The 126,097-nt window shown below is 48.9% G+C and overlaps 2 protein-coding genes across 22 annotated transcripts; one reads left to right on the plus strand and one right to left on the minus strand.

Annotated features, from left to right (window-relative positions):
• Positions 1 to 14,377: 14,377 nt before the first annotated feature.
• On the plus strand, positions 14,378 to 54,775 carry BRD7 (bromodomain containing 7). 4 transcript variants are annotated; one of them, XM_049703790.1, is made up of 18 exons: positions 14,380 to 14,702; positions 15,129 to 15,337; positions 28,153 to 28,282; positions 28,634 to 28,691; positions 31,363 to 31,507; positions 35,272 to 35,382; positions 39,831 to 40,015; positions 41,011 to 41,134; positions 42,019 to 42,094; positions 44,581 to 44,688; positions 45,419 to 45,554; positions 47,667 to 47,778; positions 49,363 to 49,419; positions 51,478 to 51,592; positions 51,894 to 52,037; positions 52,248 to 52,391; positions 52,712 to 52,776; positions 53,707 to 54,775. In XM_049703790.1, exons 1-17 carry the CDS (start codon positions 14,654 to 14,656, stop codon positions 52,765 to 52,767), a joined length of 1,959 nt encoding a protein of 652 aa, XP_049559747.1. In that variant the 5' UTR covers positions 14,380 to 14,653; the 3' UTR covers positions 52,768 to 52,776; positions 53,707 to 54,775. The 4 variants fall into 4 exon arrangements, with proteins under 4 accessions (XP_033274810.1, XP_049559747.1, XP_012395033.1 ...); XM_012539579.3 differs by lacking the exon at positions 53,707 to 54,775 and having other exon boundaries at positions 14,381 to 14,702; positions 52,712 to 52,949; XM_004264885.3 differs by lacking the exon at positions 53,707 to 54,775 and having other exon boundaries at positions 14,382 to 14,702; positions 51,481 to 51,592; positions 52,712 to 52,949.
• A 1,045-nt stretch (positions 54,776 to 55,820) lies between these two features.
• On the minus strand, positions 55,821 to 116,571 carry ADCY7 (adenylate cyclase 7). 18 transcript variants are annotated; one of them, XM_033418899.2, is made up of 28 exons: positions 116,333 to 116,567; positions 109,948 to 110,118; positions 86,608 to 86,648; positions 83,508 to 83,945; positions 81,953 to 82,156; positions 80,645 to 80,806; positions 79,641 to 79,790; positions 79,194 to 79,342; positions 78,045 to 78,156; positions 74,606 to 74,733; positions 73,059 to 73,217; positions 72,709 to 72,841; positions 69,375 to 69,566; positions 68,957 to 68,991; positions 68,378 to 68,461; positions 68,189 to 68,261; positions 66,827 to 66,924; positions 65,805 to 65,889; positions 65,284 to 65,409; positions 64,336 to 64,434; positions 63,138 to 63,331; positions 62,163 to 62,250; positions 61,642 to 61,797; positions 60,805 to 60,951; positions 60,113 to 60,217; positions 59,611 to 59,725; positions 58,876 to 59,000; positions 55,821 to 58,675 (listed from the first exon to the last, which is right to left on the minus strand). In XM_033418899.2, the coding sequence occupies exons 4-28, from the start codon at positions 83,676 to 83,678 to the stop codon at positions 58,520 to 58,522; spliced, it is 3,246 nt and encodes a 1,081-aa protein (XP_033274790.1). In that variant the 5' UTR covers positions 83,679 to 83,945; positions 86,608 to 86,648; positions 109,948 to 110,118; positions 116,333 to 116,567; the 3' UTR covers positions 55,821 to 58,519. The 18 variants fall into 18 exon arrangements, with proteins under 18 accessions (XP_033274790.1, XP_049559744.1, XP_033274789.1 ...); XM_049703787.1 differs by lacking the exon at positions 109,948 to 110,118 and having other exon boundaries at positions 80,657 to 80,806; XM_033418898.2 differs by lacking the exon at positions 109,948 to 110,118.
• Positions 116,572 to 126,097: the final 9,526 nt, after the last annotated feature.

Raw genomic sequence — 126,097 nt, forward strand, 5'->3', positions numbered from 1 at the left:
CACTCAGAGAGGTCAAGTGACTTGCCCAAGGTCGTTAAGCTACTAAATGGTCAGAACAAGACTCCACCCCAGGTCTGTAGCTGCAGAACCAGGATACCATCAACCCTGCCTGGCAAACTTCTTTGAATCCTGGTTCTTCTTTTTCCCAGATGTCGACTCCTCCCACCTCTGCTTCCGTGCTGCTCAAAACTGACAGGCAGCCCAACGAGCACCACCTCTTTCTGCTACCACCCACCCACTTGCCCAAGCTTGAGATATTTCCAGTCCCAGAACCCTTACTCCTGAGAATATCTTCAATTAGAACTGCTTATTAAAGGTTTTTATGATAGTTTCCTCACACGTATGCCTAAATGGTCCCAGGCTGAGAACCAGGGCTGGGAGGAAGGCAGAATAGGCAAGGTCCCAGGACAGATGGTCATGCCGCACAATTACCACCAGAGGGCAGCTCTGCCTGGAGACAATGGTAAACAGGAGGTTAACACTAGAGGGCTGCCAGTGACTCCCATCCCTGCCTCAGAATTGCAACTAATAATACTTACTGCCAACCCTTACTAAGCCCAGCCCTGTCCTAAGCACTTTCCGTGCACCAACTCACTGAATTATCGCCAATGTGGTTGGTACATTTATTATCCCGTCCTACAGATGAGGAAACTGAGGCTTTGAAAAAGTTAAGTAATGGGTCGAAGGTCATACAACTAGAAAGGCGTAAGTCATGTATCTGTTCTACTAAAATCTGAGCCTCCTGAGCTCAGGGGCTGTGTCTTGTTCTTGTCTGAGGCCCCACAGACTCTAACACAATCACTATTTGCTTAATGAATTCTGTTAAAGTGAGAGCCTAGGGGCTCAGGGGCTGTTGCTGCATTCCCCCCCTCCCCCCGCCCCCGCACTCATCCCTGCCCCTGAAGGAGATCACTAGGCTTAGTTCAGGCACTACCTCATCTAGGTGTGCTGTCTCTTGGACAATGATTCTTAGAGCTTGTCCTGGCTCTGTTGTGTCAGAATCTCAGGATCCACAACTCACCAGTGGAAGAGAGAGTTTTACATTTTGCAATGGCTTGGCAACTCTGAAGTCTCATCCTGTAGGTTGCTATCTTTGCCACTTCCAAGAGTTGCTGGCTATGCAGTTGAGGGGGCGGGGGAAGAGCACAGGTAATGTGAATTCATTCAGCAATCCCCACTGGGCTCCCGCTGTGAGCCAAACACCAGGTAAGTGGTTTGAGGGAGATAGCAGTAAGTGTGACACAATCCCTAGTCCCCTCTTGGAAGAAAAAATCAGCCGCAGCCAGAAGGAAGAACACAGAGGAAGTCCTGCCCACCCTAAGAGAGAACCCCAGCTCTCTAATCATTTGGGCAACAAAAATGTATTATGCAGAGGTTAAGTGCCAGGTGCAGGGGATATAGCAGTAAACACAAAAGAAAAATAGGACAGCTGTTGCCCTCATGAAGCTCTCTGTCCAATGGGGAGACTGATAATAAATAAATATGCAGTTGCAAATGTGATGTATTTAAAGGAAACAGGAAAATGCAGTTGCAAATGTGATGTATTTAAAGGAAACAGGAAATGCACAGAGTGATAGGAAAGAAACTATTGATAAAAGAGGCTCATGTCAGCAGGGTTTAGGGGGTTACCTTTCTGAGAATGATAAGAAGGAACCCGCTGTATGAAGAATGTGGGAAAATCTTTCCAGAATAAGAGAACAGCATGTATGAAGGCCATGCATTTAGAAGCATGTGGCATGTTTAAGACTAAAATTAGGGATCTTGGGCTTCCCTGGTGGCGCAGTGGTTGAGAGTCCACCTGCCGATGCAGGGGACACGGGTTCGTGCCCCGGTCCGGGAAGATCCCACATGCCGCGGAGCAGCTGGGCCCGTGAGCCATGGCCGCTGAGCCTGCGCGTCCGGAGCCTGTGCTCCGCAATGGAAGAGGCCACAGCAGTGAGAGGCCCACGTACCGCAAAAAAAAAAAAAAGAAAAGAAAATTAGGGATATTATATCTGGAGTACAATGAGTCAAAATGGATTACAGCACAAGACTGGGTCAGAGAGGAGGGCCCAGGACAAAAGCTCAGGTTTTTATAATTCAAGGATACATGCACCCCTATGTTCATAGCAGCACTATTCACAATAGCCAAAACACGGAAACAACCTAAATGTCCATTGACGGATGAATGGATAAAGAAGATGTGGTACATATATACACTGGAATACTACTCAGCCATAAAAAGCACAAAATAATGCCATTTGCAGCAACATGGATGCAACTAGAGATTATCACACCAAGTGAAGTAAGTCAGAAAGAGAAAGACAAATACCAAATGATATCACTTACATGTGGAATCTAAAAGATGGCATAAATGAACCTATCTACAAAACAGAAACAGACTCATAGATACAGAGAACAGGCTTGTGGTTGCCAAGGCGGGCGGGAGGGAGAGGGATGGACTGGAGTTTGGGGCTGGTAGATGCAAACGATTACATTTAGAAGGGATAAACAACAAGGTCCTACCGTATAGAACAGGGAACTATATCCAATATCCTGTGATAAACCATAATGGAAAAGAATATAAGAAAAGAATGTCTATACGTGTATAACTAAGTCACTGTGCTGCACAGCAGAGATTGCCACAACATTGTAGATCAACTAGACTTCAATTTTTAAAAAGCTCAGGTTTTATTTTATTTTATTTTTTATTTTCTTGGCTACGCTGCGTGGCATGCAAGATCTTAGTTCCCCAACCGGGGAATCAAACCTGTGCCCCGTGCTCCAGTGGAAGCTCAGCGTCCTAACCACTGGACCGCCAGGAATTCCCCCAAAGTTCAGGTTTTATCTGAGTGTGAAGGAAGGCCACCGAAGGGTTATGAACAGGGTGAGGTTATGGTCTAAGCTAATCTGTGTTTGTAAGGTCACTCTGGCTTGTCATGGGGAGAGCAGATGGAGAGTGAGGCAGAGTGGAAGCTGGGAAACATGGCGGCTCATGCTAAGTCAATGTCAAGGACACATAGATGAGGGGGCTATTCCCTCCTAATGGGGACATATGGGAGGGCTTTGAGGAGGGGATTTTTCCCCAAGTGAAAGCTCAAGAGGCAGGAACAAAGGAGAAGGCTGCATTTCCCCCTTCCAAGCTTTTTCCTCCTGAATAAAGGGAAAATTTGTTTTTCCTTTTTCTGCCTCAGAAACTAGAAAGAGATGAGCATTCATCAATAAGTACCTTCCAAATCACCTACACGGAGGATTAAACAACAATTACAACAAACCATCGGCAGTTCCAAGTGAGAATAACCCAATGACATTATCAAATTTGGCATAAATAGACCTGGCTGAGCCTCACAGATTTTGTCCTGGGGCTGACAACGTCAGCAATTCCAAGTCTGATCCCCGCTGGCCTCTGAGAGACAAGATCACAGGAGAGAGAGAGGCAGAAAAAGCCTCCCTGGTTGCATTTCCCTGAGCAAATGGGCACATTCGCCTCTGGGATGAGCAGGGCAGTGTCCACGAAGCCGATCAGAATGCGATTAGTCAGGAAGAGTCTCTCTGCCAGCCCTTCGTTGGTGACCAGCCTCGTGAGAGCCAAGAGCTCACATTTTGTGAAGCCTGTTGTGTTCGTTAAATACCGTATGTTTCTGTTCAACCAGGTATTGCCTGCCAGCCAAGTTTGCACAGCAACCTGCCTCCAGGCTGCATCCGTCTCAGGACAGGGACCAGTCCTCCCTGTTGTCCACATCCTCCTCTCACTGGACCCTCACAACCGTGGTCCCCTCAAGGCAGGGAGAGAAACTGAGTTTAGAAACTGGTTTGTTTTTGTTTCTACTAAATTGCTTTGCCTATCCAGCATCCATTCTCCAATCCTGTGGTAACAGCTCCCTAATTTTTCTTGGGGATCTCAACTTAGGCCACATGGTTTAGGTGGCACCGGCCTCCCACCCAAGTTCCAGGGTGGACTTAGGATCTAGACTTGGCTTGTCATTCAAATCCACCACTCAGGGCCACCTCCCCACCCCACCCCGCCCCTTCATGGTAATTGGTTCAGAGTGGACACATGATCTAACCCAGTTCAATCAGATAACCCCATGACTTTTTGCTGGACCCCTGGGGGAAGGAGCATTCTCTTTTCTCTGAATTGGGATCTCTGAGGATGTCAGCGTGGAGCTGCTGGAGGCCATTAGAGTCTGTCTGAGAATAAGACCAGTGCAGAGCCAAGAGATAGAGAAAGCATGAATTTTTGACATCATTTGAGCTTCTGAATGGAGCCATACCTAAAGCTCAACCTCATTAGGGGTGGGTTTCTGACACCGTCAAAAAAAGCATTCTGACTTTCACATGAAGGCTACGATACAAGGATGAAGACCAGGCATTCTGATTTCTAGTCCGGTGCTCTTACCCTATAGCATGTTCCAGGTGACTTTATCCAACCACATATCCAAACTTGACTAATCTGTATGGTTTTACGGTTTACTAAAAGATAAATATTTTTAAAACAAAAACATCTGACCACAACATTATTTAATCTAACTGAATCACAGAGCCATGGGAGGATCCCTGGAGATCATATCATTGAGTGGTTTTCAAAGATTTTTAGTAACTTCTTATTTCAAATGAAATATTAAGCAGAGCTCTTGTGTGTAAGAAATAAAAGCAGTGTCTCTTTACTGCAAATGTATTTTATCTTTTAAGTTAAAAGTTTTAACATTTACTTTTTTAATAATCAATGACCTAGGGGCTTCCCTGGTGGCGCAGTGGTTAAGAATCTGCCTGCCAATGCAGGGGACACGGGTTCGAGCCCTGGTCCGGGAAGATTCCACATGCTGTGGAGCAACTAAGCCCATGTGCCACAACGACCGAGCCTGCACTCTAGAGCCCGCGAGCCACAACTACTGAAGCCTGTGTGCCTAGAGCCTGTGCTCCGCAATAAGAGAAGCCACCGCAACAAAGAGTAGCCCCCCCTAGAGAAAACCTGCACGCAGCAACGAAGACCGAAGGCAGCCAAAAGTAAATAAATAAAAAAATAAAGAAATTAAAAAAAAATAATCAGCGACCTAAATTTCAATGTGTTTGTTTCCAAGGTGTAAAAATTGGTTAAATAGGGAATCAATAGAGAAAAATCAATGAAACCAAAAGCTAGTTCTTTGAAAAAAAATAATAAAATCAATAAGCCTCTAGTCAGGCTAAGAAAAAAAGAGACACAAATTACTAGTGTCAGAAATGAAAGGGGGGGTGGGAGGAATTGGGAGATTGGGATTGACACATATACACTATTGATACTATGTATAAAATAGACAACTAATGAGAACATACTGTACAGCACAGGGAACTCAATGTACTGTGGTGACCTAAATGGGAAGGAAATCCAAAAGAGAGGGGAATATGAATATGTATGGCTGATTCATTTTGCTGTACAGTAGAAACATAATATTGTAGAGCAACTATACTCCAATAAAAATTAATTTAAAAAAACAAAAAAGGAATGAAAGAGGGGATATCGTTACAGCTTGTACAGGCATTAAAAGGATAATAAAGGAATACAATGAACAACTGTATGCCCACAAACCTGATAACCTGGATGAAATGGACCAATTGCTTGAAAGATGAAATTTGCCAAACTCACAAAAGAAGAAATAGACCATCTGAATAGGTCCATATCTATTAAAGAAATTGAATCAATAAGTAATAACCTTCCAAAAGAGAAAGCATCGGGCCCAAATGGGTTCACTGCTGAAATCTACCAGAAATTTAAGAAAGAAAATATACAAATTCTCTATAATCTCTTTTAGAGGATAGAAGCAGAGGGAATATTTCCTAACTCATTCTATGAGGCCAGCATTAGCCCAATACCAACACCAGTCAAAAACATTATAAGGGGCTTCCCTGGTGCGCAGTGGTTGAGAGTCCGCCTGCCGATGCAGGGGACACGGGTTCGTGCCCCGGTCCGGGAAGATCCCACATGCCACGGAGCAGCTAGGCCCATGAGCCATGGCCGCTGAGCCTGCACATCTGGAGACTGTGCTCCACAACGGGAGAGGCCACAACAGTGAGAGGCCCGCGTACCACAAAAAAAAAAAAAAAAGAACAGCTACCAAAAAAATCTACAGCTAACATCATACCTAATGGTGAGAAACTCGAAGCTTTCCCTCTAAGATCAGGTACGAGGCAAGGATGTCCCTTCTCACCACTCCTTTTCAACATTATACTGGAAATTCTAACCAATGCAACAAGACAAGACAAGAAAATACAGATTTGGAAGAAGAAATTGTCTTTGTTCACAGATTACATGATCATCTGTGTAGAAAATCTGAAAGAATTGTTTAAAAAGCTGGAACTAATAAGTGATCATAGCAGGTTGCAGGAATCAAGGTCAATATATAAAAGGCAATCCTTTTCCTACATACCATCAATGAACAAGTGGAATTTGAAATTAAAAACACAATACCATTTATACTAGCACCGCCCCTAGAAAAATGAACTACTTAGGTATAAACCTAACAAAATATGTACAAGACCCACATGAGGAAAACTACAAAACTCTGATGAAAGGGATCAAAAAAGAACTAAATAAATGGAGAGATATTCCATGTTCACAGATAGGAAGACTCAATATTATCAAGATGTCAGTTGTTCCCAACTTGATGTATAGATTCAATGCAATCCCAGTCAAAATTGCAGCAAATTATTTTGTGGATATTGACAAACGGATTCTAAAGTTTATATGGAGAAGCAAAAGACCCAGAGTAGCCAACACAATACTAAAGAAGAACAAAGTTGGGAAACACACAGGGACCTCCCTGGTGGTCCAGTTACTACTGGACCAGAATCCACCCTCCAATGCAGGAGATGCAGGTTCAATCCCTGGTCAGGGAACTAAGATCCCGCATGCTGTGGGCCAACTAAGCCCGCACGCCACAACTACTGAGCTCACGTGCTTCAACTAGGGAGCCTGCATGCTGCAAACTACAGAGCCCACACGCTCTGGAACCCGCACTCCACAACTACAGAGCCCTGGAGCCTGCACGCCAAAACTACAGAGCCCTGGAGCCTGCACATCACAACAAGAGAGAGAAAACCCGCAAGCCACAACTAGAGAGAAGCCCGAACGCTGCAACGAAAGATCCCACGTGCTGTAACTAAGACCCAACACAGCCAAAATAAATAAATAAATATTTTTTTAAAAATAGTTGGAAGACACACTACTCAACTTCAAGACTTACTATAAAGCCACAGTAATCAAGACAGTGTGGTGTTGATGAAAGAACAGACAAATAGGTCGGTGGAACAGAATTGATAACACAGAAATAGATGCCTATAAATATAATCTACTGACAGGAGTAAAGGCAGTATAATGGAGAAAAGAATCTTTTCAACAAATGGTCCTGGAACAACTGAACATCCATATGTAAAAAAATGAATCACGACAGAAACCTTACACCCTTCGCAAAGATTAACTCATGTTTCCTATTTGATCGAGGGCTCCAGGTTTATCTTTATCGTGGCAGAATCTGAGTCCAAATGACTTTGCGCTTGTCTGCAATGGGCACCGTGGCTTGGACTTACTGCACTTGAGCAAGCGGCTCCGGGGCCACAAGGGCAGAGGCAGCCCAGGATATCTACATGGACAGCTGTCATCTGCCACCTCTCTTTTGTTCACTCAGAGGCAGGCGGCTGGGGCCTCATGAACAGCCCTGGAAGCTGCACCATCGACAGCCTGTCACAGCGAATCACCTCAGGCCGCTGCATCCCCAAAGAGCTGCTCATCGACCCAGCCTCGGCCCCCTCCGGGGCTCTCCCAGCAGCACAGACAGGCTGGTGCCAGGTAGGCCCATCCCTGCTGCCAAACTGGGGCACATGCTCCAGCTGCTGGGGGTCTGGGCTCGGGAAATGCCACCTCCCCCTTTACCCCTGGGGACAGAGTGCAGGGCACCCCCAGAGCATCTGGGAGAACAGCAGTTTCCTGCTCCATTATATTTACTTGGGAAGGCTTTCACTGTGCAAGAAGGCTTTTCACGTACCCTGACCCTCATGCCAACAACACAGGATGCACAGGGCAGGTTCTGCCCATTCCTCACAGGAGAAAACTGAGGCTCAGACAAAGGAAGACTAGAGAAGAAGTAGTAGCCCGAGGACAACAGGTGATGGGAGATCTTTGTCCTGCCTCTCTGCTGCATTAGGGGGCTTTGGCGAACACAGCAGGGCAGAGGGGAAGGTCGTGGGAGCCCCTGATGTTCAGGCCTTTCAGTGTGTCTAGATCAGGGGGTTGGCTCCCAGTAAGCATTTTTCGTCTGGCAGCTATAAGGGGATTCCTGTAAAGGGTCCCCACCAGCTCTCCCAGAACTGTCCCAACCAAGGGAGACCACATTCTATCCCAGGGTCAGGTGTCCGGGACATCAGCTGTGTCCCAGGGCGCCCTCTCCACAGAGGCGCCAAGGTCAGAAAGAAGGCCCAGCTGTGGTGGGAGCCTGGCACACCTCAAGGTAATGAGTCTGCTCAGGGCCTGGCCTGCCCCGGCCTCAGGCCCACTGGGCAGCTGCAGAGAGGCCTGGGCCTGAGAGAGCCGGTCAGAGGCCATTTCCTGGGAATGCCACACCCCCCAGTGGCCAGCCTTCCCCAGTGCCTCTTCTCCCCCTCCTCATTCTCAGATTCTCCCAGAGGCCACCAGTTAACTCCTGTCCCCAACTAAAAGACCCTCGGAGAGGACAGAGAGTGGGGAATCATCTCACAAAACAGTGGTAATTATTCATTCCTTCATCCAACAAATATTTGAGGGCCTGCGCTGAGCCTGGCACTGTGCTAGGTGCAGAGGACACAGTGTAAGGGAGACAGACCCAGTCCCTGTCCCCAAGGAGCTGGGAGTCCAGTGGAGAGAGTGGACAAAGACGCACACAGACGGGTAACTGACACGTAACTCCATGAAGAGAAGCAAAGCCACTGGGGCTGAGGAGTCAGAAGTGCTGCTGAGGCAGTCACTCTGGAGCCCAGGATGGCCCGAGGGCAGGAGCCAGGCCAGGAGCTGAGGGGAGAGTATTCCAGGCACAGGGAAGAGCAGAGGCTGTGGTCCTGGGTGTGTCAGAACAAGTGAGGAGGCCGGTGTGGCCCAGCCACGGTGACAGGGGCAAGAAGTGGGGCTGGAGAGATAATGAGGCCAGATCACGCCCTGAAAGCCAAGGTAAGGGTTTGGCTTTGACTCTGAGGAAGATGGAGAGGCACGAGACAGTTTTGAGCAGGAGAGTGACATTATCTGAATCACGTTTTTAAAGGATCATAGAATATTTTAAAATTAGCACTTCCCTGCTGGCGCAGTGGTTAAGAATCCACCTGCCAATGCAGGGGACATGGGTTCGAGCCCTGGTCCGGGAAGATCCCACAGGCCACGGAGCAACTGAGCCCGTGCGCCACAACTACTGAAGCCTGCACGCTAGAGCCCGCGAGCCACAACTACTGAGCCCACGAGCCACAACTACTGAGCCTGTGGGCCACAACTACTGGAGCCCGCACGCCTAGAGCCCGTGCTCCGCAACAAGAGAAGCCACCGCAGTGAGAAGCCCGCACACCGCAACAGAGTAGCCACCACTAGCCGCAACTAGAGAAAGCCTGCACGCAGCAATGAAGACCCAATGCAGCCAAAAGTAAATAAATAAATAAATTTATTTTAAAAAATTAATCCTAGCAGCTGACATTTACTGAGCACTTACTCTACACCAGGTCTCACTCTCGGTGTTTTGATTCTGACTTCCACCCTCTAGCTGTGTAACATAGGTGGCTCCTTTCCGGTCCTGATGCTGCCTCTGTAAGAGGGACACGCTATCTCCTCCTCTGGGTGTTGCAGGGAGGACACTGAGGAAGGGTCCAGGCTGGTGAGTGCACAGCAGATGCTCAACAGGCGTCACAGCAGTTATTCATGCCCAAAGCATCAGGGGCTATGTTCTAGGAATCTGGTGAAATGCATCAGGCCAGTCCACCTTGGAAAGAGAAAGCATCCATTCAGCCTCCACGACGGAGGTGCGGCAAACCAGGCTGCCAGGGAACTGACAGAGGCCCACAGATGTAGGAAGGTGCTGGGTGGGACTAAGCAAGGTACAGAGCCAGCCTTGTCCTCTCCCACTGTGCTCCTCCTTTTCCACCAATAAGGATGCACGAGAGAGAAGCTCCCTCTCCTTATGAGGGGTGACCACCTGCTGGCAAGGAGCCTCCCCTTGCAGTCCAGGTCAGAACCAGACCCCTACACAGGTCTCATAAAACCTGAAGTTTGGGGACTTCCTTGGTGGTCCAGTGGTTAAGCATTCCCCTTCCAATGCAGGGGACGCGGGTTCAATCCCTGGTCGGGGAACTAAGATTCCCACATGCCGCGGGGCAACTAAGCCCGCGCGCTCCAGAGCCTGTTTGCCACAACTAGACAGAAGCCCTCGCGCCACAAGGAAAGAGCCCACATACCACAACTAAGACCTGACGCAGCCAAAAAAATAAATAAATACTAAAAAAAAAAAACAACTGAAGTTTGGCCATTAGAGAGCTGGTCCATCAAGTCAAGCAGTCATCTTTTTTTTTTTTTTTTTTTTTTTTGCGGTGCGTGGGCCTCTCACTGCTGTGGCCTCTCCCGTTGCGGAGCACAGGCTCCAGACGCGCAGGCTCAGTGGCCATGGCTCACGGCCCCAACCACTCCACAGCACGTGGGATCCTCCCGGACCGGGGCACGAACCCGCGTCCCCTGCATCGGCAGGCGGACTCTCAACCACTGCACCACCAGGGAAACCCAAGCAGTCATCTTTTATTGGTCAACTTCCCCTTGTTCCATAACAGCAAAACTATTTCCGTTCTTCAACTTACCTTCTGATCCTTTTCAAGGCACAAACATCCATTTCTACACGTTTATGTGAGTATAGGTATCTTCTGGAATTTGTTTTCATGTAACGCTACTCCAAACATGCAGGAAGGGACTTTGGAGATTATCTGACCCTCTTTTTGAAGAGCAGTGTGAACTAATGGTGAGAATGTGGGGTTCAGAGGTGGGCAGACAAGGATTCAGATCCCAGACAGGCAAGCTGTGTGACCTTGCATAAGCCACCTGACCTCTCCAGACCTCAGTTTCCTCACCTGTGGGACAGGGATAAGAGTGCTCTTCTCACCCACCTAGAAGAGGTTAAAAGGGGATGGCAGCGTGGGCAACACTCCAGCCAAGTCCCCTGCACAGGCAATTGCTCAGTTTCTGTCATTTCAGTCCTTCTTATTGACATATGTAAGAGGCTCAGAAAGCTTATTTGTATAAACTTTTTATACAAATACCATATAACAAATTACACTAAGACTTGGTGGTTTAAGTAAACATACGTTTATTATCTCACAGTTCCTGTGGGTCATGAGTCTGAGCATAGTTTCCCTGGGTCTTCTGCTTTGGGGTCTCTCCAAGTCTGTAATCAAGGTGTGAGCCAGGGCAGAGGTCTCATCTGAATGCTCCGCTGAGGAAGGATTCACTTTGAAGCTCGGGTGGTTGTTGGCAGGACCAATGGCTCAAGGACAGCTGGACTGACAGCCTCAGCTCTTGGGGGTGTTGGTTAGAGGATGCCCTCCATTCCTTGCACGTGAGCCTATCCAAAAGGGCAGCTTGCTTCCCCGAAGCGTGCAAGCCAAGAAGACAACAGAGTTGGCTAACAAGACGAAAGCCACAATCTTCTGGAACCAGATAACAGAAGTGACATCTCATCACTTTTGCCATATTCTGTGGTCAGAAGTAAGTCTCTAGGCCAGTCCACGGTCAATTGGAGGAAGTGACACCAGGAGGCAGGAATTTTGAGGGGTCATTTTAGACTCTGCCTGACTCTACAATGTTCACTTCAACTAGAATTTTCTGGTGCCTTTTAGGCACCAGGCACTATCCTTGGGCTGGGAATAAAAAAGTAGATGAGTTGAGCTTTCTATCTCCCAGGAACTTTTTTCTGTGAAGTGTTCTCTGCTTCAGGTTCTTACTCACTTTTCACTGCTGGGAATACTTTGGGACCTAGGTAAGATCTCTGTTGAGAAAAGGAAGGAAATTACTAACTCCCTAATGTAAATGAGTTAACTGGACCCTTTCCCTCCATCACAGGGCGCTCAGAGGGGAGACACACACACACACACACACACACACACACACAGAGTGAGCTAGTTCTGAGGGGCCTTTGCAGAGTAGTGGTCACTGTGCTGGGTGCTAAGGACACAAAGGTCCTGTGCTCCCCAGACCAAACCCTGCCCTGGGGGAGCATACTGGGTGATGAGGAGAAGGCCGGGAAAACTCACAGGTTCAGCCTGGAGTGAGGCCAGACCCATAGGGGGAGCTGGCATAGCGGTTCTCCTTAAAGCAAAAACAGTTACAGCCAGTAGTTGAAAAGCTGAAACCAAGCTTTGCTCTATACTTAGGGGGCTTTGGTGGCTTGATTTCAGAGCAACAGAGGTTCCCTTCGCCAACACCTCTCTTGCTCCACTCTGACATCCACCTCACAGATGCCAGAGAGGCGTGTTACAGGGAGCTAACAGACACAAACTCTTAGCCTTTGTGAAAAAGCGGCTCCCCTCCTCTAAAGGAACCTCATCTTCACTGACTAATCACTGGGGTCTGGTGGGGACTGCCAGTCATAGACTCTTAACTCCTCTTGGCCATAGGGGTGGACTTGGTATCCAAGCTGGATCACTTGGTATCCAAGCTGGATCAATCTCCCATTCCCTTGCCTATAAAACATGTGACCCAAGCCAAGCCAGTCAGAGCCCTCCCCTGAAATATTTTCCTGGGTGAAGCTGATAGGAAAGAAAAAGACCCATTTCCCAATTGGTCAGGATACAGCTGCTGGTAACAGTGTTTTCAGCCATGTAGGGGGAAAAAACTGGAGCCCAAAAAAATGGAGCCCAAGGGATGAGACAAAGAAAGAGAGAGAGACGTCACAGCATCAAATCCCTGGTTCCCATCTTTCTTCAGGCGACCTTTACTCCTGTCCTTCCTGGACATGTGACCCAATACATCTTTTTTATTTACTTGAAATAATTCAAACTGGATTTCTGTCATTATCCAACCATAGGGCTCTGAATTACAAGTCTACCATTTCACCACTGCAGTTCAAGTTAAAGCTACAGATCTTCCTGGGAGAAGTAATCCCGAGGTCCAAACTCTTACTCAAGTATAAATGATTAATGTCAGCTCCTTTCTGGAGAGCAAGCTGTGATTATAGGTTTATCTGAAAACAAACAGGGCACTGTAACTCTAAAGGTAGAGACAATCAAGACCTCCTTCATCAGGTTCACAAGCTTATGATTCAGATTCAGAAAACCTGGATTTGAAGCCTGGCTCTACCACTAACTGGCAACTTACTTAATTTCTCTGGGTATCCATTTCCTCATCTGTAAAATGGGAATAAGAATATTTCTGCCCTTCCTACCTTACAAGGTTGTCATGTAGAAAAATATCAACATCATTTTGTTTCCCTGCAGCCATAATCCCTGGATGTGCTATCTTAAACACACCTTAACATTTTATTCAGGTAAATGCCAGTGAGCAAAAATGTGAATAATTCATCTCACCAGTAAGGCTCAGCATCTAAGGATAAAAGTGAATGAGAAGAAGGGCTTAAAACAGGATTGAGGAGTGGACATCCATCTACAGAGCAATAGTGTTAGTCTGGACCCCCACTTGGTGTGGATCCAGATATATTTTCATCATTTTTTCAATCTAATTTCTAAATTTTCTTTCTATTTCAAAAAAATTAAACATGCACATGAGAAACTTTTCAAACCGTACGGAGAAGCATAAAACTAAACCAATCCACTCCACCTCCAGTCCTATTCACCTGAGATAACCACTGTTAACAGTTCTTGTGTATCCATCACAGCCTTTTAATCCAGATGACAACATTTATTTCCATACATGCATCTTACCAAATACACTCTGCTCCATACTTTGTTGATGTTGTTTTAATTAAGGTCTTGGAGGCCTTTACATATCATCACATAAGTTTTCTGTTGTTGTTGTTTTTTAAGTTACAATCCTTCAGTTACCAAGGTGCTGGATTTGCTGGATCTGGCATCCAGTACAGGGTTCAACAAATACTGTTAAAGGGAAGATAGAAGCTAGGGAAAGTGGGATAAAAGGGAGGATTCAGGAAAGGAGGAAGGGTGATGAAAAGAAAAAGGAAGAAAGGAAGGAGGGGGCGAGGAGGAGGGAGGGAGAGAGGGAAGGCATCAAGGGAGGCAAGGAAGAGAGAGAGATGAAGATGAAGGAAGGGAGAGTGACGGAGAAAAAAGAGTTCCAGAGTGGTGGATCCCACCCTGGCCCCGCCCCCGGGCCGGACTCCGCCCCCGGGCCGGACTCCGCCCCCGGGCCGCAGACTGCAGCGCTACCTCCAGCCGCCAGGGGCCGCCACGCGCAGCCGGCCGCTCTCTGCGCGCGCGGCAAGCCCTCTCTCCCGCCTCCGCCGGCCGCTCGCCGACCCGCAGCCGCTCTCGGGCTCCGGCTGGGTCTCGCGCGCTCGGCCGCTGCTAGGTCTCTTCGTGAGAGGCCTCGCGCCGTTCGGCGCACGCCGTACCCCTGCCTCGAGGCGCGGGGTCTCGTGGGCCCCGCTCCCGCCCTCCGCTCGCCTGGCCCGGACCGGAAGCGGCGCCGCACGGCCTGGGCCTGGCGCGGGGGGCGGGCACCGGGGCCCGGTCGGACATGGGCAAGAAGCACAAGAAGCACAAGTCGGACAAACACCTCTACGAGGGTAAGGAGTGGGCCGCGGTGGAGGGTGGCGAGCCCGCGGCGTCTCGGTGGGGTTTTCGTGCCTTCGAGACTACCCTCGAGCGTCCGAGGCGGGCCGGGGACCACGCCTCCCGCGGGCAGGACCGGACCCGCGAAGGGGACGCGACCCGTCTGAGCCGCGCATACCCTAGGCTAGGGCGGCATTCGAACCCGGGACCCCCGGTCCAGGCGGGTCTCTTGTTGAGGGGTGTTAGGCGGCCCGGGAACGTTCGGGGCGTCCACTCGGCGAGTGCCCGTCATTCAACAGGTGCTTCGTGGGGCGCCCACTGCGTGCCCCGGGCCGCCTCGGCCTGTGCGCCTCCTTCTCTCCCGTCCAGCGGTCACTCTTCGTTGTGGATACTGCCCCGCGAGTGCCTCCTTTAATTGAAGCCCTTTCCTTTCATTTAAGAGTATGTAGAGAAGCCCTTGAAGCTGGTCCTCAAAGTGGGAGGGAACGAAGTCACCGAACTCTCCACGGGCAGCTCCGGGCACGACTCCACCCTCTTAGAAGACAAAAACGATCACGACAAACACAAGGACCGAAAGCGGAAAAAGAGAAAGAAAGGAGAGAAGCAGGTTCCAGGGGAGGAAAAGGGGAGAAAACGGAGACGAATAAAGGTAAAGGTCGTTGCGTTGTTTCAGCTCTGCAGGTGGTACCAGTTTCTGAGGGTTGCCGCCTCCCGCTGTCAACCTTGCTTTATTTTCCTTGTGTCTAGTGAGATGCTGAAACGCTTGTAAAATCGGACTTGTCTTGAGCAGGAGCAGGGCAGAATAGAAACATGAATCATCTGAGTTTCAACAGCTCTGTCTTTAATTATACTCTTAGTTGTACTCACACATCAGGTGAGTGAGCAGCTAAGTCCTGATTTTCAGGAGCTGCTTCCTACCATCTAGGAAAGGTAAAAGTCATGCTCAAGAAAGCCTCAGTGTTCGAGGTTTGTGGAAAATAGTCATTTCAAAAGTAAATGGGGGGCTTCCCTGGTGGCGCAGTGGTTGGGAGTCCACCTGCCGATGCAGGGGACACGGGTTCGTGGCCCGGTCCGGGAAGATCCCACAGGCCGCGGAGCCTGCGCATCCGGAGCCAGTGCTCTGCAACAGGAGAGGCCACAACAGTGAGAGGCCCGCGTACCGCAAAAAAAAAAAAAAAAAAAAAGTAAATGGGATCTATTGGGATTCAAGTTTTGTTCTGAAATAAATACTATAATTCCAAATACATAATGAACAACTTTCATATTTTAGAACAAAGTTTGAGTCTATTGATGAGATAATTTGATCAGAGACCTTTAAGGGATATGACACCAGTGATGAAAATAAGCATTTTCTTAACCATTTGCAGCTAATAGAACGTAAAAAAGAAAGTAGCTGCCATCTCTATATAAATAGTAATAATAATTAACTTTCCTTCCAAGGATGATCACATACATACCTGGAATTGTCCTAGGCTTCTTCGGCACTTCCCAAATTTAACCTGTCACGAAGTGACTTGTTGAATCAGTTACTGGATCTTGAAGCTAGATTTCTGTAGGTTTAGTTTTATAATTTTTTAATATTTATATACACAACAGAAATGTTCTAGTCCGTGTGATGAAACACATGGGTAAGTCACTAAATCTTAGAGATTCTCTTTTTGGAATTTCTTAATTATATGCCTTTCTGCCCCAGTGTTTATTGCTTTTGTCTAGATTATGACAATATATAGAACTGTCTAATTTTTTTTTCCCTAAACTATAAAAGCCATATATGCCTATGATTTTTTTTTAAAAGAAATTCAAGTAATACAGAAGTGAACAAAATGGAAGGGAAAAAGTTTTGCTCACTCAGGTACCTCATTTAATCTTCCTCTTCAGAGGTAACCAGTTTTGTTTCATTTTTTTAAAATTATTTACTGTTAGGAGTAAGGTAATTCATGAGTAGGTTTGACATAAATACACTACCATGTGTGAAATAGATAGCTAGTGGGAACCTGCGGTACAGGGAGCTCAGCTCGTTGCTCTGTGGTGACCTAAATGGGGGGGAGGGGGGAGGGAGGGGATATATGTATACATATAGCTGAGTCACTTCGTTGTACAGCAGAAACTAACACAGCATTGTAAAGCAGTTATACTCCAATTGAAAAAAATTATATTAAAAAAAATGTCAAGAGTACTACAAGGCTTTTAACATAAAAGCGGTGTCCTGCTCCATCCTGGAGTTTTACTTCCCAAACTTTTTTTTTCTTTGGATGTTTATCTCCATTTCTAAATGTAGGTTTATATTGCTGTTTACTGATTTATGTGTACATCTTTTACTGACATCATGTTGCAAAAGATGAGAATTTAAATTAGCATCCTTATATTGCTCCACGCCCCCAATTTCCCTTCCTGCATTCTCCCAGTGTAGATACAGCTCAATATTCAGTGTTTATTTCTAATTATTGTTCACTGGAGACAAATGGAATATACAAATACAGATCTGATCTTGACCAGTTAATTAATTGCTTTCATTTGTTTAGTTATCATGTACTAATTCTTCCCAAACTTCTAACAGATTTGTAAAACCCATCTGATTTCTGTTTTTCACATGGTCAGACACTTCCCCTTTTTTGGAAACATCCATCTTGCAGCCCTCTGTCCCTTCCTGCTCTAATCTGGACTAGTTGTTCTCTAGGCCTCCTTTGCATTCTTTCTGGATCCCATGTCTTCTTGATTTACTCCTTTGTTCTGGTGGAGTCTTAACTCTACGAACTTCCTAAGAAAGCATTCATAGGAGGTAGATTTTTGTAAGTTCTTACATGTTTGAACATCTTTATTCTACTCCCGTATACTCTCCTCATGTAGATTGATGGTTTGACTCAGCATGGAACTCCAAATTGGAAATTATTTTCTCCAAGAATTTTGAAAGCATTGCGTGTTGTTTTCTGGCTTCTAGATTTGCTGTTGAGAGTCTGTTGCCTTCTGATTCTTAGTCCTTTGTACATGACCAGTATGTGCTCTCTCAAAATGCTTAGAATCTTCCCCTTTATCTTCAGTAGTCTGTTGCACAATGGATATTCTTGCCTTCAGGTCTGAGATGTTTGCTTGAAGTATTTCTGTGATAGCTTCCTTCCCTCCGTTCTCTCTCTTCTCTCTTTCTAGAAACCCTGCCATTTAGATGTTGGACTTCTGGACTGATTCTCTAATTTTCTTATGTTTTTTTCTCCTCTTTTTCCTCTTTGTTTTTTGTGTTCTTCCTTCAAAGAGAGTTCCTAAACTTTGTCTTCTGGCTCTGCTCTTGAATTTTATTTCAGACCTTGTATTTTGAATTTCCAAGAACTTTTTCATGTTTTCTAACTGTCCTTGTTTTAATAACATCCTGTTTTGTTTTTACATGCAGGATCTTTTATTTCTCTGAAATATTAATTGATGAGTTTTTTTGATATTTTTCTTCTAAGTTTTTTTTTGCTCCTTGCACTGTCTCTGTTTCCCCTCAAGTTCTTCATTTTATTTGGTCTCTTCCTTTTGTATTAAAAGCATCATTTAGTTATCTGTTGAGCGTTTGTAATCTATTTGTATTTAAATGTGAAGCACAAAAAGGCTGATTATATGCTTTGTGCCTAGACAAAGTTTGTCAGCTGATGGACTTCACTGTGGGCATCACTAAACAGAGACCTGATCATTTTGATTGGGAGCCGCCAAAGTTTAGTGCTTTTCCAGGTTTCTGGGGTTAGAACTTTTCTCAGAGGTGTCTCCCTCCTTGCATGCAGGAGGTATCTTGCTTTCTCTGATCTGCAGACTCCTCCACTTGCCTTTCATCTCCCAAGTGTGTTGATATCTTTCACCCACTGTCATCTCTCCTGTACTCTTTTTTCCCGCTATCATCTCGTTTAACTGGAAGTTGAACCCCTTTTAACCACTTCTGGGTTTAGTTCTGGCAGTTTCTACCATTATGCCAGCTGATATACTCATACTCCTCATTTCTTGTTTTATCAATTATCTCATCTTTTTATTAACTACATTGTATTTGGTTATATTACAGTACTATATTTTATTTTATATAACTTTTGAATGTTACAAATAATGCTGCATTGAACCTCATTGTTCACATCGCTTTGTATACTTTTATAAGGATATCTTCAGGATAGGTTCCTGGAAGTCTCCCCCTCTGCCCTTTCTTGACGGTGGCTCTAAGTATCATTAGCCACCTATATATTTTTATTTCATTGCAAATTAACATGCTTTCTTATCCACAGTTTCATTTGGAAATAACACCCAAAGTAGGGCAGGGAGGTGGATGATTTCCATTGTACAGAAGGTAAAGTGGAAACTCAGAATTGAAGTGAATTTGCCCAAGGTCCCACTTCCCCAGGACTCAGGGCTAGGGACTGTGGGATACTTCTGGGGTGTCACTGGTTCTGTAGAGCCTGTTTGGGTTATCCCTTTTCTCCAGGCTGGACTGGGGAGGGGGAAGAGGGGTTCCTTTGCTAGGGAGACTTCAGAAGGACACCTTTCTCTGAGCTGTACTCTGGATCTCCAGAGAGTTTTAGGAACAGCAGTTGCTTCTGGTCTTTTCTTGGGGAAAGTCAGCCATGTGACACCTGTGGGCCTGAAAGGGGCTAGAGTATGTGTGGTTCTGAGGGACTGGTAACTCTTCTGTTAGTTCATGTAGCAGGAAGGGGGAAGGGCACAAGAAAAAGATAAAACATGCCCTTTCCCTTTTAAAGTGTTTTTCTAAAAGGCATTCATAACTTCTGCTTATATTTCATTAGCCAGAACTTAATCACTTAGCCACCCTTGCTGCTAGGGAGGCTGGGAAATGTCTTTTAGTTTAGGGAAAGGGTTGGGGGCATTAAATCCTAATAAAAATCAGGAATCTTTTACTTAGGAAAATAAGGAGAAGATAAAGTTTTGGGAAAGCACAGATGTTTACAACACAAAACCCTGTAATTTCTCAAAGATGTCATATAAAGTTAAGTAATATTCTTCTTTTGAGTAGGAAGGCTCTGATCATACTAGTTTAAAATGCCCCAACAGATAGGATCAGTATTGTTTCTCCCTGTAGAGCAGTGGTATTTAATACCAACCATAGCATTAAAAGCACACCATGCTTTAGTTTTTTGGGGGTTTTTTTGGGGGGGGGGTTGTTTTTTGTTTTTTTAAGATTTTTTTGATGTGGACCATTTTTTAACGTCTTTATTGAATTTTTTACAATATTGCTTCTGTTTTATGTTTTGTTTTTTTGGCCACGAGGCATGTGGGATCTTAGCTCCCTAACCAGGGATCGAACCCGTACGCCCTGCATTGGAAGGTGATGTCTTAACCACTGGACTGCCAGGGAAGTCCCCATGCTTTAGTTTTAATCAGACCATAATCTGCACAACACCGAAGTGTGTTGGCTTTTTTTTTCTCTTAAACATTTGAATGCCAAGCAGTTGGCAAAGAATTTGCCTGCTGGCATAACTCTAGTCTTTAGAAATCAGAGTACAGTGATGTTAACACTACAGTCAACATGGGGTCAACTGTGTATTCTGAGCTATTACTGTAGTATAGTAGAAATATTCTTTTCATATCATACTATTAAACATAAGGGATCATATGTATAAAGCCATGAGTATTATACTTTATGGGCTACTTCAGATATTTTCAGAGGTAACCTGACAACCCACTTTTCATTTATATGCTGACTTGAGAAGCTGATACCTGAACAGAATGGTACATTACTGCAGAAGTAAGGAAGCTTGCACACCATGTGGAGAACTAAGAACAGTAGCATGAAAGTGGGCAGATGTGAGGGTGTGTACAAGGGACATAAAGTAGTTCTGTTTTTGAAGCACAGAATACGTGAAGAGGAGTATGGGATAAGATCTGAGAGGCAGTTGAGATGGCAGAGTAGGGAGTTTGAACTTGAATGTGTAAGCAGTAGAGAGTCAAAAACTTTCTGAGTGGAAGAATGATAAAATGTTGAGCCTTAGTAACGGTAATCTGTTAACAGTATCTAGCAGATATTGAAGAGAGTAGAGACTGGGTGTAAGGAGACCTACTTAGAAGGCTTTTTATTGAAGTAGTTCAGATGAGAGGTCTAAATTCTTTCATTGAAACTCAGACCTGTTCTTCAGAAAAGCATAATCCTAACCCGAATTCTGTCTTAACAACTTTGCGAGTCAGCTTCAGGTTTAGATGCTCAAAGAAGTTAGGCTAGTCCCGTTGCTAGGGATGTTACCAGAATAAAATGACAGGTGTTTTTCTTTAAATTTTTTAAAATCATGAGCATTAAATATATAGGATATTATTCACAATGCTAGAGTTAAGTAAAATTTTGTTTTAATTTATTTTTATTGATGTAACATTAGTTTATAACATTATATCAGTTTCATGTGTACAGCATTATATTTCTACTTTTGTATACAGTACAGCATGCCCACCACCAAAAATTTAGTTTCCATCCATCACCATACAGTTGATTCTTTTTACCCATTTCACCCTCCTCCCGTTCCCCTCTGGTAACCACTACTCTGTGCTTTGTATCTATGTGTTCAGGGTTTTTTTGTTTGATTTGTTCATTTATTTTGTTTTCTTGTTTGTTTTTTATATTCCACATATGGGTGGAATCATAACAATATTTGTCTTTCTCCGTCTGACTTGTTCACTTAGCATAATATCCTCAAGGTCTGTCCATGTTGTTGCAAATGGCAAGATTTCGTCTTTTTTTATGGCTGGGTAATATTTCATCATGTATGTATACATATGTATATATACACACACGTGTGTGTATATATGCATCCTTTTTTCCATTCGTCCATTGATAGGCACTCAGATTGTTTCCATATCTTGGCTATTATAAATAATGCTGCACTGAACATAGGAGTGCATATATCTTTTCAAATTAAGTTAAATTTTTTATTTATTTACTTTTTTCGGCCGCCCCGGGCGGCATGTGGAATGTGGGATCTTAGTTCCCCGACCAGGGATCGAACCCACGTCCCCTACAGTGGAAGCATGGTGTCTTAACCACTGGACACCAGGGAAGTCCCAATGTAAGTAAGACTTCTAATGAAAATTTAAAACTTACTCATATACAATAAATTCCCGTTTTTATTAAACACTATACTAGGTCCCAAGGGGCATACATACTCATAAAAACTAACATTTGAGTGTTTACTATATGCTAGGCATTGTTCTGACTTCTTTATATTTACTATTTTAATACTTAATAGCTTTATGGGGTAGGTACTATTAGTATCTTATTTTGTTGCTGAGTTAACTGTAAAGTAGCTTACAACTAGAGAGGAGAAATGAATGACTGTAATTGTTGAGCAAAGTGGGAATTCTCTCAAAACGCAATTCATTGACTTCTTTTGTATGAATCTGCCATACCCAAGGTCTCAGGGCTGCTATGGCTTATTTGGGCTGGCAGAAAATCCTCTCCGCTTTTTCCCATTTTGCTGTTCCCTCCTGAGGTGGTCCTCTTTCTTTTTATTTTTAATAAATTTATTTATTTATTTATTTGGCTGCACTGCGTCTTCATTGCTGCGCATGGACTTTCTCTAGTTGCAGCAAGCAGGGGCTACTCTTCGTTGTGGTGCGCAGGCTTCTCACTGCGGTGGCTTCTCTTGTTGCTGGCACAGCTCTAGGCTCACGGGCTTCAGTAGTTGTGGCTTGCGGGCTCTAGAGCGCAGGCTCAGTAGCTGTGGCGCACAGGCTTAGTTGCTCCACGGCATGTGGGATCTTCCTGGACCAGGGCTCGAACCCGTGTCCTCTGCCTTGACAGGCAGATTCTCAACCACTCTGCCACCAGGGAAGCCCTCTGAGGTGGTCCTCTTAATCACAGAAGATCTTCCCAGAGAAGAAAGGACTCTGACTAAGGGCATAAGAGTAGTGTTGGTCCTCTGATAGAAGGATTGATTATTTGTTTGTTTATTCAGCAAATATCTACCAGAAACCTATGATGCACTGGACTCAAATGATAAATAAAATATAGTTCCTACTCTGCAGGAGCTCAAAGTTGGGCTGGGAAATCAGACACAAAAGGATAAATAAACTTCATGGCCTGGCAAGTTCTAACAGAGGTATGAATAAAGTGTTCTGGGAGTCCAGAGGAAAGTGTTTCTCATTATGCCTTGGGGAAGTAGGGGAAAGCATCATAGAGGTAAGAGCTAAATTATGTGGCAGATGCAACAGAGGGCCAAAGATGAGGTGTAGCTTCAAAGTAATAAAACTGATATTTTCATTTGAATTCTAAAATCAGCTGTTAAAACAAAGCAAAGTTCTGAAATTGTTTTGTACACTGGAAGCATTATTTGAATATAGACATAGATATCGATGTATATATATCTCTCCTACAAAAGTGACCAATGTGAAGGACAGTACCTAGAACTTCAGCTGTTACTTCTCATGCTTTCACGTTACCGTTTCACGCTGTCTCTTGTGATTAATTAATTCTACAAATATTATATATTAGGCATTATTGAGCTTGGGGGTACAGAGCTGAATAAGACTTGGGCCTCTGCCCACCAGGAACTCCAGAAAGAGGCAAATGTGTCTATGACATGCAATGAGTGTTATAATATTAATAATATGAGCAAAGATTTACTTCAGAGGTGTTATGCATTAATAAAATAACTTGCCGTTGAGTCATGGATAAATTAGAATCTACTCTGACATAAATGCAATGTGTTTGTAGTTATGGAAATAGCCACTGTTTTTCTCTCCTGCCTCAGACCTTCATACACACAGGATATTTACTCTCCCTAGAATTCTGTTCCCACCCTCAACCTGGCTAAATTTTCTCTCCTTCAGATCTCAACTCAGATGTTACTTCTTCATAGAAGTCTTCCCTTACTTCTCCAGTCTAAATTAGATTCACCCAACAGTTATCCTCTCCTTGAAATCTGTTTGGGTTTCTTTTACTAAGTTGTTTGATGTCTGTGGCTTTTTACACTGTTGGCTTCCTAAGGGCAGGGCTGTGTTTGTTTATCCACCAGTAAATATCCACACAGTAGAACCTCATTTATTTATTGAATGCATGAATGAATGCGTATTCACCATGTGCTAGGTAGGCACTGTGCTAAACATTCACATACACTATCTTATTTAATCCTCAAAACACTCTTCTGAGGTAGGTATTGTTGTGTCTATTTTAGGGATGAGGAAATTAGTCCCCCCACAAAAATTATGTACTTGATCCATGATCTCATAGCTAATAAGTGGCAAAGCCAGAATTTGAACCCATTTTATAAACTGAAATTATAAACCCTCCTACCTGAAGTTAAATGGCTTTAGTATTTTTGTTCAGTTTTCTCTATGTAATTAGAAAAATAAACCGTTCTTAACCAGAACTGTGTTAACTTCCGGTTTTACGTATCTATTACAAGTGGCGTTAACAGTAGGATTCTATAGTATTTTGAAATCATAAAAAAAAAATTGGAAGGTAGGAATCAGAATGTTAGGTGGAGAGAGAACTATAGAGATCAGAGCCTCTTGTTTTACAGGTGAAACAGACTAAAACAGTGGAATAACTTGTTCAGGTTTACATTCTGGTAAATTAGAAGCTAGATCTCCTAATATCTAGTCTGGCAATAACATGTTACAATATCTCCTTTCACTTTAGGGTGGTTTCCAAGTATATGTTTTTTATATTCTTTTTTTCTTTTGGACTCTGGCCCGGAAGGCAGTATTCTCTTGCCATACCAAATAGTAAAGTGGTCACTGTAGACCAGTCTAACTAGATAAAGTTACCAGATAGGGGTAGTACAGAGACACATTATACCTTCCCTTGGTACTTTTTCAGCTTTTCTGTTTCATGGTCATTTCACCATCTCATAAACTCTAAAATAAGAATCAACAGTTGAATCTCTATCTTGCAGGTGATAAAGAGGCCTAGTGAGAGTAAATGAGTGCCTGAGAAGGTCAGAGTGTGTTAAGGATGAAGCTAGAGCAAGAACTTGAGCCTCTAGACCATGTGTCAGCAAACTAGAGCAAGCACCACCTGATTCTGTAAATAAAGTTTTATTAGAACATAGCCACACCCATTCATTTACATATTGTCTGTGGCTGCTTTCTTGCTATACCAGCAAAGGTTAGTAGTTGCGACAGACATTATGGACCACAAAGCATAAATTATGCTACCTGGCTGTTCACCAAAAAAAAAAAAGTTTGCCAGCTCCTACTCCAGACTTCTTGTACTATGGCCTTAGTTCTTTCCACCTAGGAGAGTGCTTACTGCCTTTTCAGGCTGTCCTCTATCCACAATTTATGTTTAATAGGAAGAGATCTTGTCTCTGAGGGTCTTTTTTCCATTGAACAGTTGTTCTAAACCTGCCAACCTATAAAAGATTCATACTAGTTTTTCTGGGGAAAAGATACAAAACTTTCCTGAGTCAAAAATTGCTGCTCAGGGCTTCCCTGGTGGCGCAGTGGTTGAGAGTCCGCCTGCCGATGCAGGGGACATGGGTTCGTGCCCCGGTCCGGGAAGACCCCACATGCCACGGAGCGGCTGGGCCCGTGAGCCATGGCCGCTGAGCCTGCGCGTCCGGAGCCTGTGCTCCGCAATGGGAGAGGCCGCAACAGTGAGAGGCCCGCGTACTGCAAAAAAAAAAAAAAATTGCTGCTCCAAAATATGAGGCCATAAAAAAGATAGCAGTCAACTTAATGGAAACTGACATCAAGTGCACAATGAGTACAGTTTATAACATTGTTCTCTGGAGCTTCAGTCAGTCATATATTCTGTATTAGATGCTTTGGGCTCTGAGAATCGAATGTGAAGTTCTGTATCAGTGATACTCAAAGTGTGATCACTGCACCGGCAACACCCACATAGCCTAGAAACTTGTTAGTAATGCAGATTCAGAGGCTCTACTCTAGACCTACTGGATCGGTAATTCTGGGGACAGGGCCTAGTCATTGGTGTTTTCTTTGTTTTTTGGTGGTACAAGGACCTCTCACTGTTGTGGCCTCTCCCGTTGCGGAGCACAGGCTCCGGACGCGCAGGCTCAGTGGCCATGGCTCACGGGCCCAGCCGCTCCACGGCATGTGGGATCTTCCCGGACCCGGGCATGAACCCGTGTCCCCTGCATCGGCAGGTGGGCTCTCAACCACTGCGCCACCAGGGATGCCCGTCATTGGTGTTTTAACAAGACCTTCAGGTGATTCTGATGCACACTGAAGCTTGAGAACCATAATGAGACCTCAGAGTTTGCATTTCTAGCAATTTCCCAGATGATGCTGATGTTGCTGGTCTGGGAACCACACTTTGAGAACCACTGCTCTAGATACTAGAACAAGAAATTTGGACATGGGCCAAGAAAATTAAGATCCTATTGAGAATCTTGAGCATAAAATAGACATTTTGGGACAATTTTACTATAAAATTTAATTTTTAAAATTCAAAGAACAGAATTTAAAAAACAAAAACTACCACCTGGATACCAACCATTCAGCTTTAACAAATCGTAACGTTTTGCCTTTTGCTCGTATTTTTGGGTTTTGTTTTTTTTAAGAAATTAGAGTACAGACACAGATGAAGCTTTGTGTCCCCTGCCAGAATCCATTCCTCTTCCTCATTCCCTACAGAGGACCGTGAATTTGGTGTGCATCACATGAAAACTTGTTCTTATAATTTTACTCCTTCTGCATACGTTTGTAAAATACACTAATATATTTTCAAAACTTGCATAACTAATCTTGTAATAATTCTCAACTTTTTCCTCCAGAAATTATGTTTCTGAATATAATACATGCTGATACAGTGTAACTTTAGACTATTAATTTTACTTACTATGTAAATATGCCATAATTTATTAATCCATATTCCTTTTAGTAGGTTGTTCCTAATTTTTTACTATTTCACAGAGTCCTGTAATAAACTTGCACATGTCTACATGTACACTCGTGAAAGGAAGTTTCTCTAGGGTATATGCCCAGGAGTAGAATAGCTGAGAAGTAGGATAAAGGTAGCTTCAGCTTCATTAGATATTGTTTATTGTTCTCCTAATGGTTGTACCTATTTACTCACCCATCTGCAAGGTATGAGAGCCCCATTTCTCCACATTTTCATCAAAACTTGACATTTTTAGACATTTTAATTTTTACCAATCATAGAGATGTGAAATGCCTTCCAGTTTTTAAATTCATAATTCCCAGAGTTCGAGGAAGCCTGAAGCTAGTTTTCATGTTTCTTAACATTTCCAGTTTTTTTTCTGGGAATTACTTACGATACCCGTTACCCATTTTCTATTGGGTTATTTACCTTTTTACATGAATCTGTAGGTGCTCTTTATGTAATATTTGCTAATACTTTGAGTTATTTGTGTTTCTCAGTCAATAGGCTAGTCTTTTAGCTTTATAGATAAGAAAATCCCTCCTCTTGAGTCATAAAGATTCTTTTACTTTATCTCAAGTTTTAAAATTAAGTCTTTAATTTATCTGAAATTTACTTTTACACGTGGTATGAGGTGGAGATCTAATTTCATATTCTTTTTAAATGTAGATAACCAGTTGTCCCAGCACTACCCTTTTGTCATTGATTTATAATGCCAATCTGTGATACATCAAAGACTTTTCTATGTGCATGGGTCTGTTTCTGGGCTCTATGATACGTTCTGTAGGTCCGTTTGTCCCTGTGTCAGACCCACGTTGTCTTAATTATCATTTTATACAAATACTTAATATCTGATAAGACATTTTATTGTGACCTTTTTCAAAACTGTTCTATTCTTGATGACTCTTCAAGATAGATTATACAATTGGCTTATCAAATTTCATGAAAAATCCTGTCTTACAATTTTGATAGGCATTACATTTTTTTTTAATTTTATTTATTTATTTGTTGGGTCTTTCTCTAGTTGCGGTGAGCGGGGTCACTCTTCATCGTGGCACACAGGCCTCTTACTGTCGTGGCCTCTCTTGTTGTGCAGCACAAGCTCCAGACGCGCAGGCTCAGTAGTTGTGGCTCATGGGCCTAGCCGCTCCGCGGCATGTGGGATCTTCCCATACCAGGGCTCGAACCCATGTCCCCTGCATTGGCAGGCAGATTCTCAACCACTGCACCACCAGGGAAGCCCCAGGCATTACATTTTATTTATAGATTACTTTGGAGCAAATTGACTATCTTTCAGTTCATGAACATGGTATATCTCCTTTATTCAGATCTTCCACAGTGGCCTTTCAGTAATGTTTCATGATTTTTCCTAAAAGGTATTGCTCATCTTTTATTAGATTTACTCCTGGGTATATTATCTTGCTCTTGTGAATAGTATTATTTTTCTAATTGGTTGTTTCTACCATATAGAAGCACTTTTTTTTCCTCCTTTATGAACATATTATTCTCTCATTTTCCAGCAGATGGCAGTAAAATACATTAAGATTTCATTATTAATAATCTTTTCAGTGGTGTCTTCTTTTTTTCCACTGAAATTAAAATGATTTGTTTTAGAGGTATTGATTCTGGAGTATTTCTAAATTATCTCCCTTTGTTCCATTTAGGAAGATAAAAAGAAGCGAGATCGGGACCGCGTGGACAATGAGGCAGAAAAAGACCTCCAGTGTCAGGCCCCTGTAGGATTAGACTTGCCTCCTGAGAAGCCTCTTGCAAGCTCTTTAGCCAAACAAGAAGGTTGGAATAACTCTGAATTAACTGTCCTGAATGAGGAGGCTGAAATTATTTTAAAGATGGTAGCCAGGGAAAGTGACTGGGTTTTTAGCTTTTAAGTTAAAGTTTAAAAGCTGTTAAATTAAATTTTCTTTTAAGTTTTCTTATTTATATCACTGCTTAAGAGCTTTAAATTAGCTTCAGTTTTAAACTTGATATTCTCATACTTTACCATATTTGAAAGATAAATGGAATTTCTCTGAGATGTTTAATGATGGGTATGAGATAAGTCATATATAGAAAGAAAATAAGCTAAACAATACTCTCTAGAATCTTCCTTTTTAAAACACTCTTTTCCTTTCTTCTTTACTTTAGAAGTAGAACAGACACCCCTTCAAGAAGCTTTGAATCAACTGATGAGACAACTGCAGAGGTGAATGTTTTTTCCAACATTTTTATAACATGGAAATTGAAATGGGAAATACAGGATCCAAACCACGTCTTTTTATTATTATTATTTGTTAAAGCCATATTTTATGGCCTGTATCCAAATGTACTTGATTTTAAAGTGGATGATAAATATTTTGCCTGGCAATAGAAGTACTCCAAGAGGCTGACTTCTAGATGTTCTCATTTGGTTTGTTTTAAATGGCAGCTTGAAGAGTGTTACTTAATACTCTTAATGGAAAATTTCTCCTTAATCTAAAGTAACTTCTGATGTTAAAGCTTTAAACCAGGATTAAACAATATAGATATTTCCATTTGCTAATACATAAACACACCTTCTGTATGTTTGTGCAGTGCTTATCACTGCTGTCAATATTCAACAATTACCAAGTCTGGGAGAAGAGACAAAATGCCATAAATAAGATTTGTGACCCTCTCGTAAATGCAGAAATTTGTTCTAAAAATTACAATATCTTGATAACACTAATGATAAGTTCTTAGAAAAGAATAACATGATCTTCATTAAAATATTTGTTTTGATACCTCTCTTTACTCAGAATTTGAATTCTCAGCTCAAAGACATTTACATTATTGGCAGAGGATTCATGGGTATAGGGCATGCATTCTCACAGTGAGTTTTCTTCTTACCATGTTGGCCTTGTATGTCAACCCCAGAACATATCATAAATAATTTTTTAAGGTAAAGCCTCTACTGCTATCTGTATTCAACACCAATTCAGCTTTGCAGTGAAAATCAGAAATTAGTGGCCTCTCTTCCTCTTTGGTGTTACAGAACAATTGAGATATTTACATCTCAAGTCTTTACACTTGAGTAAATCATTCATTACTTGTCCCAAAGGAGTGAACAGGTAAGTATTAAGCATTCCAACTCAATTAGAATGTATGACTATAAAGCATTTTGGCTACCTTTTAATTTTGTTTCTTACAACGTAAGACCGGAATGTAGGGTAATGACGTCTCCTTAAAAGAAATCTACTTATCGGGGTCTCTCTTAGTCTAAGGATGTTCACATTGCTCAGGACATTTTGGGAATTAGAATCCAGAGCCACATTTTTTTGGAATAGCCTCAGTGATTCTTCATCCTTGAGGCTCAGCGCAAATGCTGGTAAAGAATATAGTTGACCAAGTTTAATAATAGCATTTTTGGTCAAACCAAGTGGGACTCTATATTAAAATGACTGATTTTAGGAGGTATAGATAATTTGCTCTGAAGAGGCCCTCCAGAGATGCTTCATGGTGTTATTCACAGTAGCTTTCATGGATAATATGCATTTGGATGTATAAGTTCCAGACTGGACTTTTTTGCTTATTCTCGGTACTTTTTAATCTCACTGCTTAGGCATCCTGCTGGGAAGAACAAAGGCAGAGTCACACACACCTAAATTCAGATTCCATCTCTGTATTTTACCAGATTTATGACCTAGAACAAATCATTTGACCTCTGAGCCTCAGTATTCTCATCTCTAAGTGAGGATACCACCTCCTTGATGGCTTTTGTGAGGATTAGATATAAAATACTTCAATTCCCTACCACTGGCCCTGGCATGTGGTAAATACATCTTTTAAATTGTTGCTATTCTTATTTTTAAATAATAATAAATATATTTATTTAATAATAACCATTTTTATTGATGTGATTATTTGGAGTAAGAAAGCTTTGATATGCCAGATTTCCAGAGGAAAATAACAGTCTAATGAACTAATCTTATAGAGCAGTGGTTCTCAACCCTGTCTGTCCTGGAAATATCAAAATTCAACCCTAGAAAAACCATTGCCTGGACCACCCTCCTATAAGAGATTCTCATATAGTGGGTCTAGGGTAAGCCTCCCACCCCACTGGAATTTTTTTAAAGCTCCTCTAATGATTCTCATGCACAGCCAGAGTTAAGAACCTATGATGGAAAGCACTGGGTCTCAAGTATGGGGGTATTATGAGGACCTTTTTAATGTCAGTTTTTTGAGACCCCCCCCCCACCTACACACACAATAGAAGTTGTATCCATTGATTAAGAAAATATATATAGTCATCCCTTGGTATCCACAGGGGCTTGATTCCAGGAGCCCCGTAGATACCAGAATCCAAGGATGCTCAGGTCCCTTATATAAAATGACAGCAGTCCAGTGAATACAGTCAGCCCTCCATATCCACATTGAGAAACCCACGGATACAGAGGGCCAGCTGTACTCGTGAGGAGGCAACAGCTCTGTGGCCCAAGAGTCCAAGCCTGATTAGAAACCAATATGGAAGATTGCAGGTGTGCATTCATTGTTACTATTTCTGCTTTTTCCTCTATGATTGATAAAAATACATAGTACTAATCTTCCAGAGTACAAGATATTGGTTAGTTAATCTAGATTTCTTATTTTGTTTCATCTTTCCCTGTGTTGGAGATGCTATGAATTAATTAAGCTGCATATTTTAAAAGGTTCTCTGTCTTAAGGGTACAATTTATATGTAAAGCATCTTAACCTTATTAAATAGTTAGTAGTCTTTAAAATTGTTACTTCAGTTTTCAGTGAAAAACGCATTAGCCTACTACAAATTCTACATCTGAAGGGTTTCCTCTGACTCATGCTCCTTGACCAGTAGATTTGTTTGTGGTAGAAATAAAATTGCCTTTTTCCTATCTTCACAGGAAAGACCCAAGTGCTTTCTTTTCATTTCCTGTGACTGATTTTATTGCTCCCGGCTACTCCATGATCATTAAACACCCAATGGATTTTAGTACCATGAAAGAAAAGATCAAGAACAATGATTACCAGTCCATAGAAGAACTAAAGGTAACTCTAGCTACTTACCTCGTGTTGGAGAAATAGACTGAGCTGTGCTACAAAGTAACATATCTATTCAATTGAGAGTCAAACTTTTGGATCCTGTATGTACAAAAATCCTGGCAGAAATCTGCACGTCTGGTATTCAGAATCTTTCTCAAGTTTATTTTAATACCTAAAATCTGTATTTTTTTGTCTTAGAAAACATCTTTGAGTTTGGTGATTAAAAAACCAGACAAAATAAGCCATCTGCTGTCTTTTATTATTTTGTGGGTTTTGGTAAAATTTTTAATTTCATGCATTCTATAAAATATTTTCTCAACCTTTAAAATGAAAAGATGTTTGATTTTTAATTTCAGATCAATGCAGGTAAAATGGATTTTTTTTTAATTAAAGTATAGTTGATTAACAATATTGTATTAGTTTCAGGTGTACAGCAAAGTGCTTCAGTTATATATTTTTTCAGATTATTTTCCATTATAGGTTATTAACAAGATATTGAATAGTCAGTATTTTAATGGAAGTTGATTTAGAGTAGTTTCTTTTTCTATTTCTAGACATCTTCCGAATACAGAATAAATTGGCTTGTCTAGAAATACTAAACAGAAGTTTAATTACATTTTCTTGGGGCTTCCCTGGTTGCGCAGTGGTTAAGAATCTGCCTGCCAGTTCAGGAGACACGGGTTCAAGCCCTGGTCTGGGAAGATCTCACGTGCCGCAGAGCAGCTAAGCCCGTGAGCCACAACTACTGAGCCTGTGCTCTAGACCCCACGAGCCACGACTACTGAACCCACGTGCCACAACTACTGAAACCTACACGCCTAGAGCCTGTGCTCCGCAACAAGCCACCGCAACGAAGAGTAGCCCCTGCTCGCCACAACTAGAGGGAGCCTGCGTGCAGCAATGAAGACCCAACGCAGCCAAAAATAAAAATAAATAAATAAATAAGTTTAATTACATTCTCTAGTTTGATGAAAGTCAGTTGCTCCCTGTGTTCACTTCGGCTATACTTGTTTAGCATATTTTCTTCAACTTTAAGAAGAGAGAAATTTATAAATTACAAGTAAAGAACCTACAAGCTACCAAGATGATACATATGCCTAATGTTATAGTTGAAGTTTTTTCCATCTTTAAATAGCCTTGGTATATATGTTGGTTTCAGAGTTATACTTTACATTTTAGTCATCCGAAGAAAAGGAACCATGTGTTTTCTTTTTTAATTTGCTCTGTACCAAACCATTACAAACTTAACTGGTTTAGATAATATCTATTCTATCTTTGTTTTTTCTGGTTGAACATTGTAGCGTTCACCTGACCTAAGGGCTAGACCCTAATCAGTTACAGAAGGAAAATAAGACAGTAAACGTTTACTTGGTCTCTTTTTTTTTTCATCCACGTTGATCGGTTGAAATTTATAACACTACCATTTAGTTCTGTCTTTACTATCAACTTGAATGTATAGATAATATTTCACTCTGAAAAACCTGAATTGTATTCTCTTGTATTCAAAGAAATGGAAACTTTTCTCAACTTTTCATCTGGTGAAAATTAGGCTATGTTTATTTCAGCATCTTTCGGACCTTATATATTGCTTAATGGAAAATTTTTCACAGTTTTTTTTCCTTTTTGTGAATAGTTTTCCTTGGATCTTTTCCTTATGATGACATGAGGGACTAGAAGTATGCCCCCTAAGTGTTTTTGAGCTATGGTCAAGATTTATCATAATTGAAGTGAACAAGTATTTTTAACTTTTTGGAGTTTTCTACATTACTACACTTTTTTCTCAGGAAAATTCAATAGCCCAATGTAGTATTTATTAGCTTATCAGCTCATTAGGCTGTTCAAGGTTTTTTTTTATTATTACATGAAAAGTATGCAGAAAGGTCATTCAGCTTTATGAATGATGAAGTGCCATTACACAAAAGTCCAGTAAAGCCTAGCACGTGGCAGTTAAGATTCATGGAATCTACAAATTGCCTTAACAGATCAGACCTGCAATCAGAATAGTCCAGTACTCTTGCCAGTTAGAGACCAATGGTCATTTAGTGTAATAGTCATCTAGTGTCTCCCCTCATTTGCTTCTCCTACCCCCAAATATATGTTTAATAATTCTTAATGGAATGGAAGCTTTTCAGAATATCTGTAAAAGGGTTCTTAACCTGGGGTCCTTTGGGTAGCCATGGATGAGCCTTTCGGGGGACCAGGAACCTTATAAAATGACATGAAAATTTTGTGTTCACCTTTGTATTACATGTATGTGCTTGAGGAGTGGATCCATAGCTTTCATCAGATTCTTAGGGATCCAGGACTGAGCAAAATCCTAACTGATTAGAGACTTGGCCAAGAACTGAGGAGCCACATATACTTCGTTTCATCTCCTTTAAATTTAATATCAAATTTATTGTGACCCTTGAACAGTCTTCTCATATGCTTTTAAATAATATTCGGTCTACCTATCTTCATTACATTAAGTGTTCTAAGCTGTCATCACTAGTTATTAAATAATGGGGCTTGAATGTTTCGTTTTAAATTCAGAGGAGGAGTTTGGGGCTCAGATTATTTTTTGTTGGGTTTTTATCATTTTAACTTAGTAAGGCCTTGGCATAATCGCCCTCACATTTATACAATGTAAAAATTACTTAACCATGAAAATATGCAGTGGGATTGAGTTCCCCAGCACATGTGCATACTTTGAAATTTAAACCAAAAGTACAGTTTTGATAATTTGCCTACTGCAGTTACATGTTGTAACTCTTTGAGGTTGTATGGTTTATTTCAGGTTGGCATGATTTTGCAACATTCTGCAAATTATGTTTAGCTTATAACAGTATCCAAACACTTAAAAGAAAATTAGTGTAAATGTTTTGCCATTTTTGCTCAGTTAATTTGAATCTGGTAGGAAATATTGTGATAATTTAATATTGTCCCAGTTTTCAGTCAGGATCTGAAGTAAAACATTTAACTCATAACTGGAGAATTAAGATGTTTGTTTTAAAACTAAGAATATTTTTTAATTAAATGAAGTACACAGTTAAAATTATTAAATATAAGATAGAAGTATTTTCTTCTAATTCTTTTTTTGTGCAATAAGATTGTACTGAAGAAACCCATTTTAAAATTTTATCTCGGGATCTAAAATTTATATAGTTACTATAGAATGTTTAAGAATTTGGAAAGGAATGTAGTAGGATATTTAATTTAGCAGTATTCGTTTTGTTAGTGCGTTTTATTTTTTTAATTTTTTTTTAAGTTTAAGTTTTTTCTTTTTTTTTTTGGCTGCGTTGGGTCTTCGTTGCGTGTGGGCTTTCTCTAGTTGTGGCGAGCAGGGGCTACTCTTCGTTGCCGTGTGCGGGCTTCTCATTGTGGTGGCTTCTCTTGTTGAGCAGCACGGGCTCTAGGTGTGTGGGCTTCAGTAGTTGTGGCTCGCAGGCTCAGTAGTTGTGGCATACGGGCTTAGTTGCTCCGCGGCATGTGGGATCTTCCCGTACCAGGGCTCGAACCCATGTCCCCTGCATTAGCAGGCAGATTCTTAACCACTGTGCCACCAGGGAAGCCCTGTTAGTGAATTTTAAAACTTAATAAATTGCTGTTAATGTTGCTTAGTAAACAGTAAAAGGATGGGAGCGGGTTTTGTTGGTTTGTTTTTGTTTTGGGGGGGTTTTTTTGGTGGTGGTGGTTGTTTTTAATTTCTTGAAGACCTGCATGATTTCAAACAGGACAGGAGGGTACTTTGTTTCATTTTAATGTATTTCTCCCTAATATTTTCTCCGCAGGATAACTTCAAACTAATGTGTACTAATGCTATGATTTACAACAAACCAGAGACCATTTATTATAAAGCTGCAAAGAAGCTATTGCACTCAGGGATGAAAATTCTTAGCCAGGTAAAGGAAACTCTTTGTCATAAATAATAATTGTTATAAAAATCTATATCCCTTTGTTTTTTGGTTATAGTGATACAGATCCAATACAGTACTGGTTTTATTTTATAGGCAGATGATATTAAAAGTAGGAAATATTAAATGAAAAAAAATTTTTAACATAGAAAAGAAAATTAAAGCAGGAAGATTCTCATTTGGAATTGATAGAAATAAATATCGGCAGTCACTTGTAATTATTTACTTAAGAGGCTCTTGAGTTGGTATTCACCAGATAGACTTACATTGGCTGTGAAACAAACATCAACATGAATTCCAGGACAGGATAGATTACATGAATTATGAGACCTTTCAGAAGGAAAGCTCTCTATTTCCCTTTGTAGGGATGGAATCTAATGTTCTGGTGAAGCACAGGAACTTCTTCGAGTAGAAAGAAACAAAATACACAAATGAACGATAATTTGGAATTGTCTCAAAGCCACCTCCCCACAGGAGCAGACTTTCCTTTGAAGGATAAGAACTGTTGCACATATTAAGGCATTTGACATGGGAGAAACGTGTGCAGAGACGCAGACACATCATCATCAAGCTTCATGAGGGAGCTTAATCTGATAACTTATTCAAAACAGAGATACTGTAGATAGTGGCAGAAAGTGACGGGAGTCTCGTCGACGGCTGATGAATGACCTTGAAGGGCAAATTGAGGTGATCATGTGCATCTGCTGGGAGAAGAGGAGAGCTCACAAGATAAATCACGTTTTTCGAGGTTTTACTCACAACTCTGCATAGGATGGAAAATTAACTGAGACAAACCTGGCACCTTATCACAGCGGGAAGTCAGAAGACTGAGTTCTAGTTTTAGCTCTTTTCCACTAACTTTTGAACCTTGGCCCACCCTGGGCCCATTAACCACCCTGGGCCTCAGTGTTCTTAACTGTAGAGAAGAAGGTTTAATCTGAGATCTCAAAGATAATTGCTAGCATTAATGTGCTGATTTTAGAAAGAGCTAGAGTAAGGAGGAGATCAAGAAGAACAAGATGTGAGAGGGATTTTGCAAAGAGAAATGAGTGGGTATGAGGAGAAAGAAGTCAGAATCAAGGGCTCGGGTTCAAATTCAAGGGAGTTAGAGAATAGTAGAAATGAGTCATGTGTAGATGCACATGGTTTTCCAATTTTTATATCAAATGTGATCATTTGTATCACAGTTTTACATTTAAAGAATTGCCTTGGTGCGCAGATGTCTTAGTGTCTGTGTGCTTGGCTCTGAAAGATTCTTGTATCCACTTAACGGAGGAAAGAAAAACATTTGGATTGATGTTCATTCTTGCACTCCTAATATTTAGACAACATCAATTCCCACCCTTTCCTAGAGACTTGGGAAACTGTAATGTAAGCCAGTTACCCATCTTTGGCAAAATATGCAGAGGAAAGGAGAATATAAAATGTTTATCCCATTCTTTGCAGAAAAACTCAGAATCCAGAACCAAGCCATATTCCAGTTTTAAAAACCTGCAAATACTTGCTATTTTTGTATTTGAAGTAAAAGTGCACCCAACAAATGCAGTGTTTAGTCACTCCAAAATATGTACATTGAATTTTTAGGATAAAGTTTAATTCGCAAACATAACATATCCAAGTAAAATTTTCAACTTTGATCTACCACTGTTTTCTCATCTTTAAATAATGTAGTTAATATAACATGTAAACGACTCCAGTATCTCTTGTATTTTATTGGGGATGGGATGGCTGGAAGCACAGGAAAGAAAACCTTTCTTTTCCACTTTCCCTTTTCTCTCTCTGTTGTCTTCCCTTTTTTCAGATCTCTTCCTGTTGAGGAGCCCTACGCATCCTGTGTTATAGCTTCCTGTTGACTGTTCTCTCCACGCTAGATGGAAGAGACCCTTACAGTAGTGATTTTTAAATGTTTAAATTTAGACCTTCTGAATTACTCTTTTAATAGCACATCTCCCAAGAGAGCCCAGTACACCCTTCCGTGAATGGTGTCTTTTCAAAGATAACTGTTTTTGAATTCAGTGTAAAGATTGTAGAGCAGTCATTCATCATTTTTTCAGTTACACACAAGTAGTGACTATTAGGTGACTATTAGATGTGTTATTTTTATAAAAAGTGGACATATGCAGAATAATTCTTTTGATCTCCCAAATACTAAATGCTGCATTATAGTATAAACAGTACTATTCATAGCATAGTGGCTTTGGATCAGACTAATCAAGGTTCAGGTCCTGGCTGTGTTATTGAGACTCTGTGTGATCTTACACAGGCCATGTAACCTTTCTCAGCCTTTTTCCCATCACGTAAAATGGCATAACAGTAGTACTTACCTTATAAAATTATACCTGCTACGTGAGTGAGCACTCAGTAGGTGTTAGCTGTTAACAATTAATGGCAAAGAATCAAACCCCTTAGACATTTGTAAAATTGAGAATTAATAAACAGTATGCTGATTTGGAGACATTTTAGTTACCAAAAAAGAAAGACATTGCTTTCAAATTAAAATTAATTAAACTCAATTTTTTTCCATGACTTGTGTTGAAATTTAGAAAATTTATCTAATTGAATTATTTTAATTTTATGCATATTATGTTTTTCTAAAAATCTGAAAACATTATTAAATGTAGGTTCTGCTTTATAAAACTCTAGAATGGAAATTAAATAGGTTACTGAGAATTTTGTGATCTAAGGCCATTTATTTAACCAGCATTTATTGAGTGCCTACTATGTGCCAACCTCCGTTTCAGGTGCTAGAAATAGATGAGTTAAGAAATGGCTTAAGTGACATGCACAAGGGGAAACACAAATGGCCAGTAAATGCACACAGAAAGTATCACTAGTATTTTTTAAGTGTGTATTAAAATAAAACCTGTTTTTAAAAATCAAATTAGTAGTTTTTTTTTAATGGTACTAATCAGTTTGCCAGGGATTCAGAGAAAATTTCAAACACTGGTGAAACTTTCAAATACTATTAATTGTTACAGTTTTTCTAGAAAGAAGTAGTACACATCAGAAGCCTTAAAAATACTCATTCCCTTTGACCTAGTATTTTTACTCCTAGGATTTATTCTAAAGAGATAGAGATTCCTGGAGACTTTTATTTATAATAGGAGAAACTTGGAAATAAGCTAAATGTCCAGTAAGGGTCATTAATTAAACCATGAGACGCACTGGGATGAAATACTGTACAGTTGTTAAGAATATTTTATGATACAGAAGGGAGATACTTGCAGTTTATTAACTGAAAAAAAAAAACTTTGCTTGTTACAAAATGTTCATTATAATTCCAATTTGCTAATATGTGTAATGCTTAGAAAAATACTAGAATGTTAAACCTGTTAACACTTTTCCTCTCTGAATAATAAATTAACAAGGTATTTATTTTCTCCTCTACCCATGTCTTTGTCTACCATAAAATATATTGCTTAAATAGTTTTAAGATTATTTTAAAATTATAGTCCAGTAAAAATAGCAGGGTTCATTTCTTGAGGCTCTCAGTCTGTACTGCTAATACAGCAGAGTATGATGAGGAAAGTCCCCATCGTGAGAGACAAGAGGCCTGGTCTTGGTCACTGGTTCTGTGACTTTAGGTGAGTCATTTAGCATTTCTGGGCTACACTGTTCTTATTTGAATGACCTCTGGTCCCTTCCAGTTCTAGTTTCTATTATTCCACAGAAGTCTTCCCTGCTGTTGCTGTGCAGCCCTGAGGAGACTGCAGTCCATATTTTATCCAGTGACAACACTCAGAAATAAAACGCAGAATAGTCACTGGGAACAAATCTGCCTCTTTAACATTTGTCCAGAAACCTCAAGTCCTTAACCACCATGAAAATTTCACAGCGTATCAATGCAGTGGAAAATTCAGCATGTTTCACAAAACAGAAACAATACTTCTTTGGTTAGAACATTATGCACTCTGAAAAAGAAACTATGCTAGCAGCCTTTTTATTCTCCTTGAGGCATGTTTTCACACAGAGAAAAATGCCAGAATCATCATTGATTATCCCAGGATACCAGAATGTAAGGGATCTTCACATGTTCACATGCTCTAGGTTTTAAATACCTGATAATTCTTAAATTTCAGAAGATAAAACCATTCTGTTAAATATAAAACTTTAACATCCTATTAAACTAAATTTTACTTTTTAAATTTAGTACTGCAAAGAATACTTAGTATTTATTCACACTTTCTCTTCTGTGAACTTTCTGATAATGCAGCAAAGTTATAGAGCATTCTCTTATGTTGGAAATTATCTGCATTGAAGGAATAGACTTTATTGTCCTGGTTCCTAAATATTCTACTCTGTTGGTATGATTACATTTAATTGTTTTTCTTCCCTAGTTAATAACAGGATAAGTGCAAACTCTTGTGGGGGGAAAAATGGATTACTTTCAAAATGAATGACAAACATTCAATAAGAATATTCTTGAATATTTTTAGGAGAGAATTCAGAGCCTGAAGCAGAGCATAGACTTCATGGCAGACTTGCAAAAAAGTCGAAAGCAGAAAGATAGAACAGACACCTCGCAGAGTGGGGAGGACAGCGGCTGCTGGCCAAGAGAGAGGGAAGACTCTGGAGACACTGAGGCACAAGGCTTCAAGAGTCCCAATAAGGAAAATAAAAAGTAAAGAATCTTTGGAATATTAAGGTTAAGCTGTCTTTTTCACACCAGTATCGGGAGAAAATACTGATTGGGGGCCTGCCTTGGGTCCATGGTTGGTTGGGTTTTGTCCTGAAAGTCCATTTTGATGATTTGATACCCTTCTTCTCATGCAAAGCATTATATGGAATTGTCCAAACACAGTTCAGAAAATAGTTCTGAATGTCTATTCTGTATGAAAGTAGTTTTAAAACCAGTAAATTACCGTTAGGGACTCATAATTGTCTGTGAGTTTATTTTAGTAGAACTATTTGTTTAAGAAAAAAGTGTATTCATTATTTCATTCCACAAAGGAGTTGAGACCGTACTTAAGCCTAAGCACAGTTAAAGCTACCTTCTAAACAGATGGGCTATCACTGAGATGTGTGCATGTTTTCCACTCAGTGTCAGCTGGTAGGAGCAGTAATGAGCCACTGGTCCTACTGGGCAGCAGCTGGCATGGCCGGACACAGTCGTGTATATCCTGCTCACACCACTGCCTACTCTGATGCCCAGCACCTCGCTGTCAACTCTGGGAGAAGGGTTTAGTTAGCAGTGTGCGATTTCTGCTGTCATAATGCAAAGAAAGTAAACTTGTGACAAGTTTTTGTTATATTTCTAAGATTTATACATTTTAAATGTACATTTATTTTAATTTTAAATATTGAACTTAATAAATACAAATTGTGTGCCCCTCCCCTTTTAAAACATATTTGAGGTGGAGTTTCATTTTTGTGAATCTTCTAAGAAAAACGTTTAGAGCAAGTAACACTGGACACAAAAAGGGAGGGAACTAGCCAACTACTTGGTTTGCCTTACTGTTGGTGTATTATTAGGGCCCCTTACCAGGTCATTAAGGAACAAAGTTTTAATCAGTAGCGCAAATTTCTCCACTTTAGTTGTATTCATATTTGGAATTACATTTTAATGTTTTCATCTTATCTTTTTTTTTTTTACTTAGTACTAATGTGTGTTTTCAGGAAAGACAAAGATGTACTTGAAGATAAATTTAAAAGCAATAATGTAGAAAGAGAGCAGGAGCAGATTGACCGCATTGTTAAGGAATCTGGAGGAAAGCTGACCAGGCGGCTTGTTAATAGTCAGGTGATCAAGCTTTTCCTTTCGTTTCATTACCTACTGATTCGGGTTGTCTGAAACTTACAGTTTTTAAGTTGCTTGTGTCCTTTTAATCCATATCTGCCATAGAGTTCTTAAGGAGAACACTCACAAAAAGAAAAAGTAATAATATACTTGGTTTGTAAAGTATATAGTATTATCCTCTGTTACTGGATAAAGGGATTTGGGTTTGTTTGTTTTTTTAAGTGATGTTAATGTGTTCTAAAGTTGGAAAATGAACCACAGACTTAAAGCTTACAAAGAAAACATTTATGTACTGGTCTTTTCAAGTCATATTGTATAGCACGTTGGTTCTAAAACCAAATGAATTAATACATGACTTTGGGCAAGTCACTCCCCTTCCCTGGCCTTCAGTATCCTTTTTTGTTGGTTTGTTTGTTTTTTGGCGGTACGCGGGCCTCTCACTGTCGCGGCCTCTCCCTTTGCGGAGCACAGGCTCCGGACGCGCAGGCTCAGCGGCCATGGCTCACGGGCCCAGCCGCTCCCCGGCATATGGGATCTTCCCAGACCGGGGCACGAACCCGTGTCCCCCGCACCGGCAGGCGGACTCCCAACCACTGTGCCACCAGGGAAGCCCCAGTATCCTTTTTTAATAGAGTGAACAGAACTCGGTGACCTTAAGGACCCACACAGCTCTTCAAAATTCTGAGATTTCTCTAACCTTCATTTCTTTAACCCATCAACACCTGTGTGCATGGAGACAGGTGTGAAAGTTGATATCTGAGTATAGTGATGATCGCTACCTGTAATATTAGCTTGACTAAACTAAGGTAAGGTTTTCTGATGAGCAGCATATGTACATATGGTATATAAAACTGTTCATGCCATTTGAATACTTTGGGTCATTGCAGTGTGAATTTGAAAGGAGGAAACCAGATGGAACAACAACATTGGGACTTCTCCATCCTGTGGATCCTGTTGTAGGAGGTAAGTTCACAGAATTAGACTGTGCATGAACTTTGAACTTGATGCTAATTTGGAAAAGAGCAGTAACCCGGGTTAACATTTTAAAGCAACAAGTCTGAATATTGATAAACCTAACTGTATCATCATCCGTAAAGAACTTGGCTAGGCATGGTGTACTTCACGCTAACAGCTAGCCTAACTTTATTTCATCCCAAATAAGTACACTACAGATCAAGTTTTCTTTAAAATATAAAGTGCCTGGAATATCATACCCACCATTAACAAAGCCAAAATATTAGGCAGTCATTTCTAGCCCTGGTTTTAAGAGACTCTGGTATAAAGGCTCAGTTATTTCTTGAAGTATCTCAAAACCCTCAGACTATGGCATAATAAATTTAACTTGACTTTTTAATTTCAGGGAATAAAATGAATATATATGCCATGTAGTACTTTAATGGGAATGGAATAATATATAGTTAATGACATATCTTTCACTGTGGTTGATAGAAAGTTTACAAAGGTTGGAGATCACTATTTTAGAAACTCAAGTCATACTTACATTTTCTCAAATGATATTTTAATGGAAGTAGTATAGGGAATATTTTAAACCTTGATGTAACAATGGGAAATTTATGTCATTCATCTGAGGGGGGAAAATCATGTGATAAGCATGAGAATATTTTATAAATATCTGTTTTCATACTACCATTAGGAGAGAGTTAATTGGAGATACAAAAATGAATAATGACAAAATTCCTGCACTTCAGGAAATAGTCTCCATTATTTATTGTTTGCCACGAGGAAGACACTGTCTTAGGAGCTTGAGGTGGAGCTAGGTGTAAAAAGGGAGCAAAACAAGAAGAGACAAGTCCCCCTTACGTTCTGTGGAGTGGGGAAAGGAGGACACAAACAAAAAGAATCATGTAAAGAGATGGCAACTTGTCCACCATGAATCAGTACATCAGAGGAACAGAGCGGCAGAGTAGTAACAGGATATATCTGTCTCGTGTCTGGGGGTCAGAGAGGGCTTCCTTAAGAGATGTTTAGGTTGATCCCAAAATGGTGGGTAAGGGATTGGGGAATAACAGGTAAAAAAAACACCTTGAAGCAAAGAAGAGCTTGATGCATTTGACGCAAGCCTGTCAGTGTTCTCTTTGAGCATTGCATTCCACTCTTGAAATGCTGAAGGAGAACATTAATAGCCTCCTTACTTAGAAGAAAAGGAACTGGTGCTATGTTTTCAGAACAAAACTCATTTTTTACTTTTATATGAACTTTTCATACGAACTTTTTAGGGTCTTGGGTCAAAGAAAATGCCACAGGGGAGAAAAATAAAAAAGAAAATGCCACAGGATTGAGAGCATTGCTCTCTGTAGTATAGCCGTGATGAAAATGTGGTGACGCAGCTAAGTTGATTTAGGTCACACCTTAAGATCTGCCCCTTTCTTTGTACTTGGGGTCTGGTCTCTGCTCTTGGTCTGGTTTTCTGGATTTCCTGCTTCTGTAGGCATTATCAAATGTGGCCAGCGCTGACCTGACTCCTCACACACACAGCAGCTCCCCCAGGAGGCCAGTTTACTGGTTTAAGGCAGAAGATGTCCCTGTCTCAGCTCCATCCTCCTGGTTGGAGGCACTAGTACCAATTAGGACACCAAATTGCAGAAGATCTGATTTAGGTGTTTGAAGTTTCTCACAAGTGCGTTTATTTTATCACACTGATCACATGTGGCAGTAGACTCTATTCCAGGGTGGTCATGCTACAAAAATCATCTTGTCTCTTCCCCAAGAGAAAATGTCCTTTCTGTTGGAATTTGTTAGAGACCACGTTTTCTCCTGATACCATCCTTCTCAGTTCTTATGCTTATATCACAGATTTCTAGCATCATTACAGGGGTTTGTTCCTGGTTTACAGACGTCACATCTTTAAAGACTATTCTTCCCTGCAGTGCAAGTCTACCTCAGATTAATTCAGATTAACTTATCCTGAATATATTATGAGTTCTTGTCTTTAATCATGTATTTTCCCTTAGTCTTTTACTTGACCTTTTCTACTGGTTTACTTGCATCATCTTAACATTAAAAGATCCGACCTTCAGGACTTCCCTGGCTGTCCAGTGGTTAAGACTCCACACTCCCAATGCAGAGGGCACAGGTTTGATCCCTGGTGGGGGAACTAAGATCCCACATGCTGCGGGGTGCGGCCAAAAGAAAAATTTTTTTAAAGTCCATGTTTAAAAAACTTTAAACATGTTTTTTAAAGTGAAGTGCAACATGATTATAAAGAATTCCAGGATGCAGTAGAGTATAATGAAAAGGACCAGATTTTGGTCCGCGTATGTTCCTGCCTTTCTAAGCTCAGATTTTCTTATGTTAAAAATGGGTAGAGCAAGGGCTGCCCAGAGTCACGTGAATGGCATGAAGCAGTGTGCGCACAGACGCTGAGTGAGAGCGCCATCTGGATCACTGCCACATGAGCTGCCTCCACCGTGCTCATTCTTATGTTTTAGAACCAGGCTACTGCCCTGTGAGACTGGGAATGACGACTGGAAGACTTCAGTCTGGAGTGAATACTTTGCAGGGGTTCAAAGAAGATAAAAGGAACAAGGTAACTCCAGGTAAGGCTCCCACATGGTAGTCAAGTTTTTTCTCTTCTCTCTTTCTCAAGGAGCTGAGGAAAAGAAGCACTCTCTTTATGGTATTTTTGCAACATTAATTAGCTGTTTTATTAAGAAACTGAAAAATCAGTATTTTTTTTTCTATATTTATTTTTGGCCGCGTTGGGTGTTTGTTGCTGTGCGTGGGCTTTCTCTAGTTGTAGCGAGCGGGGGCTACTCTTCGTTGTGGTGCTGGGCTTCTCATTGCGGTGGCTTCTTGTTGCGGAGCACGGGCTCTAGGCGTGCAGGCTTCAGTAGTTGTGGCATGTGGGCTCAGTAGTTGTGGCTTGCGGGCTCTAGAGCACAGGCTCAGTAGTTCTGGCGCACGGGCTTAGTTGCTCCGCAGCATGTGAGATCTTCCCGGACCAGGGCTCAAACCCGTGTCCCCTGCATTGGCAGGTGGATTCTTAACCACTGTGCCACCAGGGAAGCCCCTGAAAAAATCAGTGTTAGTATTCAAAATGAGTTCTGTTATTTCTTTTTTTTCCTCTCTGCTTTGTGGGCAAAGATTCACCTGAGTTGTGACTTCACAAATACATGTTTGGAGAAAATGTTTACCCTAAATTTGTATGCCAGTCAATGAAGTAGCAAAGTTAGAAGGGATTAATCTTTAATAAACAAAAAAATAGATTGACATACAAGTTAAAGAATGGTATTGTGGTTTTGTGTGTGTGTGTGTTTTTATCAACAGTGTTATACTTGAATTATGGACCCTACAGTTCTTATGCACCACATTATGACTCCACATTTGCAAACATCAGCAAGGACGATTCTGATTTAATCTATTCAACCTATGGGGAAGACTCTGACCTCCCGAGTGATTTCAGGTGAGTCACCAGTTCGTCAGTATTCTGAGTGCTACATTGTCCTAAAATACTGATATACGTAAGTGATCTATTGATAGACTTACAGAGTTATTCAATTGGTAGAAAATGTGTTCAGTAATTTTTTTAATTGACAGTAATTAAATAGACCCTTAGTTATCATCGTTCTTTAATAGAGACCATATATTTTAAAGAAAGAATGTATCTCCCTAATATTTTCTGATGTTGGCATCTGTAGTATTTTAATTCTTACAAAAATATCTTTTTAAAGATGCTTACTAAAATTCAGGAGCTTGTTGCTTCAAAATGTTGACGTGCCACCTGCTTTACTGTAACAGTTTTGTGTGTCAGTGAGTTGTTCCAAATTTGATCAGTTTGGGAAGCCACAACCCATTTTCCCCAAGATCAGAGGTAGGACATGATTCGATTCCTAACGCAACCCACATCCAAGCCTGTTTGACCTGTCACGTACCAGTAGACCACTGCAGTTACACTCAACTATCCCTTATTGTTTCTGTGGGAAGATAACTTTGTGTTCTTATTTAGGATGTTGGGTACTTTGCATCCCATCAACATAATGAAATGTCCTGATTTACTGGGATTCTGGCTTGGGGTGGGACACTGAGCTTGGGTTATTCCTCCTGGGCCCTGGCACTTCGTTAACTTCGTCATATGTAAGAATTTAACCCAATAGATTAACCAGTCTCCTGGTGTTCTGACAAAGGGGGGTTTGTTCACTTCTATATATGTATGGTGGTAGTGGCAGCAGTGTTTTTATAAGGCAGGGGTCCTTAGTCAGTGACTGGGGTTTAAGATCAAGCCATTTGTATATCCTGTAGACCTCTTCTCACCAGCTTGAATAAATTCTTTCTGGATTATTCATCCACGCATTCCACATACAGGCATTGCAGGTGCCTTATTTTCCAGGCATTCGTCTAGATACTGGGGATTCCCCTGGGAAACAATGCTGACAAAGACCCATGCCCTCCTGTCAGGTGGTAACAGGTGTTTTGAAGAAAAGTAAAGAAGTAAAGGAAGATAGTGCTAGGATTGGGAGAGGGGTGCTGTTTTAAATAGGGTAGTCAAGGAAGGCTTTGCTAAGTGAACATTGAGCAAAACTGAAGGCAGTAAAGAAGCAAGCGTTGCTGCCATCTGAAAGAAGAACATTCCAGCCAGTGGAATAGCTGTGCGAAAGCCCTCAGGTGGGAACCTGCCTGACACATTTAGAGACCAAGAAGAGCAGTAAGGGACAGGAAGAGTAGGGGAAATAACTGGTGGGAGTAGATCTTTGTAAGGACTTGGCATTTTATTCTAAGTGAGATGGGAAAATATTGGTGGCTTTTGAACAGAGTAGTGACCAAGTCTGGCTTATAATTTTAAAAGGAGCACTATGGCTGCTCTGTGGAAAACAGATTGCAGGGGGGCAAGGGAAGAAACAGAGGAACAGCTGTCATAATCCAGATGAGAACTGGACCATGGGAGTGGTGGCTGAGGTGCTGAGAAGGGATCAGTAGTCAGACAGGAGGATTTCTTGACTCACTGAAGTGGGGTTTGAGAGAGCAAAGTCAAGGAGGACTCCAGGGTTTTAGACCAAGCCTAAAAGGATGACATTGCTCTTTACTGAGAAGGGGAAGATTTTAGGACTACTTCGGGAGGAAGATCCAGCAACTCAATTTTGAACATTTTGAGCCTATTAGACCTCCAAATGGAGCTGTCCAGAGTGTGGTCCAAACTGGAGGTGTGACTTTTAGAGTCTTTTAGTATATGTGAGAGTCCTGAGGTGAATACGATCACCTTAGGGAAGAAGTGAAGGGGAGAAGCAAAGAATTCCAGAGGCTGAGCCCTGATCCCCTCCATCACTGAGGTCTTGTTTCTCTTTGAAGTTTTCCCCAGGAGCATTTCCTTTTCATGGTGTTCTTGGTATTGTTTAATTCTCTTGTGATGATAACTTGATCACTGGTAAATATGTAAATACAGTGTTGTGTCCAGATGGAAAGTTTCACATCATGGGGTATAAATTAAGGGCATCTAATGAAACAGTTGGCTATGATAGGAAGATTACGCCAGTGGAGATGATTTGTATGAAAGTGACTTTCCCAACACGCTCTCTTTCAGCATCCATGAGTTTTTGGCCACATGCCAAGATTATCCATATGTTATGGCAGATAGTTTACTGGATGTTTTAACAAAAGGAGGACATTCTAGAACCCTGCAGGAGTTGGAGATGGTAAGAATGCTGCTAAAGAAACAGTGATTTGTCATTGGCCCTCAGGTGTTAGTCATCAGTGTTATGAAACCATGCGATTTACCAGTGTGACAGCTGAACTCCATTCCGCTGAAAAGACAGCCCAGCCCGGGTGGAGACCATGGGTGGAGGACAATGAACGGAAACGCGTAACTCGGCTACCAGGGTCTGTGAGGGCCAGAGGGTTGTCTTTATCTCCTCATCTTGGAAACGTAGGAATCAAAAACGGGGTTATAACTCAGAAGTCAGCTCGTGTTCTGTGCCCCAACAAAAAAGGAAGTCTTGCTCACTGGCTTGACATTAAGTTGACTAAAATGATAGGGAATGTCCTTTTCCTTATTACATAGTAATAATACAGTGGTGGAGCCTCAAGTAAAAAAGTAACAAGCTTCCTCATTGCTGTATTGTATTAACACTTGTAAACTAGCTCCAGTTCAGTTGGACATAGTTCATAATCTGGGATAATTCAGAGACCTGGCTCAAAGATTAAAACCAGAAAGTGTTCCTTCAGTGTAGAGGAGAGTTGGTCTCCAGAATGTCCTTGTCACCATAGTTAGAGGAACCCTGTATCTCCTGGGGGTCATAACTCTTCCTGGTGGCTGTGACTGTAGTTGCCTTGTCCTCTGCCCTCGCTGTACCTGTGGCTGCTGGTCCTTGGGTGACCTGTCAGCAAAGCTGAGTCAGCGCCTGAAGTTCAGTGAGAACTGCTGTACAGTCTTATATCTTAGCACATAAACTGCATTCACATGACCTAAAAAACATTCAGCTTTACATCAATTCAAAAATATTTTTACTATATACCCTTCCCAGCAGTTAACCTGAATTAATTAAAAGTCTTGAACTAAAATTGCATGTCTTTCATTTTGTTGATATGGCAATATATTTCAAATTTAAAGTTCCTCTGCCCTTTGATCCAGCAGTTCCTCTTAGAATTTATACTAGCAAATTAAGATAGAAGTTATATATAAGCAATACAGTGTTTATAATTTTTTAAAACTGGGAATCAGTTAAATCACAGTATAACCTTTCAAGAAAAGATAACAGATCATGATTGATTTTTTTTGCATGATACATGTATTGTTCATATATGCAGTATCTCTGAAGACTAGGATTATGGGAAGTTTTCATGTTCTCTGTAGCATTTGAATATTTTACATTCTCTGCTGTCTGCAAGTGTTGCCTCTTTTTATGCAGAATACACCCTGGAGTACTCCTATCTTCTCTTTGTCAGAGATTTCAACCACCTATTGCTGAAAATAAGGCTCCATTTATTTAGGTCCTTGTATGCTATTTACCAAGTATCTTCTTAAACATGTATGTTGCTTCTTGATTGGTCATAGAACTGTCAGTCTTAAAGTCACCAGTAATATGTACTCTGGGCTCACAAAATACTCTCAAAATGCTAGTAATTATATCTAATTCATTTTTGGTTTAAAAAATTATATTTTGATAATACATATTCTTATTCCTTTTATCTTGCCGTGAAACTCTTGATGTTTTTCTATTTTCCTTGATATTTGCCTTTTTATATGTCTTTTAATAAAGTGTTTTTCTTTATCCTTATAGTCATCTCCTGAAGATGAAGGCCAAACTAGGATGCTTGACACAGCAAAAGAAATGGAGGTGATTATATTTTTTACTCTTTATAAGAAATATTTAAATGGCGAATAAGCTAAAAAGCCTAAATGATAAAGCTTTTATTTTAAAAGAAAAATATTTATCGAGTGTCTCCTGAGATCGAAGAACTTTTTTTGCCTGTGGGGAATGTAGTAGCAGCGAGTGCAGTAGATAAGCACGCACGTAAACAAGGGAGCCAAAGCCAGTTACCGTACAGAGTAAATGTACATGTTGTGGGAACGCAGGTTGGGGAAACCAGCTGCTTTGGACAGCTGAGGAGATCCTCACAGAGGGACTTCCGGATGAACTGGGTCTAGAAGGATGAACAGGGTTCCTGCAGCACAGGGCCAGGTGTGTGAAGTGGGTAGAACTTCATGTGTAATGACCTGAATAGATCTGAGCAGGCAAGGCACATGTGCAGAGCACCCAGAAAGTGAGTGACCACAGGGTACCTGGAGAGAGGAGGAAAGGTATTGAGGACCAAATGATGACGAGTCATATATGCAGTGCTTAAGAAGTTGAGATTTTAGAAGTTAGACTGCTGTGATCAAATGTGGAGGCGAGAGAGGGGCTGGAGGGAGGGGACCAGTGAAAAGCTATGGGACTTAACACTAGTTAATTTTTTGCTTAGATAACAATACAATGGAAGAGAATGAAGATGTACAATAAAGAGAAATACAGTAGAACTAAAATTGACAGGACCTGCACGAGGTAGATATTAGTATTGTTAGCTCATATTCGACATACAGGAAAAGGAGCACACCTTTGGCAGGGAAAGAAATTTCACTTGGTTTCAGGGCTGGTGAGTGTGATTTGAGACATCAGTGGAGGTGTGGATCTGGAAGTCACTGGTGTCAAGGTAGAATTATTGTAGGTATTAGGTGACTGAGATTGTCCAGGCAGAACACGTAGCCTGGGAAAAGGCCAAAGAACAGAACCTTGGAGAGACCAGTAGTTAAGGTGGGAAAACCATGGAAGACTAATGCAGGAAAGAGTCCAGCAGTGTCAGATGCTGCACAGAAGCCCAGTAAGAGGAGACCAGCAGGTGTCATTTGTAACCTTAATCAGAGTAATTTCAGTAAAATGGTGGGGACAAGATAAAGGTACCGTGAGTTAAATGACTGGAGGAAAACTGGGACATTGAAGATCAGAGAGATGTAAGCTCTTTGAAGGGAAAGAAAACTTGAAGATGTGAGATCAAGTAAAGACAGATGCAAATGTAGATGGTAGTGTAGATGGTACTGACAAAATCCTGTCATTTTCCAAGAAAGAGGAGCCAAGCAAGGTCATGTACTTGGTGAGCAGGCAAGAATGAAAGAAAACTTCAGAATGGGAAAGAAAGCTGGGTAAGAAGTTTGTTGAATAGGGAAGTAAGGGCCCAGCCGAAATGGCAAACCATAAGTATCAATATGTACCGATACGGTTTTCTCCGCCACACACTTTTAGCCCGTATGTCGGTAGAGAAATAGGATGTTCAGACTGTCCGAGCTGAGAGTGCAATACCAAAGTATAAAAGGAACCATTAACTTTTGTTTACTCATTGTCAGGATTGATCTGTTCCTAAAAAGCAGTGTTGGGGTTATGGAAAACTCCGAGTCTTGTGATTCCAAAAATAAAACTCCACCCTTTTTAGGATTTTGTTTCTCCCGTGCAATACTACGGCCTGGCTTTGGGGCCTGGAGGAGACCCAGGAAGTATCTTATTATGTTCAAGGTCTTCCACAGGGGAGTGCAAGTGTATAGACTGAAACACTGCCTGTGAACCTCAGAAACTGCAGCCTTGTCACAGTCACCAAAAGCGCTTCACAGTGTCGGCAGTAACAAGGCTTATCTTTAGAGTGGTGATAAAACAAGTGATGCAGATTGTGTAAGACACACCATTCCATTACCAAGAAGTGTGATTTATGGACACTTTTGCCAGGATTTGGGAATGGCATTTTAAAGGTTTTTATAGGCATCAGAATTATAGCTCTATAGCTCGGCTTACAAACACAAGCCATCTTCTTAATTTCTCATTCTAGCACTGTCAGGGCTTAGCAAGCTCAATTAATCTTTTTTTTTAAAGCAGATTACAGAAATCGAACCAACAGGGCATTTAGACTCCAATAATCAAGACAGGCTTACAGCACTGAAAGCAGTAGCAAACTTTGGAGCTCCCGTTGAAGTTTTTGACTCGGAAGGTAAGTGTCTCCAGAGGGTTTGAAGGAAATACTTCATGACACAGGCAGTCAAGATTTAATGTCACAGTAGCACAGACTAACATAGCCATTCACTACAGGAACATCTTGACTGGCCATGCTTCAGTGGAATAATAAAGCATGTCTTTGGTGTTGATTTCATTTGAGGGGGATTACTCCTTTGAGGAGAGAAGACTAACCAATAAATAGCAAAACCCCAGAGCATAGTACTCAATTTATTGCACAAGATCAAATACAAGTATGTCCATGTTGTCCTTAGTAAGTTATTTTTCTTACCACACAGAAGCTGAAGTGTTCCAGAGGAAACTTGATGAGACCACCAAACTGCTCAGAGAGCTCCAGGAAGCCCAGAATGAGCGTTTGAGCACCAGACCCCCTCCCAACATGATCTGTCTCTTGGGTCCCTCATACAGAGAAATGCATCTTGGTATGTTGTACCTCTGGTAGGAGAATAAGGGTGCTTAAAGGGAAAATTTCTGAGTAGTGATACCACAATAAAGTAACACTGAAGTGAATACCATGGACAGTTTATTTTTTGCCACTTATATATTTATTGGGCTTTTTTTTTTTTTTAAGTTATCTAAAGGAACCACATTTCAGTACCTTGAACTGTCTTTATGTTGATTTTTCTTTCCAGCTGAACAAGTGACCAATAACCTTAAAGAACTTGCACAGCAAGTAACTCCGGGGGATATTGTAAGCATGTATGGAGTCCGAAAAGCAATGGGGATTTCCATCCCCTCCCCGGTGGTTGAAAACACCTTTGTAGATTTAACAGAAGGTACGTGCCCTGTGTCTCCGGGAGAGTGGAGGGCTAAGTGTGAGTAAAAGTAAACATTGGTCTTCCCCCTCCAAGTAACATCTGACAGGTTTTGTCTCTGCTGTTAACATATAAACTATTTAGTTTTTTTTCCATCTTGTCTAAGGAATAAAGATTTCACACATTTGCCAAAAAAAAAAAAAAGCCACAGTGATGCACCTAGTCTTTAACCTGGAACGTAGTAAAGAAGGGCTGTCAACAGTCACCCTTTTTTTACCTTCACATACCTTTTCTAATTAAAAGGAAAAAAGTACTGAATGAAGGGGGTTTTTTTCTTCCAGATTTTGAAGAACCTAAAAAGACTGATGTTACTGAGTGTGGACCTGATGGGATTTGAAGCTAACTGGTATTTGATTATATATTATGTATATATTTTTTTCATTCTTAACTTGGAGATGCTTTTTCAGAAGATATTAAATATTTGTAAATTGTGTTTTTAATTAAACTTTGGAGCAATTAATTTTAATGTTGCAGAGATTGGACTTCTATTAGGTAATAAAGCTGAACCTGGGACTGTGAGCTGTATTGTGCATATCAGCTAAGTCACCCCTTCACCTTTCCCTGGGGCTGAATCTGAGGATGAAATGATAGAGAAAAGCTCAAAAAATAAAACAGCCTTTTTATGACCATCCATTGAAAGAAGTTCCCCAAATAACTGAAATCCCTCATTTTGCCACATTGCTGTACTTCTCATTAAGGAAATTATAACCAAATGGTTCCTGACTTACCAGATTTCACCTTGATGATTTATTCAAAAAGTGGCCTTGTGAGGAATGAATGATTTTGACCTGTTGCCATACTGAGCAGAAAGTGGGTGGGAGTGGACCTGGGCAAAGTTCTTGCAGAGCAGTGATAGTGCTGCTTCCTTATGTTTCACAGGCAGGACCATGACTGAGAAACTCTTCTTTAAAATCCCCATCCAATGAGATTTTCCATTGTTATGCCATGAAAACAAATACACTTAAAATAACTTTAGAATTTACTAGTGTGTCCCCTGTATACCTGTTGGGAATGATGTCCTTATGTAGAAGGATTAGGGGCTTCCCACCACCACAAAAACAAAACAAAACAAACAGAACATATCAGGAGTTTCATAGCACTAACTAACTTGTCTAGTGTTCCTTTTTGGTTTGTTTTTGCCATTTGTCAGAGGGTTATTTGGAACTACAGTAAAAGGATAAGCCAAATAAGATAACAAACTAAATCATCCATGAATACGTAAGGAAATCACCAAGCTTAAAGGAAAGTTTACGTTTCTGTTTACTGTTTCTCACAGGTTACCTATGCCTCTGCCGTACGCCCTAAACTAATACTCATCTACTTTTACCTGAAATGCAAAGGTCAAGTGCCCGAGCAGTCTGATTACTTAAGTAGGAGACGATGATGTGGTCCTCTTCTATAACCAGGCACTAGACTGTAGCCTAGTTCAGTGAACAAATTAAGCTTAAGACCCTACTCAGACTGCATGGAGCCCTTCTATAAAACATCCAGGCAGGAAGCTATTTTATTATTTTCTTGACTTTGAAAACTAACACTTAACAAGTAGGGTGAAGGAAAATTGAATCTCTCAAGAGAGTTAAGATGACCTAATCTTTCAAAAACATACTTGAAATCATATGCCAAGAGAATTAAAGAATCAGTTCAAATATGTATTTATCAAGTCTTTTTAGAGTTTGTCTCTCAAACATAATTCAGGCAGTAACCGACTCAAACTTTAGATCTACTTAGCTAATAAGGTAAGTTCCCGAAGACCAAGAAAACATTTAAATTCAGAACACCTTAGGAATCAGGCTCCCTGACTTCAGACTATACTACAAAGCTACAGTAATCAAGACAGTATGGTACTGCCACAAAAACAGAAATATAGATCAGTGGAACAGCTTAGAAAGCCCAGAGATAAACCCATGCACATATGGTCACCTTATCTTTGATAAAGGAGGGAAGAACATACAGTGGAGAAAAGAGCCTCTTCAATAAGTGGTGCTGGGAAAACTGGACAGGTACATGTAAAAGTATGAAATTAGAACACTCCCTAACACCATATACAAAAATAAGCTCAAAATGGATTAAAGACCTAAATGTAAGGCCAGAAACTATCAAACTCTTAGAGGAAAACATAGGCAGAACACTCTATGACATAAACCACAGCAAGATCCTTTTTGACCCACCTCCTAGAGAAATGGAAATAAAAACAAAAATAAACAAATGGGACCTAATGAAACTTCAAAGCTTTTGCACAGCAAAGGAAACCATAAACAAGACCAAAAGACAGCCCTCACAATGGGGGAAAATATTTGCAAATGAAGCAACTGACAAAGGATTAATCTCCAAAATTTACAAGCAGCTCATGCAGCTCAATAACAAAAAAAACCAACCCAATCCAAAAATGGGCAGAAGACCTAAATAGACATTTCTCCAAAGAAGATATACAGATTGCCAACAAACACATGAAAGAATGCTCAACATCATTTATCATTAGAGAAATGCAAATCAAAACTACAATGAGATATCATCTTACACCGGACAAAATGGCCACCATCAAAAAATCTAGAAACAAACAGTAAATGCTGGAGTGGGTATGGAGAAAAGGCAACACTCTGGCACTGCTGGTGGGAATGTAAATTGATACAGCCACTATGGAGAACAGTATGGAGGGTCCTTAAAAAACTAAGAATTACCATACGACACAGCAATCCCACTACTGGGCATATACCCTGAGAAAACCATAATTCAAAAAGAGTCACGTACCAAAATGTTCGTTGCAGCTCTATTTACAATAGCCAGGACATGGAAGCAACCTAAGTGTCCATCATCAGATGAATGGATAAAGAAGATGTGGCACATATATACAATGAAATATTAGCCATAAAAAGAAACGAAATTTGAGTTATTTGTAGTGAGGTGGATGGACCTAGAGTCTCATACAGAGTGAAGTAAGTCAGAAAGAGAAAAATAAATACCATATGCTAACACATGTATATGGAATTGAAGAAAAAAAGGTCATGAAGACCCTAGGGGTAAGACGGGAATAAAGACACAGACCTACTAGAGAATGGACTTGAGGATATGGGGAGGGGGAAGGGTAAGCTGGGACAAAGTGAGAGAGTGGCATGGACATAAATACACTACCAAACGTAAGGTAGATAGCTAGTGGGAAGCAGCCACATAGCACAGGGAGATCAGCTCCGTGTTTTGTGACCACCTAGAGGGGTGGGATAGGGAGGGTGGGGGGAGGGAGACCCAAGAGGGAAGAGAGATGGGAACATATGTATATGTATAACTGATTCACTTTGTTATAAAGCAGAAACTAACACACCACTGTAAAGCAATTATACTCCAATAAAGATGTTAAAAAAAAAACTGACAAAAAAAAAACCTTAGGACATCAGGTTTTCCAAATTGCTAATTTAATCTATGAAAAGCTAAACAAAGGAGAAACACTGGTGCTTTATAAAAATGAAATTATAACATTTTGAAACAAATGTTACAGGTCTATAAATATTCAGTATATAGAATAACCCCTAGTCATTTGCATGTACTTTCTCAAAGCATATTTCTGTACATATACACAATGTATACAGTGGTTAATGATCTTGTCTGTTAGGAAATGTTCTTAATAAGTAAACCAGAAAACTTCAGGTGTGATTTTCACTAGCATGAGTGAGGCCACCTCAGTAGAAATCTGAAGCAGGTCCCTGACCCATAGAGAGAAGGTCAGTGTTAAGAAAGATACTTGTCATAAAGCAAAATGACACCTGTGAAGAAATGACTTGGTAATTGGAAAACAAATTTTTGAAAAATAAGTGATTTTTATGGTCAGTTATACACTATGATCTGATCATCAAAAACTCAAAACTTAGGGACTTCTCTGGTGGCGCAGTGGTTGAGAGTCCGCCTGCCGATGCAGGGGACGCGGCTTCGTGCCCCAGTCTGGGAGGATCCCACATGCCACAGAGCGGCTGGGCCCGTGAGCCATGGCCGCTGAGCCTGCGCGTCCGGAGACTGTGCTCCGCAACGGGAGAGGCCACAACAGTGAGAGGCCCGCGTACCGCAAAAACAAAACAAAACAAAAAACCTCAAAACAATATTCTTATCTGAGCACAGTGAAAGAAAAATACACAAATGGTAACCAATTATTTTTTAAAACTCCCAACTGGGATTTCTTTGCCAGAGGAAGAAAGTAATTTGCATATTGCAAGAGCAGAAGTATGCCCACCTCAGAGAGGCCCAGCACACTGATGTGTGTCTACAGCATATCCGTGACAGAACCTTCCTGACTTCCCAGGAGAGCCCTATTGAGCAGCCCTGGTCACTCCTGATTTTAAGGGTATAGATTTCAGCATAGTACTTAGATGAAGAATTGGTGTGTAAAAAAGGCAATTTAAGTACGGCTTATTTCCCTTACCAGCGTTTTCACAATGAAATTCCTTTAGGCCAGCAAGTTCTTGTGATTGATTCCTACCTATTCCAGTTTCATGCAGAGCATCAGAGCTGCCACTAGCCCACCCAGCCCCCAACAAGACACAGCACCAGCAGGCAGCAGCTTGGGCTTCAGTCCCCTCCCTGCCCGTGGCTGGGGTGCCAGCGCACCCCACAGCCCTCCATCCCAGGCAGACCTGGCTGCTTAGTCACCTGTCTGCAACGTTGTGTCATCTTTTGAAGCCTCACGTATGCAAGATTTTCTGCATAATTTCAGAGGAGTTCATGGATGACTTCTGGCTAAGAATTCCTGCTAGATAGTGAAATTCAGTTGTATTTATCAGAAACCCCAGGGATACTGTGGTTATGAGGCAATGACATCAGTTCAGAAAAAGGAACGGGCAGTTTGGTTATTATTATTTCTCACCTTGAAACAACATAGGTAGACTTCTTTCCATTCTTTTAGAGCTAAAGTGCTGTAAGACACCACCTCACAGACCTGGCGTTTTCCCTTGCCTTGATTCATTGAGTTGAGAACAAGGACATCGGAGCACCTGTGAGAGGGCTGGCCTCCCAGATACAGGAAGCTCTACAGGTGCTGATGCTGAGTAGATGCTCTTAGTTTTGAAGCTCTTCAGAGCTAGCTATGAGGACTGAAGGAAAGGAAAGCACTACAGGCTGTCCAGCTTCTCTCCACACAGACTCCATTCCTTTCCAGTATAAAGCTAAGACAGAGTTGAAGGTTGCAGCGGGTGCTCAAAAATGCATGAGGAGCCAAGGAAGGGCTAAGAGCTTATACCTTATTTTCTAGGCTTTTCTCATATTAAACCTAATCTCAAAATTCTGGCTTCAAAGTTGTTTGATTCAAAGCCAAGGCTGTGACACTCCTTGCCTTCCTGCTATGAGCCGCATTCCTCTGAGCTCCATCCCACAGCTGAGCTGATCTCATATGCTCACACTGGACAGTGGTCCCACTTACGTGTCAGTGGTTACAAAGGCAGAGACTACGCTGCAGAGAAGATAATTTGTCTAGCATCTCAGAAGTCATTTAAAGGATAAGAAATACCTCCATTAACAATGTATCCATTTAAAACAGACACATACCAAAGATGACAAGAAATAAGAAGTGTCCACTGTGGGGTTTTCTCCCAATTGCTTGAAACCATTTATAGATTTAAAACAAGCACCCTTTCAACTCTTTACCAGAATGCCTGTATGAGAAACGTGGACTCTTGTAGCTGTTCTGCTGGGGAGAAAGGAGTCTCCACCCATCCTGGACAAGAAAAGAAAGACGAGTCTCGCCTGTGCAGCTCACAGGCCAAGGGGGAGCAGGGGTGGGCAGGGGTCTCCAGGTCACGCTCTGAGGTCTCATCCACAGCACCCGGGGGGATGAGGGTCTAAAACTCACAAATGAGCCGTTCCCTGCTGTGCTGGAGGCCGAGCTGCAGACTCCGACAGCACAGAGGCTCTGGCTGCCTGTGTGTAAGGCTTGGTGGTCGCCTCAAGCTGAGAAATCCTCTAGTGCCAGTTCAAGGAAGCCATGCACAACCACCTGCTGGGGGTGGTAATGGCCAAACCCTTGGACTGCCTTTGTGACCGCCGTGGGGCTGAGCCTTCCCCCCGGCTTGCTTCAGGGAAGGAAATCGGCTTCCAGCACGTTCTGCACCTACCTAAAGCCCTCCGTTCAGCCCCAACCCTTGAAACTTGGCAGTATCCGTACAGACAAAGTAAGTCCGCAGTTCGCCTTTGCCTTTGACGTTAATCAGTCCACGGCATTCACAAGAATAACCTAGTCCCTGGAGGATGGTACATGTCTCTTCAGTAACCTGAAAAGGAAAAGAAACCTAAGTCTTCAGAAGCAGAAAGAAAATCTGCTGTGGGAGGGATGAAGAGAAATCGGCCGACGGGGTCTGGTTTCCCTCGAGCATTCTGTGGCTAGAACCCCACAGCTGACTGATGCCCAGGCTCCCTCACCTCTGGGAAGTTCTTCCCCCTTGGGCACAGGTTTCCCCAGGTGAGCTTTTACCTGGATTTTCCCAAGTTCCCCAGTGCTCTCCATTCGACTGGCAACATTGACCGTGTTTCCCCAGATGTCGTACTGAGGTTTTCGTGCCCCAATCACTCCAGCAATCACGGGCCCATGGTTTATGCCTAAAGAACATGTTTGCAGTTAGCAGATCATAGAGGCAAAGCCTCAGGCTTATAAGGCCGCAGAATCCACCCGACAACCACAGAAAGCGTTGACGGAACAACTGCAATGAAGGTTGGAAGGGTGCTTCCTGAGTCTGACGGGAGGTGGTACTTGGGATGGGAGGAGAGTGCTCCCTGGGCAGTTCTTTTTCAGACTGTGCTGGATGTGAAACCTGAGTCCACTGTTAACACTTCTTGTATCTGCTAATCTCTTGAACAGTAAATGGGCTTTGAGCGCTGACCCTGTTAGCTAACAGTGACTACTTAGGTTAATGATTTTGCTTTGTTCTCAGTGTATTTAAGGTCACCTCTTTACAGCCAGGGATTTGGGCTTTCCAGTCCCCGTAGTGATATATTCCTGTTTACTTAAAACTTGCCAAGGTAACTTCATAAATAGTACGCAAAGAATTCTTATTACCCAGTCACTGGGGTTTTAAGATCAGAAAGGGATTTCTAAAACTTTTCATGGCAGATGACAACATACACCAGACTGAGAGTGGATTTGCCAGGAGGCGGGAGCTGCACAGTCCCACCCGGAGCTCAGGCCCAGCCCGCCTTCCCAGGGCCTCACCAACTCGGAGGCGGAAGGAGTTGAAGGAGTGCCGGTTGATGCCATCTAGCTTGCTCATCAGGGCGGTGCTGAACTCCACCATGATGCCGATGTGGGCGTGCTGCCGCTCCAGGTCCTGCAGGACAGAGCACTCCATTGGGGCCAGGGCCAATCACACCCCGTCTTCCTGCCTCCACCGGCTGTCAGACGGACGCTCCAACACCCTGACCTGCTGAGCGCTGTGTGCCAGCCTGGGCATGAAACCCATGGGGGACCACTGATGGGCAGAGATGTACCCAGGCTCCTCCACAGAGGGTCTAGGACCTGCTCCCCCACCTAAGCTCCCCTCCTGGTGAGGGGCCGCCTGCCCCAACCCCTCCACCCAAAGGCTCCCTCAGGCTGAGCCATGAGCTCCTCTGCCCTTCCCTCAAAGGAGGGGGCACGGAGAGGTGTCGGTCTGGGGCTGTCTTGAATTTCCCCTCATCTGGGGCTGGGACATGGGACCACCAGATTGCCTGGGTACCTGGTTCTCGTTCCCTGAGGGGATGCTGAGCCCTGCAGCTGCCATGTACGTGCTGCCGATGGTCTTGATCTTCTCCACACCACTGAACTTGGGCTTTAACAGCAGCTATAAGACGAAAGGAAGCAGGCCATACAACACAGCTGCAGCCCAGGCCTGTCCCAGGTTCTGAGAAGGGCGTAGGATTCTCTCCCACCACCACTCCTAATGCAAACATTTCTCATGCGGGGGCCCTTCCCACCTGAGTTCACACCTCCGTACAGGTGGGGACACAGCCTCTGGGTTCTCTCCCTGCTGCTCCCTCGTCTCTGTTCCCTGACATTCCCTGTCTCTTCCATTCTCATCTGGTCTCATGCCTGCGAAGGAGCAAACACCCCGCCCAACAGTATCTACACAGGAATGTCGATTATTTGCAGCTAAGAGTTAAGCCCAAACTGAGTGACTTCCTTTGAAACAGGTTGCTAGCACAGGCTTGGCAGGAAATCAGACTGTTCTACAACCTAAATCTAATAAGCAAGCTGCCCCTCACAGAGAAGATAAATTACATCGTGACAAGCAAGCAAACGTGTAGGTACTTTTTATAATTTGTGTGCCACGTGTTCTCCCCAAGGGCGCCGCAGCACACGTGTTCAGTGGGCGCAGGGTGCCCCCGGCCCCAGCCTGCCCTCTCCAGGCTGTGTGGAGGGAGGCCTCACCTCATCAAAGTCAGCTATGATCTCGTTCAACAGGCGCAGGCACTCCAGCCCTTCCTTGTTGACGTCGCACTCCGTGTAGAATACTTTGAAGTCCGGCACGGATGCAAACATGACACACACGCAGTCATAGGACTGATGGTACCAGTCCTGGATTGGGGGTGGGTAGAAACATGACCCTGTGGCCACCAGACCTCGTTGGGGCGGGTGGTGGGGGGAAGCAGACGGGAGGCGATTCGTCGCACTCCAGGAGCAGATGCTGGCTGTACATGGGACTCAAGTGGGGGCTGTTACAGAATAGGAGATTCTGAATCAATGTGTTGGGGAGAGTCAGACTCAGGTTGGTTTGGGGCTCCTTTAAGTACCCTGGGTCTGTACAGCTGGGCTTGAGAACCCGTGTGTAGCAGAAGGTAACAGGAGGCCTGGGTTCCATGCCCACTGGGCCTGAGTTTCCATAGATAAAAAACTCTCTGCTACACAGAATTGGTAAAAATGCATGTTTTCATCAACAGATGGTCCAGGTTGCAAATACCTGGACATCTGATCCTTGCAACCATCCTGCCAGCCAAGTACTATCAGCCCCATTTTATAGATGTGAAAATCAAGGCCCAGGGCAGTGAGGGATCTTGTCCACAATCACACCTGAACCCTAGTCTCCAATCCAAAGCCTGTGTTCTTACAGCTAACACCACACATGGTCTCCTGGGCGCATCAGTGAGGCCAAGAGCCATGGAAACCAAGTGCAGAAAGCACCTTGTAGCTATAGTGCATCCCTCCACGGGACTGCATCTGTACCTTCAGTCTCCCTGTCCTAGTGACTGAGCCCCCTCTCACCCACACCTCATTTAACTTGTCACCAATGAAGTGGGCGGCCACATGGGCTGGCAGGACATTCTCTAGAAGAAGGCGGTTCACATTCTCCATGGTTTCAAACTCCTCGTGTTCCTTCTTGAACTTCTTCTTCCACAGACAGTCCAAGCGGCAGTAATAGTCAATCTGCGGACAGAAGGAACATCGGTGTCCCGGCAGCAGTGAGCGAGGGCAGAGCGCACTCGTAACCCTGGGGGCTACGGAGCCGCCCATCAGCACTGCAGCCTGTGCCCCTGGCAAACGTCCCCAACTCAACAGCCACTCCCCAGTCAGCCAAGTGACCCACAGGATTAAATGTCACTCGTGTCCTGATGGGAGGTAAGGACACTTGCCCAGGACCCCGACCCAGGGACCGGAGCTCCCCGAAAGCCTGCAGTCCTGTGTGCTGCTCCAAATCTGAGGCAGCCCCAGCCTCACCCCCAGCCTCTCCAGAAAGAGGTACAAGCAGCCAGGTAGAGCTAGGGACGCAGAGGGCGCCTCCTGGGCCGTACCTGTCTGGAGAGCATGATGAGGGTGGTGTAAAACAGGACCAGGTAGAAATTGATCATTGTCTTCAGATCCCATGAACAGGACGGGGAGCTGCCGGGTATGAGGGGAAAGGCAGGCGTCATCTCCACTTCCGCCCAAAGCCCCCCACATTCAGGGGATGGCACGAGGCCCAGACGCAGGGCCAGCCCACGGGAAAGTGAACAAGATGGGAGATCGTTGCCCTCGGAGCTCACGTTCTCGGGGTTGGCAAACAGGACGCTTCAGGTTGTAAAGAAAAGGGGGACGTACAATTGACAGGGAGGTGACATCTGAGCTCACACCTGGGTCTCAAGGGATATTCATGGCGAAGTCTGAAGGAAAGCACTCTAGGCAGGCAGGGGAGCGGCCACAGGCCTTGCAGGTCGGCAGAAGCAATGTGCAGGTGCAGGCCAGATCCACGGGAGCACACCTAGTTCTGGGTCCCCAGGCTCCTGCCTTTTAGTTCAAGGGGAGCCAGCCCCCGCTCCTCAATCCACTTGAGGCCCAGAGCCCCCAGAACCACACACACGCCAGCCCCTCGCATCAGTCTGGGAAGAGACCAGAGCCAACTGCTCTCTCCAGAGCTCTGCAGACCCAGGACATGGCTCAAAGCAGGGGACTGGGCCAGAGCTGAAGCCTCCGCCTCCCGCCCCCAGGCTGGCCTAGAGACAGGATCACCCAGGTGGCCTTCTGGGGCCGGGGACACCCCCTGCAAACGAGTCCCACTCAGCTCTGAGTGCTGCAGACCCAGGGCCTGAGCCCATCACTTCCCCTCCTGTAAAGCAGAAACCATGCCACCTGCCGGTCCAGCCCACAAGGTGTCCGGTCCAGAGGGGACTGTGAATGCAAAAGCACCTTACTTTGAAATGACACTAAGACGAGACAAAAAGTGCTACAATGGGCCACAGTCGAGACAGGCAGTGGGCAGGGGTCCCGGCAGTGTGGGGTCTGGGCCCCACCTGAGGGTGCCATTGGTCTTGGTGAGGTTGCCCAGGCTGTAGCCACAGCAGTCCCACTGCCAGCACGGGGAGATGTTGAAGAGCACCAGGTAGGCCACCAAGGCCACTGTCAACAGCACGACCTTCAGCTCCAAGCTCATCCGCAGGAAGACAGAGCAGGCGATGAAGGCCAGGATGCAGCTGCAGGTGTAATACTGGGGAGACGGGGACGTCGGTCACCCCACCATCTCCCGTCACCAAGAGGCACCTCCCAGATCAGAGGTCACCCAAGGGACGGACATCTTTAGCCACAGAGGAATCCGTGAAGATCCAGTGTGCCTTCAGCACCACTCTCCTGCCTCACTGACCTCCCTTAACAAAGAGCAGGCAACGGAATCTAAAACTTTCTATATTGTGTTGTGCTTACTATATTTTTACTTCCACTTATGGCAAGTGAACTCAAGGAAAAAGAAACGCAGTAAATAAAAATGCAGGTGCTGGGGAGGCTGTGACAAGGTCCAGGCAGTGATCTGAGTTCTGCCATGAGCCAGTGCCTCCCAAAGTGCATCTCTGCCCACGTTACTCTCCTGCTCAAGAGCATGCTGTGGCTCCCTACTGCCCCCAGAATAAAGACCAAGCTCTTCACCCTGGCACTCATGCTCCACTGGAGCTGGATCTAACCTACCTCTGGCTTCATCTGCCAATCCTCCCCCACCCCCTCCCTGTGACATGACCACCTGAAACCTACTGCGCCCACTACCTGCCTTGGTTTTTTTTCGCTGTCCCCTCTTCCAACCCCCGTCCCATAACCTTTGTGCCCTTTAGAGACCAGCTCAAATTCACCACCACCCCCCTCAAGTCCCACAGCCCTCATCCTGTCCGGGAGGGTGCTTCAGGCCCAGCTTCTGGTGTCAGCCCACCTGGGCCCAGTCCTGGCTCCGCCGCCTATGAGGCAAATCCGTCGGCCTCCCCGCGACCACTCCCCCATCCATGAAGTGGTCAGGAGACAACCACCAACGCAGGGCACTCCCACCCTCTCGCCTTGGACCCAGGCGCCAGCACCTGGACCCATTAGCCCCACCCGGCCCTGCTCTGTCGCCTCGCCTGGGGTGGGGGGGACTCAGCTCTTCCATGCCCATGGGCTCCGGTGCTCAGTGTGTTCTGAGCACGCAGGGACAGTCCGAGTGAGGGCACCAGGAGCCCCGAGGGACACACTCACCGGGAGGAGCTTGCACAGGGTCCTCTCCCAGCTGCCCACGGCCCCCGGGCCCGTCTCGTTCCCAGCAGGCAGCCCTGGGGCCGGGAAAGGCATCAGCGGCTACGGAAAAGACAGGTCCCCGTGAGGGGTGGTCCAGGGGCTCCAGGGTCTGCCCCCGGCTGAGCGGGGCTGGGGACCCGGAGCGGGCAGAGGGCAGGGCCGGAGCCTCCGAGAGTGCCATGGGCATCTCCTGCCAGGTCTGGCTCTAAGCCTGGCCGGAGCCTCTGTGCCCCCAACGTCCCACCATAGCTGGCAGCTTCACTGTGGGAAGAGGGAGCCCAAGGAAGGCACAGGGACGCCACCCCAGCGCCTGACTCAGGGCGGGGGCAAAAGCTGGGAGCAGCGTTTTCAGTGAGCCCCCTTCTCCTCAGGTGACGCTGAGGGAGGTGGTCACAGAGTCCCTAGTGCAGGGGACACGGAGATGGGAGAGACTCTGGCTCTAAATGTCGGAGCGGGGGAGGACCGGGTGGGACAAGTGCTGTCTGAGCCCAGAACACACGAGCCCGGCCCGAGAAGCAGGGCCCAGGCGTCCCCTCCAGCTTGTGCCCAGGGCTGCTCATCCCCAGCGAGGAGACTGGGTCTCAGAGAGGCTGAGACAGGACCTCCTCAGGGGCAGGAAAGAAAGACCGGGACGTCAGGACGCCGTGGTGGCCCTGTGGGGTCAGCCACGTGAACGCTCTGGGGGCCCCCAAGTCCTCACATGACAAACACAGCGTGAGGAGCTCAGAGCCGCCACGGGAACCTCACAGGGCTCTGGATACAGTCACACCAGATGGGCTTTTAGGCAACAGGATTATAGGATTCTAGAATCCGGAGGTCCCCAGGGTCAAAGACTGCTCCCTCCTCCCCGGAAGCGTGCAGGGCCCGAGGGGTCTTTGCCAGGCCTGCCGTCCCCGCCGCAAAACCCACCAGGTTGACGACGGCGACGGCGAGCAGGCTGCCGATGGTCAGGACGGCCAGGGACACCCGCAGCAGGGGCTGCGTCTCCACCCTCTCGGAGATGGCTCGGAGCGTGCCCCGGGCTGGGCAGCACCTCTGCGGAATCACAGTGTCATCACCCAGCACCCACACCCAAGGTGGAGGGAGAGCCCGCAGGAGGCCTGGCCCAGGGGGCCACAGCCCAAGGGCCCAGCAGAGCGAGAGCTTCTGAGAGCTCTGCTGGGGAGTCAGGGGTGCTGTGCCCACCCGGCCCAGAGCTCAGGACACGTGTGGTGCGTAGACAGAAGGGACAGCCCCACCCTTGGGGCTGGGGACAGCCACAGCCGCTTGCGGACTACTAGCACATAGGACGGAGAGCCCTGGGAGAAGCCTCCAGACGGCGCTCCAGGCCGGAGGGGCAGGGGTCGTGGGGCCGGGGCTCGCACCACCACAGTCCCGACACCTGGGGGGCCCGGCCTGCCCACCACCCAGTCAGGGGCCTCCCCACTCACCAAGAGCTCACGGGCAAAGCACAAGCCTAGTACCAGCCCGAGCACGCAGGCTACCAGCCCAAAGGACACACCCAGAGCCGCCATCCTGGAGACGAAGGAAAAACCTAAGTTCTGGGGGACCCTCTGCCCGGGGCCAAGCCACCGGCATGCTCCCCACCCCCAGCGCCTCAGTTCACCTTCTCCCCCCTCCCAAACGGCTCCTCTGCACTCAGCCGAAGGGGCACACTGCACACCGTGGTCCAGCTGCCCCACGAACAACACACAAGGCCTGGCCGAGACACGAGGACCAAGGTCAACATCACGCCCCGCTTTCCAGGCCAAGTATACAAGAAATAACTGATTATACAGCCTTCAGACTCTTGCCCGGCACACAAGCACCATCGAAAAGCGTTCCCTATTTCGTCTTTTTTAAGCACGTCCTGAACCACGATCCTAGTGGATCCTTTGGCCTAACTACCCTTCCAGAAGCCTCCAACTGGCTGACCTTCCTACCTCCCTGGGACCTCAGCCCCCTGTCCCCGCCCCCAGCAACAGAGCCCTTTCGCAGGAGCGAGAATCTCAGCGGCTCCTGTGTACTGGCCACACACCCTGGATAAGGCATTAAGCCCCCCGGGCCTCAATTTCCCACACCTAAGAGGGAGGTGGTAGCAGCTACGGTTTTAGGAGTCTGCCCTTCTAGGACTCCAAACACCTAAGGCAACAGTCACAAAACACTGAAATGCCTGAAGGGCCACACAGAAAACAGGTGGCTTTGAAGGCGAGAGGCATCTGGGAGTGGGGAGGCCTGCGGCTTGAGCGCACAAGCATGTTCAACTAACACTAAAACTAAACGTTGGCAAATCCAGGTATGGGGGCCACGGTGCCAGGTCCAGTTTCTGGGGCTCTGACGCCTAAAGGGACTAAAGGTACTAACTCTAACAGCCAGCCCCTTCCTGCAGGTCTTCTGGTGGGATCTGCAAGGTCACCACCCCTCCTAGCCTGACCCCAGTGTGCCTGACCATCCGGCCCACCCCCCGACTGACCTGGGCATCAGCAGGGCATGGACGAGCAGGATGCAGATGAACACAAGGCTGGCACAAGCGAAGTAGTAGCGGGCCCGCGGGATGGGTGCCAGGCGGTACTGGGGGCGACAGAGACTGTGAGGGGTGGCCGGGCGGCCGAGGCCCCGCCCGCAGGGCAGGCTCCTTGCTCTGACCCCTTCCTGGCCTCCACCCTGGCTCGAGTTAATCATCTCTAAGAAAAGCCTTACACCCCCTCCTTGACTTCCTCCCCTCCTTGACTGTTACATCATCACCGAACAAACAATTTTCATCTGTTTCCATACTGCAGTCTCTCTTTTATGTTTAGAGGCGCTACCTTCCCCTCCCCCACCCCGCCCAGGTCTGACTTCATTTCCAAGGTCCCTGTAAAGCCCACAGCCCAAGTCCGTGGGCGAGAACCAAATGGGAGCTCTGGGGCTGCTGCGACTGGGGCTATGGGGCTTCTGTTCTCACCCCAAACCGAGGAGCACCGCCAGGCCTGAGCCCCACGCCGTCGGGCGGGGGGCCTGTGCTGCCCGCCCCGCCACACCCGGTACCACCTCAAGATCTCAGCCCACGGGGCTCCTGCCGCAGATGAGCAAACCGAGGCTCAGGGAGCCCGGCAGCCTGTCCAGGTCTCACAGCCAGCAGGTGGCCTGCCAGGCGGCTCTGCCGGTGACCACACCTGCCTCCAGACCCCAAGCTCCCCACACAGGGAGCCCCCAACTCAGGGAGACCCCCAGTCCTGGAGGCTGAAGCGGCAGAGAGGTCCCAGCACCAGAGGGCCGTGGGCTGGGTCACTCTCTCAGGCCACACCTGAGGCCAAGACGCCCCAAACGTTGGGGTCCGTGACATGGGTACCGTCGCCCACCTTGGCCTGCAGGTGAGGGCAGAATGACACACACGTGCCTTGGACGTTGCCAGAACCAGTAGGCTCTCGAAAAATAAGTGAATGGTCACTAGCGGGACACAAGCATGGTGTTACAGCAGCCAGAAGGGGGAACCGGTCAGGCCCCGTCAAACTGATACTGAGTTTGGGGCTTTTTCCTACAAAGTGCAGAGCCAAAGGTGCACGCTGGCCCCTGACAGCACTGGCTGAGGCTTGGCATCTGAAGGGAGCGAAGTCTCCCAAACCCAAGTCGGGGAACCACTAACGGGGGTGTCAGGGGCAGGGGCGAGGCCAACAAGAAGAGAACCTAAACAGGCTGCACTGAGCCCCGTCCCCACCCCAGTGGCAGCTGGAGCGCCTCCCCGGCGCCCTCCCTGAGCAGGCCTTCTGGGGGTGTTGGCTGCCCTGTGGCCAGCACCCGCCCCCCACCCCAGGCCTTGTTGCCCCTGTTCCTGGGGCTGCTCAGAGGTCCTCACCTCTCGCTCGAAGCCCTTCTCCAGGAAGATGGACCCAAAGGTGTAGAAGTCATCAGACTTGGAGCAGCAGGGTCTGTGGGGTGGAGACACAGGCAGTGAGAGGTGGCGCCTGGAGGAGTCGGGGGGAGGGCGTGGGGACACAGCCACTGGGCATGAGGCACAAGGCGAGCACACGTCTCGGAGCCTCACCTCGTGGAGCTGAGGCCCTCGATGGCTGACAGCATCTCATCATCGTATGAGTCATCCTCTGACCGCCCCTTGGGGGACGCACTTCTGGAATCAGACACCCGCAACGCCATCAGCCCAGGAACCTACATCTACTTGCCCAGAGGCAGGGGTGTGGACGAGATGGCTCACCCAAGTGGGGTTCCCAGGTGCCTGCAGGAGGTCCCAGAGCCTCGTGCAGGGTGGAGGAGGGACAGGCGGGTCCCATTGAGGCCCAGAGAGGACAAGCGAAGGCCCAGCATCACCCAGCCAGAAGCAAAGGGCAGACCCCCCAGGCCCCGGTCCAAGGTCTCTCCCACTAAACCCCAGGGTTCCATCACACCAACCCCACTGACCCCACTACAGGGTGGGTATACAACAGCCACTCGATCATTGTGAAGTTTTGGTTCCTAAAAACACTCTGACCCAAGCCATGGCGAAACCCATAGTCAGGGCTGGGCCTTGTGGAGCTGCCCTCCTGGACAGAGGCTGGTCAGGGCAGCCTGCCTGGAGGAGGTGACTGGGGCAGGACTTGGCCAGGGAGGCAGGAGACAGGGCACAAACCTGTCAGGGGTCCAGTGGCGCCGTAGGGGAATGGCCTGGAAGGGAAGGGAGGGGGAGACGGTTATTCTCCAGGACCCGGGGCCCTGATGCGCCTCACCGGACTGGATCTATCATCTCCGGCACTCTCGGATGCAAGGACTGTCCAAGCTGCAGGCACCCAGAACTGAAACTGAACTTGGTCTGGAGAACCAGGAGGCCAGGGACATCCCCCGCCACCCTGGAGCATTCTCCAAATGACTTCACTTCCCCAAGGGCCCCAGGAGGGAGCGAGGGAGGGCAGAGCCTGGAACCATCCTGCAGATGCGGAAAGTGAGGCTTGGCCGGAAGGACACCCTTAGCGGAAGGACACCCGTAGCATGTGCTCTCCCGCCCCTGCCCGCGGCCCCTGCTCCCAGCTCTCTGGGAGGAGAGGTCCTACCTTGGGCCTCCGCCCGTGGGGCACAGGGGTCTCGTTGCTGCTCACGTTCTCGCGTTGGTTGAGGTGTGCGAAGGGCCGCGCCGCCCCCCAGGACTCGAGGTAGCGGGTCATGCGCACGGAGGCCCGCATCTTCAGGGTCGCGTCCCCCTTGGACTTGGTGAGGTGTAGGCTGGGCGGGGGCGGCTGCTGGCTCTGCGGGCAGACGCAGACACGGCCTGTCCCACCCCTCCCCTCTCAGCACGGGAACGGCCCGCCCCCATCCCGCTCCCCCAGAAGCGCGATGCTGCCCAGAACGCTGGCCCATCTGGCGAAAAGGGAAAATGGCAAAACAGCTGCTGGGTCTGCAGCCCCTCGGGGACTGGCGGAAGCCCAGTGCTCTCCCTGGCCGGGCACCGGGGAGGCCCCAGCTCGGGGTCCTGTCCCTGCCACAGGCACAACTGTGCACAGCCCCTCAGGCCCTTCTCTGCCTCCCCAGGGCAAGAGGTGGGGTCAGGCCCCAAGCCCGAAGGCTCCACTTGGCCCCTGAAGCTCCCTGGGTCTGAAAGCCCATCGGCCCCTCCCGGTGGACACACCCCAGGGAGATGGCACCCAGGGAAGAAGCCACAGGCATCCTGCCCTGCCCACCCACATGTGGCAGCACACATCATTCGTGTGGGAGCAGCCAGGAGGAAGGGGAATGCTGGCCAACCCAGGGCTGCTCCCCACGGGGCAGCATTCCAGGGAGTTCCACTCGTACAGCCCCCAAACCACAGCATGGGTCCAGTATCTGCCACAAGCCTGCCGCAGCCATGCCAGGGACACGGTGGCTTAGCCAGGCCCTGAAGGAGGGGCCCAGCCCTGCCTCCCTCTCCCCCAACCCCCCGCCAAGAACAACAACCCGCCTGGGACCATCCTCAGCTGGCGAGGCCGGACAGGACTGGAAAAGGGGGAGGGAAGAGAAAGACCCCCGAGACCACCAGGGACAAGCTCGAGGCCTGCTGAGTCCCCCTCATCCCCTCACAGCCCTGCCCTGCAGGAGTCCCAGTCTCTGGCGGCTCCCACAAACACCCACACAGACCAACACCTACTGCCACAAACACTCGTTAAGCCATAGGCAGCAACTTTCCTGGAAACTTCTTGCCTCCTCCTAGGACAGAAACATTCTTAAACTCTGAGCCATGTCTGTCTGCCAGGCCAGAGGGAATGGCATGGAATTCAGTCCTTGTGAAGAGAGTCCTGGGGTCCTGAGAGTGAGCTAAGCCTTGTGGTGAGTGACCTGCCCTGGGGGTCTGGGGAGGTTACATTTCTCTGCCTCCCCCTCCACCGTCAGCAACTCTTGCCTACACGGCAGCCAGCTCTTCAAGTTCAAGGTCACTGCCACTTCCCTCTTAGGGCAGGGAAGCCAGACACTGTCCCCCAAAATTAAACGGGTCCTGATGATCCATCAGTTCTGAGCAAAAACGCATCTGTTGAGAAGCAGGGCCCAGGGAGGGCACCTGCAACCTGCACCGGCCACGGGCCCCCTACCAGCCACCTCTGGACACTAATCCCTTGGGGCACCTCACACACACGTAAGCCTACAGAAGCCAGAGCTGGGAAAGGACCTCCCCACCACGCCTCGGCGCGGCGCGTGCAGCACAGTCATGAGAAGAGATGAGGGCGGTCTCTGTGCGCAGAAGGCAAGGTCTCCAAGTTACGTCGCTGGTGAAGCAAAGTTCACACTGGTGGAGGCGCTACCGCCAGCTCAGCAGAGAGGCCAGAGGAGTCTTTCCCCCTCTACTTAGATGCGCACAGACACCTCTCACCACACGGGTCCCCGTCAGGGGGGACGTGCCGGCGGCGAACAGGGATGCACGAAAAACTTTCTATAGCACACCCTTCATGCTTTTTGAATTTTCAACTATGGGAATGAATAAAATTAAAGATCGGGGAAGGTAGCGTTGCCAGATAAAAGACAGGGTGCCCAGTAAACCCTGCATGAGACACTCGTACTAAAGCCTTCTCCCTTGTTCATCCGGAACACGAGTCTGACTGGGCGCCCGCCGTCATACCTGCTGATCCGGCAGCCCTGCGGGGTGGGTTACAGGACTACGCCTGCCACCACCTCGGGGTCAAGGGCTCTGCTTCACTCGTTCACAAGCTATCTGGGGCCCTGCTCTGTACCAGGCGTTGTCCTAGGACCGGGGGTTGAAGCCTGGAGAATAGGGACCCCCATCCCGAGCCTGCCCCCGTGGAGCTCACACTGACAATAAACAGTAAAAAGGATAAACAGGAGCATTTGGGACAGAGGGCTCTGGGCGGAGGGGGCAGCAGTGACAAGGGCTCTGCAGTGGAAAGAGCCTGGCAGTGGAGAGACAGGAGGCTGGCACAGGGCGGGGGAGGAAGGAAGCCGGGGGGGGGGGGGGGGAAGGGGGGAAGGGGGGGGTGTCAGAGGAGTGGGCGGGGCCCAGAGCTGCAGGGACAGGGCGAGGGGCTGGGTGGTTTCCACGATAGTGGGCTGGGAGCAGCCCCAAGGTACCAGGAGGGGTTCCCCCAATGCTTGCTCAGCATGGCTGACCCACCTAGGGCGCACTGGGAACGTCAGCAGGATGAAGCCCGAGGGTGTCGGGGGAGGCTCACAGGCGGGCCCGCGGCTGCCCCAGAGACTGGCAGGCGGGCCAGCCCCAAGGACGGCAAAGGCCAGAGTGAGACGGAGCTGGAAGGAGCCAGCCACTGCCGACATTCTTGAGCAAGCCCCAAGGATGATTCACCGAGGGCCCAGACGAGCTGGCCTCCCACGGGCGGGAGCGAAAGGCCCCTGCCGGCGCAGGCCTGGGGCCCACGGCCCAGAAGCAGGCTCACAGCCTGCCCCACCACGGGGTCCTGAAGGGAGTGGGGCCAACCGAGAACCTGGGCGGGTGCACGCGGCGGGTAAGAGCCCAGGACACACAGGGGCTCCTGCCTATTGGCCCCCTGGCCATTCCTTGCTTCCCTGACTCCCATCCAAAGCGTGTTTTTAAAACGTGTCTTTTGAAAATCTGGACGATTAGTGACAACCTCATGGAAAATAAACTAACAGTGACTATTGTTTCTAGAACATTTATGACGCACCCAGTTGACAGGGAGGGCTTCACTCAGATTAGCTTCTTCTCCTCTTGAGGTAGGCGCCGTTGTTATCCCCGTTTCATAGAACAGAACACTGAGGCCCAGAGAAGTTGTCCCTTGGGGCCTAGACCATGCCTAGTAACGGGGCACTGCCTCCTACCCCGGGCGGGCCCCACCTCTCCCTCCACGGGGGCCATGCCCCGGGCATGGGCCCTACTCCCAAGCACAGCCCCAGCGCCGCCCCCCAGCCTGCCGCAGCTGAGCCTCGTACCCGGGGGTCGATGACCAGGTAGGTGCGGATGTTCATCTCCTTCAGGTAGGGGTCCCGCTGCTGCCCGTGCCCGTCCTCCACCTCATACGCCTTGTCCAGGTGGTTCAGCGTCGCCTCTGTGATGTGCACCCGGCTGGGGGAGACGAGAGTCAGACAGCAGCAGGGCCCAGCGAGGGCAGACACCCACCCGGGGGTGCACAGCAGGCAGGGCTGAGCAGGCCGGACCCTGGGCGGGCTCCCCCCACCTTCAGGTCGCTGATTCCCTCTCTGACCCCATGCTGATACCCCACCACCGCAGCCCAGAGTCAGCCCCAGACCTGTGACCCCACCGCCATCCAGCTGAGCCTCACCCAGGGACTCCAGCTGCCTCCATCCTGTTGGCCAGGGACACGTCATGGGACCACACATCATACTGCCACTTGCGCAGCCCGATGACGCCACACAGCACATTCCCCGAGTGTATGCCCACACGCATGCTGATGTCCACGCCTGTGGCCTCCCGCACCTGCCTGGGGCAGAGGCCCGTCAGCCCACCCCAGCCAGGGCTGCTGGGGGGCCCTGAACCCTAGGACAGGCTCAAGGTCCCTGGTAGGGGGTGTGGCACGGGGTGGGGGCAAAGCAAGGGTGCAGGGAGCGTATGGGAACAGGGCAGGCCCAGCTCACAGAAGAGAACGTTCTCAGCCTGAGGGGGCTGCCTCCTCGCAAGGGGATGAGCCCCCCATGTCTAGGAGTGTGCAAATGGAGGTGGCCGCCCCAAGCTCAAAGGCTGTTAAAAGGAGGAGGAATTCCAACTGTCACTGGTCACAGTGGCTCCTGCTGGAGGCCCTAACACACTATCACTGGGTGTTACCCCTGCCTGGCAGCCCCAGCTGGAGTCTGCAGAGGAATCCAGACACTGCCCCAAACCCAGGAGAAACAAGGAACGTGGGGCCAGCCCTGGGGGGCCTTACACACCCCCATCTCTGGGAACCGGGAGTACTGGGGGTTGCCAGCACCACTTAGTACAAGGAGCCCCAACTTCAGAGTTCCCTGGGGCCCAAGGCACCCCCAACACGAGCAGGCCTCCGGGTCCCTTTGATAAGTGCGTGAGGGCCTGGGCAGCAGCCAGTGCCACGTGTCCGCCAACGGGCTAGGGATGGACCGAGCCTGCCGGGGTCAAAGCCAGTGGGAGCAGAGGGCCCCGCACAACCTCCACATGCTCCAGGGAGGGAAGGAAGCCCCAGGGCTGTGGCACCAGCCCGAGGTCACACAGGCGGTGACGCAGAGCCAGCCTGTGACCTGGACCGACTCCCTGACCGGGTTTTTTTCTGGTGAGACTTCAGGAGGACAAGCCGGAGCTGGGTTTGCGCGGAAGCTGTGCGCTGCCCGGCAGCCCAGCCGCGCCCGGCTCTGCCCCGAACGCTGGGCCGTTTGGCCAAGCCCGCCTGGCCCTCCGCCACCCGCTTGACCACCACAGACCACGGCTGCTCGGGCTCCAGAGAGCCTTGTGGGGAGCTGGGATGTTGGTGGCAAGGAGCCGCAGGAGGCTGAGGGCTAGTCCCCCAACTCTAGGGTCTTCACAGGGGGAACAGGAAGCAGACGGAGGCCTGGAGCCCAACCCTGCGTCTGCCAGCTCCCCTGCTGCTGCGAAGCCTCAGCCTCCGGAGAAACGGAGCCCAGCTGCCCGCCCTCATGGCCCTCAGCTCTGAGACTCTCTGGAACTCGGAGTCCCAGTGGGCCCAGAGGGAGGGATGCAAACACACTGCTGAGTGGTCCAGGTAAGCCTCCTGCGCCCCTGGAGCCTCACTTTCCTCATATGCAAAGCAGGGACAATGCATTCCCCAGCATGCCTTGGGGAGCAGAAGGGGCCCGCCGTGGGAACAGGCCCCAGTGCCCCAGGCTTGTGCATGGTACCTACTTAATGGCCTCACACATGTCCAGCCCCATCTTCACACAGTTGCGGGCGTGGCTGGGCAGGGACACGGGCAAGCCTGACACGCAATAGTAGCAGTCGCCCAGGATCTTGATCCGCATGCATTCATTGGCCTGCAGGGCAAGGGGAGGCCTGGTCAGCAGATGGCCCAGGGACCAGGGAGCAGGCATGCTGGCCACCTCCCCACACCCTCCAGAGTCAGCCAGGCTCTCTTCTGGCCAGGGCCTTTCTCCTGGGGCACCAGCCACCAGCAGCTGCCTCTGGGCCCGGCAAAAGGACGGGGAACACGGGGGGTCTGCAGGAGGAACCCCAAGCAGGTGTCAGGGATAAAAGCAAGTGTTACCAAGGGCGGCCACCTGAGGGCCTCTAGGGAGGCGCTACCTTCGTTTCATTCATCTATGCAATGTCTGAGCATCTACGGAGTGCCCTGCCCTGCCCCAGACACTGGGACACAGAAGTGAGCAAAACAGAAAACAATCCCTGCAGCCAGTGGCAGAGCTGGACACTAAGCTACATAAATAAAATCTGCAGACACCCATGATAAGTGCTATGGAGAAAAATGAGGAATGGGAAGGAAGAGGAAGTTCCCAGGAGGCCAGGAAAGGCCTCCCAGTGAAGGTAACATTCAAGCAAAGTCCTAAAGGAACTGAGGGAGCAAGCCATGCCAGGATCTGGAGGAAGAGCATCTGGGCAGAAGGACGCAGCATGTGCAAAGGCCCTGAGGCCAGAAGGGTGTTTGAGACACAGCACAGCAGTCAGTGTGGGTGGAGTGGAGAGAGCAGGAGGGATGAGAACAGAGGTAGCAGGTGCCATAAGCTATGGGGTCAGCAGGTGTCAAGGTGACCCAAGAGATGACTCTGCTGCTAGGGATACAGGGTTTGGGGAGTGGGGGAAAGATGGGAGTGGGGAGAGAGGGTGGGGTCACGTAAAAAAAATGCCCCTGGAGGGGAAGGGGAGGCCCAGGTAGGCTGTCTGAGGTTCCATCTGAGGTGGTGCTGCAGCTACTCGACCTCCATAAGCCCTTAGCAAAGGTGGCCATACATATCAAGGCCTTGAGGGTGGGGTTTTAGGGAACAGGAAGGAGAAGCTGCCTACTGGGCTCCAGTGAAGCCTTGCCCCAGCTCCCTCCTGCCTTTTCCCAGAGGGCTGGCCCCTAGAACCAGGGTACCCTCTGTCTCCAGATCCAGTGCCCACTCCCTGGCATGCCCACCAGGCCTGTGGGTGGCCACCCAGCGCCAATGACCAGGCCAGGCCCCATGCCTCCCTCGAGGTCCCCTACCCGCCAGGCCTTTGTGAGCAGTCCCCTTCCTAAGCCCTCCTGCAATGACCCATCTGAGTGTGTGCCAGCTGCTTCCCGGTGTGCTCCGTCTGGTACGTGCTGAGTTCTGAATGGCCTAACGGAGGTGGGTGAGGACAGTGCTTTCCTAGAAAGCAGCAGAGGCTTGGCGAGGGCTGGGACACCCAGGCACGGGCTCAGGGCACCGCTGCCCTTATCTTGTCTCCTCCAGAGCCAGGCGCAGGATAACAGTCTGGATCCAGCCCTGCTGTCAGGGATTTACGGAGGCCACGTTCCCCAGGCTGCTCTGCCCCGCGCCTCTGAGACTTACAAACTGGAGGAGTTGCGTGAGTGTGCTGGGACAGAAAATGCCTGAGCCCAGACGCAATGCGGACACCTCTGAGAGGAGGCCCTGGCTCTCGCCAGGAGGTTACAGTTCTGGAATCTGATTGCTGGTAGGAGAAAAGGCTGGGACCAGCTCTGCCTGCTGTGTCTGCCCAGGGACTGGACACTCTGGCCTGAAGACTGGCACCTGCCATAGCCTCCCTCTTCTCATCTATAAAATGAGGCTGCCTCCTGGGCCTGCCATGGAGAGCGGACTGTGTCCAAAAGGGCAAGGGCAGGTCCTTGGCTTTGTGGCAGGGGAAGAGCCAGCTGTGGCTTTGCGTAGTGAGGATGGAGCCTGGGCCCACATGAGGCCCAACCTCTAGGAACCTCCACCAGAGAAATCACGAAGGAAGGAAGCTCCTAAAGGAAGGCTCCCGGCTAAACAGACCCTCAGAGTCACACAGTCCACAGTACCCAGGGGGGACAGCTCTCCAGAGCACCCCTGGCCAGTGGTGTCCAACTGTAATTTGGTTACCTCCTGTGACGGGAAGCTCATCTCCTGAGGTAGAGCCTGCTCCTGGTGAGGTAGTCCCTCCCAAGATTGAGTGCGAGGCCAGAACTTGTTCCCGTCAAGTTCTAAACCATCGATTCTCTGCACATGGAGTCACCCGGGAGGCTCTGAAAAACTCTCATGGGTGCGGGCATGGGTACTGGGGTTTTACTTAAGCTTTTCATGTGATTCAAACACGCAGCCAGGATGGAGAGCCACTGCCCTAAATCTTACACTTGGGTCTCTACTCAGTGGCTACCACTTCCAGGAAGCCTTCCTGACCACCTGGGGCTGGGCTAAATGAGCACCCCCAAGTCCTGCCCCCTGTACCCCTCTCTTCCAACCACATAGCACGTAGCCCGGGAGCAACTTGAGGGCAGCCCAGGGCTGCTACTCAGCAGGTTCCCGGACCAGGTGGTAAATTAATGAATAACTGAGGCTCCTCCCCAGCCCCCTACACACACCCCTGGAGCTGGGTGTTGCTTGTGAAGACAAAACAGTGAGATCTCAGCTCAGCCCTCTTTGGTCTCCAGACCCCTCCTGCCTTGGCCGAACCCTGGAGGCTCTCCCTGCCCAATGCCCTCCCTGCTTGCCACCTGCTATGCTCCCCAGGGTCCTGAGGTCAAATCCCGCTCCTCAACTCAGCCCTCAAGTCCTTGAATGTCTGACCCTGTGACCATGTTCCCCGCCAACACACTCTGTACCACTCACACTGAGCCACTTTCATTGCATGGACACACAGAGCTTTCTTTCTTCTCTAGGTTTTTGCATATGCTGTTCCCTCTGCCCATAACACTGTTCCCTTTCCTCTTCAGTTTCTTTTTAGGTTTCTCAAACTTTAATGTGCAGACTATTCACCCTGCGATCTTGTCAAGAGGCAGATTCTGGGCGAGGCCTGGCATCCCACAGTCCTCCCATGCTCCCAGGGGAAGCTGAGGCTGCTGACCTTGCATAGTGAGGATGGAGCCGTCTCCTCCTCCAGGCAGCCTTCTGGAGTCCCCCTCTAAGCTCGTGAAGCCCAGTGCATTCCCCAGTGTGCACTGACAGTCTCCCCAGAGGCCTCACACTCTGGGGGACAGGATCCTGGCTCAACATCCACTTTGACCATGGGGCACTTGAAAGCTTTGCTGACTGAATACTAAAATTCAGCCCAGGCCTCCCCACACCCATCTCAGCACAGCGCTGGACACAGGACACGCTGTGGATGCGGTGGGAAGGGCTCCTGACTTTACCATCAGCGGAGGGGAGGCAGCACAGGTCAGTGGGCTCACCTTGGCGATCTGGTCGAACTTTCCGAAGAGCTCGTTCAGCACCACCACCAGCTCTTTTGGGGAGCAGTCGCTGGCCAGCTGCGTGAAGCCCACGATGTCAGCATAGAGGATGCTGGGGGTAGGGGGGGCCAGCAGGAGGGTCAGGGCCAAGAGCCCCTGAGCATCTGCCAGCCCTGCACCCAATCACCCCTGCGAGCCCTCTGCCGCCAGGGATTGGGAGAGAAACCCCCCGCCATAAGGATGAATTAAAGTTCCAGAGGCTTCACATCAAAGCAAAATGAAACAAGCCCCAGTTTGCAGGGGCCCTCGGGCACCCCCACCCCTTTAGAGCCTCACCACAGATGACTGAACGGAGCCCTTACAGGTGGGTTCTCGGGCACCTGGGAACTTCTCCCCTTCCCTATACCTGGATTTCACCTCTGCGCAGACTTCAGCGCTAAAGCCCTGGTAAGATGTGACTGCACGCTCCCTCCAGCTGAGCTCCACACCCAGCGCTTTCACACATCTAGTCCTCATGCTGCCCTTGTAGGAACCCCATTCTACAGACGAGCAAACTGAGTCCCAGGGAGGTTAAGACTTGCTGGGAAGCCAGAGCTGCATTTTGCGCCAGATCTCCCCGCTCCTGAGTCTACAGTTCTGGACCGTCCACAACCCAGAGGCAGCAGGCCAGTGTCGGGGGTAACGCTGAGCCTGCAGGCGGAGGACCAGGGTGGAGCTCACAGCGCCCACATCTGTGCTTGCTCAGGTCAGTGCCGCTGAGTAAGACTCTGCAGCCCCTTCAAATCAGTCAAAGATGGTGTCAGGACTGGGGGGGTCCCTGGCGGTCACCTGGGTGGGGCTTCATCTCCTTTTGGGGGGCCTGTGCCCTTTTGAGAATCATCTGAAAAGACCCCTTTCTTCCCAACAGTCACGTTCGTGCACAGAGTTTCACAATTTTAGGGGGCAGTGGATCTCCCCCAATACTAATCTAATCTGCCCCCACCCCCTGGGGGAACAAGTGGGAGACTGAGGCCCAGGGAGGCGCCTGGATTTACCTCTCCCCAGTCCCCGTGCGGGCTGGGACCTGGGCCTACAGGTAGGAGGGCAGCGAGCCACCTGCCGGGGCCGCCCTGGGAGACACTGTGCATACGGGCCCGGCCAGCCACCCACCTGACGTTCTGGTGCCGCTTGACATAGAGGCTGTGGAAGTTGTTGTCAGGCAGGTAGCGGCGGTCCCCGCGCTCCTTGAGCCGCTCGATGATGGCCAGCTTCATGCCCATGGAGATGTGGGCAGGCAGCACGGACAGCAGCAGGTTCTCCTGGCACGTGGGGCACAGGCAGGGCGGCGTCAGGCCCCGGGTCTCCATCCTCTCTGCCCTTCTGCCCCTCTGCCCACCACGTGCCCCATTGCTGCTGGCCTACACCCTGCTACCAACCCGGCAGGCACACACCCTCCCGTGTCCCCAGCAGCCCCCGGGATGACACCAGCACAGGTGTCTGGCCAGGTGCCCCAGGCGCCTCACCGTGCCGTTCAGTGAGCACATCCTCAGAGAAAGGATGCAGGGCGTGGGGCCCGGGGGACAGCCGGGGGGTCGGGCAGGGCCAGGCGGGTCCCACCTGCTGGCGCTTCTCGATGCGCAGCTTACGGCGGATCTGAATGCACTTCACAGTGTAGGTGAAGAGGTCTCGGGAGGCATCCTGCATCTGGTGCTTGTGGAAGGCGCCCGTGAGGTTCCCGCACAGGAAGACCACAGCGTTGGCCAGCAGCTGCGGGCGGGCCGTGGCGGGCTCAGCATCAGGCCAGGCCCGTGCCCCAGGACACCGACCCCCTTGCTGGGCTGGTGACGGCACCCCCTCCCCGATCCCTGGCCTCCCAACCCACTCGGGCTGCAGCCTCCCTGGGGTGGGCAGGCAGGGAAACAGGTTCAGACTCACTGGTCTCCTAGACTCACTGGTCTCCTAGTAGGTCACTGTGACCCCAGGACCAGGACTCAGGCCTGTCTCAGCATCCACCAGACACTCCCTGGTGCAGAAGGGCTCAGGCCCCAGAGACCAGAGCAGCCAGCCGCTTCCAGGGCGGCAGGAGCACAGTCCCTCACAGAGCCCGGAGCCCAGAGGGAGAGCCAAGGACAGCCACGGAAGGCACAGGGCCAGGCTGGCTGCCCAGAGCTCGGGCCCCCACCTCCCAGACCAGACACCAGGCCTGCTCAGGAGGAAAAGACATCTGCGCGTCACCGCTAACTGTTCATAATCGCTCAACGCAAAGGACACCAGACGCAGCGTCCGACCCTGTGCAGATGGGGCTCTGGGCTGAACGAGCGAAACCTCGGGAACAGGGCCTCACCCAGCAGTAATGCACTGGACCCAGGAAGGAGGCCCGAGGGTCAGGGCTCGAGGGAGGGGCTGAGCCTCTGGGGTACCCCAGGCCAGCAAAGAAAAGGCTTCAGGGCAGGGCACCTGCCTACTTGGACGAAGCCCGGCCTCGAGGCCACCCGTCGGCAAACACCTCTGTCTCCAAGGCCTCCAACTCACCCGCTCCAGCCTTGGCTGCCCTCGGCCCAAACCAAAGCCCCACCCAAGGCCTTAGCCGGCCCCCGCGCCCAGACCCACACGCCCCTCACCTGCAGCCCTACCCGGACGCTGGGCGTGGTGAAGGCCCCCATCAGAGCGCCGAGCACCAGGAGGTGGGAGGTGCTGGAGACGACCCCGGCCACGACGGCACCCCGCGTGCTGAAGGGCAGCAGTGTGTACACCACGAAGACCACGAACAGGAAGAAGGGCACCTGCACACAGAGGCGTCGTGAGCGCGGCCACCACGCCGCCCCCGCCCGGGGCCCAGCTGGGGTCACTCGCAGCCCCGGCTCGTGGGGATGGCCCTGGAAGCCTGAACTCTGAGGCTACGCCCCCCTCCCCGGGCCCTCGGCCCTCAGGTCAGCCCCTTCCCCCACCCTGTGTGGAGAGAGGCAGCGACAGACACAGGATAGAAGGAGAAAACGATGCCCAGCCAGCATCATCTCCTACAAGCTATTTACTGTCTGGGGCTGAGGCTGCGCCTCCGCCGCCCTCGTGACCCAGCGAGCTCTCGCCTGGTGCCCACTGCCCACGGCCCTCCCTCTGCAGGAATGGTAACTACTGCCACCCCCAGCAGCCCAGCTCACCGGCCCTGCCCATGCTCTGAGCTGGCCCCTGCTGCTCCCCACCCCCCCCACCCCGCCCAACCCGCCCGCTCCCACCCCTGCTGGGAACGGCACCCTCCCCCGAGCTTCCCACCTGCATGGCTTGCCCGAGCCTCACCCCACCCCAGTCACAGGACCCAGCCCCAGTGGTCAGAGCCGCCCCCCTCCCCGGTGACAATGACCGTCCAGGGCTGGGCCCATGCCCCAGGCCAGCCAGCGCAGCTCAAGCTGGTTGAGAAAGGGCTGTCTCTTTCAGCTGGCCTGGGTAGGCTGGTGGACGGGCAGCCCGGAGGTGCCGCAGGCACCTCTGTCCCGGGCTGGGGGTGGCCTGACAGGGAATGAAAGAGCACAGAGGCAAGCAGAGCCGGGAGAACTCGGGACCTGGCCTTCCTGCTGAAGCCGCAGACCAAGCCCTGGGCCCCTCCCGGCACGTGAGCCACTTTGTGCCTTTTTGCCTCTTTGAGCTGGAAATGTGTCATTTCCAGAAAGAGCACAGCCAGACATTCAAGTGGACACTCTTCTCCCACCTCACCCCCATCTCATCAGCACAGGCCTGAGAGAACAAGATCAGCCCAGGGCCCATCTCAGTCACAGAACCACAGCCCGGAGAGAGGGAGGGGCCCGTGGCTGGCACACCCAATGCGGCCGGTCTCCAGAAGGGATCTGATGCCCAGAGGGGGCAGGAGCTACCGAGCGCACAGCTGGCTGGCAGCACCCAGCCCCCAAGGGCGCCAGGGTCCCCTGCCCTGTTACCTGCTCCCAGTCACAGGCCTCCTTCATCCATGAGTCAAACACCAGCACGTAGCCCAGCGTCACAAGGCAGGCCCAGATGAGTAGCGCCGAGGCCCTGAGCCACCGGCGGACGAGGCACTCAACATACACGAGCGCGTAGAGAGCCACAAACACAGCAAGCGTGAAGAACGCCGTCCCCAGGACAGCCTGGTGTCTGGAGGGGTCCTGGGGGGGGGGGAGGGGGCGGGGGGAGAACACACACAGAAATGCCATAGCTTTCCCCAGCAGGGTGCCACCTCCTCCAGAAAGCCTGCCAGGTTAGCCTGTCCAGCCTGCCCTAAGCAAGGTCACTTGCTGCTTCCTCCACGTGGGTGGTGTCCATCCTGCCTCTAAACATCAAGTTCTTTCTTACCTCAGGCTTTGTGCTGTTGCCTCTGCTAGGGGTGCCTTCACCACCACCTTTCCCCAGTCACCTGTGGGGCCCAGCCCTACGACGTTCTCACTCCCCACCCCTCCCCCTCAGGCGTCCCCCGGGGTCCCCAGCAGCTCTGTGCACACCTGCAGGGCACAGGTACAAGAGCACAGGAGCAAAGTTGTGCAAAGCCTCCTGGGGGAGAGGCCAGTGCTCCTAACTCATAAAGAATGAATGGATGTTTATGAGGAAATATGACCAAAGGCATCCCAGACAGGGGAAGAGCGGAAGGAAAGGTACAGAAATGTGACACTGTGGGGAGAAGGTAACAGGCAAGACGTTCACAGGTGGACAGCACCTGGTTTCCCCCAGAGGCCCATAAGCTCCATGAGCACAGAGACTAATCTGGGGCCAGCACCCAGTGGGTGCTCAGTAACTCTGTGCCGGATGACAAAACAAAGGCCCTCGGGTTTACATCCACAGAGATACAGGCAGCACCGGCAGAGCACCTACTGGGTGCTGGCCACCTTACACATATCACCCTGTTAACAGCCTGTAGTCTCTGATGTCTTCTTCTAGAACTTTACTGTCCCATACAGCCACCACTAGCCACATGTGGCTATTCAAAATTAAATTTCCAACAATTAAAGATAAAATTGAAAATTCAGTTCCTCAGTCATACTAGCCACATTTCAAGGGCTCAACAGCCACGCAGAGGTAATGGCTAGAGCAGGACGAGGCCTAAGGCAGAGATAATATCAGTGGTGCCTGCTGTCTTAAGAAGGATTCTGAGACACACACGCCCCCACCCCGGCCGGCTCCATGAGAAAGAGTGCTGGGATTGATGTATGATGTCTGCCACGGTACTGGAAGTGGGAGTGGTGATACACAGGCCTTCAGTAAAATCAAAGTCCATTGTGGAGAAAAGTGAGGGTAATTTATTTGGCCAAATTAATGTAACATCTAAAACCACCCCAGACTTAAAAATTAAAATAAAAAATGTGTCTTCCTCCAGCCTAAATATGCTCCGTAGCACTTTACAGATGCAGAAACTCAGGCTTTAAGAAGGTGATGACTTGCCCAAGGCCTCACAAGTACAAAGCATCAGAGCTGAGACCCGGAGCCCAGGGAAGCCCCCAACGCCCACGGGCTGCCCCCACTCACCCCGTAGCTGAAGGCGATGATGATGAGGACGGCGCAGGCAGTGATGGCCACCAACAGGAGTGTGAGTAGCAGCGGCCCATGCTGGCTGGTGAGGCGGTACTTCTCGTAGAGCGTGTCGTGGTTGGGGCCCTCCTCGCCCTCGTTGAGGAAGTAGCGCCCCTTGGCCGGCATCCTCCACCTCTGGCACACCCGCCCAGCAGTCCACGCAGGAAACCCTGCAGCCTGGGGAGCATCTGTCTGCCGACACCCACCCCTGTGCGCCTAGGCCTCTGGTTTCTCCGAGCCAGGCAGGCGGAGCTGGGCAGGAGTCCCCTCAGCCAGCAGCTCCATGGACACACGGGGCCTGCACTGCTCCAGCCGCCAGGCCTCGCTCACTGCAGAGCCCGCATCTGCTTTTGCCTCCAGGCCCAAATGAACAGACACGCAGGGTCCTCAGCTCTGCAGAGACACAAAGCAGACAAAGATTTGACCTGGACTGGGAAGGCTGGCATCGGGCGAGAGCAAGGCCAGGCCTCATAGCCCCAGGTCTTATTTATCAACCTTAACCAAACCTAACTTCTAGGTCTTTAAAGCTTGGCCCACCCCAAGGTCATAAAGCTGGTCTCCTGTGTTTCCGAGAACTGCGCGGTCGGATGCAGCAGCCACTAGCCACATGTGACTATCAAAAATTTAATTTAAGTTTATTAAAAGTGAAATTAAAAGTTCAGTCCCATATAGAGGCTAGTTGGAGAAGATAAATGGTGGCAGGAGGCGGCCAAATCTACGACGTGGGCTAGTCAACAACAGTGGTACCCAGGAGAGATCCTGGAGGGCTTGTTAAAACACAAATCACTGGGCTGCATCCCCAGTGTCAGCAGGACTGGAAGGGGCCTGAGAAGAAACGTGCATTTCTCACATGTTCCCAGAAGCTGCTGAAGCTGCTGGTCCACACTTTGCAAACTACTGGCCTACAGGACAAATAATCCATTATTAACCAGTCAGTACCATGAGAGAGAGTGGGGGTGTTACAGAATAAAATAAATCTAAAAGGCTTACGAACCCAATGCGATATAATGGACTTTACCTGGATTTTGATTTTTAAAAGCTGCAACTACAAAAAAAATGTTGAAACGACTGGTGAAATCTAAATGTGAACTGAAGGTGGGATTAAGTTAATAAATGACACTTAATTTTTTTGAGTATAATAATAGCTTGATGATTACATTTAAAACATTTTGAAAGTTAAAAAAAAAAAATGTCAGCCCCTCAGCCACACCAGTCACATTTCAAGCGCTCAACAGCCACACACAGCTAGCGTTTATTACACTGGGCAGCACAGAGATAGAGCCCTTCCATTATCCAGAAACTTCTACTGGAAGGCCCTGCTCTAGAAGTTTGAACAGTTTACTTTCACATGTAGGTCTCCGATCCATGTCAAGGAACTCCTGTGTATGGTGTGAGGCAGGGACCAAGCTTCTTTTTTCTGAATGGATATCTAATTACCCCACCAGCCTTTCGTGGAACCGCCATCCTTCCTTCAAGAGTTTTAGTGGACGCACCTCTGTCCTAAGTCAGGTGGCCATGCATGTGAAGCCTGTTCGCAGGCTTTCTTCTGTTCCAATGGTTCTTGTGCAAAGACCTCACTCACTCGATTACTGGAACTTCTCAGTGAGTCTTGTGTCTCAGACACTAACGCCAGCTTCACTCAGAGCATACCCCTTGCATTCACGTTATGTTAAGCTTCCACGTAAGACTGAATTTTTCTAAAAGGGCCCACTGACAAGAATTTAAGAACCTTGCAAGCTCTGCTTCATAGATAAGGAAACTGCACCTCAGAGAGGAACACGGTGGACCCTTTATGACAAAGTTGAGAGCGGACCCCAGGCTTGCAATGCTTAGCCCAGAGGGGCTCCCTCTTTCCCCAGCACCATTCATTTATTTGCCCATTTGTTTATTCCCAAACAGCTCGTTAACCATGCCTAGGGCACACCAAGCCCATTATATCTCCTGTGTGTCAGGCTAGCTCTCTCTCCCCCTAGGGCTCCCAGTCTCCAGGGAGAGAAAGTTACCAAAAAAATGTGCAATCCCTAGATGCAGCGACTGGGGCTTGGGGTGGCTGACATATTCCCAGCAGGAAGCTTGTGTCAAAGGAGCAGCCCTGGACCAGGAGTCCAGGCCCCCAACATCCTCCAGGCCTGCATCAGCGACAGGAACCAGGACAGGGCAGGGGGCAGGGAGGTGGTAAGACATGGGAAGGCTCAGGGCAGTCACAAAGGGTGCAAATGGCCACTGGTGGAAGCTGTGAAGGAAAGTTGGTCCAGAGCCGCCAAAGGCAAAATAGCAGGGCACCCAGGATCCCAGAGTCTGAGTGAAGTCCCCCAGGGAGTGCCAACTGCCTTGAGTAACCTGGGGCCACCTTGGATCGGGAGTCACCTGCGGCACTATTCCACCTGGGAGCTCCTGTTCCTCAAACCCCAGGAACAAAATGGAAAAACCACATATTTGGTGGGGGAGGAAGGGGCTGTCTGCCTGGAGTCCTGGCCCCTCTGCTCCTTCTGGGCCCAGGCAGGTGTCTACAAGCCTCGGCAACTACCTGTTTAACCCAGGCAACCCTGAGGGGGTTGGGCCAGGACCGCCAAAGTGTGCAAAGTGTTTGGACAAAAGCTACAAATCTGATTTCTACGTGAAATACTGATTTCCAACTGTTGCCAGCTGATTTCTAAAATGTGCTTGGTGCCAACAGCCAAAACGTGGAAACACCTGAATGTCCATCAACGGAGGGATGGATGAAGAAGATGTGGTGCATATGTACAATGGAATACTACTCAGCCATAAAAAAGGATGAAATAATGTCATCTGCAGCAACATGGATGCAACTAGAGATTACCATGCTAAGTGAAGTAAGTCAGAAAGACAAAGACAAATACCAAATGATATCACTTATATGTGGAATCTAAAACATGGCACAAATGAACATATCTACAAAACAGAAACAGACTCATAGATACAGAGATCAGACTTGTAGCTGCCGGGGGAGAGGGGAGGGAGAGGGATGCACTGGAGTTTGGGCTTGGTAGATGCAAACTATTACATTTAGAAGGGATAAACAACAAGGTCCTACCGTATAGCACAGGGAACTATATCCAATCTCCTGGGATAAACCTAATGGAAAAGAACATAAATATATGTGTAACCGACTCACTTTGCTGCACAGCAGAGATCTGCACAGCACTGTAAATCAACATTACTTCAATTTTAAAAATTTATAAAATTTGCATAGCGCAGCCCACTAGTTTGCCACCTCTAAAGCTATACTCACCAGTCTTTGTTCCACAAGAGGCATTTTTTGAGTACTAACCATATATGCCCAGCCCTGTGCTAAAGGGGTCACGAAACAAGGTAAGGTCCCTGCCCTGAGAAGCTCCCACTCCAGGGCACGTGTAAAACAGCTGCCATGCTGTCACGCCAGGTGCCTGCACATCCACCTCCACTCTCGCCTTCATAACCTGCTAAGGCCAAGGTGTTACAGCCATTTCCCAGATGCAAAACTGAACCCAGAGAGGGAGCGTGCCTTGCCTAAGATTACACAGCTGGAGCTGGTTGGTAGAAGGGCTGGGATTCAAACCTGAGTCTGCCAGCTTCCAAACCAGGGCCCCTTGGCCCAGCCTCACTGTCTTACTGAACTGAGAAAGGCTTCCCCATGGAGCTCCTTCCAGAAGCAGCATGTCCCAGTGACTGAACCAGTTGTCAGAAGTATACACAACACTGCCTGTCCCTCCGGCCTGGTGCAAACACCAGTGCACCGGGACTGCCAGGCTGAGAAACCCCAAACTCCAAGGAGCCAAGGCAACTCCCCAGAGCTGCTCCATCCCCCAGGCAAAGCCCCCAGAGCAGAGCTGTGGGTGGCCAGGACATGCACAAGTGTGCACGTGTGTGCACGCACGCACGCATGCACGCACACACACACATACACACACACACACCATGGAGCCTTTCACCCCCAGATGCCAACCTGCCCTTCCAGGCACACAAAGCCGGGCTGAGCCAGGCATGGAGAGAGAGGGATTAGTTGGAAGATTCCGAGAGTCTTGGGAACTCAGGCCTGGTAAACACTCCTCTTGGGGATCTAATTAGGCCACTTCCTGGGCAACGGCAGGCAGGAGAGGAGGCAGACAACGGGCAATACTGGGCACGGAGACTAGGCCCCCCAGGGACCCCGTCCAGCTCCGGCAGAACGAGGCAGGGCTGGGAGGAAGGGCCGCACTTCTCCCTCCTGCAGACAACCCAGCACCGAGAGGCACCTGCACAGGCCAGCTCCTCTCCAGGAGGAGACCCAGAGGCCCCTCTGTCAGGGCAGGTTTCAAGGCCCCTCTGTCCAATCTCCAGTTCTTCTGCCAGCTGCCAACTCAGCTGATAACTGGGAGGGCCCCATGAGGCCCTGGATGAGCCCCTCTGCCAGGTCTCCAGCAAGTGTTGCCACAAGCTCAGCTCGCAGGCCTCGGCGATGGGAAGCTCAGCCCCTCTCGGGCCAGTCTTCTCCAGCACTGGGCGCTGCTCGGGCTGTAAGTCCGACCTGAGGTCAAGCCAGGCCCTGCCTCCCCGTCACTCCCTCACCCACACCCCGCGGGTCCTCTGTGAACTCCAAAGACACCAAGAGCAGAGACATCGAGGCCCTTTTACCTGGAGAGGCTGGGTTCCCAGGGCTCCCTCACCGTCACCCACACCTCACAATAACTCTGGCAGGGGAGCAGTCCCATCTCACGGAGGAGGGGGACCCCAAGGGTCCAGTTGGGAGGGTGTTTCCCGCTTCTGCTGGACACGGTCCTCTCCCCCCCTCTCAGCCCTGGTTCCGGGGCCACATGACCCAGGTCTGGCTCATCAGCGCAGTCTCTCCCAAGCCGCAGTGACTGGTTTCAAGATGCACATGTGACCAAAACCATGTCAGTGACATTACTCTTTGGGACGTTTGCTGGCCCACGAGGAAAAGATGCTCTCTTTGCCCGCGGCCTGGAGCCGCTGGCACCACCTGAGCCACCACAGTAGACAGCCCACCTGAGAAGAAAGCCCACACGGAGAAATGATGAGAGACAGAGCCCTGAACATACCCGCTGGGGCCCCCAGATCCAGCTCTGTCTGAGGCTCAGGCAACCCCCAGATATTTCCTCCAAGGGATAATCAATACCCTCCCAGCTGAAGCCAGGGGAGCTTCCGGCACTTGCAACCGAGTCCCAAGGCCCATGTTGGGCCTCCTGCCCAGTTCGCTGTGTCCAGAAAGCCCTCGTGGCCCCTTGATGAGTCCAAGTCGGGAGAAGTTAGCGCAAAGGTGAGAGCGGGCCCCTGCAGACGCAGCCAGTCCTGGCTAAGACCTCCTCTGGAGGGACGCCGGCCAGCGAGGGGAACCCTTCACCATCCCCACCCCAGCTCATACCTCTGTCACCCTGTCCCAAACTAAGCAGGGCAGCAGGGGGCCCAAGGCTGCGGGAGGAATTAGGGAGCGGAGGGATGTACTTAGGTAGAAACTGATACCGGCGGAATCAATCTCTTCCCCCAAGCGATCCTGGTGGACTCAGTTCCCCGCAGCCGCAGGGCCTGTGACTGAGCAGGACAGACCATCACAAAAGCTACTGACTGCTTGCTGTGTACCCAGCACTGTAGTCTCTCTAAATCTGCACCCCTGCCCTGTAGGTGAGACTGCTGTGTCTGTTTTATGGATGTGGGAGCTGAGGCAAAGAGAGATTCAGTTACTTGCCTGAGGTCACAAAGCTAGTAAAAGAGAGCTGAGATTTGAATACAGGTCACTCAGGGTCCTGCCCGTCACCCTCCCAATGCTGACATTCAAAGAGCCCATAACATCTCAAAATGTCAGCCCCTTTCTGCCCTCCCCCTTCAAGGCCCCAGACAGAGGGTGGGGGGCAAAGTGGACTCCATCAAGGTACCTCCCTCTGCCTTCCAGGGGCAAGATGAGGCAGCCATGCCAGGGAGCCTCCTCGAAGCCAGCAAGATCCAGGAGGGCCTCTTCCTCCAGGAAGCCCTCTGAACTACCCCATACACACCGTCTTCTCCCTTCCCTGCAACAAGACAGGACTGGGGTCTTCTTGCCAAATACTGCCAGGCGGGGTCCAGGTTCCTCAGCTAGAAGAGCTGCTGGAGATAGGGCGCCGGGACCTCGAATTATGACTGCAGGACGGGGCCCTCAGGGGTGCTCAGGAAATCCTTCCCCAGCGGAACTGGCTGATCTGGCAGCACCCCCAGCCCTACCACACCCCTGGGGGAGTTCTAGCCCACCCCAGCTTTCACAGACACAGACAGGATACCCACTTCCTCACCCAAGCAATACTGGCAGGAACCCAGCCCGGCTTCCTCTGGCCCTGCCCTGGCAGGCCCCAGAGCTGTACAGGGCCTGGTGGCCCCAGAAAGGGGAAGTGGGGCCTCGGAGTGTGAAGCGGGGCAGGCAGGCCTGAGGAGAGGAGAGGGCCCACTCAAGCCCCTCAGGCCGGAGCCTGTACCCACGCCCTGCCCAGGTGACCGTACAGCTGCAGCCAGGAACCCACCAGCACTGCCTTGCCCCCTAGGCCAGCCCAGTGCCTGGTGGGCTGGGTCACTGGCAGATGTTCTGTTTGCTGAGGGACTCATGTTAATGCCACCTCCCTCAGGAGACCCAGAGCTCTGTGAAGGAGAGCCACCAGCCCCGGCCTGGCACCTAGGGGCACCCAGAAAACCTCATGGGACTAAGGGCCTCCCCAAGCCTTAGCTCGTGCCGAGGCCTAACCTCCCTCCCCATACCATTCTCTCCTGGACATCTGCGCCCCTCGGGAGGCCTTCCGAGACTTCTGTCAAACATCCCCGCACCTGCCTCACCAAATTGCAGTGGGATTTACGTCTGTGTCCTGCAGCGAGGCCCTGGCAGAGGCTTGTGGGATGACAGATGGATGAGCCAACCAACTCGAGTCCTGAGTCAGGCAGAAAGGTGCAGAGAGCAGGCAGGGCGGCTTTGGTGAGGGGGCTGGGGGGCGGGCATTAGGGCGGAAGATGATGAAAACAGACAAAAGGGTCTCCCCCAGAACCGGAAGTACCTGCTGCATCACACCTTTCCGCAGGTAAGCTGTACCTGGAGGGAGGAGGCCTGGGTTCAAATTCCAGCTCTGCTACCCTTGGCCATAGCAGTGGGCCTCAGTTTTCTCTTCAGTAAACTGAGGTGCTGATACCCAAGTTCGGGGGAGAGCGAGGCGCAGGTCCCCACGGCCAACAGGCCAAGTTCGTGAGGACAAAATAGCAAATGCACCCAGAAGGAAGGCTCAATTCCTAGAGCTGAGGAAGCCCAACCATGAGGTCCAAACAGGAGAGACAGACGTGCACAGGGGGCAGAGCCCCTAACAACCCTCCACTTTATCTCCCCGCCTCCTGGCGACAGTCTGCAAAGCCACCAGGCAGGAGCAGAAGCCGAAGCCCCCAGTAGCATATGCCCCCAGGCAGCCCTGCTCCCCAAGAACTCCAGGCTGACTCTACCCCAGCCTCTAGGGACCACAAGCTGTCACTCAGTCTTGGGGTCTAGAGACCTGTGTTCCAGTCCCAGCTCTGCCACTAACGTGTTCTGTGACCCCTACCTGATCCGGGCCTCGGTTTTCCCTCTGCCAAAGGAGACGGTTATGTCAAATGTGTGAGGCCCAGCTCTGGGCTGGGCTAGGAACGGAGGTTAAATCATAAAACAAAGAGAACTGAGGAAAAGCTGAAAAGCCTGCGTGTTGCCATCTGGCCCCAGAGGGCTCATTCCAGGGGTGGGGTAGGGAATTGTTCTCTGCTCCTGAAATCCTCCCTTCCACTCTTCCTCTGGATTAGGCATTACCCTAGTCAATCTCTCCTCTAAAACACAAATACCTTGTCACCCCTCCCCCGCAAGGCTCCAGCCGCCAAGGATAATAAATCCAGTTTGCCATCTCCTGTGCCAACTCTAATGATGGTTAGTAATTGCCTAGAAGAGTTCATCTATTCATTCACGCATCTTGACAGAGAGTCACGCATTCACTCCTTCAGCAGATGTGCACTAACACCTTCTATGTGTCAAGAGGAAACTCAGCTCCAGGCACAAGTTTTCAGAAGGCAGAGACCTTGGTGCCCCCTTCCCCCAGGTGTCTGCAAATGGCTCTGCACACAGGAGGTGTTCAGGCAACAATGTTTACTAACTGACCAACTAAACAACCAGGTTCCCATATTGGAAAGAACAGCTATATCTTCCCCCAACTCTTGCCTGAAATTCCACCACTAGTTATTCATTCCTTTAAGCACTATCTTCACTAGGCTCCCCCTTTAGAATGAAAACTTTAATGCCCATGTTTCATTCCTGATCCCTTTCCCCTCGATAACAAAGAACAGAAAGGGGAAGTCTAGCTGGCCTTCAGGGACCTCATGTGGTGCTACTTCTGCCCAAGATGGCAGAACACTGGGCTTCCCACGGCCCACCCAGACAGTGGTTCCGCTGGTGACAGAAGATTTAACCCAGAGTAGCCACTGTCCTGGAAAGAGCAAGAAAGATTTAGGTTTAAGTCTTAACTTCTGCACTGCTAAGTTGCCTATTTAAAAAGTCAGCAGAGCCCAGAGAAGGGAGAGAAAGCTGGAGGCATAATTTATACCAGGATGATTTCCAAAGAGCAAGAAACCATGAAAGAATTCTCATATAATGCTGTAGTGAGTAAGTCCTTTCTAACCTGACACAAAACCTAAAAGCCACAATGAAAAGACTGATAAATTCGATTACAATTAAAAATTCTTTTTCTACATAGTAAAAACTATCAAAAGCAAAATCAAAAGATGAGCAAGAGATTATGGAGACATTTGCAATTTTTATCTCCCTAAAGAGCTAATCTCCCTAGTATGTAAAGAGTTCCTACAAATCAAAAAGAACAATAACCCAGTAGAAAAATGGGAGAAGAGGATGAACAGAAAGTTCACAGAAAGACAATACGAATCTCTTAAATATTTGGAAAGAAGCTGACCTCACCCATAACAAGAGAAATGCAAATTAAAACTACTATGGAAAACCATTTCTACCTATCCATCTGGCAAAGATCAGAGCATTTCATAAATCTGTGTTGGCTAGGCCGGGGGGGGGGCGGGAAACAGACACTCACGCTCACCCCTGGCGCGCGTGTGATTCAGCACAACGTCTGGGGCAGGCAGTTTCATCGTATCTAACAGACTCACTAATACACACACACACCTTTTGACCTAGCAAACCTACATCAAGTAATTTATCCTATAAACATTTTCACATATGTGAAATTTGACATATGTACAAAATTATTCATTGCAGCACTATCTGTAACTGCAAAACACTGAAAACAATATGTGTATCAGTCTGGGGAAGATAAATCACAATACATTCTTACAGTGGAATACAACGCAGCTATCAAAAAGATGCAGCAGCCTGAACCACACTGTGGAAGGGCATCCTATGAAAAATCCACATGGCGAAGGTCACGCCTAGAATGGATTAGGACTGAACCAGGACACAGAAACACCAAAACTGCTGCTTTGTCAGAGTGAACGAATCTTACTCCTCCTCATTTTCAGTTTCTATTTCTATTGTTATAATGTAGCCTATGCAATTTTTTTTAAGTTTTCAGTAGAAAAAACAAGATCGACCATATACATAGTGCCTATCTCTAACAACCCTGTATTGTATACTTAAAATTTTTTCAAGAGACTTCCCTGGTGGCGCAGTGGTTGATATCCGCCTGCCAACGCAGGGGACATGGGTTCAATCCCTGGTCCGGGAAGATCCCACATGCTGCAGTGCAACTAAGCCCGTGCGCCACAACTACTGAGCCTGCACGCTAGAGCCTGCGAGCCACAACTACTGAAGCCCACGTGCCACAACTACTGAAGCCCGCGCGCCTAGAGCCTGTGCTCTGCAACAAGAGAAGCCACTGCGATGAAAAGCCCACTCACCGCAACGAAGAGTAGCCCCAGCTCGCCGCAACTAGAGAAAGCCCGCATGCAGCAACAAAAACCCAATGCAACCAAAACTAAATAAAAATATATTAAAAAAAATTTTTTTCAAGATGGTAGATTTTATGTGTTCTTATCTTAAAAATAATAATGATAAACTAAAAGGGGGGAGGAAAATTTAGGCTGTGAGGGACAGGTTTATGGCATGGCTTGTGGTGATGGTTTCACGGGTGTATACTTATCTCCACACTTATGAAGTTGTATACAATAAAAATGCACAGCTTTTTGTATGTCACTCATACCTCAATAAAGGGTTTTTTAAATAAATACATAAAGTAAAAAATAACGACCCTAACAGAAAAACCCAAAGGGCAATATAAAGCGACTGATCATTGAAGTGACGCTCTAAGTTTATTAACATGGAAAGATGTGTTCCTGGCATGTTTGTCGGTGTGTGTGTGTGTGTGTGTGTGTGTGTACATATATAAATATGTATGTGGGGACTTCCCTGGTGGCACAGTGGTTAAGAATCCAACTGCCAATGCAGGGGACACGAGTTCGAGCCCTGGTCCGGGAAGATCCCACATGCCGCAGAGCAACTAAGCCTGTAGGCCACAACTACTGAGCCTGCGCTCTAGAGCCCGCGTGCCTAGAGCCCGTGCTCTGCAACAAGAGAAGCCACCGCAATGGGACGCCCGCGCACCTCAAGTAGCCCCCGCTCGCCACAGCTAGAGAAAGCCCGCGCACAGCAACAAAGACCCACCGCAGCCAAAAATAATCTTTTTTAAAAAATTTATAAAATATGTATGTGAACACACAAAAAATAAATAGAGCCTATAAACGAAAGAAGAAGAAAAGGAAAACGAGCCCCAGGTCCATCAGGTCTAAGACGCATGACCCTGAAAAAGTTACTTATCCTCCTTGAGCCGCACTTTCCTCATTTGAAAGAAAGGGAGAATAACGTTCAGACCACCCAGGGCTTTGAGGGGATTCAGTGGAGGTGATGCAAGCAGAGCACGGTGGCGGGGGGCGGGGAGGGGGCTGCACCTGGCACAACACGCCAGGTCAAGACGACAAGTACTACCAAGTTGGCAGAAAGGGCCTCAAGGGCTGTGGGCGGGCCCAGAACCTGCCCCTTCCCCTTCAGCCCACTCTGTCATGAGCCTCAGCACCGAGGTCAAGGCACCCCGGCCCCCTCCCTGCCCTGGAAGTGGCCTCGCCTCTGGGGTGGATACAGCAGCGTCAGCACCTTGGGACTGCTTTCTGGGGTACAAGTAGCATCAGCATCGCGTGGGCTCACACGCCCACACAGAGCCTAGCTGGACCTCAAGGGAGCAGCTGTCCACCGGGTCAAGGAAAGCGGGAAGGTGGGCCTGAGCCAGAGAGAGCTTCCAGGCAGCACGGGGTCCTCACCCCAAGGCCTCTAGGGTTGTGGAGAGGAGAGGAGAGGAAACACAACGCCCGGCCCTCCAGACACGCTCTGCACACCCTGAACCCAACTGGGAGACAGAGGGCAGGAAACCCGAAGGGAGGCGCCCCTACCATCAGCCTCCAAGCACCTGCAGGGAAGAGGCAAGGTCCTTGCATCCAGACCCCCAGGGCAGGTTAGGGGTGCTCTCCCTCTGTTTCCAGCCAGGGGAACCAACTCTGGGATCCTAAGCTCCTCGTCCAAAGCCTCCTGGCTGGGATTCAAACTCAGAGCTGCCCACTCCAAGGCCCAGACTCCTTCCTAACACTGCGTCTGCATTTCCTGAGGTGTGCCCTGCCCAACAGCAGGGCCATGAAAAGCCACACGCACGCCAGTTTCTGGTCACAGGCAGTGCTGGGCTTCGCATTCTCTTCCTCCTTCTCTAAAGATACCCTGTGCACATTAGCAAATTCAAGGTTCTGAGAAGTCCTGCAGGAAAGCAAGCTGCTGAATTAATGAACACAGCTAAGCATTTCCCAGTCTTTTTGGCTCACGAGGCCCTTTTTGCATTAAATCTCTAAGGGATCCTCTTGGGGAAATGCTGACTTTGGCATCTCCAAGACTCGGCTCAGGGATACTCCCCCAAGAAGACTCCCTGGGCAACTGTGGTCCACAGAGGCCACGATCTGCCCCTTTTCTGAGAGCCTGGGAGCTCCCTCAAGCTGGGCCCCGGCTCCCCCGCCTCCACCTTCCCCTGGGCTGGGCTGCGTGGGCGCACAGGGAGCAGCCCTGACCTTGGCCTTCAGGGTAGCATTCGGGGAAGACTGGAGGAGGCCCTGCCCTAGGGCAGTTTTCAACTGGGGAAGCAATCTGCCCTGGGGAAGAGAAAGTGGGAAAAGGCACTGAATACCAACCAGGAAAGACCCTCCTGTCGTACTTCCTGCCTCTCCCACGCAGGGCTGCGAAGCGCCCCCTGCCTCAGTCTCCCCACCTGCCATAAGCAAAGCAGCACGGGGGACAGAGACCTAAGGTCCGGCCCCGCTCCGCCTCTCGCCCTCTCTGGGCCTGATTCCCCCCGGGGCAGGGAAGGCCCCCAGGGTGTGCGAGGTCCCTTCTCACTGAGACTACCAGAGAAGCTAGCCACAGAGAGGGCAGCGGGAAAGGCACGTGGAGAGGCACCTCCACGCAGAGCTCAGCCGGCCCTGTTGGGGCCGTGGCCTCCCCAGCACCCGTGAGGCATCACTGTCTATCTAGTCTGGCTCCCAAAGCCAGTGCCTCCCCAAGAGGTCCTCCCTCGGACTCCCGCCACACCAGCCACCAAGAGTGCCCGGCCCTAACCCAAGATGCTAAGACCCCCCTTCCCCAAGGCTTCCTGGGGACTGTGCGAGGTCAAAGGGGCACATGGGGGACAGGGGCGGAAGGGCTACCTGGTAAAGCCCAGCCCAGAGCCCGGAAGAGCCCTTCTGCAGGGGAAGCAGCCCCAGCTGACCTCCCCTGCACCCCTAAAAGCCCGGCTTCCAGAGCCACTAACACAGGGGCTCGGGAGCCCTCCCCACGGCTGTGCTTGGGCTCCCCTTCCTTCCAGCCTCCGCCGGGCACAGGAAGTCGCCGTGATGGAGGCGCAGTCTCCGGCAGCCACATGCCCCCCAAACCCAAGCCTCCCCTGGGATTTTCCACCGGGGCTCCCCACGCCTGTCCGCGACCCCAAAGACAACGAGCCCCGTCCTGCTCACCGCCAGCCAACCAACTCCTCCAGGGCTTCCTGAGACCTTCTTCTCGGCTGTGTGATTTGACTTATTTCGGTTCCCCAAACAAGCCCCACCCTTTTGTCTCCAGGCTCAGACAGTCTAAAAGCACTGCCTACCTCCCCACCCCCAAACCCCTTCTGCCTGGCAAACTCCTACCGGCCCTTGAGAGCCAGGCTGAGCTGCCACCTCCTCCAGGAGGGCTGCCCAGCCTTGACTCAGTGCCTGCACTTCCCACCACAGAACAGGGCCCCTGGCCTGTCACTGCCCAATCACGTGATGCCTCTACCAAGGCCGATGTCTGGCCACGCGCCGCCCTGCTTTCAGGACCCAACAGTGCCTGGCACATAGCGGACACTCAAACCCCAAGTTCACGAACTGAGTCAAATACAGCCCGCCCTGAACTGCAGGGTCCGGCCCCCAACCCTGGGGTCCCTAGTCCCATCCGCTTGAGCTTTGGCACGTCACCTGCCTCTCAGGCCTTGATTTCTCACCTGAGCGATGGGGACGAAAACACTCCCCCACTCCCCGGCCTGTTCTGGCAGTGAAATGACCTCGTGGCTAAAACACTCCTTACAAATCCAGAAACTTCGCACATGGAAGGGGGCCAACCTTGCTGTGTTGTTTCTACCACAGGAAAACAGGCCCCAGCCTAAGGCTCCCGCGCTACCATCCAACAGGTGCCCACTGGGCTCCTGCCCATGCCAGGTACCAGGTGAAGTGCTGAAGCAAACAAGATGGACGCAGGGTCCCTTGGGAGCCCATGTTGCGGGGAGGGAAGACACGTGTGCCAAAGAAGCCACACGAGGCAAAGAAATGCCAGGGTGGGAGAGGGCCCAGCCTCTGGCCGGGCAGCCTAGTGGTTGTGAGCACAGGCTCTGAGACCAAACAGGCGAGAACCCCAGCTCCACATCAGAGGAGCTGTGTGACCTGAGGCACGTTAATTAACCTCTCTGGGCCTCGGTTTTCTCATTTGTAGAATGGACTGGTGATGGTACCGAATGCCCAAGGGCCTCACACAGAGGCTGGCACACAGAGAGTGCTGTTACGTGGGTCCACCCCAACTGGCTCCAAACAGGAGGGGTGGGCCTGAGAAACTCTGACATCACTCCCACCCCATCATCTCCAGCCGGGCCCAGGAGAGACAGAGAGAGAGGAGGTGGGCCCTGGGGGGCAGGAACACAGCCGAGGAGTAGGGCACCCACAACAAAGACCTCAACAACAAAGACCTGGGGGACACACTGCGAGTCCCAGGGGCCTCAGCCTCACTTCCTGTCAGCCCCCAAAAGGCAGCTCTTCTCTTCTCTTGGTCCCCTGCTCAGAAAGCGGGGTCTGACAAAGGGATGCCGGGGTGCCAGCCCCTGTCCCAGGCCTTGCCTGGCACTAAGGCACCCCTTCCAGGGAGTCTGAATATTTCAAAAGAGGACACTTCCCCATTAGCCCAGGACCCCATTAAAGCAACGCCTCCAGTCGACTTATTCAAAGGGCACCTCCTCCCCCAGGCGGATGGGGCCCGAAGGAGAGGCCAGGGAGTAGGGCTTGGGCAGCAGGGGTGGGCAGGCCCGGGAGGTCCCTGGCCCGCACAGCAGGGAGGTGCGCAGGGATAGGGTCAGCCTGACTACTGCAGAGATGAGGAGAGAGGCCAGGAGGAGAGGACGACCACCCCAAATCCACGTCCCCCACTGAGCAAGGCCAGGGAAATGTGCCTCCAAACAGCCCTGACCAGGAAAACACACTCGCCCCGGGGCTGTGGAGCCCTCTGGGCCTCAGTTTCCCCATCTGTGCAGAGAAAGGCGCAGCCCTGGATCCTGGGCCTCCCCCTGCTCGGCCAGCCAGTGATGCCAGGAACCGTCGACCCAAGTCAGCTGCCCCTGAGGTAGTGAACTAAGCCACTTCCAAGGGCAAGAAGGCCTGGATTCCTGGAAGACAAAGAGGCCTCCGGCAGGTACTCTGGGTCCTGAAGGCGGGTAGTGGCACCACTGACGGCGTCACCCCCGGGGGCCTCACGACGCCCCAAAGCCAGGCCTGCCACGCTGCCACCCCCAAGTGGGCACGAGTCCCCCCTGAGTCATCCACCCCATCACCTCCAGCCCAGCTCAGAAGAAAGCAGAGAAGGTGGGCCTTGGGGGCCAGGATCACGCCTGAGGACCAGGGCGCCCACAACAAAGGCCTCAGTTTGTTTCTTTTTCCTCAGGCACAGCTGCAGGGTAACTCCTTTCAGAGCTCAAGGCGGGTGGGCTGACAGAGACACAAAGAGGAGGGTGTTCCTGGTGCCCCAGCAGAGCCCAGGGGGAAGGGGGAGTAGAGCAGACACACTTGCACCCCGTCCTCTCCTGAGCCCGAGGACCCCTGAGGGGGTGACACGAGGCAAAAGGGGGCTCGAGGTGGGGAAGCACTCTAAGCAGAGGGGATGCATGGCAAAGGGCAGAGGGGGCAAGCCGACCTGCTGCCCAAGCCTGGGGGTGGGCCCAGAGCGCCTGAGACATAGAATCGGGGGCGGGCGGGTGGTTCGCCAACACGGCGAGGGGGGCAAAAGCCAGGAGAAGGGGTTCAAACGTGACACCAGACAGGAGGAACTCACTGACATGTGTGTAAGAGGAACCCAGGAACACCACGGGCCTCCTCTCCAGGGCTGTCCCACCCCATCTTCACAACAGGGTGGGCTCAGGTCTATCCCCCAGCACAGCATTTAGTGCCCCAGAAAACGCCTGTGAAATACACTCATCAGAGATCAGCACGTGCAGGGAGAAATGTCGATCCCAGGCATCACGGCGAGAAGGGTAACCGAAGAGGGAATGAGGCCACCTCTGCCCAGGGCTCACGCCCCGCCCCATCCCGACACCTTGTCCTCCTCCGAAGGCTTGGGGTGGGTGTGGGCATGGGGAAAGGGGAGCCCAGGGAACGGAGGTGCTTCAGCCCAGCAGGTCTGCGCCCGGGACTGGGCAATGCCCCAGCCATGACGCAGCCCCTTGTGAAATGCGTGGGCAGCGGCAGGTTGAGCCAGATGCCAGCGGCTGTCAGGTGGGCACCGTGCCACCCTCCTTGGGGGGTGTTGGCAGGAGCCACAGGTGGGCAAGTGGAGACTCCGCAAGCAGGCTCAGCTGGGAGGGTGGGGGCAGAGCTGGAGGACCCCTGGAGGGGCTGGCAGGATTCCACACACACAGGCTGGGGGGCTCGCCACTGCCAGGGACCTCTAGGCCTCAGCTTGCTGGTCTCAGATGCCTGGGAAGCATTTTTCACGCATTTAACTTTCCCAGCAACCTGCCTGGGCACTGCCATCGTACAGATGAGGAAACTGAGGAATAGAGGGTCAGTGATTACCCCCAGGGCCACCGGCTACCAGGCAGGCCTCTCAGTGACATGCCTCAGCTGGCCCTGCCCATCCTCACCTCCAAGGCGCCCTTCCCTAGGGAGGTCCACTCTCCCACCCAAGGCAGGAGGGGGCAGTAATGACCAACACCTCCACTTGGGTAGTGGCTTCTCTGTGCCAGCCGTACCACATACGTCCCTTCGTTTAATCCTACAACTACCTGGCACGTTGGGTAGCACGAGCAGCCCATTTTATAGATGCAAGAAACTAGCTCAGCCCCTCGCTCATCTCGCACGCTACTGGGAAGAGGCACAGTGCGGCTGAACCCAGGCCATCACCCAGCTCTACCTGGAGACGGGCTGGACGCGGCGACCTCCGGAAGACCCAGCTCCCCTGGCGACTGTTCAGACGCCAAGGCCTCATTCACTGAGCCAAACTAACTCCCAGCTCTTTCTACATAGGCCTTTTTAAAGACAGTAAACGCCCCAAAGGTCCACCATCAGTACTTCCCTCTCATCCCTAAGACCCGACCCCACAAAAGGCTAGAATCGGCCACTCAGACTCAGGTGCCCAGTGTGACCCACTCTGCCTGCTCCCTCAGGGGGCCCTGGAACTTTCGCGGGCGACTTAGGCACTGCCCTTGGCCTGGGCAATGGGATGTGGAAAGCTGCCTTCTGCTCAGTGCGATGTGCCCAGGACAGGAGGAGAGAGGTGAGGGACAGGCCACCGGCCACCCCTTCATGACCCCTGGTAATGGTGGGATGGCAAGTCATGGAAAATGCAAAGGGCTGGGTCATCCACCTCCCCGCTGAGGCAGGACTCGAGCACGGGTCCAAGAACACACGGCCCAGCTGGGGTGCGAGCCCTGACTCACCCCAGCCACCCCGCAGCGGGGACAGGCAAGACCCTCCGCCGGGAAGGCTCCCCCGCGCCAGCCCTCCATAGCCACCCAGAGCCCCTGTTCAGCTGTGCTGCCCCCCACCAGCCTCCCTACCCAACCCCAGGCCTCGAACGCGGCGGCTCTCCGTGAGAGGTGGTGTGTGCAAGTGGACGCCCCCGGGGACCGACTCCCTGTGTGGCCCAGGACGAGATGGTGCCCTGCTGGCCTTGGGCTTCTCCTCCGTCAACTGGGGACAGACGACACTACCACACAGGGTGGCGGGGAGGCAGGGAATGGGTTAGACCAATAGTTACAAACTGTAAAGGAGGGTGCACATGCCCAAAGTGATGTCAAGTTGGGCCTCTGTCTCCTCTTGAGGAGCACCTCTGGCTTGTGTGGAAGCCCCACTCCTGCCCCGTTCCCCACCCCCTACCCCCGGCTCACTGCGCCAGCCCCCAGCCCCGTAGGGCCCATAGGAAGACTGCCTCTCCCCAGACCCACTCCTGGCAAAGAGGCCCCGTGAGACCACCCTCACCCCCGACCCCTGGGAAAACGGCCGCCAGTAAACAGTCACTTCTTTTCGATGAATGACCACTGGCGACTTCCCCGCCAAAGCTCACACCTTCCCCACCGAGGGCAGAGAATGTGCACAACCTGAGCGTCCCCTCCCCTACACCAGGGGCCACAGGAAAACTCCAGGGAGCCCAGGGCCCACCTGGAGCGGGGAGGCCCGCAGCCTGGTCAGAACGGAGGGCGCTCAGACGGGCCTTCCAGACTCCGCGCCCCGCTGGACGCCCACACTTCCTGTGGAGCCAGTCCCACTATACTTCCTCTTAAGTCTACCCGTTTCATTTCTGTGTCTTCTTCGGCCTTGTCCAAGGCAAAAATACGTGCATGAAGTCACAGATCCAATGTCCTATTTCCAAATTTTTTTTCTGAAATGTATGAAAACGAATACCTACATGTGAAGCATGTTCACCCACGTCCAGGCTAAACCGTCCGAGGAGCAGGGTCCCCACCCCGAGAAACGCTGGTCTGGTCACCCCCTCACATCGTCCACCTGCACGTCTGTGGCAGAGAGCCGGTGACAGCCCACAGTCACACAGCCATTCCAGGCACCCGTCCAGGCCTTGCGGACCGGGGTTCCGTCTCCCAGAGGCCCAGCCCAGGCCTCTGCTTTCCCAACCCCCTCCCCTCCCCCTCCCCTCAGGGCTGGCCAGGAAGGAAGCCCCCAGGGCCAGCTGTCCTGAACCCCATGTGATGACACAGACAGGAGATGCCTGCTTCGCCCTGTGTCTGTGCACGTGTGTCTGGATGAGTGGGCAGAAAGATCCAGAAAGACCCACTCCCCATGGTCCACACTGGTGGTCCCGGGGCCTCGGGCTAGGAGGACTTGGAGGGAAGAGAGGCGGTTCCATTTTCTTGAGGCATCTCGGTTCTTTGCCTCATGGGCACGCATCACCTTCAGGGTTTGGTTTTTGCTTATTCTTTTTCAATCTAACAACATAAATTCAGTTGCACTTCCCCAGTGAACTTTTACTTTCATTGAGAAAAGTAGTGTACTTGCAAATGTAAAATTACAGCCCTGTAAAGAAACTCAGGCACCTGAGAGACAGTCACGGCAGTCTAGGTGGACCAAGCCAAATAAACACCACCACAGTCATAACAGCACCTTCCGGTCAGGCCGGGAAAAGCCGGTGACAAGGCATCTCCTTCTCGTCCAGAAGCCCCCCCACCTTGCCGCCTGCCCAGCAGCCTCCAAAGCCTCCGCTACCTCCAGTCCAGACCCTGTCCATCCGCTCCCAGGCTAGGCCCGCCTGGGGAGGAGGGGCGCTGCCCAGCGGTCCCCTCAGGCCCAGGCCACTAGGACACTTGGTGCCCCAGCTCCCCTCCCCACATTACCTGGCTCTCCTCCAGGGCCCCTCGGCAGCTGGGCCAGGGGCAGAGCCAGCGTGGAAGTGGCCGCCGCCTGCCCCTCCTAGGCCAGTGTCCAGGCTCACACGTGTGAAGGCTCGTTCCACCAGCTACCTAATGAGAGTGAGTCACATCTGGGACCCACAGCTTCCTGCTCTGGCGGTGGGAGCAGCAGAAACCCTCACGTTCAGCCCTCAGCTCAGGGCCTCTCGGGTGTGCAGTGGGGCTCTCCCAGCCACACAGAGCCCTCAACAGGAGGGGCAGAGCTGTCAGGCCAGGCTCCTGACTCCAGTGACTTCATGGAAATTGGAAGCTTTAAGCTGGAACCATTTTCAAGAAGTAACAAACAAAACAAGGACCAAAAGCCTGCATGAGAAGCCCGGCGACAGCTTCTGAAGGCAGGGAGTAAACGCCTCCCTAATGAGCAATTAGAAGCAAGAGCGGCCTGGCAGGGAGCCGCATCCTGGCTCCGCCACTCACACAAGGCTCTGAGCCTCAGTTTCCCCACTGAGATCATGGGGTGCTCAGTGGTGAGGCAGGAGACTAGGAGGGACTGGGAAGCAGGGCGCACAGACCTCCCAAAACAGAGGGGGAAAGCACCTCCTGGTCCTCAGGGAGCCCTCTGAGCACGAGACATGAGGACCTGGGATCATCCTCTACCTTTTATCCTGACAGTAAACCCTCCGTTCAGTAACAAAGTAGGGAACGGTGTCCAATTTTCCCAGCTGACACGTCCTGCCCTCCCCAGGTCTCCCTTCCAGCTCTTTCCTCAGAGGAAGCAGACTCTTCTCTGCTGACCTGCTGCACCCTGAGGCCCGGCCCCCCGGCACTTGACACCTCCCCCCTCATACCAACTGCGAGGTCCCAGCAGGCAGGACCTGTGCACACAGGCTAACGCACCCAGGATCACTCTTTAAACACTGACTGTGTGCTGGGCACCATGCACAGCCTCACGAGGAGGTCCTGCTATTGTGCCCATTCTACAGAAGAGAAAACTGAGACTCAGGCTACCCACTTGCCCAAGCACACACAGAGCCAGAATTCAGACTCAGGTCTGTCTGACTCTACGGCCTAGGCTCTCTCAACCACTTACATCATGACCCTCCCCAGGAGCAAAGAAGGGCTTCCCTGGAGACAGGCTGATCCAGATCCCACTACGCCCTCCTTGGCAGGTGCCCTCGCCCGAGGTCTCCAAGCCCTGGCACTCGGTGCTCCCAAACCTGCCAGCGAAACTTCCCCAAAGGAGGGGCAACCGCGGCCTTTCTCAGCATCAGGCAGGGAAGACTGGTTTCTGTTCGCTCAAGGTGCCAGGCGCAAAGCACAGCCCCACCCTCTCCTGTTCCACTCAGCAGCACCCGCCCTCCTCCCCGTGGGCAGGACTCCTCTCTGGGCTGGGGACACAAGCGCGACTTGGACACAGCGTGCCCACCACCAAAGACATGGCACAAAGATCTGGGAGAAGCGTCCGTGAAGGCAAGATATGTGGTCCGGAGCTCCGGGGAGAAAGACCTCACCCACCTGGGGGAGGTTCAGGGCCTCCCCGAAGAAGGGGACCCAAGAGAGGGTGCCCCAGGCCCGGGAGATGGCCCAGCCAATCCCTGACTGGTGCGTGGGAGCAATAGGCTGTAGAGAGTGGCAAGGCCGTCAAATAGTGGGCAAGAAAGAATAAAACTGCAGCAAAAACAAGGCAGACACAGTTGGCAGTCGACCAAGAGACAAATAACACTGAGCTCTGAGCACATAGTTTGGCCCCATTTGACAAACCCAGATGTCAATCCCTTTCCCCTTGGGAAGAAACCCCACAGTACCCCAGCGTGTTTCAAACTCCAGGCAGATTTATGAGAGGGAGTGTGAGCACAGAAACCATCAATACTACAGTCACCACACCCCAGAGAGGAGTCTGAGCAATCAGGTCTGGCGATTCACCCCCAACCCAGTCCCTTGTCCCATGAATGTGGGATGAAGAGGCTGAGAGCTCTGCAATCAGAGTCCCCATCAAGTGACCTTGGCCAAGTTACACGATCTTGGCCGCTCAAGGAGCCCATCTGTAAAGTCAGGACATCATCCAGCTCCTTGGGAGGCTGTGAGGGTTAGTGGGAAATGTGTATAAGGCACACAGTAAGTGCTCAGTTACAGCTGAAGACAAGGGAGGCTGGACAGAGGGCGCTCTCTCAGTTTTAAACCCTAGATCCTGGGCTTCCCTGGTGGCGCAGTGTTTGAGAGTCCACCTGCCGATGCAGGGGACACGGGTTCGTGCCCCGGTCTGGGAAGATCCCACATGCCGCTGAGCGGCTGGGCCCGTGAGCCATGGCCGCTGAGCCTGCGCGTCCGGAGCCTGTGCTCCGCAATGGGAGAGACCACAACAGTGAGAGGCCCGCGTACCGCAACAAAAAAACAAACAAGTAATAAACCCTAGATCCTGGCTCTACTGTACACCTGTCCTGTTCAAAGAACTTCCATGGCTTCACGGTACCTCCTGAGTCAAGTCCTGGCTCCTCCTCTCGGGCCTCCACACCTGGCCCAATTCGTCTTTCCATCCTGATCTCCTTTGACCCCGTGATCCACCTGCCTCACCCTGCTATACCTTGGCTCAAGCCTTTCTGCAACCAGGAATGGTCAAAATGCTACTCAACCTGCCAAGACAAGTACAAACGCCACCTCTTTCAGGAAGTAACGCCCCATCGTCACCTCCGCTGGGCCACAGTGCCACAGGCCTCTCCTTAGAGGATATACACTGTTCCCTTCCTTCTGTAGCATGCATTTTCACTTCTAGTAACAGCTCCCTATTCCTATGGAGAACCAGCCCTTCAGGGGTGGGCTCCTGATCAGTGTTCACTGAGGAACGGGCATGTGACTCGAAATGTTGAATTCTGGGACTTTTGTTGGAACTAACTGGAAAAAGAAGATGCTCTCATTTCACTAGGCTGGGAGGATATGAACTGGAAGCTGCTGGGCTCATCTATGCCACAGTGGTAGTCAGCCTCCAATGACCCTTGCCTCCTGGTGTTCATGCCCTTGTATGGTATCCTCCCACATTACCTGGGCGACCAAAAAAATACTGCAGAAATCACATGTTTGACTTCTGAAGTCATGAAAAATACTTTGGCTTCCACCTTGCTGCCTCTTGGATTACCTCCTCTGGGGAGAAGCTAGCCAACGTGTCGTGAGACACTCAAGTAGCCCTGTGGTGAGGAACTGAGGCCTCCTGCCCACAGCCAGCACCAACCTGCCATCCACGTGACTGAGTCACCTCGGAAGCAGATCCTCCAGTCCCCGTCAAGACTGGACTGATGCACTCTCACTGAAGCATCCCGACCTGATCAGGAGAGACAGTGGGGCACCTCTGCTCTTCCAGCAGACCCACCCATCCCCAGTACCAGGCACTTAGGAGGCCTTCACGACATCTCTGCCAAACTGATCTGCACCCAGAATCTCCTGACAAGAACATAAAGCAGAAACACAGAACCCACTCTGTGCAGACAGCAGCACTCCCCCCGCCTGGGAGGACAGAGCAGTCTGGCTCAGTACCGGTGTCAGGTCTGCCAGCCCCACTCCTCCAGGCCCCCAGTTCTTCCACGCTCTGGGCCAGGAGATCCCCAAGGAGACAGCCTCACCGAGGCAGGCACAGCCTTGTGGTCCCATCACTCACCCTCCTCCCAGAATGATTTTTCACACTGGGGGGGTGGGGTGCATTCCAATGCAGTGACTCACCTCTGGCCCCTCTGCCACCATCTCTTCCCAGTCGACTGCAAACTCAGGGATGTGCTAGGATCCCTTCCTTCCCCAGGCTGGGAACATATGGAGATGCTCTGGCTCCCTCCTTCAGTCCAGAGAAGGGGCCGACTGAGGTCATGCAACCAGTTACAAGTTATAGGATGGAACAAAGGCCTTCACTCCTAATCAGTGGTGGTCCTAAGGGGTGAGATACAAAGCCACTCCAAAAACAGACATGTGTTAATAAGTAAACAGCACCTTTGCAACCAAACTCAGCTCCGTTAGCCACTGCCCCTCCTATGCAGCAATCTAAATAGCTGCTGCTTGTCTCAGTTAGAATGCCAGACAAGGAAAAATGAACCACCCTGCATCATGTTGGTGGTACAGCCTGCCAGAGGGCAGGGGGCTGGCTCCCATGACCCCCATGGCCCCAGCCTCTGCCAGGCCTCGGCGACAGGGCTTTGGAGAAGGAAAGGGGCAGCCCAGGTCACAGTGTGTTGAGTAACTGCAGAGAATCCTAAAAGAACAGATGTGAAAGCAACTGCCCTGCCAACCAAAAGTCCTTATTTCCTTTGAAAAACTTGGCAGCTGGGCTACACCAGCGGCCGCCTGTCTTCCCCACACCCCGTCTGGTGTGAACTACTGATGGACGGGGAGGAAGACCATGACCCTCCCTACAGATCCTGGGAAGGAGGTTATGGAGGTGCCACGAGGTGAAAACAGACCTTTCATTCAACAATATCACAGATTTACGTATATTTTTTAACACAGAGGAAAATCCGGAAAAATATACTCCAAATCTTAGGAGTTATCGCTAGGTGATAAAATTTAGCACAGTTTTAATTGCATATTTTCTTGTTTATGCCTGTTTTCCAATTTTCTCTAATGAAAATATACCTCCCATGTAATTAAAAGATAACAGGGAAAAGCAACTACTATGAAGAAAAAGCAGGAATAAGGAAAAACAATGGCCTGAGACTGGAAGGTCTCCACCCAATGCCAAACTCAGCACCACCTGTAACCAAGTGAAAATGGAAAGTTTTTATGATAATTTAAAATATTACTACCTTAGGGACTTCCCTGGTGATCCAGTGGTAAAGAATCCGCCTTCCAGTGCAGGGGATACAGGTTCGATCCCTGGTCAGGGAACTAAGATTCCACATGCCGGGGGGCAACTAAGCCAGCATGCCACAACTAGAGAGAGAAAACCCGCATGCCACAACTAGAGAGAAGCCCGCAGGCCACAACGAAGAGCCCGTGCCGCAACGGAAACATCCTGCGTGCCGCAACTAAAAATCCGACGCAGACAAAAAAATAAAGAAAATAAATTAAAAAAAAAACAAAAAACTACTACCTTAAAGCCACTGAAGATCACAAAAAGAGATTGAACCAGACAATGCGAGCCTCCCAGTAGAAGTTTGCAACCCCATTTCCAATGTGCTCTTGTGTGGAAAAAAAGTCAAAACTAAATTAGATCAAGGCTCCAGATACAACTACCAATCTATAGGAGGTGCGGTGGATAAAAAACACATTAAGCATTATAGGAAGCAAAAAAAAAAACATGGCACGAGAGAGAGTGAATGAATATCAATCATACAGATGAAAGAAGACTTGAGAAATATATCAACCAATCTCATTACATAGACCTCATTTGGACGCTGATTTTAAAAAACTAAAATAATATATATATATTTTTGACATTTACGAAACAATTGGAAATTTGAACACAATACACTGCATGGATAGCTATGATCTTAAAGAATATTGCTAAGTTTTAGGTGTGGTAATAATACTCTGGGGTTTTTTTGTTTTGTTTTGTTTTTCTACTCCTTCTCCTTTAGGAATAGTTCCTCGGTATTGCAGGTTCAGTTCCAGATCACTGCAATAAAGCAAATATTGCAATAAAGTGAGTCACACGAATTTTTTTGGTTTCCTAATGCATATAAATGTTATGTTGACACTGTACTGTAGTCTGTTAAGTGTGCAATACCATTATGTCTAAACAATGTACATATCTTAATTTTAAAAGACTTTATTGCTAAAAAATGCTAAAGATCATCTGACAGGGCAAGGTGGCCACAAGCCTCCAATTTATAATAAAAAAGAAACACGATACCTGCGAAGCACAATAAAACGACGTATGCCTGTACTACAATTTTTACAGATGAAGTGATATGAGGTCTGAAGGAGGGAAGTGTGTAGGAGGACAGATGACTCCAGGTTAGCCAAGAGCTGGAAACCGTGGCATCTAGGGGTGAGTATATGGGGGTGGACATGCTATTCTGTCTTCCTTTGTGGGTGTTTAATTTTTCCATAATGGAATGTTGAAACACTGTCACTGTAAGAGCTCTGGCGTCTGTTGTCTCATTTGAGTCTCACTTGGTGAAGGCGACATGTTCAGCCCCTTCCTACAGATGAGGAATGCCCCCCACCCTGCCCCCAGGGAGTCTCAGAGCCAGTAACACAGAATCAGCCTCAGCCCTGCTCCCGACTGGGAGGGGTGGATGCACTCTCAGCCTGAACCCTGAGCAGGGCAGAGACGCCCCCAGGCCCCTCTGCGGAAGCACAGGAGGCTGCAGGGCTGCAGGCTCCACCGTCATGTACTAGCCTGGAGCAGCAGCCACCTTCTCCTTCGCCTCCACCTCCACCCAACTCCCGCAAAGGAGCTTAAAGGCTTCCAGTACCAGCCTGGACGGCGGCATCTTAACCCCTTTTCTGGCAAAGCCCTCTGGTGGGAGCCCCTCCCCGTCGCATCCTCTGACCGCAAAGCAGTTAACCGGGGGAGTGGGGCGCCCAGGACCTCCACGCCTGCAGACACGGCCCAACCACAAACCTGCATCCAGTCTGCAGTGCCACAAACCCTACAGAAAATAATCCCCAGTGTGTACAAAGACTTAACTTACGGACTACTTAGCGCTGTGAGCTAACTGCAAAAATACTGGAAAAAGCCCTAAATGTCCAGCAATAGGGTACAGAGAAAATCAACCAGGGTTCCTAGTATACCAAATGTTGGAGCGGGCCTGATATGTGTCTGAGAACTCCAGCAACTCCACTCCCAAAGCCTGGGGGCAAGCAGGACAGACACAGTAAAAAATGTTGTAATGCTTTTTTTTTTTTCTTGTCACATGCTTAAAAAAAAACAAACCCCCAAACAAGAAATCGTCTGGAAAGACGTACACCAATACACTAATAGGTTACATTAATGGGTACAGATTCTGGCTTTTCTCCCCACTTTTTTTTTTTTTTTGCAGTACGCGGGCCTCTCACAGTTGTGGCCTCTCCCCTTGCGGAGCACAGGCTCCGGACGCGCAGGCTCAGCGGCCATGGCTCACGGGCCCAGCCGCTCCGCGGCATGTGGGATCTTCCCGGACCAGGTTACGAACCCGTGTCCCCTGCATCGGCAGGCAGACTCCCAACCAGTGCGCCACCAGGGAAGCCCATCCCCACTTTACTGCTTAGGTTTTATGATTTTTTAGTAATAAGTGTGAATTATTTGGGTAACTAACACAAAATTCAAGCCATTTGAAAATTAAAAATGAGCTGACCTTCTCCTCCTCCCCAGGAATGCTGCTCAGTCTTGGCCCAGGAGGCAGAAGTTGCCTGGTTGTGGGACTTCTCAAGGCCACACGGCCTCTCTGAGCCTCAGCTTCCCCATCTGTCAGACACCAAATCCACCAAGTGAGCTCTTCCCACCTCCTCACAGAGCCTGTTCCCTCCTGTGTGAGATGGGTACAGTAAGGCACACCCACAAGGCCACATAAACACCACCTGCCTAGCCTCCCCTCCCCCACTGCCCGTGGACTGGTGCCCTCATTTCCAGCCTTTGCTCATTCCTCTGCCTCTTGGGCACCTGCTGACTCTACACCCAGCGTGGTGGGGAACCAGGGGCATCAGAGGCCGAACGTGGAATGAAACAATCCCCACGACCACACCCCCAGATCTCCAGCTGCTCGAGGCTGACAGGCTAGCCCCTCCAGCCCTCTGACCACCCTCCAGGAAGGCGGAATAGCCCCGATTTACAGAGAAAGAACCAGAAACTCAGAGAAAAGAAATAACCACCCATCTACATATACCAAACCAAGATGAAGACTGCAGCCTGGGGGCCCTTCTGTGAGCTCCTCCTACACCCTCCTCATGGGGTATCAGCAAACCACCCTGTACCCTTTCTGAAGAGCCAGGCGCACTGCTTAGGGCCACGGGCAGGACCGAGGGAAGACGAGGAACGTCGTAGGACACACCAGGCTGGAGCCACAAAACTTCCGGCACCTCCTCCTATCCGGCCCCCCAGCCCCTCTCCACACAGCTGATAGGCGCTCAAGTGTAGGTTGAGCAAAGGACGTGCAATGCTGCACCCTCTGGCTGGAGGAGCAGGTGGGCGGAGGGGAGAACCCAAGGTGGGGCATCAGGAGGGAAGGGAAGAACCCAAGCCTTGGCCTGGAGCCCTGGGATCAGGCGTACAATGGCACTCTCCCAGAGGCGCAAACTCAGAGCCCCCAGAGATCAGACGGGACATCAACCAGAGATGCCAGCTGGCTGGCTGGGGACTAGGGTAAACTGGAGGCCCAAGCTCTGTGTAAAGAGAAGCTGTGTAAAGAGCTTCAGCCAGTAGCTGCCACAAAGGAATGTGGCGAGTGTTGCAAGCCTTCTGAGTTATCAAAGGAAATCAGAAATCTGGGTTTTTACAGAAACAGACTCACAGATGTAGAAAACAAACTCACTGGTTACCAAAGAGGAAAGGGGGGGTGGGGGGGTGGATAAACTAGGGGTATGCGACTAACAGATACACACTACTGTACATAAAATAAACAACAAGGATTTACTGCATAGCACAAGGAACTATATTCAATACTTTATAATCATCTATAATGAAAATAATCTGAAAAATATGTATTTTTTAAAATTATATATATATAATTACATATAGATAACAATATATATACATTACATATATATAACTGAAAAAAAAGAAATTCGGTTTTTTTTTACATAAAATCTCATGGTTGCAGATGCTGGCGATGAATCCAAAATAAATTTTAAGCAGTTCTCCTACCAGTGCTCTGGACTCACTGCTGTGTGGCCCTGAGCAAACCACTTAACCTCTTTGGGCTTCAACTGTCATCTGTAAAGTGGAAAAATAACACAGGGTATTGTGACAATGAAGTAAGACAAAGACAAAGATGTATACTTTGTCCATATTAATGATAACAAAAAGCAACACTAACAATAACAGCTAATGTTCAGGGAGTGCGAGGCACTGTTCTAAGTAACATCAGTTAATGTCATTTCATTCATACTATTAGATAGGCATTTTTTTGAACTGTGTATTTTGAAACAGTTTCAAACTTTCAGAAAAGTTAGATGAAAACCACAAAGAACTCTCCTATACTTTAGTTCATATTTGCCTATTTGTACCATTTTGTCTCACTTTCTTTACTATCTGTCTATACCTATGTTTCTCTTTAATATTTGAGAGTGGTTTGCCTATACTGTGAGCCTCTACCCCTAAATACTTCAGTGCATGTTTCTTAAGAACAAGGACCAATATAGTTATCAGGTCATTTAATATTGACACACTACTTTAATCTACAGTCCATATCCAGTTTCATCAGCTGTCCTAATAATGTCCTTTATGTAATTCTTTTCAGCCCAGGTTCACATAACTGCATTTGGTTGTCACGTCACTTTGGTCTCTTTTAATCTGGAACTGTTCCTGGCTTTTGAGATAAGTAGTCTTATTCTGTCTCCATTTTATAGATAAGAAACTGAAGCTCAGAGAGGTTGAAGCCCCTGCCCAAAGTCACACAGCTAGGAAATGTTGAGCTTGGACTCAAGCCCAAGAGGTTCCCTCCAGAGCCTGTGTTCTTGTCCTCCAAGCATAAAAGCTTGCAAATAGTAACCTTTGTTGTTAATAACTGAAAACAGTGGTTCCCTCTGCAAACAGGTGGATGGCTGATCACAGCCACCTCACTCAGCAGGTGGTCATTAACTGAAGGCGTGGCCTCCTGTGCACACACTGGCTGCACCTCCTGCTGCCAGCTCCCCACACTTGGCAATGGCCCTGGCCCAAGGCCCACCACGCCACCCTGTGGGGCCCCATTTAGCTCCCTCTATACAAGCTGGGCAGTGGAGAGCTGGAGGGGCCCACAGCTCCTACCTTGCTTTTTCCCCCTCTTAAAGTGACGGTCCAGGTACAAATGCCCATGTCCCAAAATCAGAGCAAGGCAAATACCCCAGGGACAGAGCCTGAAGTCAAAAGGGCCCTCAGGCCATGTCCCTGACCCACAGAGCACCAGACTGAAGGGGACCCCTGAGGTCAGCTGTCCAAGAGGGGGCTGAGCACATCCTAAGACACATGACGGAGTTGCACTGGAGAGGAGGGTTTATAGGAAGAAGGAATAGCAAAAGGAAGGGCTGGAGGTGGGAGCGGAGCTCTCGCAGCAAGGACTCAGGACTCCAGGGCATCACGCAGCCTGTGTTGCGTGCAAAGAGGACCAGGAGGCTGCGGGCTGATCCCACAAACTCAGCTTCCTCAGGGAGGACCCACGTGGATGTGGACTTGTCCACTCTTCTCTGGCCAAAGTCCCTACCCCCAATTCCAACCTAGGCCGGGCAGCATCAGCTTACAAAACCACTCTCTTTGGTTCCCAGATGAGTGTGGCTCAGGGCCTGGAAGCTGCCACCAACCTTGCCTCCATCACCTCTAGCTCTTGCCCACCCACCAGCTAGGCCCCATCAGATAGCTCTCCAACAGTTGGTCGTGAGCCACAAATACCAGCAGACTCGCAGTGGGAGAGGCAACACTGTCAACAAGAAGTTTGCAACTTCTGCCTGAGCTCCAGGCCATTCTGTAGACTAATTTGTGCTGAAATATCTCAAAATCCTGGGACCTTCCCTTTGGATGCCCTATTAAATTCGGAAGTTTACCGACCTCACCTGCAAACCCAATTCCAAGTTTCAGAAGCAGAACAGCTCTTGAAAATTTTCCAGAACAAACAAAAACGGAATAGTTTTGCTTTTCTTCTTCATTGTAGACAATTTTGAAAATACAGAAGGCATGAAGAAATAAGAAAATGACCTATCGACAAACTCTCCCAAAGATATCACAATGAAGACCCCTCCGCCCATCCTTCTAGTGCACAGACCGGCCTGCCTGCTCTGTGAGCCTCTCTCTACAGAGGTGTTTGGGGTCAAGGTGCAACCACTCTGTCGCCCCTGTTGGCAGGGGGCAGGGACCACGCCTAACTCGCTTTTCTGCCTCCTACCAGGGCAGGCCGGTCGAGGCTCCCTTGCTGGAGTTAGCCACAGAGGCAACATAAGCTGTTATCCCCCCATTAGCAGTCCCTTTGAGCCCAGCTGCAGAGGAAGGGGATCCAAGAGGTGAGGTCAGCAGCAAAGTCCAGAGCATCTCCTGGTAAGCACTAGGAACAGGAGGAAGAGAGGTGGGCAGGTGGGTGGGCAGGCAATGTGCTCTACCCTTGAGGGGGATTTAATGCGCTCACTTAAGACTGCCTGCTGGGATGGGATCAGGCTCCCAATGGGTACTTAGTCAGACTCCACCAGAACCAGGCCAAAACGGGATGGGAAGACCAGAAGGCCAGGCCCTAGTCCCCACTCCAGGCCTAACTTGCTACAAGACCTTCAAGCACTTCAGCTTTCCCACCCATAAATGGTGCTCGTCATTCTGTTCCTAACAGGATCAAACGGTACAAGGGACATGCCATGGCTTTGTAAGCCATCTGGCCTGAGAAATTGGAACTCCCCCACCTCTTTCAGCCTTCCTCCATAAAAGGTCCAAGAGCAACCGCTCTCAAAAGCCCAAGGGCATCGAGGGCTGAGGAAGAAGACCCAGCCTCTGAGGATCCCAAACATTCAGCACTGGGGGAGGCAGCTCCAAAGGTCACCCTGTGGACCCAACTCCATGCCCTAGACCCAGCTGGCCACCCCTGTGGGGCTTCCTCACTACACTGGGGATCTGCCCCTATAGCTCCAGGTCCACAGCGGGACACGCTCACCTCTCCTAGGAGGGCACCTGCCCACGTGTGAGAGCGGTGATTGATTGAATGCCAGAGACCCTCATCTCTGAGCCCAAAGCCCCAACCTGCCAAGTGCCCTCAGCCTCACGCCCTGAGACCATTGCAGTCCTGCTGGTCATTCGTTCGTTCATTCATTCATTCATGCTTCTGTTGACCATCATCCTGGACCAGGTCTGAGGAGGCTTCAGCAAGCAATGAGGGCCCTGAACCTAAGGCCAGTCCAGATCTGGCCATTCCAGGCACAGCCTAACCACCAAGGGTACCAGTGGTCCTCACCTTAAAGGCTCCACTTCTAGTGAAAGGGCCCAAACTCTCATTTTCCAGCTCTGGCTCTGGGACTCAGAAAGAACACGAATTCTTCGCCTTTGAGGAAGGGGACCCGAGATATACACCAGGAGAGAGAACAACTCCAGCCCACACTGAGAAAGGCTCCATCATCTCACCCCCAAGCAGGGATGGTTACCATGCCGTTCGCGTAAAAGGGTAGGTTTCGGGAGTGTCCCAGTGGGGACGCAAGCCAGAGCAAACGCCTCACCGGCTCTCCCATCTACACACCGCCCCCCTTAACTGGTGAGGCGTCCTGCTCACTGTGGCTGTGACTGGACTGCTTCCAACCCCAGGCCGTAGTCTTGCCCTTACCTGAGCCTTCTCCCTTTGAGTTATTTTTTACTTTAAACAGACCATATTGACCCTCCTGGGGCCCCTGCCTTGCCTGAGTCTGAGAAACCTGAAAAACCAGCCCCTCTTTTTACCATCATAAGCCAATGGGCGTTCCAACAGAGTGGTCGGAGCGTGCCAGACCCAGGGGGGACGCAGAGCCATGTCCCTCAGTGAGGTCTCAGTCTTGTCATCCGGGAAGTGGGGTTGGGCCCCAGTTCCTGCGCTGAGGTCCTATGTGGGAAACGTCTCCCCGCAGTGCCTGAGCGAGGGGGCATCTGAGAAGACCCACCCCAAGCTTGGGCCAGAGAAAGAGCAAGGCCGGGGAACGGGGCGGGGGCGGTTCCGCGGGGCGGGAGAAGGGGGCAGTCGGCCGACCCCGCGCCTCTCCCCGGCTCCCGAGGCCCGGGAAGGCAGGCCGAGCGAGGGGCCCGGCTGCAGCCGCCCACGCCCACCCCTCCGCTCGGGTGCTGCCTGGCGGGCGAGCAACGAAAAAGCCGCAGACGCCCCCCACGCCGAGGCCCTGCCACGCGGGGGTCCAAGGACCTGGCCGGCGGGCGCGTCCCCAGGCCCCGAGCCGCGGCGCGCGCCCCCTCGGTCCGGCCCGCCCGCCGCGCCTTTCCCCGCCACGGCCGTCCGGACCGCGCTCACCTGCCGCCGTCGTCGCCGCCGCCGCCGCCCCGCTCCTGCGCCGGCCGTCGCCGCCGCCGCCGCCGCCGCCCGAGTGGGCGCGCCGCCGCGGGCGGGATCGGGCTGTGCGGGCGGGGGCGGCGGAGAGGCCGCAGGCGCCCCCCGCTGGCCGCCCGGCCCAGCCCGGAGCTCCGGGCCCCGGGCCCCGCGGCCGGGAGGGAGGGCGGCCCCAACGCCCCGGCCCCCATTCGGGCGCCGCGTGCCGCCACCCTACTCGGTTTTCACCAGAAACGCGGAAAACGCACAAGCATCCCACAGCCGCCGCCCGCCTTCCCACGCGGGTGTGGGAGCGAGCGGCCAGGCACCCTCGGAACGTGAGCAGAAAACAAAACCTTTTCAAAACACATTCTCTAACTCAAGGCCACGCACGTGTTTGGACGCGCCAGGTGCAGCCCCAGCCCCGGAGGAAAACACTTTCTAGCAAATTCTTTCAGCTGTTTCTGCTCCAGATTCCCATCCCACCCCCACCAGTAACGCCGTTTCTAGAAGGACCCATGGACTGTGGTCTAGTGCCCTCCTGCCAAGATGAGGGAAACTAGTCGAAACCTACTGTCTCACTCAGGCCTTAAACTCCTAGGGGTCCGGAGGCGGGAGCTGCCCCAGCACCCGCGAGATTCAGCCCTTTATTGACCTTCTTCTCGGGCACCAGGAAGACCAAGCTCGCTTCAGAAAGTAGTTGTCCTCAGAAAGCAGGTACCGAACCTCGTCGTGATCCCACTCACCGCTGCCTACAACCCGGGTGAGGCCCCAGAGCTGGCAGCAAAAAAATCTGTCCTGTTTCCGAGGAACCCAGGCTGGGAGAACAAGAAATCCCTCCTCTGAGTCACCACTGGGAGGGACAAAGGAGGCTGACTGAAGGGGTAATCAAGAGGAGGAGGCATTTAACTCATACACCTGCATGAGTTTCTCCCTTCCCACTTGTCCAGAGCGCCCTTATGCCCACCGTGGAATCCCGAGGCTCCCACTTTGCTGAGAGGAATCACGTGAGCATCTGTTATACCCATTTCTCAGGTCCAACCTCAGAGGCCAGAGCCCCACAGGAAAGATTACTGGGAATCTGCAGTTTAACGAGCCCCCAGGTGATCCTATGAGAAGCAGGTTCATGAACTCTGGTCTACTTGGGACCCTGTGGTGGAATCCTGGAGCAAGGTACCACAGCTTACTCCAGGGGGAAGAGACCCTGGATATGTCACAGCCTTGACCCTGCAGTGGGCCTAGAACCCAGCCCAGAGCCCACCTACTTTGGAACTATTATGAGGAATCAGATGATGGGATGCTGGAAGGTGAACATCTGATTTCCATTCCAGATGGCAGGTGGGAAGATCCCAGCTGAAACGTCTGTCCTCAGCAGCAAGCCCTCCCTGGTTCCCTGGAGACTGGTCAGGCACCTCCTTGGGCTCCCACAGCCTCTGGGTGTCCAGACAGTGGCCCTTGGCCCTCTAGGCTGGAGCCCTGGTGCGGTCACTGCTGCTTCCCAAGGGCTCACAGGGGAAGGGCTTCCCAGCTGCTGGGACTTCCCCCCGCAGGAAATGGGAAGCCCTGCAGTGTGCAAGATGGTGGGCACATCTCATGCTCAGCAGAGCTGACTTGGGAGCTGTGCCTGCCTACCTCCTGCAGCCCTTCCTCCTCAACCACCCAGGAAGTCAGGGAACCCACCTGTTTAACCCCAAGGCCTCAAGAACAGTGCGTGTCTCAGCCCCGCAGCAGTGCGTTCTGCTGCGTGAGGTCAGCCCTGGAGAGTGAGGTGGAGCCCTGGGCATGGGACGGCCCAGTTGGGGCTTGCTCTCAGCTGTCTCCCTCCATTGGCCTCTCCATGCAGAGCGCTAGAAGCCTTCTGCCCTTCGTGATGTTGCGGGGCGGGGGGGCGGGGAGCTATGCTATGATTTCCCACCCTGCTGTGTGTGTCATCTTTATGCGACTCTGTGACCAACTCTCTTGACAGCGAACAGAAAAGCAGAGCCAGAGAAAGTGAGTTAAGCATGATGCCTGCAAAAGCGTTTGCCATGAACTGCCAGGATAGCTCCATCACCCCATCAGTGCTGTGGTCACCTCAGTGGCAGTCACCTCCTTGCATACTCAGTCCTCAGTCAGTGATTCTCAAACTACAGCCAGCATGAGAATCGCCCAGAGGCCTGGTGAAAACACACCCTGCTGGGCCCCGCTTCGAGTTTCTGATGCAGCAGGTCTGGCAATGGCTACCAAGAGTTTTACCTTCTACCCAGCTCCCAGGTGATTCCAATGCTGCTGGCCCTCAGGCCAGCCTGTGTAGCAAGGCTCTAAGGCACTGGTCTCCAAATACGGTTGGATCCTATTCCCAGAGATTCTGATCCTGGGGTAGGTCTGCGAATATGCATTATTGAAAAGCCCAGAGTGAGTTTAGTTCATGACGAAGACGGCACTTGAAATCAGAAAGGGAAGGAAGAGCTCCTTCAATCCAGTGCTGAATTGGCTACCGTGGAGGCAAAACTATTAGAAAGCACCTCAGTAACAACAACGGTCAACCAATAGAATCAGATCTTTGTGTATGAAAACAAACCTTATAAAAGAAGATATTTTAGTAATTTTGGAGTGGACAAGTCTGCACAGGAAATCAAATCCACACTGAAGGGCTGCAGTTAAAAGTTGAACGTCTCTCTCCAGGTGAGGGGTCTCCAAATGTCCACATCGAGTATGTTTGTGATGTTAATTATCCACTGTGTTGAAAACCTCCAGAGCACGTTTGTCTGAAGAGTCCCTCATTAACTGCCCCAGGGACAGAGTCCCCCATGGAGGGCCAGCATCTGCCGCTAGAAAACCGTCAGCATTTGTTGCCTGAATGAATTTCTGTGGTAGGCAACAGTTCAGGGGCCTTGATTCACTTGTGTAGGGAGAAGATTCAAAAACCTAAAATAAATCACTACAATGGAAGCTGTGATTTGCTTATCTCAGTAAACTCAACCCTTCTCTTTATCAGGCCAAGCAGGAGAGCCTGCCAAGTTGGTGCTTTTGTCATTGCAGTCCTGGTACAACTTCTTCACTCGTCACTACGTGAAGCCGCGTTAGCCTTCCCAGCCGGATGGTCCTTGTCACTTACCGCTAAGGAAGAAGGAGCTTTCTTCTTGCCCTCACTCCCCCGAGTAGCACTTGTCGTGGACAGGTGTTCTTTGGGTACCTGTGGAATGGGCTATGCAGCTATCGATTTTTAATTAGAAAGGGGATATGTACTTCACAGTAGAAAAATGAAACAATCCGAAGGTATGAAGGATTGGAAATCTGTCCTCTCCTTCATGCCACTCCCTGAGAGAATTGACTCTCAAGGCTTGGGATATATTCTTTCTATACCCTTCTCCTTGGCAACCCAATTTTACGTTAGAAAACTCACCAGATTAAATCATTAGGCTGTATACCTTAAACTTATACAGTGCTGTAGGTCAGTTGTATCTCAATAAAATTAGGGGGGAACAATGGTCAGAAAAGATGGTGGACTGAACCCATTATCTACTCCTGCTGCCTCCTTACACCTACTAAAACAGCAATGAAGGGATTTTTTAAGGCCCATAAAAATGAAGAGAATGAGAGGGGAAGTAAAGAGTACAAACTTGGAGGGTGGAAAGCAGATGGACCAGTGGTACTGACTTGGCAGACACAAGAAACTGAATCACCCACTGGCAGTTGGGAAAGACTCAATCCCAGTTATACTGGAGTAAGCTCCAAAGTCTCCGAAAGTGGAAGTGCTGGGTATCTCAGGAAGCAAGGTAGAGCTCAAGTAAAGAAGGTAGGTTGAAAACCTAAGAAGCAATTAAGAGTGCCAGTCTCTCCCCCACCCCTGACTACCACCGCCCAGCTGAGTACCCCTCCCCAGGCAAGCAGAAATCTGCAGGGTTTTTCTCTAGAAAAGCTAAAATAGTCTCTGGATTGGACCACACTAAGCCCAGCTGTGGGAAAAGAGAAATTTAAAGGGCACATTTATACGGGAAGCTGAGACATACCCCGCCCCAAGCCAGCCCTCTTCTCCACTCAGCTAGTCCCAGGGTGTTGGCAGCCAGACCATTACCCCCAGGCTGGAGGGATTCCCTGGGGAACCCCTGAAGATCCTCTCCTCACCGCCATCAAGCCTGATCACCCTGAGAGAAGCACACAGCTGGCTGCCACACTGAGTGCAGAGCTTCCCACGAGCTTGTTAGGCCCCATTCTTACACATGTGCAGGCAAGCAGAAGACATCAGGAATCCGAGGAAAGCCTCTAACCCAAGAAAGCAGAGTCCAAGACAGCAAGAGGGGGAGAAACATTCACAGAGACTATACAGGCAAACCATAACTGTATCATTAATATCTTCAGAGATTCAAAAAATACATTGTAACCATGAAAACAAATAGGGTACTATTTTTTGACAAGGAACATATGAGGGAAAAAAAAAGAATCCTCAAATGAAAACATGATAGCAGAAATGAAAAGCCAACAGAAGCGTTGGAAGATAAGGTTGAATAAAAAGTCAGAGATGGAAAATAGGGAAGAATAGATAAGAAAATGAGAGATTGATCCAGGAGACACAATAGCGGAATAATTGTGGAGTTCCTGAGAAAACAGAAGAAAGGAAGATAAGAATTCAAGATTTCCCAGTACTAAAGGTCATGCGGTGTCAGATCAGAAGGGCCCGTACTATCTAACGCCCCAGTTCAAGTGACAAAAATAGAACCACCAAATCTCCATAGTTGTGAAATTTCAGACCACTGGGAACCAAAGAGAAGTTCTTAAACGTTTCAAGAGAAAAAAAAAACAAACAAAAGGTTACAACCAGCTTTTCTCACAACAGTGGGAGTGATGAAGGAATGCTTTCAAATCCTGAAGGAAAAATGTTTTCTAACCTAGAATTCCATACCCAGCCAAACTATCAGTGGAGCATAAATGAAGAACAAAGACATTTTCAGATGTTTACTGTCTGGTAAAGGTACTGGAATGTGTGCTAAGGAAAGGAGAGAGTTTATCAAAAAGAGGGAAACGGGATACAGAGAACAGGAGCTGCAACACAGGATACGTGATAGGAATGTCCAGGTGGAGGTTGGACAGACCAGGGTGACGTGTGCACAGGCACAGCAGGCCATAAGCTCCAGGAGAGATGCCTCTGATGCACCTGAGCATTTAGAGAGGCTTAGAAAATTGGCAGAGTGTAGGGTGAATTAATGTGGAAAGCTGAAAACAAAAAACTCCAGGAAAAACAAAAAAACTTGTGCAGAAAAGGGAGTCATATTATCATCCAGCTCAACGGATAAGCACAGCATCTACACAGTCATGATAATGCAACCACTGTCTATTGTGCTAAGCAAAATTCAATACAACTGTGTTGGGAGGTTGGGGCACAGAAGTTTGGGGTTGGTGGGAAGTCAACACACAATTTCAAGAACAAAAAAACAAGAAGTGTATTGAAGGTATATTATTTAGAGACAAGGAGGTAAACACTCCACCCCCCAAAAAAGCGGGGAGGGAGAAAGCAGAGGGAGGGAATGGGAGACAAACTTTTAGAACTATTGGTTTTAAACTACAACACAACTCCTGCTCTGTCCCTATCCACCTGCTTTTCACTTCCTTGGCAGGGCCCCTCATGCCAGCCTGGCTGCCTTACGCACCCCTATCTCCATAGGCTATTCTGTGTCGCCGTTTCCCCCTCACTTGGGTCTTCCTGTGGAGATGTCTTGCCTACTTATGTGAAAGCACTGTTTCCCTGAATTGGATTTTAGAAAACAAAGATGCATGATGTAATCACCTTTCAACTATTTTGAGTGCTTGCACAAAACCACATTCCTAAAGATACCTGCTGAGTGATTTAAGTACAAAAGTGGTTTGCAACCCACATTGAGCAATCGCTCTTTTGAATATTGATTGACACACCATTTGATTAGGCCCCTCGATACTTTTAACCCTCTCCTTTCCCTTCAGTTTCATCTTGGCATTAAACACTGACATTTTTGTCTCTGCTGGGTTTCTCTTCAATGTTTTAATCCTGTGTTTTCAAATTGGAGTTAGTTACTCGCTTTAGAAACACACATATAACACAAATTTATACTATTTACACCCAAATAGATTATTTCACATATTAATTTGAGTTGTTGATGAAAAAATTTAAGTCAATCTAAGAAAGAAATGGTAAATTTTACTTGGGCCAAACAGGATTATAACCCAGGAGACAGGCTCTCAGAGAGCTCTGAGAACTGTTCTGACGAGGTAAGCGGCGGAGTCCAGTAGGGATGTGACTTTGGCAAAGGGCGTACCTGCAACCAAGACACATCTTGGTAGACGGTCGCTGCTAGCCGCAAGGAACAAACATCTTAGCTAACGGTTTTCTAAGCATGGGAAGATGCGAGAAACTGGGTTCGTAAAACCTTCTCCTGAAAATATCTGAGGGCCAGTCTCTCAGTCTTCTCAGAGCACAAAGTGCTTCATCTGCTCTTCACGTTGAACTCCTTTCAGGGTGTACTGGGGGTCAGCAGCTGGATGGTGGGCAACATTCTTCATTTTACAATCCCTTGCCTTTTGGTCTTAATTTTGACCAAGTTTGGGGAGGCATTTCGTGACCAATTTGTCCCGGGACGCCAAGAATGTTCGTTCCCTGGTCAGGCAAGGATTTCGCTGATAGGCCACTCAATTTGCTATTACTGGACTAGGCCCTGTTAACAGTAGCCAAAAGCTTCTGGACCACCGGTCTTACTAGTGTGTTACGGTCCAGGAAAGTTCCCTCTTCCCACATCTAGCGTTACACTATTACAATCATTATCTTGCATATTTGATCAACTGTTTCAAGTTGCCTAATCATCATTAATTTTATCTGAGGCTAGTCACACACTGGTAATGCAAGAAACAGTAATCTTGTAAAATAGGCAGAATACAAGTAACATTAGCTAGTAACATTAATAAGGTCATAAGTAAGTATTTAAGAACTTCTATTAGGTGCAGCCCAGTATACCCCCAGGTCATCTGACCAGTCTGTTCTGCACCAATTGCTATCTTTCAGGGAAATGATATATTGGCATCGTACAGAAAGTTCACCAAAGATGTCTGCATGTACAAGGTTATTATGACCCCTTACAGGATAGAGAAAGGAATGTTATCTTCTAAGGAGTTACATGGCTGGTACCAGAAGGAGAAAAATTGATCTTTATGGTTGAGTAGGTGTTTCTGCCCTTGGGGAGGTCTCATTAATGCATAATGCAGATGCACAATGCACACCAGAGGGGAGGGAGGAGGCCCAAACAGGCAGAGAAAATTTTTATTTTTAAATTGTCTTGCCATAAAATATGAATTTTTATTGCATCGGCGTTTCTAAATGGTTTTCTTAGACAAGCAAGAAGTATAAAGCATTCTCCTTATAAAGTGAAAAATGGTCCCAATTTAAAAGTCAAAGTTGGTGCGTTCCTAAGCTAACCTGGTAAATATAGAACATCTCATCACAGATTTAACTGAATGATAATGAACACAGATTACAGCAAAAATTCTACAATTGGGCTTCCCTGGTGGCGCAGTGGTTGAGAGTCCACCTGCCGATGCAGGGGACACGGGTTCGTGCCCCGGTGCGGGAGGATCCCACATGCCCAGGAGCGGCTGGGCCCGTGAGCCATGGCCGCCGAGCCTGCGCGTCCGGAGCCTGAGCTCCGCAGCGGGAGAGGCCACAACAGTGAGAGGCCCCCGTACCGCAAAAAACAAAAACAAAAACAAAAATTCTACAATTGCAGCCTAAGAAAGTGATTTCAAGGAAAGTATCTCCTTAGAAAATGACAGCTCCTAAAGAGCAGGGAGACCACCATCTGGAATTTCCAACAGCTACTGTTCATCCTTTTTCCAACAAATTTTTCCAGCAGATTTTCCCAATAAAATCCAAGGCAGTTTTCTGCCTACTCCTGACCCAAATAGCTGGATCCCTTTTCTTGCCAGAGTTCCCTCTCTTGGCTCACTGTATGATTCATTCTACTCTAAGACAGATAACTTATTTTTAGAGAAAATTTTACGGTTGTTGCTGCTACAGTCACTGAATGGTCTTAAAAGATTAAGTTAGGGGACAGGTGGGGGGAAAATGATCAATAAAACTAATATTTTTTTATCAGTTTTGCCAAGGGCAATTTTTTACGTGGAAGTACAGAAAAAAAGTAGCAGGGTGTAGTTTCAGACGACCATGTTGCATTTATAACATTTAAATCCTAGTAAAGGTCTTCCCTGGTGGCGCAGTGGTTGAGAGTCCGCCTGCCGATGCAGGGGACACGGGTTCGTGCCCCGGTCCGGGAGGATCCCACATGCCCAGGAGCGGCTGGGCCCGTGAGCCATGGCCGCCGAGCCTGCGCGTCCGGAGCCTGAGCTCCGCAGCGGGAGAGGCCACAACAGTGAGAGGCCCGTGTACCAAAAAAAAAAAAAAAAGAAAAAAAATCCTAGTAAAAATACCAAAAAGCAACTCATGAAAATTCACCTAAAAGATAAAACTAGGGGAATCTTTTTTTTTCCTCAGTAAAAGTTCAGAAGAAAAAAGCCATCAAACAGCAACACTTTATAAAACGCCTATTCAAGTCAAGCTGAAAAGTACTGGACATTTCATAAGCGCTTATTAGCTTGTAAGAGCCTTGGGGTATCTGACATGTGAATTTACCAAAGCTACTTGCAAGCAAACGTCAGCATATAAAAAGGAACGAAGTAGATCTGTATGTGCGCTGACATGGAAAGATCTCTCTATATGGTAGGAGATTTGCAGAATACCATAGAATGATACCACTTATGTAAAAGGGGAAATGACGCCCTCTGAAATTATATTTGTGCAGATATGTTTATGTGTGAAAATGCATTTCTTTTTAAATCTTAAAAGTATACATCTCGAAATATTAAAGAAGCTGGCTCTAACATGAAGGGATTAAGAGGGTGAAGGGTAACTAACTCCTTTTATGTAGCTATTTACAAATTACGTTTCTTCACAATGAACATACATTCACGTATTTGTTAAGAAATTAAGTAAATTCACTGTGTCTGGGTGTCTGGACAAAAATCATCCTGTATATTCAATTTATTTTCTAATTTACTTTGAGAAATTTCTGGGGTGCTATTTAACAGGATTATACGTTATTGCTTTTTAAAAGAGAACATTTCCAGTAACTGGAGTGGGCAGTCTGGATTTACCAGCCAGTGGCCTACAGACTGCTGAGCTACTCTTCACCCAGAACCAAGCTTTGTAGTCATCCTGTAGCAAACTATTCAGGATTTTCCCCGCCACCACTCAGTTGCGTTCCAGGCAAGCACCACTGGTCCATGCCGTAGGACTGCCAGTTCTGCTCCCTGGGTGAGCGTAATTCTGAACACATGCTTTAGTTGCACTTGATTATTAACCCTGCTTCTCTCTGTTCCTTGGAGAAACTAACATTTTCATTACTCTATTGTAAGAGTCTGTGTAATCTGCTCCACCGAACAAATGGTATCTCAATGTCTTAGTACAGCAAGCGCAACCCCTTACATTAAAGCAAAGAGTAAAACTTGGTTGGTGCTTGCAAATATCCAGATTTGAGGGAGTCCGTCCCCACAGTCTTGCAATGGCTATGGGGAGGCCAAAAGGATATCTTTGGCTAGGACATGGGCAAAAGAAAAAAAAAAAAAGCATCTTCGAGCATCTTCCTCTCCACTGCTGGCATTTATAAAAATGAAAACCCACAGAAATGCTATCTGTACAGATACAAGAAAACCTCTTACCAGTCTAAATTGGGCCGTCCTCAGAATTACAAGATAATTTCTTTTTAAAGTAGCTATTCCAGTCTTACATAAAGGCTCATACCAGAGGTTATGAAGATAAAGTACAAAGCCTTTATTGAATTGCAGATTATGAATAATAAACCCGATGGTGAGCACTGGGGGCAGATGTGTGCAGAACTGCAATTTATAAAATTTTTAAGGCAAACAGTTGACATCTTTGAAGAAATCATTGGTAGCTTAAAAAAAAAAAAAAGGCTTCCAGATGTGCAATTCATTCAGAGCATTCAGGGTAACTGGTGCCCAGTGATATGACCTCAGGAAATGTCGAGATTTCATAAATCATTTGTATCAAATCTCTTTTTCTGGTAAATTCCTTTCTGCCTCTGCAGCGGTAACTAGACAAGATTGCAAAGCTTTCAAGATGATTCAAGCCTCCAGCACCTCACAGGAGTCCGCATTTCTTAGCACAGAAGGCAATGCTAATCAAAGAAGGAAATAAATAAAAGGTTATTAAAAACAAACACAGGTTCATCAAACTGCTAAATACATGTATCTATGTATATTCCACTCAAAAAAAAATGTTTATCTCAATAGTCCTTCACATTTCATATCCAGAAGCTACACT

Source organism: Orcinus orca, chromosome 20, assembly GCF_937001465.1.
Source record: "Orcinus orca chromosome 20, mOrcOrc1.1, whole genome shotgun sequence".
NCBI classification, from domain to species: Eukaryota; Metazoa; Chordata; class Mammalia; order Artiodactyla; family Delphinidae; genus Orcinus; species Orcinus orca.

Excerpts from the sequence above, each read along its gene's own strand:
- ADCY7 (XM_033418906.2), bottom strand. The coding sequence starts at position 83,678 with ATGCCGGCCAAGGGGCGCTACTTCCTCAACGAGGGCGAGGAGGGCCCC. Across the intron at positions 79,343-79,640 it reads GCATCGAGAAGCGCCAGCAG|GAGAACCTGCTGCTGTCCGT; the intron begins GTGGGACCCGCC and ends CCCACGTGCCAG. Across the intron at positions 68,992-69,374 it reads CCCACGGGCGGAGGCCCAAG|GCCATTCCCCTACGGCGCCA; the intron begins GTAGGACCTCTC and ends CTTCCCTTCCAG.
- BRD7 (XM_049703790.1), top strand. The coding sequence starts at position 14,654 with ATGGGCAAGAAGCACAAGAAGCACAAGTCGGACAAACACCTCTACGAG. Across the intron at positions 14,703-15,128 it reads GGACAAACACCTCTACGAGG|AGTATGTAGAGAAGCCCTTG; the intron begins GTAAGGAGTGGG and ends CTTTCATTTAAG. Across the intron at positions 35,383-39,830 it reads GGATGAAAATTCTTAGCCAG|GAGAGAATTCAGAGCCTGAA; the intron begins GTAAAGGAAACT and ends GAATATTTTTAG.